This window comes from Osmerus mordax, chromosome 25, assembly GCF_038355195.1.
Source record: "Osmerus mordax isolate fOsmMor3 chromosome 25, fOsmMor3.pri, whole genome shotgun sequence".
NCBI lineage: Eukaryota > Metazoa > Chordata > Actinopteri > Osmeriformes > Osmeridae > Osmerus > Osmerus mordax.
Window position 1 is genome coordinate 8105644 of NC_090074.1, and position 141905 is coordinate 8247548.

General features: G+C 45.2%; 10 protein-coding genes across 18 annotated transcripts in view; 7 read left to right on the plus strand and 3 right to left on the minus strand.

Moving 5' to 3' along the window:
- Window positions 1–4709: 4709 nt before the first annotated feature.
- Window positions 4710–22848, plus strand: LOC136933812 (clathrin interactor 1-like). Of its 2 annotated transcripts, XM_067229344.1 has the most exons (11): window positions 4710–4845; window positions 9478–9582; window positions 10221–10426; window positions 14355–14522; window positions 15457–15637; window positions 15727–15952; window positions 17873–17954; window positions 18116–18190; window positions 19455–19729; window positions 19842–20031; window positions 20223–22848. In XM_067229344.1, exons 1-11 carry the CDS (start codon window positions 4805–4807, stop codon window positions 20531–20533), a joined length of 1860 nt encoding a protein of 619 aa, XP_067085445.1. In that variant the 5' UTR covers window positions 4710–4804; the 3' UTR covers window positions 20534–22848. The 2 variants fall into 2 exon arrangements, with proteins under 2 accessions (XP_067085445.1, XP_067085448.1); XM_067229347.1 differs by lacking the exon at window positions 18116–18190.
- Window positions 22849–28158: 5310 nt separating this feature from the next.
- Window positions 28159–30638, plus strand: LOC136933822 (transcription factor SOX-30-like). The gene is made up of 5 exons (XM_067229365.1): window positions 28159–28783; window positions 28912–29151; window positions 29284–29484; window positions 29577–29976; window positions 30287–30638. The coding sequence occupies exons 1-5, from the start codon at window positions 28159–28161 to the stop codon at window positions 30636–30638; spliced, it is 1818 nt and encodes a 605-aa protein (XP_067085466.1).
- A 1220-nt stretch (window positions 30639–31858) lies between these two features.
- Window positions 31859–48481, plus strand: tcerg1b (transcription elongation regulator 1b (CA150)). Of its 5 annotated transcripts, none has more exons than XM_067228852.1 (21): window positions 31859–31905; window positions 32591–32813; window positions 33001–33153; window positions 33527–33779; window positions 34689–34913; window positions 36149–36211; window positions 37944–38156; window positions 38287–38390; window positions 40217–40305; window positions 40967–41127; window positions 41283–41358; window positions 43182–43323; window positions 43506–43595; window positions 43679–43797; window positions 44143–44293; window positions 45611–45775; window positions 46038–46220; window positions 46388–46567; window positions 47304–47387; window positions 47691–47791; window positions 47884–48481. In XM_067228852.1, the coding sequence occupies exons 1-21, from the start codon at window positions 31859–31861 to the stop codon at window positions 48083–48085; spliced, it is 3024 nt and encodes a 1007-aa protein (XP_067084953.1). In that variant the 3' UTR covers window positions 48086–48481. The 5 variants fall into 5 exon arrangements, with proteins under 5 accessions (XP_067084953.1, XP_067084951.1, XP_067084952.1 ...); XM_067228850.1 differs by having other exon boundaries at window positions 33527–33773; window positions 34674–34913; XM_067228851.1 differs by having other exon boundaries at window positions 33527–33773; window positions 34674–34913; window positions 40223–40305.
- A 178-nt stretch (window positions 48482–48659) lies between these two features.
- LOC136933448 (serine/threonine-protein phosphatase 2A 55 kDa regulatory subunit B beta isoform-like) lies at window positions 48660–61982 on the minus strand. Its single transcript, XM_067228846.1, has 9 exons — window positions 61727–61982; window positions 54739–54836; window positions 54266–54431; window positions 52569–52681; window positions 52280–52457; window positions 51248–51412; window positions 50679–50848; window positions 49897–49988; window positions 48660–49663 (listed from the first exon to the last, which is right to left on the minus strand). Exons 1-9 carry the CDS (start codon window positions 61815–61817, stop codon window positions 49384–49386), a joined length of 1353 nt encoding a protein of 450 aa, XP_067084947.1. The 5' UTR covers window positions 61818–61982; the 3' UTR covers window positions 48660–49383.
- Window positions 61983–68420: 6438 nt separating this feature from the next.
- LOC136933788 (prenylcysteine oxidase-like) lies at window positions 68421–72453 on the plus strand. The gene is given in 9 exon segments (XM_067229308.1): window positions 68421–68607; window positions 68609–68771; window positions 69262–69468; window positions 69588–69666; window positions 69786–69881; window positions 70020–70231; window positions 70468–70608; window positions 70762–71192; window positions 71598–72453. Coding segments are annotated over 9 exon segments (1626 nt in total). The 5' UTR covers window positions 68421–68547; the 3' UTR covers window positions 71835–72453.
- Window positions 72454–74825: 2372 nt separating this feature from the next.
- Window positions 74826–86408, plus strand: crebrf (creb3 regulatory factor). Its single transcript, XM_067229306.1, has 10 exons — window positions 74826–74935; window positions 77267–77585; window positions 77719–77844; window positions 79488–79648; window positions 79745–80814; window positions 81085–81279; window positions 81687–81876; window positions 81999–82072; window positions 82224–82343; window positions 84748–86408. The coding sequence occupies exons 2-10, from the start codon at window positions 77577–77579 to the stop codon at window positions 84864–84866; spliced, it is 2064 nt and encodes a 687-aa protein (XP_067085407.1). The 5' UTR covers window positions 74826–74935; window positions 77267–77576; the 3' UTR covers window positions 84867–86408.
- A 12104-nt stretch (window positions 86409–98512) lies between these two features.
- On the plus strand, window positions 98513–103672 carry bnip1b (BCL2 interacting protein 1b). The gene is made up of 6 exons (XM_067229036.1): window positions 98513–98597; window positions 98913–99005; window positions 102664–102755; window positions 102838–102942; window positions 103146–103264; window positions 103406–103672. The coding sequence occupies exons 1-6, from the start codon at window positions 98517–98519 to the stop codon at window positions 103600–103602; spliced, it is 687 nt and encodes a 228-aa protein (XP_067085137.1). The 5' UTR covers window positions 98513–98516; the 3' UTR covers window positions 103603–103672.
- A 5997-nt stretch (window positions 103673–109669) lies between these two features.
- On the minus strand, window positions 109670–117670 carry bod1 (biorientation of chromosomes in cell division 1). The gene is made up of 5 exons (XM_067228658.1): window positions 117476–117670; window positions 117070–117194; window positions 116588–116792; window positions 110304–110515; window positions 109670–110042 (listed from the first exon to the last, which is right to left on the minus strand). Exons 1-5 carry the CDS (start codon window positions 117620–117622, stop codon window positions 109670–109672), a joined length of 1062 nt encoding a protein of 353 aa, XP_067084759.1. The 5' UTR covers window positions 117623–117670.
- A 71-nt stretch (window positions 117671–117741) lies between these two features.
- htatsf1 (HIV-1 Tat specific factor 1) lies at window positions 117742–127846 on the plus strand. 2 transcript variants are annotated; one of them, XM_067229207.1, is made up of 10 exons: window positions 117742–117875; window positions 118366–118530; window positions 118739–118955; window positions 119801–119848; window positions 120048–120202; window positions 120430–120593; window positions 120757–120853; window positions 123073–123162; window positions 127177–127314; window positions 127428–127846. In XM_067229207.1, exons 2-10 carry the CDS (start codon window positions 118366–118368, stop codon window positions 127719–127721), a joined length of 1368 nt encoding a protein of 455 aa, XP_067085308.1. In that variant the 5' UTR covers window positions 117742–117875; the 3' UTR covers window positions 127722–127846. The 2 variants fall into 2 exon arrangements, with proteins under 2 accessions (XP_067085308.1, XP_067085309.1); XM_067229208.1 differs by lacking the exon at window positions 117742–117875 and adding an exon at window positions 117881–117902.
- LOC136933703 (organic cation/carnitine transporter 2-like) overlaps window positions 127192–141905 on the minus strand; it is a 24525-nt gene continuing 9811 nt past the window's right edge. The window contains exons 4-11 of one of the 3 annotated variants that reach the window (XM_067229203.1): window positions 141088–141259; window positions 133235–133361; window positions 132056–132153; window positions 131395–131609; window positions 131120–131302; window positions 129989–130124; window positions 129471–129580; window positions 127230–127322 (exon numbers count right to left, since the gene is read on the minus strand). In XM_067229203.1, the coding sequence (XP_067085304.1) occupies window positions 127279–127322; window positions 129471–129580; window positions 129989–130124; window positions 131120–131302; window positions 131395–131609; window positions 132056–132153; window positions 133235–133361; window positions 141088–141259 (1085 nt within the window). In that variant the 3' untranslated portion in view covers window positions 127230–127278. Of the gene's footprint in view, window positions 127323–129470; window positions 129581–129988; window positions 130125–131119; window positions 131303–131394; window positions 131610–132055; window positions 132154–133234; window positions 133362–141087; window positions 141260–141905 lie in introns of all 3 variants that reach the window. The other 2 variants (XR_010874829.1, XM_067229204.1) reach the window with 2 other exon arrangements.

A 141905-nucleotide genomic window follows, 5' to 3' on the forward strand; every position in this document is an offset into this window, starting at 1 on the left:
GGGGAAACATAATATTAGTTTCATGTGTAGCCAATCACAGGTCACGTCAGAGCGATGAGAGCTCCCAGCTCTGATTGGCTGGTGTGTCAACACCTAGAGAACCTGACTGACAGAGAGCTGTTGTTGTAAGAACACAAGATACTCATGTGGATGTGTGTGGGAGTGTGTGAGTGTGTGTGTTGTGTGTGCTTGTGGGTGCGTGGGTGTGTGTGTGTGTGTGTATGCGTATGTGTGTGTGAGTGAGTGTGTGCTTGTGAGTGTGTATGTGTGAGCGTGTGTGTGTGTGTGTGTGGAGGGAGGGAGGGAGGGGGTCATAAGGGGACCAACCTCTGTGATTTCCCCTCCCTCTCTCTTTTCATTCATCCTTCACTCTCTCACCACCCTCCTCCTCGCCTCGCCTCCTCTCCTTCCTTTCTCCTCTTTCATATGAAGGCCTCTCCCTCTCCATCATGTCTAACATGAAACTGTAACACTAGCGTCTCCTTCTCAACACTTTCAAAGGGATCTCTTTCAGGTTTTTGCCCCTCTGTTTAACACCCCTTCAGTGTTTTAGATATGATCTTGATTAATCAGTTGAGCACGCTATTGATACGACTCAAATCTCATGGGGATCAAGTCATGTGACCTGTCGGCTCTGCTCCACATGTTGTCATGGATACCTCCTGATCAGCTGTGTGATCTGCTGCTGTTGTTCTCCAGTGAGCGCAGGAAGATGCAGACACTATGTGGGATTCTTTCCCTGCGTCTGACGAGTTGTTGCCATGTGTGTCACGCTCCCCACCCTCGTCCTTGAAACGCTGCCTTTTTCGTCCTCTCCCCACTTCTCCTCCCTTCTCCCCCCCTCTCCTCTCCTCTCCTCCGTCCCCCATACCCCCCCTCTCTACATTAATGTTAATGGCTCCAGATGTTAGCCCTTTTTTCTTTTTATTCAACTAAATTGTTAATTGAATCTGGCCGTAAAACAACAGATGCTTTTGGGTACCAGAACAGCGTGTCACAGAGATGACAGTGGTGTGTGTGTGTTTGTGTGTGAAGATGTCAGTAGCTACTTAGGGGAGAGTTCTGGTGCAGTTAAACAAGATTCACAATTTTCTCTTTTCTGTTTCTTTCTCTCCTTTTTTTTTGTCCTCTTATTTTTCTCTCTCTCTGTCTGCTTTGACTTCTGCTCACATGTTGTCAATCAATGTACAGTATATGTGTGTGTTTCTGTGTGTGTGCATGCGTGCACTTGCTAGTGTATGTGAGTGTTTTATCCCTGATAACGGCTCGCTAATACAGGTGTTTGTGTATGTGATGTGTGTGTGTGATTGTGAGTGTGTGTGATTGTGAGTGTGTGTGTGTGTGTGTGTGAGTGAGTGTGTGTGTGAGTGAGTGGCATCCCCAGGGGCATCGTCCCGGGACTCCCATGGCTCCACCTCCAGAAGGAAACAGGAAGAAAGGAGCAGTTTATGTGCTCTTCTGGTGAAGGCTGCTTCTGACTGTCTGGGCTCTAAATAAAACTGCTTAAACACCAGTAAACGCTGCCTGTGTGTGTGTGTGTGTGTGTGTGTGTGTGTGTGTGTGTGTGTGTGTGTGTGTGTGTGAGACAGTGAGAAATGATGATGAACACTCACAGTCATCACCACAGGCCTGATAGATACAGGAGAGGAGAGGATAGGAGAGGATGTGTGGCTTGTGACAATCCCGTGCATTGAGACGATTCTATAGAACCCTTCAGGTTCCACAGCAGCAGACATTCCCAGAAACATCTCTGCTGGTTCCCTTCTGTAGATGTTCTGTAGAAGTTCTATAGATGGTCTGTTAAGGTTCTGTGGTTCTGCTGTGCTAATGGACCGAAGCTGTCTGTTCATCGGTCGCCACAGCAGCAGTTCCCATGGCTGATCAGGTTCTAGATTGTCATGGAACCTTTCATCCCTCTGTACCCTCCCTCCTCCCCTTTCCATCCTTTTTTCCCACTTCTTTCTCTTCTGGCTTTCTCCATCCATGTCTATTGCTTTCTTTCTAGCTCTGCCCTTCTCTCCTACTCACTCCATTCCTTCTCTCTTTCTGTGTCTCTCATCCTTTTTCACTCCTCCACCCACTAAGCCCTCTCTCCCACTTAACAAAACACAAATAAACCAATTCACATTTCCCATTCTTCTGAATCTCATCTGGATGTAATTATTATAAACTCTGTAAAACCCACCCTGAGAGAGATGGAGAAATGAGAATTTCCTGTGGTAATACAATGTTCTTTGTTCCCCAGTGTCTAACTTTACATCTCTTTCACTCCCCCCCCCTCCCCTCCTCTCTACTCCCCTCTCCTCCCTCTTTCCTCCCTCCTTCCCTGTGCCCACAGTTTGGTTCTCAGGTTAGTCATCTCTCTCCGGCTGCTGGAAATCTCTCCTTCTCTTCTTCCCCTCTCCCACCTCCCTTGCTGACCCCGCCCCACATCTATTCTTGGTTGTTGTTCTTGGCTGTGTTGTCAGACCACAGTCAGACCCCGGGTCCTTTTCCCAAGCGACGCTCATGTCACACACATATCCTCCCTCCACCAACCCCTCTCCCTCCCATCAACAATGGGAGGGAGAGAACAACACCAAAACAATGAACTGCTCAGATTCCAGATTATATACAGTATACAAGTAAAAACGCAAGTTGGAAATCACCCATGTGTTACTACTTGTGATGAAGATAGAGATGTGCCTGGGAACATTGCAAGATTAGGTCCTGCCGTTGTTGGTTTTCCTCTCATCAAGCAACATTTTAAGCCAACACATTTGATGGCACCACAGTGCCACCTGCTGGCAAAGTTATGTTAGCGCAACATAATAATGAATATTTACCATATTGCATTTACATTTATTCATTTTTTATTCATTTAGCAGACGAGAGAGAGAGAGAGAGAGAGAGAGAGAGAGAGAGAGAGAGAGAGAGAGAGAGAGAGAGAGAGAGAGAGAGAAAGAGAGAGAGCGAGCGCAGGTGAAGACATTGGTCATGAGGTGAGGATGGAATGATGAAAGAGTGAGGGAAAAGATGAAAAGAGAGAATGAGTGATGTTATTTTACAGAGGGCAAGAAAATAAAATGAAGATAAAGAAAAGAGCAAGAGAATGAGAAAGAGTGAGAGAGAATGAGAAAGAGTGAGAGAGAAAGAGAGAGAGAGTGTGTTTACTCCACTCCCCTGTCCTCCATCCTCTCTACCCATCACTCCTAAATACTGCATCAGCACCACAGCCAACAGAAGGATCTGCCAATCACAGCCTCTGCTCCCTGTCGCCTTGACGAGATCTCTTCTGAATGTTCTGACTTCCTCCTCAGCAGGGATGGTAGATGGAGACAGAGAGAGGGATGGAGGGGGGTCTATGGGGATGCTCCACAGGGTTGGCAGGTCTGATGGGTTGATGGCTAGGGACCTCCCCCAGGGGTGGAGCTCTGGATAGGGACAGTAAGTGCTGTCTCATGTCAAGGGTTTGTTTTCTTTTCAAACATTTCCCTCTTTTCCATCTGTTTTTGGAACTGTCAATTTTACTCTTTTATTTATTCATTCATCCCTCTGTCTGTCTTCAGAGTCCACTTCACACACACACACACACACCCCCTCTTTGAGAAATGAGCAAAGGGTGGAGGATGAGAGATGACACCAGGAACACCAGCAGAATCTGCTCTCTCCTTGTACCCTGTCCATCAGCCAGGGAGAGAGGGAGCAAGAAAGAGAGGTGGGAGGAGAGAGGGGGGGAGAGAAAAATTGAGGGAGAGAGAGAGGAAAAGTGAGAGCGGAACTGGGGCGGAAGAGAGACAGAGAAAGAGAGAAAAAGAGAGAGGAATAGAGGGAGGGCAGAGAGACAGAAAAGAGAGAGAGAGAGAGAGAGAAAGAGAGGGGGGAGGGCACCAAGAAGGAGAAAGAAGGAGAGAAAGGCCTGTGTACTGTAATGCCCTGCTCCTGTCACACCTGATCTTATATATGGCCTGTGACAATTTGGTTGCTTGTCAGTTGTTGACAGGATAGCACTTTTTCTTTTCTCTTCCCCCCCCCTCCCTCCTTCCCTCCATCTCTCTTTTTCTCTCTTCTGGCAGTGTCCAATGAAGATGGAGCCATCATAAAAGTGCATTAGCTTCTCACTTGTCTGTTCTGAAAGCCTCCATCACTGACAGACAAGTGCATCAGCAAAGCTCTCTTGTTCTAGAGGCCTGGCAGGGTCGCAGACACGATAAATGTGTGCTATAGAAAGTGAAATATGCTGTAGTATGTCAATATGTAGGATTTGGACTGTGGAAGCCGACATTCTATGTTAATTTGTCATATTTGTGGAGGTTCGCTATATTTCATGCTATTTTTTATTCAAATGGTATTCTTGGTGTTTGCATGCTGCATAAACTAGGTTACATCAATTATTCAAATAAAGATTTCTTAGCAGCTGTTTTCTAATAGTAATAGTGGGTCTGATCTAATCAGATCTATCAGAATATAATTTTAACAATGGGTGACTGTTTTGGTTACATTCTATTTGAAAATATAACAGTCTGCCTGCTATTTATAATCTCGTGTTCAGTAAAAGAGGAACACTTAGCATGCAGAGCTGTTAGAGGTATCCGGTATAATGGATTGTTGCTGGCTCAACCGCTGCAACGCGCCTCTTTGCGACTCTGACGTACGACCAACGTCTCCGTGGTAACTCGACCGGCCCGTGAACCGTTAACCGAGCTGGCTCAACGAAGGGGACCGGGGATTGTGTTGTAAGTGTTTAGGATCCAAGTCCATCTGCGAGTGGCGAAGGATTGGGCGGCGCATTACTGCGGCGGAGAGCTCGTGTCAGAGCGTCAAAATGCTGAATATGTGGAAAGTCAGGGAGCTGGTGGACAAAGCGTGAGTATCCTTGTAGTTTTAGTTACCTAACGAGCTGCTAGCCATTTCCTGCAAGGCCTATAGCGGTACTGTAGCTCTCTCGCTAGCGGTCTTCATTACCGACCAGGGAAACGCGCTATGGTGGCGTGACGTCACACCGCTTTCACAGCTGACAGTCCATCCATGGCTAACCAGCTACGGCTAGTAGTGGCAAGCTAACCGGCAACCTGGTGTTCAACATTAAATGCTGTGTGGTATTTACTGGGCGCTGTACACACTGATACAGTTAGCCGTGGCCTGTAAATGCAATCCCGTGTAACGATGTACCCCATCTTATCCCTACTCTCAGTCTGCTTAGGGAAAAATAAGCATTCAAGATAGACTAGCTAGCTGGCTAATAAAGCTAGTTGGCAAAGTCGGATAGCACAGTGGCTAATGTGGAGCCTGGTCCTCGCCCGTCCCGCAACTAAACATCCTTGTTGTGCATGTGTGTGTTTGTTCCCTCGCCAGCGTTTTGATATAATACATGATTAGAAACTACGTATTAGCTTAAGTTAAATAGATCAAAACAATGTTAGGGGGGGTAGCTAATATTACCGACGGCAGAAGACTAGGCTAGCTAGAGCTAATTCGCCTAATAACAAAGCTAACGTAACCCGTTATTACATTACCCCCCCCCCCCCCCCCCCCCCCCCCCACACACACACACACACTGCACAATAGCTGCTTCTAGAAACTTGTCTACAGTCAGTAGCTAGAGTAAACGTCAAAGTATCATCGAAAACAATTTGAATTACTGAAAATATTGGCTAGTTAAGCTAACTAGTAATGTTTGATAATAATAGCTAACTAAATATGTTTTGTCTGCGTTTACAATGTTGTTGTTTTTCATAACTACTGTACAGTTGAAACGTATCGCATGTGTCAGTGACTTTCTGCAAAAAACGAATTCCTGTAAATACATCTACAGCTCATTTTATCTGGATCGAACAAGCCCTCATAACATGCGAACATAACAAACACAACACTTGCTGGCTTTTGTATTTCTTGGAGAGGGATGTGATATGCTTTGGAGGATAGGTGCAATTTTGCAATAACAGGTATTTAAAGTTAGTCGAACAATAACAGCTCGTGTAGGCTGCTAGAGCACATGGCAATGCAATAAGATATTATATGGAATATCTCACAGATTGCAAGAATTTTGTCCTGGCTTTACATTTACATTTAGTCATTTAGCAGATGCTCTTATCCAGAGCGACTTACAGTAAGTACAGGGACATTCCCCCGAGGCAAGTAGGGTGAAGTGCCTTGCCCAAAGACACAACGTCATGTGGCATGGCCGGGAGTCGAACCAGCGACCTTCTGGTTACTAGCCCGATTCTCTAACCGCTCAGCCACCTGACTCCCTCATTGTGTTTCTTGACACTGCAACATGTCAAAAGTTGCAAGAAAGATTGCGAGTGTACATCATAACGACCCACAGTGTATAAAAGAAACAAGAACATAGGTTTAAAAAGTTTGACTGCCTTAGGTTTACACGATGACCAGCAAAAGCTATGGTAATTAGCAGATTATGCTGATGCACAACAGAAATTAATTTGTGCGTGACAGACATTGTGTGTCTGTCTTGGGCAGTGGATTGTCTACAGGCGGTCCAAGTACTGTATTACTTGAGCAGTAATGCCAGGTTACTGAGTTAAGAAGGAACTAGGGTAGTAACAGGTTATTTAGGTAAGGAGGGTTAAAGCATTTTCACTGTTTTTATGAGTAAAACATTGTCTCAAGAAGAATGGTGTCAACAAGTGAAGGGACTTTGATGGATTATTGACGTCAGTGAGTGATCTATGTGCAGGTTAACATGGATCATGGACACTTCAGGCCTGTAAATGAGATCACAGTTAGAAATGTATCCCTTTCAACAATGTTCTCAATTCAGATCACAGGTAAGCCTACTGCAAAGAAAGGAGGCAAGGGGAGCATCCTTATTGGGACAATCTGTAGGGTAGCCAGGCTACAGTAATGGATGCAAGAGTTTAAAAACCCACCGACACTGTATGACTATGTTTAGCCTGTGTTCTGCTCCTCTCTCTCACCAACCGTCTCTGGAGGAGGGGATCCCTCTCTGAATTGCTCCTCCCAAGGTTTCTTCCATTTTTTCTCCTGTTGAGAGTTTTTTGGGAGTTTTTCCTTGTCTTCCTTGAGGGTTTAGGTTGGTTGAGGGGCAGTTCTATGGGCATATGTGAAGCCCTCTGTGACATGCTTGCGTGTAAAAAGGGCTATACAAATACATTTGATTTGAAGAGTCTGCCTGCCATCTGTTATACATGCATGGCTACAGATTAATAGGTCCTGTTATTGATATGTCTGGCCTGACCCAGCCAGGAGACCAGAGGGAAAGAGGCCTGACACAGATATTGACGACTCAGGGTCTTAGTGAAGAGAGGGACTGAGACTCAGGAATCTACATAGCTGCCTGCCAGACTGCATCATCAGCAGATATCAGCAACAACAACGCAAACACATGTTGTTACATCCAATCAACCACACACCGACAACTACCAGCAACAATGTTGACTGTGTGTGTGTGTGTGTGTGTGGCTTAGATTCACAGTCAGCAACAACTTCACCCCATCTAGCACACTGGCAGATCAATAGGAAGACTATTACTCAGTCCCTAGACACATACACACGTCGTCTGCACTTGCTGGAGGAGATGTATTCTGAGATACTCAGATGACCCGTGTCTCCTTCATCGTCCTCATCCTCAGTCTGACTCTTCTGAAGCAGCAGGTAGCTGGGCTCTTTCTTCTGCCCCAGGGAGAGAAGCACTTGGAAGGGTTCTGTGTGTGTCCTTGCATTTCCGTAGCGCAGCAGAACAAACACCACGCCAGCACTGTGGAACAAAGAGGAGCAAGAAGCACTAGACTTTGTTTGCGTCTTACACACACACACACACAGGCAGGCCCCACTTACCTGCTTAAGTATCCTCTGAAGTGAAGGATTTCACACTCAGTGCTCTGGGGGTGTGTGTTGCGTGTATGCACGCTCATATCAGTCTCAGCTTGCTTGATATACTCACATCTGCAGGCTCAGTGTTGAGGCCCTGTGTCTCTGTATAAACCTCTTTCATTAATTATTCAGTTCACTGAGATTCTACCGGTTGTCTTGAAGTAGCTTCAAGAGGAGAAGAACCCTTTTCCCTCTCTCTTTCCCTTTTTTTCGCTCACTTCATCTACAGTTCCGTCTCTCTCACTGTAATGGTAATCCACTCTCTGTGAGACCTGTGAGCTTCACACCAACACAGCCGTGTTTCCCCTTTCTTCCCCTGCGGACTGTTAGCCAGAAGCTTGTTAGAGCTAGCCCTGGAGTTACCCGTTTAGAGCTATCTGTAGAGCTAGCCCTGGAGTTACCCGTATAGAGCTAGCCCTGGAGTTACCCTTATAGAGCTATCTGTAGAGCTAGCCCTGGAGTTACCCGTATATAGCTATCCGTAGAGCTAGCCCTGGAGTTACCCGTATATAGCTATCCGTAGAGCTAGCCCTGGAGTTACCCGTATAGAGCTATCTGTAGAGCTAGCCCTGGAGTTACCCTTATAGAGCTATCTGTAGAGCTAGCCCTGGAGTTACCCGTATATAGCTATCCGTAGAGCTAGCCCTGGAGTTACCCGTATAGAGCTATCCATAGAGCTAGCCCTGGAGTTACCCGTATAGAGCTATCTGTAGAGCTAGCCCTGGAGTTACCCTTATAGAGCTATCTGTAGAGCTAGCCCTGGAGTTACCCGTATATAGCTATCCGTAGAGCTAGCCCTGGAGTTACCCGTATAGAGCTATCCGTAGAGCTAGCCCTGGAGTTACCCGTATAGAGCTATCTGTAGAGCTAGCCCTGGAGCTTCGTTCTCTATCTCCTCTTTCGCCTCTTTCTCATAATGTCTTTAATTGATCCCTCCGTCTGCTCCTGCGTGGCTGGCAACTTTACAACAATTTTACCTTCAGTCTGTTGAGGGTTAAATCTAGCCACACCATCTGGTCTGACCAGGTCAGGGGTCAGCTAGGACTAACCTGAATGATCCCTTGTAAATAAGCTAATCATTAAAATAAGCTACTTGAGGTGTACTTGATTTAGCCCTTTTCAGACACAAACATTGGGTGTCATTGCCCTGTCTCAAGTCTTGCTCCAGTAGCAAAACCACACTGGCCTCATACTTGAATGGAGATTGATGATGATGATGATGTAACATCCAGGTGAAGTATTCTGGCCTAAAGGAACTTCCTGTTTTGGTTTCCATCCAACTGTTCATAGACCGCAGGTTTTCTCAAAATGTCTGTTTCTTGCAAGTGTGTGTGTTTTCCTGCTGCATGTGTGCGCCTGTGTGTGTACACTTGTCAGGTCAGGTGGTTAATATTTGAGCAGGCTGAGTGCTTGTGTCTGTCTGCTGGTGTTATTGTCATGGTCCTGTCAAGATGCCTCTCTGATAACACCAGATGTTGGAGGGTCAGCCTGCCAGCCAGCCTGTCTGTCTGACCATTGGCTGCCTGTATGTCTGTCTCTGTCTAGCTCAGCGAAGAACGGATTTCTGTTTGTTGAATAGTGCTTCACTTTACTGCAGAGTCTTAGCAGGGGAGTCTGTAAGTAGCGTGTGTTTGTGTCCCGTAGCACCAACGTGGTAATGAACTACTCAGAGATCGAGTCCAAGGTGAGGGAGGCCACCAACGATGACCCCTGGGGACCTTCAGGACAGCTGATGGGGGAGATCGCCAAGTGAGCACACACACACACCTAAAGACACATTATAGCCGCTTTTCCACATCTCTGTAACCGGCTAGACTCGACTCAACCCAATGCATGCTTTGTTTGCCACTGCTCTACTGTACCCCCTCAATGTAGCTGGTTGTCATAGCAACGCTGCATTACCGCTATGGCTTGGTCTTTGACATACCACTCTGGATCCTTTCATCAGCAACACAAGAATGTCTTCACCTCAACTGATAACAGCTTGGTTTGGTTGCTATTTCATTGAGTAGTCCAGTGAATAAAACAATTTCGGGCTCTATTATAAACAGCAGCTCTATTTTAGTCCACTATAAAGTAGCCTGGCTATTTTAAAATGGGGGCTTTGTGCAGGATGTTCTGTGTCAAGATTCCCTCTGACCAATCAGTGGTCTGCAGTGTTTTCACATCACCTTTTGGTCTCGGCTCGCATGGAGCCACGGCGAAGGTGCTACCAAAAAAAGGAGGATAGAGTCAAGCCGGTACTGTGTAGTGGAAAAGGGGCAAAACACACTCACACACACACAATGATACACACACACAAATCATCACAGATCAAATTACATGTCCATCAAGTTATGACAACATAGAGATGTCTCATATCACACAAATCTCATGTTGCCCTCCAGGTCCACCTTTATGTATGAGCAGTTCCCTGAGGTGATGAACATGTTGTGGACCCGGATGTTGAAGGACAACAAGAAGAACTGGAGGAGGGTTTACAAGGCTCTGCTGCTGCTGGCCTACCTGATCAGAAACGGCTCCGAGAGGGTAGTGACCAGCGCCCGGGAACACATCTATGACCTGCGCTCCCTGGAGAACTACCACTTCATAGGTGAGGACCAGGAAGTAGAACAGGAAGTACTACTCCTTCATAGATAACAACCAGGAAGTAGAACAGGAAGTACTACCACTTCATAGTTAAGGACCAGGGACCAAATGTACGAAGCCGTGGACATGTGTGCGGGCGTTTCTACACAGAGTTTCAGATTTATGAAAAAAGCACGTGGCGTGAGAATGTGCACACCTTCCGAGCACTAGAACCCAAGTGTACGCCATGTTTTGAGATGTGATACGACGACACAGGGACCGAAAGGCAGAGAGAAAGTGCATGCATTTCAAAAGTCTGTTTTACTTGATCTACAATTCTTCTTTTCGTTCCACTGAAGTATGATATTATGGTCTTCAAGGTCTTTTGAGCTGCAAGGGTTGGGTAGTAGAGGGCAGACCAGGCAGTGCTTCATAGTCTGGTCTGCTTCTCCACATTCACAGGTGGTTGGGCCAGTATTGAAGCCCCTTCTGACCAGATCGTCCTGTTCTCGTTCTGAGGCGATTGGAAAACATTCAATCGCCTCAGAACGAGAACAGGACGATCCAAAGATAAACCCTGATTGATGATTGCGTTGACTGTCAAGCCAACATATTAGTCAGTTGTTTCTAAACAGTGTGTTTAAGAGCGAGATAGACAGCTGGCATAGCCTACACTCAAGCAGAGGAGACACTGAAACCTATAGGCTACATCACAAACCAACAGAGAATTTGGGGAAGATTGACGACACAAAGTTAATCATCGAAGTTAAGAAGTAGCCTAGGCCTACATGGAGTTGTATGACCCACAGCGCGTATTTTACTAGGACTATGGCAAAAAAGACAAATGTTGCCACGTTATGTTGGGATGCTGTTGGGACGGCTGTTGGAATAACAAGTTGCTTAAATATAGCCTATGCCATGTTTATGTACCATGTCAGCTTTACATGTGAAAAAGGAAAGATTTGGTGACCAGCGCGGAGAAATGCGCTACTATGCTAGCTAGCTTCTGGTATGAACATTTCTTCGTGCCGGTCACCAAGCCTTTCAGCTACTCTGAGCTTTCCTTTTTCACATGTCTGACATGGTAGCCTAGCCTGGTCCTAACCAGACCCTCGTACATTTCATTTGTACAGAGGGTCTGGGATCGCTCCATTGACAAGCGTTAACTTCCTTGAAGGCGGGTACTCCGTTGAAGTTTAAAACAATTGGATCTGCCCAGAGCCACTCTGATCTGCCATAACCAATCGCTAGCGTTCGCCTTAGCCAACTCCTTCACTACTACTGTAACGGAGCTAGCTGCCATAGCTCAAAAAATCTAACTTTTCCCGAACCCCGTGGGGGTGGAGGTCCACAACATCATGGTCACCAACAAAACTCAGCAAGGATTGTTCTTGCTCCTGCTTTAACTTCTGGATATTCTGCAGCGTTGCTACAATGGGCCGAATAGCTTCGCTCGCATCTTTCTCCGCCGCCATCACTGAACTCAAACTAGCGCACAACATCAATGTCATCGTTCTCAGCCACTCCCTCTGTTCGCTGATTGGACCTACAAAAAGTTGATTTGAGAAAACCGACTTAGTCAGGTCCATAAATGTTTGGACATTGACACAATTTTCATCATTTTGGCTCTGTATACCACCACAATGGATTTGAAATGAAACAATCAAAATGTGCTTTAAGTGCAGACTTTCAGCTTTAATTTCAGGGTATTTACATCCAAATCAGGTGAACGGTGTAGGAATTACAACACATTTGATATGTGGCCCCATCCTTTTTAAGGGACCAAAAGTAATCGGACAAGTGGCTGCTCAGCTGTTCCATGGCCAGGTGTATGTTATTCCCTCATAAAGGGAGTTCGTTATTTCATTGACAAAGAGCAGATAAAAGGTCTAGAGTTCATTTCAAGTATGGTATTTGTTTTTGGAATCTGTTGCTGTCAACTCTCAATATGAAGTCCAAAGAGCTGTCACCATCAGTGAAGCAAGCCATCGTTAGGCTGAAAAATCAAAACAAACCTATCAGAGAGATAGCAAAAACATTAGGTGTGGCCAAATCAACTGTTTGGTACATTCTTAAAAAGAAAGAACGCACTGGTGAGCTCAGCAACACCAAAAGACCCGGAAGACCACGGAAAACAACTGTGGTGGATGACAGAAGAATTCTTTCCCTGGTGAAGAAAAACCCCTTCACAACAGTTGGCCAGATCAAGAACACTCTCCAGGAGGTAGGCGTATCTGTGTCAAAGTCAACAATTAAGAGAACTTCACCAGAGTAAATACAGAGGGTTCACCACAAGATGTAAACCATTGGTGAGTCTCAAAAACAGGAAGACCAGATTAGAGTTTGCCAAAAAACATCGAAAAGAGCCTGTACAGTTCTGGAACAACATCCTATGGACAGATGAGACCAAGATCAACTTTTACCAGAATGATGGGAAGAGAAGAGTATGGAGAAGGGAAGGAACTGCTCATGATCCAAAGCATACCACCTCATCAGTGAAGCATGGTGGAGGTAGTGTTATGGCGTGGGGCTGTATGGCGGCCAATGGAACTGGTTCCCTTGTATTTATCGATGATGTGACTGCTGACAAAAGCAGTAGGATGAATTCTGAAGTGTTTCGGGCAATATTATCTGCTCAGATTCAGCCAAATGCTTCAGAACTCATAGGACGGTGCTTCACAGTGCAGATGGACAATGACCCGAAGCATACTGCGAAAGCAACCAAAGAGTTTTTTAAGGCAAAGAAGTGGAATGTTCTGCAATGGCCAAGTCAATCACCTGACCTAAATCCAATTGAGCATGCATTTCACTTGCTAAAGACAAAACTGAAGGGAAAATGCCCCAAGAACAAGCAGGAACTGAAGACAGTTGCAGTAGAGGCCTGGCAGAGCATCACCAGGGATGAAACCCAGCGTCTAGTGATGTCTATGGGTTCCAGACTTCAGGCTGTCATTGACTGCAAAGGATTTGCAACCAAGAATTAAAAGTGACAATTAGATTTATGATTATGTTAGTTTGTCCAATTATTTTTGGTCCCTTAAAAAGGGAGGGGCCACATATAAAATGTGTTGTAATTCCTACACCGTTCACCTGATTTGGATGTAAATACCCTGAAATTAAAGCTGAAAGTCTGCACTTAAAGCACATCTTGATTGTTTCATTTCAAATCCATTGTGGTGGTATACAGAGCCAAAATTATAAATTGTGTCAATGTCCAAATATTTATGGACCTGACTGTATATGCCGAATTCCCAGACCTAGTACAGAAGCAAAATGAAGATTGAGTGGAAGTAGGAGGGCAGAGCCAGCCTACATAAGCATGCTCTCAGAAATATTTAAGCCTAATCTTTTAGATTTATGTAATTTAATTGTATATAACATTTCCATTCATTTCCTATGGAAATGTCTACAACATTATTTTAGATATAGTATAAGTTTAGCTAGCTTGCAAATCCTGGGGATAGCCTAGTTGAATTAGCCAATGTCGTTAGCGATGCTAGCTAACGTTAGTTTGCTAGCTGTATATAACATTTCACTGGGTCTTGCAGCTGTTTGATTTACTGAAATTATTATGAAATGTTCTGTTCTACTAGCCATTTTCCCACTTTAGCAAGTCACTGTATTTCTAAGCCCTGATAGTGTAACATACGACACAGTAAATAATTCCTCTTTCAAGTAATAATCCCCTGTTCAAGTGTTTCAGCATTAAATTAGCTGCACGGTCTGTAGAGATCTTTTTTGTTCTAAAACCGGGCTATAAGCCGCTTCGAAATATAAGGCATACAACCACAAAAAAACTGTAAAATCGGGGTACAAGCCGCGGCTTTATTTCCGAAAAATACAGTAAGTCGATTTTCATGCAACTGGCCCCTGTTCACTGGTAGTAGCCATGAGAGGAAATACATCCACATAAGAATCATTCTTAATATGTATGTTTGCTTGTGTTTGTCCAGACGAGAGTGGGAAAGACCAGGGCATCAACGTGCGTCAGAAGGTGAAGGAGATGGTGGAATTTGTGCAGGATGATGATCGTCTGAGAGAGGAGAGGAAGAAGGCCAAGAAGAACAAGGACAAGTACATAGGAGTGTCCTCAAACAGTACGGGAGGGGGCTTCAAGACCTGTAAGAACAACCGCACACTCACATCCTCATACACAGACACATACATACTCACACATACTCTCTCACACACAACCCCACACTCGCATAACTACTCAAACAACAACACACACTCACACACAACCACACTCACACATAACCATAACCGCACACTCAACCACACACACTCACACCCAATCATACACACACACACACTCACACCAAACCACACGCACACACTACCTGGAGTAGGGCAGGTGTCACTCTGGTCTTACTGGCTCATTGCTTCATCATATTTCCTAGACAGCTCTTATCCTACTTGTCCTTCTCTCTGCGCCCCTCCCTTCCACCCCTCTCCTCCCGTGATCCCAAGGGCCCTCCCCCTTCCTCGTCTGATGATCTTTTGATTGGTGCTCCACTGATCTCCGAGCCAATCAGCTTTCATCTTCTCCCTCATCATTATCAGAAGCATCATCTGTCGTACTTCTGATCATCATGTTGGTTATGGAAAACTTCTAGAAAACTTAACCCTCCTCATTCTCTCTGTCTCTCCCTGATCTAGTCTTTAATTAAGGGGGCTTTTGTTTCCTTGCCACTCCATTACAGCATACAACCCCCCCCCCCCCCCCAAACACACACACACGTTGATTTATCCATCCCACTATCAGACGAAGAGGATAGTTATTTTTACTGATGCTTGATTGATTCTAGTCTTTGATTCCTGAATACTTTGATTCCTGTCATCATTAGCAGAGTCTGTGTTCCTATTTGTCAGTTAATGAGGCAGGGGAGGGCTCCAGGACGGGAGGTGAGAGGGGGTGAGGGGGAAATGGGGGCAAAGGGAATGGAGGGGGGGGGGGGGGGTGCTACTGTCTCTATTGTTAAGATGGAGGCCTTTTGTTACCTGTTATAAATGCTGATGCCTATGTCTGCTTTTCGTGTGCGTGCATGTCCCTAGCATCCGAGTGTCTGGAGGGCGAGTCCAAGGGAAAGTGGGAGGAGGACTGGGATAAGAGCAAGGGGGCATTCCCCTTCAGCGAGAAGCTTGGAGAGATCAGTGATAAGATCGGCAGCACCATCGATGACACCATCAACAAGTTCAGGAAGAAGGACCGAGACGATTCCCCAGACAGACTCAGGTATGAACGACTCCCTGGCAGGCTCAACTATGAACTGTACTGTAACTCACTGTGATTGACTCCAGCCTGGCTCCTCCCCCTCTCCTCAGTGATGGTGAGGATGACCGCGCCTCCAGGAACGGCCGGACGGGGAAGCTGGAGTTCAAAGACGAGGAGGAAACCGTGACGACCAAGAGCATCCAGATCACCCAGGCAACGGAGACAACCACCACCACCACGCGCAAGCGAGGCGGAGTTCCCTCCAAGACGGTGGACCTGGGCGCCGCCGCACACTACACTGGGGACGGGGGCAGCCCTGTGGCTGAGAACGGCAAGGTACACACACACACCGGGTACACACACACCGGGTACATATACACAAACCTGGAACACACACACGCCTGGTACACAAACACCTGGTACATATACAAACACACATCTGGTACATTTTTTTTTTTACATTTTTAGTCATTTAGCAGACGCTCTTATCCAGAGCGACTTACAGTAAGTACAGGGACATTCCCCCCGAGGCAAGTATGGTGAAGTGCCTTTCCCAAGGACACAACGTCATTTTTGCACGGCCGGGAATCTAACTGGCAACCTTCAGATTACTAGCCCGATTCCCTAACCGCTCAGCCACCTGACTCCCCGTACATACATACACTTGCTACACACACACCTGGTTCACATACAAACGCACACACACATGCGCACACACACATGCGTACACACACACACAATTACACACACATACCTGGTACACACGCACACACCTGGTACACACACACAAACACACCTGGAATATACATCCTGGATGCAGACACGGTGGTGTGTATAACTGCCCTCCAGTGGTTGAACCAGGAACTATAACTTTGTCTCTGATCAAGGGTGTCTTTACTCGTTGACTGTACTTTTTACTAAATGTTGATTGGTTGGTTGGGTGGTATAAAAGTCGAGGACAGCAGTGAGAGAGGTGCACTGCGAAGCTTCTGTACAGTTGACAGCCTCTTGTCACATCTGGCGGTTAGCTAGCAAAATTTAGTTTTGAGTCTTTGAGCGAAACAAGGAGAAAAGAGTTATTGAATTAGGCTTTTTTTAATGATTTTTTTTTTGCTCTTTGGGAGAGAGGGCGGTTAGGGTTGTTGGATTGGAGGCTGTTGCACGTGAGAGCAATTTGCTTCCGTATTACATCTGGCTAACGAACACAGATGCAGCAGTACTCGTGTCCGGTTCGCTAGCTTGCTCTGTTCACCTTGCTGGTTTTACCTATGCATAGGTTTTTGATTCGTCTTCCGAAGCCAAAAGGTAGTAACACCGGTGAGACTGATGATACTGGTTGTGGTATTTCGAGTCCGGCAGCTATTTTCAATGCCACACCTTTAATATTTTTATTGTCAGATATTAAGGAGGATAAGCAACAATACAGACCATTCAAAGATCAATGAACTAAAAGTTTCTCTCAGATTGCACCAAATTGAAGTTTTAAACTGCTAAAATGGTAAAATTGCTCAAATTTAAATGCCCCCCCCAAATGTCACATTGCCCCCCTACTCAAATGGACTAGAACCGGGCCTGTTGGGAAGTCTTTCATAGGCCATGCCTATTGAGAACAAAGTCTACATTAGAAGAATATACATAACATAAGTGCGATTAAATGGGCTGGGCTGAGAAATAAATACAGTAGCAAGCAAGATATGTGCTGAAGAAGTGAAAATAGGCATGTTATTCAAAGTGGGGGTTCATATAAAAATGTTACAGAGAAATTGATTGAAAAAAGCCCACAGGGGCCTATAGACCTACAAGATAAAAGTGAGCACGTCTCCAGACATTGTCCTGTACAAACTGCTTAAGGACGGCCTTCAAATCCAGACTGCGTGCGGTTCTATAAGTTCTTGGCTTTTGAAAAAGTGTTGTAATTTTAGTCAATTTTGCTACAAATTGTTTATTTTTGCTTTTGTTTCGCCTTTTCTGTGCCCACGCCATTTTGGAAAAAAATTGCAAGCGATCCGATCATTCAACAGTAGACAACTTTTCAGTGATTTTTTCACACTGAACTGCACTAACATAGCAATCATACCAGTTTGTTTTAATCAAACCAAACCTGCCAAATGTGAACACACTAATACTGCTGTAAATGAACTTATCCTCTCTCTCCCTCTGTCTGTCTCTCTTTCTCTTTGTTTGTCTCTCTGCCCCCTCTTGCACTCTCTCTCTCACTCCCCCCCCCCCCCCCCCCACCCCCTCCCTCCTTTTCAGTCGTCGGTCAGCCAGTCATCCAGTAGTGGCCTTGCAGACCTGCTGATGGTGGACCCTGGCTCCACTACCACTGCTCCTACAGGTGAGAACATAGAACCTGGATGATGATGGTAATGATCACGGTGATAGAGGAGAGAGGGACAGCTGACATGTCTGATCCTCCATTTCCTCCTCCAATCACTGTCTCACTCTGACAAGGCAGCAATATCTTACTTGTGTGCGTGTGTGTGTGCGCGCCTCCAGGTGGAACCTCAGACCTCATCGGGGGCTTTGCAGACTTCTCCTCACCAGCTGCCTCTGCCAGCCTGCCCTCTTCTGGTACTCTCTCTCTCTCTCTCTCTCTCTCTCTCTCTCTCTCTCACACACACCTATCTTTCTCTCTTCCTCACCTGTATCTCTTTCTCTTTACCTCATCTGTCTGTCTGTGTGCTCTGTCTGTCTCTCTCTTTACCTCACCTGTCTGTCTCTACCGCACCTGTCTCTCGCTACCGCACCTGTCTGTCTGTCGGCCTCGCCTCACCTATCTTTTCCTCTATCTCACCTGTCTGTCTGCCTCACCTGTCTCTTTTTACCTAGCGGTGTCTGCTCAAACTCACCTGTCTGTGTGTCCTGTCTCTTTGTACCTCATCTGTCTACCTCACCTTTCTTTCTCAACCTCACCTGTCTCTCTCTCTACTTCACCTGTCTCTCTACCTCACCTGTATGTCTCTGTACCTCACTTGTCTGTCTCTCCACCTCGTCTGTCTGTCTGCCTTGTCTGTCTGTCTGTCCAACTGTATGTCCTCCTTTTAATAAAGAGGGATTGAAGGAAAGAGAGGGACTGGAGGGGAGAGAGAGACAGGAGACAGGAGAGAGAGAGCTGTAAATAATAGATGGCTGGTGTGTGAGAGACCAGATGGAGCAGCTAACTGAGCTACTAGCTGAGCTGCTGAGAGTGATGGGGACAGACACCTGTCATCCTCTTACATACTCACCATCATCCCTGCTGGTCTTGCCCCCTACACACATACACACACACACACACACACCATAGACCCTTCTGGCAGTGCCCCCCTGCACACACACTAAACACACCTTCTAGCCCCATACTTCTACCCCCAACTCCCAACATACACTACCAGTCTCCAAAGTGTGCAGGAGCCAGTACCAGTATGGGAGATGTGTGTGTGTGGTCCAGATGTTGTCATGTTCCCTCTGTTCAGTGTCAGGTTTCATCAGTGTCTGACTGTGAGGTTGTTACCCCCCTGGGGCACTAAACTGTTCCCCTCCGTGCATGTGTGTGGGTTTGTGTGTGTGCTACTGTTACATCGTTATGGGACCACCTTGACAAAGTGTCACCCTTTGAGAACAACCAGTAACATGGGGGTCAGATGGCTGAGCGGTTAGGGAGTCGGGCTAATAATCAGAAGGTTGATGGTTCGGTTCCCGGCCGTGCCAAATGAAGTTGTGTCCTTGGGCAAGGCACTTCACCCTACTTGCCTCGGGGGAATGTCCCTGTATTTACTGTAAGTCGCTCTGGATAAGAGCATCTGCTAAATGTCTAAATGTAACATCCTCCCTTCTCCTGTGTTCCTGCCTCCAGTTGCTGCGCCGACCAATATGAACGGAGAGTTTGGCGACTGGAACGCCTTCTCCACCAGTCCTTCCGCCCCTGTAAAAAACGCTATCACAGACCTGTTCGGCAGTGTCCAATCAGCTCCAGCTCCCGCCTCCAACCCTGCCCCTCCTTCAGCAGACCTGTTTGACCTGATGTGCGGGGCTAATCACCACGCCATGCTCAGTGCCTCTCAGAGCATGACGTTCACTGTGGGTGGAGCCAGCAGTGGGCCCTGCCTCCCTCTGTCACACTCCCATCAGGTACAAGCTACATATGACTTGCTGTTTCAGGTACACGCTACACTGTGTGCTATACTTTAGACACCACTATATACATTCATGAATGCAATACCCCATGCTTGTGTGTGTGCAGAGTTTCGGGGCGTTGCAAGGCGTAGGTCTTCACACCCAGCAGCACATGGGGCTGCAGAAGCCTGGAGGTCAGGGGTCACTGCCCTCCACCTGGTCTGACCCCAGCGTCAACATCAACCTGGACTTCCTATCAGCTGGTCTAGGAGAAAAGAACTCCCAGCCCAGCCTTAATAACATTATCCAACAACAAGGTAGGAACACCTGACTGACTCACAAACCCCTTCCTGTTTCTGGTCACAACCCCCCCCCCTTTCCTGTTTTTGGTCATTGACTCCTCCCCTTCTTGACCCTGGTAATTGACCCCTCCCCTTCCGGTCCATGGTCATTGACTCCTCCCCTTCTTGACCCTGGTCAATGACTCCTCCCCTTCCTGTCTCCGCAGGCGTTCAGCCGCCCGTCAACCTGACCCATGGCTTTGGGGGCCTAACCCTGAACGCACCACCTTCCATAACACCCATCAGGCCATCCACAAATCCCATAATGGCTATGGGCATGCCTGCCTCCATGGCAACCGGGACCATGGGGGTGGTCGGGATGCCCGTGAACCCGGGGATGATGGGATTGAACATGAGCATGGGGGTGGCGCCCACTGGCATGGGTATGCCAGGCATGGGCATGGCGCCAACCCTCAACACCGCCATGATGACACCCAAACCAGACGCCTTCGCCAACTTTGGCAACTTTGGCAAATGAGAAGACTGAGGGGGGAGAAGCCAAGATGGAAGGATGGAGGAGTCAGTGGTGGGTGGTCAGAGGGGAGGCACAGACTACTGGAACTAAACTAAGTAACAGTGTTACTATACTCTGCCCCCTTCACACACCCTCCACCTTCTCTGGTAGGATATGAAGTGCATAAATAGTCAGTTTGTTTTGTGCAGGGGGGGGGGCGGGTTGGTCTAATGTCGGATAATGTCTAACCCTAACCCCCCGATGGTCTAATGTCGGATTTTGTGAATGGCTGAGAACACATACATTCTATACTTTTAAAGCAGGAGAATGACTGCTGGAGAGAAGCTGAGCTGAGTCTTTTCTACATCCATGTCTGAGCTGTGAAGAATTACCTCACAAAACCCATACCTACCCCACTGTTACACTCCTAGCTGAGGACTACAATTGATGGAGAAAAGCTAAAGTCTGACTGTGTGTGTGTCTGCCTGCCTGCAGGTATTGTTGTGTGTGTTCGTGTGTGTGTGTGAGAGAGAGAGAGAGAGAGAGAGAGAGAGAGAGAGAGAGAGAGAGAGAGAGAGAGAGAGAGAGACTGTACATACTGACCTCTGGTGTCCTAAACAAATAAATTATTGTTTTGTGTTGTCAAAGACTTTTTCAGATGTGAAAGAGGGAGGAAGAGAGCGATGGTTAGAAGGATAAAAAGGTAGACGAGAGAGGCAAAGGGTGGAGCTTTATCATGGTCCATGAGCACTTCTGATTGGTGTAATATGTTTCTCTGTCATGATCTGTTTGACTCAACTACAGTCACCTGACCTGAGGGCCCTGTTCCATAAAGCCAGTTTACCCAATAAGCCAGGCTTATGTCAGTTAGTTGGACTCATTTCCATTTAACTCTGTTCCATAAGCCAGCTCAAAGTAGTTAGAACTCAGTTACTATGGCAACTTATGCTGTGAAACTAACAGTAGCCTACAATTGCAAAACAAACCTAAATCCATACATCTATCCTCCATTTTCCCGACACACAAGCCATGTTAAGTTACCGTATTTTTTAGAAATAAAGCTGCGGTTTATACCTCGATTTTACATTTTTCTTGTGGTGGTGAGGCTTATATTTCGAAGCGGCTTATAGAACATTTTTATAACAAAACAGGCTTCAAAATGTACTAATGAGAAGGCTAACAAGTAACACTAGCCCTTGTGTAGCCTTCGGGTCATTGTGACCCTTCAGTCATTGTGACCCACCGTCGTGTTGCTACAACTTTACCGAATACAAAAATAAAAAGAAGCATTTTATTTTAACCATTGCGCCGTCTCAGACCCCCTACAGCGCGAAGGTTAAAAGAAAATGATTTACAAACACAAAGCTCCCATTCTGGTGGGGTGCGGTTCATAGAAAATGCAACTTATTTTCCGAAAAATACAGTATGGGCTATTGAATAATGTATTGGTTGATAGTATTTATTTAAAACAAAAAAGTAAGTGTAGACGTGTTTAGAGGTTGCATTTATTTTAATCAATTGAGTAAAGGCTTATAAAAAAGGACCTCGACCGACGTCTGTCGTACATGTCAATCATGGTGTGTCATTTTATTTTTGATGAAGTGGTGGATGAGCTGTCATAGTAGGCCTACGTGCCTTTAAAGAGATTGTTCTTTCGGTCGTGAACATTGCTTTTTGCCGTGGTGGATCGATATGATCCATGTAACTGTCGGGCTGCTTAAGAATAGGATGCACCCGCAATTATCATGACTTCTTGAATCTGAACTCCATTAGTCGGATTGCGTGAACTAGAATTTGCCTTTATGGAACCGCTTTTGTCCCGACTGACTGTTAGGTTAATTCAAGTCAGGTTTGGGACTTTTATCCCTGTTTTTTTGAGCGGCCTTTGTGGAACAGGCCCCAGGTCATTGGCTCAGGTTCACCTGGTTCTGTTGTGGTTCTAACCAATCTGGCTTCCATATAGATTCTATCTGGAAGTGTTATCTGGAAGCTCTGTGGTTTCTGTGAGTGTGTGTGTGTTTTCGTTTCTCTCTCCGTTAGCTGTTGTTGACAGTAACAACAGAACAATCTGTCATGCTCGGAGGCACTACACTCCACAACGACCAAATCTTTATTTTGTTACTCTCAAGTTTATAGCCGTTAGTTTCATATTTTAATGAGCCTACTTAACTGTCAGATTCTGTTCATGTAATATCTTATGAATGGGAAAGGTATTCAAATGTATTTGTTTATGCAAATGGGGAGAAGGATAAAACGCCTCATTCATAACGTTTATTTTCTTTACGGTACCGTTTACGTTTGAATGCATTTTCTGTACATCATTAAATATATCTACATCATGACTGGAACTGAATACCTTCTCTGCATGCTTAATTTAGGCTTTGCCTGTGCTCTGTCTGTGTGTGTCTACCTGTCTGTCTCTGTGAATGCCTGTCTGCCTTTTATGTGTGTCTAGTTTTACCTGTCTTGTCTGCCTGTCTCTTAAAGAGACGTGTTCGATCAGTGGAGTTGATACTGAAATAGAGAGAGAGGGAGAGTTCCTGAACAGAGAAGGGCGAAGAACAGACGAGAGAGGGAGACAGAGAGGAATACTCAGCCTTGTGTGGTAAGAATGTGACCATATGCTAATAACACCAGCGCTCAGAGGAGCACTTGATGTGATCTGGGACTCTTCTTCTCCCTCACCCCTCATCTACAAAAGGAAACCGTGCTTTTTTCTCCTCTAAGGGTTTACAGCTACTGTATGGGGATTATAGCACTGCAACATGCATAGATTCGCAAATTAGCCTACTGCATAGTATCAGAGGTGTCAACCTTACTTAGACATTTTGGGTATCTATACTTTACTGAAGTAATTATTTTTCAGCCGACTTTCTACTTCTACTCCTTAAATGTTCACGCAGTTATCTGTACTTTCTACTCCTTACATTTTTAAATAGCCTCGTTACTCCAATTTCAGTTCGGCTTGTTTTCATTCCCGGATTGTCATCGTTCCCAAAAAAACTACCCAGATAAAACGCGCCATCCGGATAGACTGAATTTGATTGTGGTTGGATGAGAAGTATAAACATACCATTCCGACACCCTATTGGTTTATACGTGATCCATCACCTGCACATGACACAAAATCACGTCAAACTCCAGCAAGGAAATTGCAGACTGATGTAGCCTACGAAGAGGTCCGTGCCACTCAAGAGAATTCGAGCAAAACGTCCGAACCAAGCACCAGCGAGAAGGTTGATAGTTAGGAAGATTAGCCAACCCTTCTACATTCCTGGCCGTACCTGGAAGAATTTTTCGACATGTTTGGATGCAAAAACAACTCCTTTCGAATGCGCTGCAAGCTCTGCGCACCCAAGTAGGCTACCACGGGCTAATGGCTTTCACAAACTCGCCGTCTAATTTGAATAAAGGCTATTGATAACATGCCTCTGAAGTTTGACTTTTTGCAGCATTATACTTATAAGCAACTAGTCATCATATCTTCCGCTCCATGAAACACATGTTAATGCTTAGTAGTAGGCTACACATATATGGTTCTTTAATGTATTTGCATTGTACTAAAATGCGTTCATTTTCAATGGGCAAGGTGCAGCCCACATTTTTCAACATTAACATTTCAATATAACAAGTCATTATGGCCTTTGGAAAAATGTTTTTTGGGGGGAGGTGGGGTCGTGCATTATAGACCCCTGTGCTTAAAGATCCTGTAAAGTAAATTCGATGTTTTGCTTCTAAGTACATTATATACGTGTGAAATGAGTTCCTGAAAGCATGTGCAAAGCGCTAAAACTTTGTCGCACTGAAATGTGGAGTTAGACCGAAGAACAGTTTCTCTTCCGTTTTCAGGTCAGGTTTTAATGGGCGGAGCCAAAAAAAATCCCTATCTACGTCATTTCGCCCTATACGTCAGATCACTGAATGGCTCCTCCTGCTGTACTGTTATTGTAGCCTACATCAACTAGCTAGCTAGCTTCAGGATGTCTCCCACCAACCGCAACTGCATCTTCCCTGGATGCAAGAACTCCGCTGCAACGCAATCCCTATTGATAATGAAAGGAAAAATAGGTGGATAGATTTTGTGAAGAGCCACGCTGATGGAAAGCTTCGGATAAACTCCAACAGCCGCCTCTGCAGTGGATGAGAGTCTAAATGACTAAATGCAGTGACCATTTCACAGCGGATAGTTTTAACATGGACCAGAGACAGACGGGGTTCGCGGACACACGGCTTCTCTTGCAGCGCGGAGCCATACCGAGCATCGCCTTCCCGGCCGTTCCTCCTCCGGTCGCACCTGGACAATCCACCGCTGCCAGCAGTTCATCACTCAGTTTTGTGTGCTTGTTATATTTATACTAGATAACTTTTCCAGAGGTATCTCTGCTATGAGTTACTGCAAACCGCCAAATAGATATTAGGCTACTCGGTGTAGAATGATGGTATTTTGGTGAAATGGTAGCTAATGTGTTAGAAGTAGCCTAGTTGGAGAGCTCATGCCTGCTGTCTCTGGTGTCCATTTTTACTGTTACAGCTCAGGGGAACATTTCATTTATATGCATCTGTATGTTTCACTCATTGAACAAATAAATTCTAATTCTATATGGTTTTGTTCGGCTTGACATGGCGTCTATTATCTGGGTTGGAGGTAGGCACTAGGCAGCGAGGGGCGGAGCTTCAGCTCCTTCAGGCGACACGCCCCCCAGTCTCAAGCAGAGAAGACTGCTGATTTTTTCACGATGTCAGAATCAGAATTCGGTTTATTCGCCATGTATGTTATACAAACACGGACTTTCCTGTGGCAGAGAGGTGCAAAACACTAAACATATACAGATCTTAAATTAAGTAAAAGTACAAAAGTTTAACTATTTCTAAGAACTAAACAATCTAAGAATACAACAATTTAAATAAAATATATATAAAATAAGAATAATGAGCAGCGTGAATGGTCAACATAGTGCAGTCGGATACTGAGATAAAGTGGCTTATGCATACTGAATTGCCATTAGATGGACTTATAGTTAAATAAGTGAATGAATGTCAATGGGAGTCCTTGGCCTTGTGAAGAGGCCAGTAGCAGATGGAAAGAAACTGTTCTTATGGCGTGAGGTTTTGGTCCTGATGGACCGCAGCCTTCTGCCAGAGGGGAGTAGCTGGAACAGGGAGTGACCAGGGTGGGAGGGGTTGGCCACAATCTTCCTCGCATGCCTCAGGGTCCTCGAGGTGTGCAGGTCCTCGAGGGTAGGCAGATTGCAGCCGATCACCTTCTCAGCAGTGCGGATGATACGCTGCAGTCTGCTCTTGTCCTTGGCAGTGGCAGCAGCGTACCAAATGGTGATGGAAGAGGTAAGGATGGACTCAATGATGGCTGTGTAGAAGTGCACCATCATTGTCTTTGGCAGGTTGAATTTCTTCAGCTGCCGTAGGAAGTACATCCTCTGTTGTGCTTTTTTGGTGAGGGAGCTAATGTTCAGTTCCCACTTGAGGTCCTGGGAGAGGATGGTGCCCAGGAAGCAGAAGGACTCCACAGTGTTGACTGGGGAGTCGCACAGGGTGATGGGGGTGAGTGGGGCTGTATTCTTCCTGAAGTCCACAACCATCTCCACTGTCTTAAGAGCATTGAGCTCCAAGTTGTTCTGGCTACACCAAGTCACCAGGTTGTCAGCTTCCAACCTATAGTCAAACTCATCCCCGTCAGAGATGAGCCCAATGAGGGTGGTGTCGTCCGCAAACTTCAGAAGTTTGACAGACGGATGACTGGAGGTGCAGCTGTTGGTGTACAGGGAGAAGAGCAGAGGGGAAAGGACGCAGCCCTGAGGAGATCCGGTGCTGATGGACCGGGAGTCAGAGACTTGTGTTCCCAGCTTAACGCACTGCTTCCTGTCAGACAGAAAGTCTGTGATCCACCTGCAGGTGGAGTCGGGCACGTTCAGCTGGGAGAGCTTGTCCTGAAGCAGGGCAGGGATGATGGAGTTGAAGGCAGAGCTGAAGTCCACAAACAGGATCCTGGCATAGGATGCTGGGGAGTCCAGGTGCTGTAGGGTGAAGTGGAGGGCCATGTTAACGGCGTCATCCACAGATCTGTTGGCTCTGTAGGCAAACTGCAGTGGGTCCAGGAAAGGGTCTGTGATGGCTTTGAGGTGTGCCAGCACAAGGCGCTCAAAAGACTTCATTACCACAGAGGTCAGGGCGACGGGTCTGTAGTCATTGAGTCCTGTTGGCCTTGGCTTTTTGGGCACAGGGATGATGGTGGAGGACTTGAGACAGGCTGGCACATGGCATGTCTCCAGGGAGGTGTTAAAAATGTAGGTGAACACCGGAGACAGCTGGTCAGCGCAGTGCTTGAGGGTGGCTGGAGAGACAGAGTCCGGCCCAGCTGCTTTGCGGGGGTTCTGCCTCTTTCAAAGCCTAATTTAACATACTTGTCGGTGTTATTTTTTCATTCGAATTTGGATGGGTGGTTAATAACACATTATTCTGTGGTGTGGCGAACTTAAAACTTGTTTTCAGGTCCACTTTACAGGATCTTTAACTGTCAATCACTCCTTATCACTGCGCTCCGTTGTCACGTGACAGGGAGCAAACGAGAGCAACATTTGGGTGGTTGCTCCACATTTTTGGCTAGTGCTCCTTACTTTTTGAAGTTGGAAGCACCAGGGCTACCAAGTAAAATGTTAATTTCAAGCCCTGATAGGGAGCTGGTGGCATACTGTATATCCTGTCAGCCACCATGCACCGACAAAGTGTTCCCCCTCGGCCCGAAACAAGTGGACATGAACACAGAATGCGAAGTGGAGGAAGGTTCAGTGTGTGGGGCACAGAGGCTTTCACTTATACTCACAACTTACACTAATCAGAGACTTCATAGACAAGTGTGTGTTTTTCCTCTCCAAAGTGAGATTGTACAGTGCCATGGTCTTGTCATGAAATGTCCCTCACTCCTGAGAGCCAGTCTGTCATCTGCCATAACTCGACCAGTTTGATCCCAACATGTCAGCTCTGCAGTAAAGTATCCATGGGCAAGAACCTGATTCTAATCAAACAACGCCGCTAAGTGCACTCTGATGTAGCAGGTTGGGCTGTCAGCAAGGGGTGTGGTATTGTATGGAATGATGTGCTCATAAAAATATAATGTAAATCTGGAAAGGGATGACGAAAAGAACAGTAAAAAAATTCAACTGCTCAATAATTCATGTAAACCTTTGTCACAATCTTGGAATCGTCTTGAAAGATAACATTGACTTCCACAATGAATTAGGTCTAGAAGTGTCATGTCGCCATCTAGTGGCATTTCTGAGACGACATCCGTCCTGGCACAGAGAACATGCTTAGTGTGGGGATATTCATCTGAGTTAATCACTTAAAAAATCTATATGTTTATAGAGTTCGTCTGATTTTACAATGGAAAAAAAAGCACCTTTCTTCCGATTGAATCATTTATGACGCTCTGAGTTGTTTGTATGTTGTTATATCAAATATTCTTTGTTTATGACAGATTCCATACTATTGTCATGCAAAGTGACAAAGCCGCTTGCGCAGCTATTTAAATTATACGAACGTTCGATAACCGTTTGTTGGCAACAGGCTTAGAGATCATCACAAAGAAGGTGCTTATCACATTTCATAGCTGGCTAACCCTGACGATCGCAACAATGGATAGGCACCCAAAACGAAGGGCACAGATGACGTTTAAGAAAGGTGAACAAAAAAAAAATGAGCTTGATGTGCAACTTCCCGCTAAGACAGAGGTTAGGGAAAAGGATGAAGCAGGCCCATCATCTTCAACGGAGAAGCACGGAGGCGGCGAAGAGCAACCGTTGAAAACGGTGGAAGGCTGTGTCCGTTCAGAATGCAGCGAAGATGTTCGCAGTAGGCCTAACACTTTACCGACTTATAATAGATGTGATGGTGCTCTGGTCCCAACTATTTCAACACAGAGACAAAGACGAACAACTCAAGTTCAACCTGTTGAGGAAACCAGTGCGTTCGTCATTCAAAAAGTTGATGGGCCTTTCATATCCGAAGTGGTAGCTTCCACACCCACACGTGATGTTTCCAACGGAACACAGGATCAATTTTATACTCCTCTTATCCACACTGTGGATTTACCTCAACCAGTTGCCGTAACAAAAACAGAGACATTTTCATTTCGCCAAGATGAACAACAGATAACCCTCAGCAGAGTGCCATTCCCTGTTAACGTCCCGTTAGTGTCTGAACCTTCGGTGAGGGTTAACACTGAAGGGATGGATCTCACCATACCCCCGGAAGGATCAGGTAACAATGCCTCAATATTGTGAGCTTCTTTCCTCGTTTAATAGGAGAGGGTGCTCCACTTGTGCAGCAAGTTTCCAAGTTACATTTACATATTTTTCGCTCTTTCAATGACATGCATGCCTCTGCAGCCATGGTGAACGTGCCTGAGAGTGCGTCTCGGAACGGTTACATCAAGAGGCCTATGAACGCCTTCATGGTGTGGGCCAGGATCCACCGGCCTGCCCTGTCCAGGGTCAACCCCACCGCCAACAATGCCGACATCAGTGTCCAGCTGGGGTATGAGTGGAGCCGTCTGACTGAGGTGCAGAAGATGCCTTACTATGAAGAATCCCGCAGGCTCAAAGACGTCCACAGGCAAAAGTATCCAGGTAGGACAGCATGTCAACTTGCTATAGCCCAGTTTAGCATTGTATTCTACAGAAGACAAGTTTTTTTTACTCTGAGGAGTGAAAGAGCTTAACTACCTTCTCTCTCTGGGTTTGGATCTTCTCCTTTGGCAGGTTGGATCTACCAGCCTAGAGCAGGGAGGAAAAGAGGGTATGTTGTGACCGCTGAGACACCTGGGCCCTCCTCTTCCTCCTCCACCGTTTCCAGTGGTTCTGATCCACAGGCCTACACACACATAAGCATGGGCCAGACCAGAACCCCAGGCCCAGCCACCCTGAATTCCTTTAGTCCATACATGCTAGACTCAGCCTCAGGTAGGGGAGTTGTCACACACACACACACACACACACACAAAAGCCCAGCAGCATCAGGTCCAACGCAGGGGTTGTGTGTCTGTGTCCAGCAGGTTCAGGTGACCACCTAGTCCAAGTGTCTGAGTCTGCAGTCACTCAGCCCCACAGCTCCACACCCCAATATTACCAGTCATCCAGCCCCCAGCTCGCCACCGTGACCCCTTCCCCCCAAAGCAGGCGTCCTAGGGCCAGCCTGGCCCCCAACCCCAACTCCTCCAGCCCTGAAGCCACCCGCAGGCCCTATACCAGAAGGGCTAGCAGGCGCCCTTACTACAGGATGGCTTCAGAGGTGCCGTCATGCAACATGGCCGCCTGCTCCAGGCCCCCACAGCTGCCTGGTCTGACACACCCACACCTGTACCCATCCACCTCCGTGCCTCACTTCTTCTCTGGTCCTCGCTATCCCTTCAACCCCTCCTTCTTCTTCCCGGGAAGTCCGTTCTATCCCACAGGGTGAGAACGCACGTGCAAACATGCCACATACACGCTCCCACTCACATGCACATGCTCCTACACATACATGCTGTACACACGCTCACACACATGCTCACACACACATACTATACACACACACATGCTCCCACACACATACTATACACACACACACACATGCTCCCACACACATGCACATGCTCCTACACATACGTACACATGCTCACACACACATGCTCCCACACACCACAGACTCCCAAAGCCACAGTCTAACTATACTGTGGAGACATCCATCCTTACTCTGCTCTTCTCTTTCTCTCCCCGCCCCCAGCTTCCCCATGGGGTCCTACTCATATCCAGAGCGGCCCAACCCCATGGCCGACGTCATTGGCTTCTACGAGCAGCGCTTCCAGAGGCACGAGGCCCTCCTCTCTGCTTTGAACAGGGACTACCTGTACCAGGACCCAGCGGCCAGCGCAGAGGCTGAGGGCAGTGGCCACGCCCACCCCCCTCCTCCACCCCCATCCTGCAGCGAGTACCTGAGCACGGCGCAGGGGCTGGACGTGGGCGCCCTGGAGACCGTGTTCACTACGCCGTCCCCGGAGAACCTCACTCGTGTTCAGAGGGTCTACACAGCCGTGGAGAACCAAGAGGAGGAAGTGCGCGTTCTGAGAATCCTTTAGGATCTTTAGGAGTCTTTTTAAAGCCATGCGCTTGTGTTATTAAGTGCATGAATGTATGTCTTTGGGAAATATGTTGTTGTGTATTTGTGGTGGTTATAAACAAAAACAAGAAATGCAACGTTCAGATAAAAAATAAATAATAGTTTGTTTGAAATATTTCTAACTGTTCTATGAACTCAAAAATAAAATACATCTTTATTTATTCTGTTGACATCACTTTGTATATTTTGGGGGATTGGAGTGACTGCACACTGAAATAAAAATGAGGGCTGGGAAAGTTAACGTGTTAATCTTTATATAATAAACGGATAAACCTCATAGGCTGCGTCCTGCGATAGCCTATCATCTGTCCTGCTGTAACAGCATGACTAGCGATCTAGCTAGCTAACCTTCACACTCAATGTGAACAATAGAACTAAGCAAACTAACGTCCAACACGACACATACCTAAATACATTTAGTTAGTTTATTTTAAAGTTTAACAATAGAAACTCAAACAACGCTTCCGTCAAAAAAATTTACCCCCCAACTGAGTCCCCTTCTACGGAGCCCCAGACATTACATCCGATAAAAAAAGAAGAAATTGTGTTACGAAATGCTCATTTGTGGCCACGAAATACGAATTCGTTGTCACAACATAGTAATTCGTGGCCACGACATAGTATTTCGTGCGCACATTTAGAAAAAATAAGTTAGTGTAGAGCCCTTTCCAGTACTTTTGATAACCTTCAGGGTTTAAACTTTAAATATTCAACGTGCAGTTAAACACTTTGTTGTTTATAAAGTTGCTGCATATATTTGATGGGAATGACTTTAGTTCCCAGGAGAGACTGTTTACATTTCACGAGATGTAAATAGAGATTTAAAATATCCTTGTGTTAATTGATTTAATTCAGTGTTTTACATGATGATAACGAGCTCGGGAAAAATTAGATTAATTGCGATTAATCACAGCATATTGTGCGATTAAGTAGCCTAGTACTTAAAAAAAAAATCAAAACTGATGATAGAGATAATGTGGTGATTCACAGGCCACTTTGTAAGATAAAAGCAGGATTTAAATCGTATCTATCATCATGTTTATCAGAATATATACAAAAATACATCTTTAGCCTAAGAAACCCGTAACTCTCTTTCTTATGTGACCTTCGACATGTTAATAAGGGGAGAAAGTCTGGCAAACCTGGCAACCCGCGAGAGTCATCACATTTTTTCCTATAATGGCGGACCAGGCAGACAGCGACAGTATTGGGTTCAACGACAACAGGTTAGAGTGTGACGAAGAAAGCAATACTATGAATTCCTTTATCTAATTAAAGTTATTGGATATCTCTTATGACGGTAGACATGGCTCAGTTAGTTATGTTGCGCAGACTGTCTTTCTATGCGCTCTCCAGAGCGTAATATGTTTGTGATCACTGACCACGTTAGCAAGCCTGCAGCCTTGCTCCACCTCCAGCTTCTAGCCTGGCTAGCTCGCTAGCCGACGTAAGCCCGGTTGACTCCATCCACTGGAGGAAGCGTTCTCCTGGTGTATTAAGTTGTTGTCTTGAAACTCGGCAACGTCTGTCTGCCAGTAAGCAGGTTGTATTATTATAACTATTATTTAAATTGGCTCATTATGGGAATTACAGACTAACTTAGTGCTGCTAGCAAGCTAACTGGCTAGCTAGCTAGGGGCTAGTCTACAGACTGTGTATGGGTTAGCGTATTTGGTTAATAGCTAGACTAGCTAGCCAGCTGAAGAGGTGGCCAACGCTACAAGCCTGCACTGTTTTGAATGAGACATCTAGCTGGCGTTAGCTTCCGAGGCCACGGCGCATTTTGGTTTTCATCAAGTTTAGCAGGCTGTGTCTCTAAAATAGCGTTCTCGGTAATTTTTCAGCATGTAAAGCGTTAGTTGGCTAGTAGTATATTGTTGTCTGTATCAACATCATTGTTTTGTGTCTCAGGATGGCGCAGCAGCAGACGCTGCGCTTTCGTGGCCCTGCTCCTCCGCCGAGCTCCGTGCTCCGGGGGCCTCCCCCGCTCCTCAGACCCCCGCCCCCGCCCTTTGGTATGATGCGGGGGCCCCCGCCGCGACCCCCTTTTGGACGTCCACCGTTCGACCCGAACATGCCGCCTATCCCCCCGCCTGGAGGCATGCCCCCGCCGCTAGCACCCCCGCACCTACAGGTAGCCCCTGTTAAGATCTAGGAACTCTTATCCTTCAAAGATCAAAGTGCTAGGGTGTTTTTGGAATAGATATTTAAAAGCTTGTAAGAAAAAATTGTTTAATAATTAAAAATAAAACAGTAAAAGAGCAAAAAGAGGAATGTCTTTGCCTTACGGTTACAGTATCTCTCTGCTGTGTTTGTTTCAGAGACCCCCCTTCATGCCCCCTCCCATGGGAAGCATGCCTCCCCCCCCAGGACTGATGTTCCCCCCCGGCATGCCCCCAGTTCCAGCCTCTGGAGCCCCCCCCCTCAACCCAGGAGAGGAGATCTGGGTGGAGAACAAGACACCTGAGGGCAAGGTAGGACCGAGGCATCACCTATTGCACCACTACTTCATAACTTGACTATGGTCTCCTATTAGGACATTAGTCTAGAAACTAACCCAGGAGGCTAGCTCACAGAAGCTACTTCTATATGCGCTAGCGTTGTTAGGTATTAAGGCTTCTGGTGTTGAGACACCCATAGTTTGTGTTGATTTAAGTGCTGTGTTGTCAGATCTGTTGTGAACACTCAGCTAGCTTTGTTTTTGCAACATGCCATAGCCATTTATATGATCCTTATCCTCATCTCTTCCTCACCCATTTCTCCTCCACCTTGTCCTCCCCCTCTCTTCTTCCCCCCCCCCCCCTCCTCCTTTTCCCTCTTCCCTCCCCCCCACCTTCATTCTCCCAGGTATACTACTACAATGCCAGGACCAGGGAGTCGGTCTGGACCAAGCCAGAGGGGGTGAAGGTGATCCAGCAGGCTGAACTCAACCCTCTGATGGTGGGGCAGCCTGGGGGGGGCGGGGGGCCCACCGGTGGGGGTCCAACGGCCAGTACTGCAGCTGCCAGTCCCGCCTCCAGCCAGGCCCCCTCGCCCTCCCGCACACACACCTCCAGCCCCGACACCAGCTCCACCACCTCTGTGTCCATCGCCAGTGAGTGTGAGGCTAACACGCTGTTCTGTTCTGTGTCTATTAGCACAGCTGTCATGCTCCCATGTCACAGCACTATATGAGCCAGTTCGCTTGATATAGGTCCTGGATGAGTATCTGTTTGACTGGCTTTGTGACTGACTAAGCCAAAACATACCGCATTTTTGGGAAAATAAGCTGAATTATCTATAAGCCGCACCCCACCAGAATGGGAGCTTTAAATCTGAGTATAAACCGCACTGGAATATATGCCACACTTGATACGGGAACAATGATACCAAGCAATACACGAGTACAGGCGATCTTACAGCATGCCGTTGTATAACACACTTCAAAAACGAAAGTAAGTGTGTAGTGTATGTTTTCTATTGCCCGGGTATTAACCCTTAGATGCGTGAGTTCTAAATATTTCCGACGGTCCCCACAGCGCAAGTTATTTTACCGAAACGGTAGCTAGCTAGCTTTAGTTAGCTTCTGGGCTAAGTTTGCCAGCATAATACTCGTAGCAATGCTACTACCAATGCTCGTTTGACTTTTTAGCCTTCTCATTAGTACATTTTGAAGCCATACTAAAGCGTTTGTGGCATAGTTTTTGTCCATCGGAAAATATTCAATTGGAATGTTCGAAATCGTATATATGCGACGTTACGCTGTGAGACCCGCATTCGAACGATCACATGTGCGACGCTACTCCTTAACGGGTTAAATAACATTCACGGAAAAAGTGTTTCTACTGTTGATAAAAACGTGCTATAAGCCGCATCAAAATATAAGCCGCACCACCACAAGAAACATTTAAAATTGGCTTATAACCGCAGCTTTATTTCCGAAAAATACGGTAAGCCCTGTACAGTAAAACATGGTTCCTGTCAGTGTTGTGACTCTGTGCTGGCGTCTGCCCAGCTTCTGCTGTTGCAGACCTGCCCCAAGTTGCTACGGCGACCTCCAGCGTGGGTGTGACCCCTGTGGTGGTGAGCGTGGCCACAGTTCCAGCGTCGGTGACGTCGGTGCAGACTATGTCTCTGTTGCCCCAGAGCCTGCCCCACGCCCTGCCCCAGCCTGCCACCACCATTCCAGCCTTCCCCCCCGTCATGGTGCCCCCCTTCAGGGTGCCACTGCCAGGCATGCACATCCCTCTGCCTGGTAAGACCTCTAGCACCTCCAAGACCTCCACCTGTATCTAGTCTAGTCCTTCCTTCCATACCCATCCCTCCTTATCTTATCCCTTTTCCCCTTACCTTCTCATCTTCTGTCTATCTTTGTATCAAATCAGTTTCTCTTCTCCCCCTCTATCCCCCCACCCCTCCCCCATCATCATTATCTTCCATCTCTTCTCCCCTGCCACTACATCCCTTCCTTTTCCTACCCCACCCCCTTCTTCCCCACAGTCACAGTGTTGGTTGGTGTCCATCGGCATCCTCCCCCAGCACAGAGAGTTCAGACAGACAGGTTGAGGGTAGAGAGGGTGAGCTTGTGTCCTCCTGTCGGAGCCAGGGCCTGGCAGTCCGACCAGACATACATGCGTGTAGTAGTAGTAGTAGGCACTTAATTGATCCCCATGGGGAAGTTATGGTGTTGCAGCAGGCAAGAAGATAAAAAAAAAAAAAAGGCAAAAGTATGCAGAATACCAAAAATGAGCAGGACTGTACACAAGGTAAAACACAGGATTCAATCCCAATGTAGCCTGCTGTCTAAGTGGACTCCCAGGTCCCCACCGTCTCCACCTCCATCCCCTGGATGAGAACTGGGGTCGAGGGGTTCTTAGTCCTCTGGAAATTCCCGCCATCTCGTTCCTCTTGGGAGATGTTGAGATCCAGACAAAAATTCATTCACCAGGCCCCTGGTGGCAAGTCCAGGACAGGCAATTTCCCTCCAGACCAGCAGGGGGCAGCGTGGTGTATTCCATTTATCTCACACCTAGGCTGCAATAGAAAATAGTTAATGCAGTCCAGTGACAAGGTAGATGATAAAATTGACAACATTTCCACCATGGTTTATAACTGATGTGTAACCGGGACACAGTGGAGAGACATCTGTCTTGTCAGCTGGCCAGACAGACCTTGGTGTAGACAGACACACACACACAGACAGACAGAAATACCCACCAAGAGCAGCAGACAGGCAGATAGACAGATAGGCGGGCAGGCAGGCAGATGGAATTGACAGACAGGTAGGCTGACAGACAAGCAGGCAGACAGGCTAGGTGCTGGTTGTCAACTGTGTGTGCCTCGACCGCCAGGTGAGAGGAGGGGTTGACCACAGCGGGTGTGCATACGTACGTGTGTGTGGTCTCCCACCCACCCTGATGGTTGACGTGCACGTGTGTGCGTGGTGTGTGTTCCGTGTCCAACACCATGCTTGCTTGTCCGTTCTTGCAGGTGTAGCTATGGTCCAGCTAGTGGAAGGGTCGTATATAAAGACAGTCTCGCCAGGCCACAACGGTAATGACATCACCAATGACATCACTTCCTGACATCTCAAGTCTCTAGATGGCATGTTAGTCCTTGTTGTTGCTGCTGCTTCTTATCATTCTGATCTTCTAATCCCCCCACACACACACACACACACAATTTTGGTCGAACCATACAGGTTGGGTCAGCAAGGTTCTCTAGTTTCTTCTCTGTTCTCAAGCCGGAAGAGGGTTGGCAGGAAGGCTGGAGAGGGGTTCTAGATTGGTGTATTTCTGTTTTTTGTGTCTGTGTTTGGTTCTTCTGGTGTGTGAGTGTTGTGGCTGGGAGGGTCAACTGAGGCAGGTCAGAGGCCTGTACTACGAAGCAGGATTTGGGGTTAGCGAGGTAACTTCGGGTTTAACCCTGGGGTATCAGTGTCACAATGGTGGTTCACTTCTTACCAGGGTAGGTGACCATGGTAACTTATGCTGCACTGTTATAGATAACAGGTCAACATGTATGAATGCACCGCCTACTGGCAATCAATTTTATTGTAAAATTGATTAATAGTTTCTAGAACATCCCATGATTCATGTGAGCGAATAGTGAGAGGGCAGTCGTGTTGAGTCCGACAATTTTTTGGGGGCTTTCTCTGACAATTATCTTTGTATATATACCTATATTATTCTAAAACAGAGACTGATGAAAGCACCAAATCCTTCTTACTTGTTGACCTTATTAGTAAACCTGTTTACCAGTTTGAAAAGTATTTATTCAAAAGACTAACACTGTCATGCAGCTGAAAGAATAAGGCTAAAATGGTCTTGCATGCAATAAGAAATACCAAAGTAACACATGAATTTAACGGAATACAGATCGAGGCCTACTCGTGCCTTAATGATGGGGTAATTGGTAAGCCTAATTTGTGCATTCCCACTTTTTTCAATGCAATTCTTTACCAACTTCCTACCAACTCCTTCCTACCGTTAGCAGTAACAACGGTGTTTCCTTTGGCCTGGATTATATTTAAAACTATTATAGTGTGCTCATATTGTGTAAAATATGTGGCTCTGGTAGACTTGTCCATGTTTGCAGTTGGTCATGGGGAGCAAAAACGGCCCCTTTTTATGCGAGCGTGCTCAATCCTAGATTGGGAAATCCTGGGCTGAGTCAACGAGTTGATAACCACCGTTGTGACATCTCGGTAGTTAGTCTTCGTGAAGCCAGCTAACTAAAAGACATCCTGGGCATGTTGGACTTGCTTGGTAGTACAGGCCCCAGGAGGCTGCAGCCTGAGGCTGCACAGCCTCACTCCTCACCATTAAGCCTTTTGGTTTTATGGACACCTGGGACAGGCAGGAGCAGGTCTCCTAGCAACAGGCATTGGGTCAGAGGTCACAGAAGACGTTGGTTCTGAGTCAGAAGTACAGCAGTCGGTTAGGTTATCATCATAGAGAGATAATGTTGTGTGTTTGTGTGTGTTGAAAGTGGTGTTTCTTTTATGTCTTTTATGTAGATGTTAATCATACTGGCTGGGTTGTCTAGACTTTGCCCTAGAGACAGTGAGCATACACACCTGTACAACGTCAGAGTAGGTGAATATAGACCAACCATGTAAGAGGACACGCACCCGTCAACCAATCACAGACCCTGCTTTATTTGGAATCCCTTTTGCTAGACTACCCATGTAAACAGCTGAAGCTGTGCTTTCACTGTCTAGAATGGAGGTGTTTATCAAGCAAGGTGATATTTCAACCTGTGTGTGTGTGTGCGTGTGTGCCAGGGATGCTTCCGGGCATGGCTCCGCCCCTAGTACCCATGATGCACCCCCAGCTGGCCTTAGCTGCCCCAGGCTCGCTGGCCGGCGCTTCCTTGGCCGGTTCCCTGCAACTTCATGAGTGGTCGGAGTACAAGACTGCGGACGGGAAGACGTACTACTACAACAACCGCACACTGGAGTCCACCTGGGAGAAACCTCAGGACCTGAGGGACAAAGGTAGCCTTGAGCTTTCACCTCTGACCTCCAACACGGCAGTCTACCTGAAGAGAAAGGGAACTCTGACCCTTAACGCTGTCTGTGTGTATGTGTGCATTCGCATTTATCTGCATGTGTGTGACCCCGGCAGAAAAAGAGGCGAAAGAGGCAAAGGAGAGGCAGGCTCTGGAGGAAGAGGCCATGGAGATGGAGGAGGAGGAGGCCAAGGCTGAGCAGGCCAGCCTGGCCAGGGAGGTGAGCACACACACATACCGGCTACTTCATTTGGTTGAATCAGTTTTTTTCTTGCTAGTAACAGGTTGGACCCCCTTTTGGTCCATATTGACACTACATTACACCACCACCACCAGTCTGAACCATTGATACAAGGCAGGATGGATCCATACTTTCATGTCTTTTAGGCCAAATTCTGACACTGCCATCACAATGTCGCAGCAGAAATCAAGACTTATCAGTCAAGGCAAAAAAAAATTCTAGGGATGCACCTACATTTTTATATTGCTCTGGATAAGAGCGTCTGCTAAATTTCGGCTGCCGAAAATGGCGAAAGAGAACAAAGGCCAAAAATCTAAACCGCCCCTAAGTGCTCAGATTTCACTTGTTTGATCTTGCCATTGTCACTGGACCGAAGTAAAGTTAGTTTCAAGTTGAATATTCAACAGATATTCCCCATTACTTTTCCTTACTTCTGGCGTCCGCTAACAGCAGTTAGGGAGCGTCAACAAAATGACAAATTGTTTTATGTCAATAACTCTATCCTTTACTCCTAAAACTTTCCAAACTGGTTGTAGCTAACCAAATAACAATGACAAGTAGCACACCTTTTGGTTTGTCCATTTTCATCTCACACAATTGTATGTAAATTGTTTTAACTGTTTAATTTCAATAGCTCCTACTAACGTCAAACTATTTTCTGACTATCCGTGAATTATCCTTATATAATGCACACCCATGTTTATCTCAGGTGATTTTACATAAATATTTCCAATAAGGGAGATCGTGTCAGCGATTTGGAAATACTTAAAAGTTAAAGTTTGTCCGATAAGGACATCAGATTTGCAGTGTTGGTTCAGCAGAAATTTCAAGCGGGGGTACGGTGCCAATTTAAAAAGTTTAACACTCATGGAATTATACAAAATAAATGATAGATATTAAGTCGGGGAGTATCGGGGGTCAGATGGCTGAGCGGTTAGGTAGTCGGGCAATTAATCAGAAGGTTGTTGCCGGTTCGATTGCCGGCCATGCAAAATGACGTTGTGTCCTTGGGCAAGGCACTTCACCCTACTTGCCTCAGGGAGAATGTCCCTGTACTTACTGTAAGTCGCTCTGGATAAGAGCGTCTTCTAAATGAGTAAATGTAAGTCATTTACCAACCATTCTGCATGCAGAATTTTGCTGAAGTTTCAGTTTTGGATATAATTATCATTTCGGTGCATCCCCAGTTTATTTTCTAATCTTCTATTATCTATATACATTTCGGTGAGTCCGTGTAAATTGTAGCCACAGTTTCCTGTTCTTGGCTGACAGGAGTGGTCGAGTGCTTATTTGAGTTACTGTTGTCATTCTATCAGCTCCAACCAGTTTGGCCATTCTCCTCTGACCTCTGGCATCAACAAGGCATTTTACATCCACAGAACTGCTACTCACTGGATATTTTCTCTTTTCTGGGCCGTTCTCTGTAAATCCTAGAGATGGTTGTGCGTGATAATCCAATTTTCCCAGAAAATCCCAGTTTCTGAAATACTCAGACCACCAACAACCATGCCACGTTAAGTCATGCAAATCCCCTTACTTCCCCTTTCTGATGCTCAGTTTGAACTTCAGCAGATCTTGACCATGTTTACATGTCTAAATGCATTGAATTGCTGCCATGTGATTGGCCGATTAGATATTTGCGTTAACGAGCAGTTGAATAGGTGGACCTCTTAAAGTTGCCATTCAGTGTATATGTATATACATAAATTCTCACACACACACAGATTATGGAGAATACAGTTTCAGCTATAGAATGCTGTTGCCTCTCTCCCCCCCCCCCCCCCCCCCCCCCCCCCCCCCTCCAGGAGCAGAAGGAGGAGGAGATGACGGAGGAAGAAAAGGCAGCTCAGAAGGCCAAGCCTGTGGCCACCAACCCCATCCCTGGCACACCCTGGTATGTTCACACACACTGCTACATCTACATTGTCCTCCTTCTGTCGTCAGTCGAAACCGATGATGATGCACACACTCCTTTAACGGTGAGACCTTTAATGGCTGAACAGTCCTATCCTGGACCCACTACTAGTATTGCAAGTGGAGCATATATATGTGGTAGTAGTGATGGCGACAGTGACTGTGTGTCTCTTGGCCCTCTCCTGTTGTCGAGACGGACCACAGGGCAGTGGGGAACTGCCTGCTGGGCAGCTACCCCATAGCGGGGGCGGTGCTTAATGGGAGCCAGGGCTTATCCATACTTTAGAAGGCCTGCACGCCTCTTCTCTGGGGCCCACCACTGCTTGGAAATCCCCTGTGGTTCAGCCTGGGACCATGAGGTACCCAGTGTCTGTGTGTGGCCTCGGGGATGCCCTGCAGGAGGTGGTGGAGAGGCTCTGTACTGGCAGGAGACCTACACACTCGGCTCCTCTCTTTACCTCTATCAAGGAGGCTATCCAGAGGCAGGAGCTGTAAGGAGAGAGTAGCGAGCATCGAGCACAATGGGGCAAGCAGTACTACTGCACTCGACGCTTCACACACACCTGTCCACCATGGACACACAGTTTGACTTCACACCTGACACAGTCTTACTGTGTGCGTCCGTGTGTGTGTGTGTGCAGGTGCGTGGTGTGGACAGGAGATGACCGCGTGTTCTTCTACAACCCGACCACCCGCCTCTCCATGTGGGACCGCCCCGAGGAGCTGGTGGGCCGGGCCGACGTGGACAAGAACATCCAAGAACCTCCTCACAAGAGAGGGCTGGAGGACAGCCGCAAGCTGGGTGGGTACACACACACACACTGTACACGACCATACCACACACACGCATACACACTTCACTGCACACAATCATACCACACACACTCACACTGTCTGTCACACACACCACATTAGATACCGATCTCTGACACTAAAGGTTCTCATGTTGTCTTGCAGGTATCAGTAAGGAGGAGCTTGAGGTGGCAGCAGAGGAGGTCCTGGAGGAGGAGCCTGTCAAGGCCAAGAAGAGGAAGTAAGTTCTCTACTGTCTGTTGGCACAGGAAACACCGAAGACCAGTTCAGGTTGGGAGATACATGGTCACCACAGCGTGTCGTCATACTTGTTTAACACTAGAACCAACATTCCACGACCCCCTAGAACTGCTGGCCGGGTCATTTATCCCCCTTGCCACAACAGCATCAGCAATCGTTCACCTCCGGTACAGGACACTCACTGTCCATATGTGTCTTTCTATCTATTTCTATCTCTATATCTGTATCCAATGTAGCTCGTTGGCCTGCTTATCAAAAGACAACAATGGGCGTTGCTAAGCAACCAGACATTGCACGAATGTTGAGCAAGGCAAAATACAGCGTTTTCTACACTGCCTGGCCAAATGATTGTTGCACATCAATATCTTCGTCTTTAGCTTTGATAGCACGTGGAATTGTTTGGCCGTGGAATTTTCAAAAACCTTATGCCAGAGTAGCACTCATTTTTGGCTGAAATGTATTAATGATGGGAGTTGAACCACTCCATACAATGTTCTCCAGCACAACAACTTTCAGTGTGGCTAAGTTTAGTTTCTGTTGTGCCCAATTCACGAGTGAATGCATGCTCCTTGAACCACTTTCACAATTTGTGTCCAATTAATCCTGGCATTGTCGTCCTGGAATTTGACTGAGCCATCGGAAGAAATAATCCAGTGATGGGATAACCCTAGCCTAGACCTGAACAATAGAAGCAACCCCAGATTATACCACTGCCTCCTGAGGTTTGTATACTGGGCAATAGGCATGATGTGTGCATGCCCATCTCTGGAATAGGATCATTTTAGACTCATCAGACCCCACAACTATTTTCCATCGCTCCAGAGTCTAATCTTCATGTTATCTAGCAATTGAAGCCTTTTTTTCCCGGTTAGCCTCACTAACAAGGCCACCCTGCTCCAGTCCCAGTACTGCGACTTCTTGTGCGTGTGGAAATGCTAGTACTTTTACTATTAAACATAGACGTGAGAGCTATGTCAATTTTGTAGGATTTGACTTCACCAAGCTTTTAAGTGATCTCCTATTCAGCGGCAACACATTTTTTTTGGCCAGGCAGTATTTTCAGGGTATAGATGACCCGATTAGTGGTTCGAATATATATAAATAAAAAGCCCACTCCCCCAATTATTCTTTAATGTTAAATGCATTTAAAAACGCCAGGGGGATAAATAAATAAAAAAGACCCTCTACTGTGGAGGTTCTAGTGTTAAGGGAGAGGAGGTGTGGGGAAGGAGGGATGGAGAAAGGGATGAGGTGTGACCGAGAGAGCTAGTTGAGGTGTGACCAAGGGATGGAGAGAGGGATGAGGTTTGACCGAGGGATGGAGAGAGGGATGAGGTGTGAGGGAGGGATTGTGAGGGAGGAACGGAGGGATGGGGGTCTTGGTCGTGGTTGGGTTAGTTGGGTCTCAGTGTGACATCTCTCAGTAACTTCAATGCTGATTTCTGATTGGCTCTGTTCAAGTGGTGGTGAAAGCTGACTGGTCAGCGGTCTGCGTCAGTAGGACTGGTGATGTCACCAACATGCTCTCCAAGGTAACCAACCACCTAGCTCCACCCTCCTCCTAGATTGCTCTTTAACCCTCTCCCCTTCTAGCTCTCTGATCGGTCCAGGGTTCAAGCTACGTCCAATGAGAATCTGACCTGGTAATCAGGTGATTCTTCGCCTTAACCAATAACACACACAATAACCCAGAAGACTGGTCTACTCAGCCTAGACACAACCCAGTCACCTCCACAGTGCCCTACCTCTCCCCCTCCCTCCTGACTCTCTCTGTCTCTCCCCGCCCCCTCCCTCCACCCACAGGAAGGAGGCAGAGTCTGTGAAGGAGGCGGAGTCGGAGAAGGAGGCAGCGATGGAGGCGGAGCTTCGTGCGGCCCGCGAGCGTGCAGTGGTGCCTCTGGAAGCTCGGATGGGCCAGTTCAGAGACATGCTGCTGGAGAGAGGGGTACACGCACCCCAACACACTACACCTTTCTCTCCTCTGTTTCTCTCTCTCTGTCTGGCATCCCAGTTCATGTTATCATTTATTTACTGCCCTCTATACTCGCAGCGTTATCATGTAGTTGCGTAGCATAATGTTGAAATGCCTGAGCCTTTCTGACTGTCCTTTCCCTTCCCGGCCACCAGGTGTCAGCCTTCTCCACCTGGGAGAAGGAGCTGCACAAGATCGTGTTCGACCCTCGCTACCTGCTGCTCAACCCCAAGGAGAGGAAGCAGGTACACACACACACACACACACGCGTATATGAATGTGTACCAGAAGTGTAGTTTTGTTCAGTGTGTGTGTGTGTGTGGCTCAGGTGTTTGACCAGTATGTGAAGACGCGTGCAGAGGAGGAGAGGAAGGAGAAGAAGAACAAACTGATGCAGGCCAAGGACGAGTTCAGGAAGATGATGGAGGACGCCAAGCTGACCGCCAGGTGAGACCACGTCACCGTGGAGATCTCAGCCCTCACAGTTGCCATGGTGACCGAGAATCTGTATCTCTGTGTGTGCGTGTCAGGGGAGTCAGGTGGCTGAGCGGTTAGGGAATCGGGCTAGTAATGAGAAGGTTGCCGGTTCGATTCCCGGCCGTGAAAAATGATGTTGTGTCCTTGGGCAAGCCACTTCACCCTACTTGCCTCGGGGGGAATGTCCCTGTACTTACTGTAAGTAGCTCTGGATAAGAGCATCTGCTAAATGACTAAATAATGACTAAATGTGTGCGTGTCTATGCATGTGTGTGTCTGTGTGTGTGTCTGCGTCTCTGTGCACGTGTATGGCAGGACCACGTTCAGTGAGTTTGCATCCCGGCATGCAAGGGACTCCAGGTTTAAGGCCATAGAGAAGATGAAGGAGAGGGAGGCCATCTTTACTGAGTACATGACCGCTCTGAGGAAGAGGGAGAAGGAGGACTCCAAGACCCGGGGCGAGAAGGTGAGGAGCACGCGCATGCACACACACGCATGCACACACATACACCCGTATGAGGTGTATGCGTCATACACCTCATCTGACACCTTGCAGCGCAGCACAGAAACGCCTGCAAACATCTGCCCGCCTAGACGCGGGAGCTATTAAGGCATGGCTTAGATCGTTGTTTTGAAATGAATGAGTCGGGGAAAAATGGCTCTGCGCTTTTTGTGATGAGGATGTTCATCACTGAACAAAGTACGCGAAGCACCTGTCACCTGCCTGTGCGCACGCCTTATCAAATGTAATATACACCAATTACGCCTGTTTATACGCACACCAACTGTGTGGTGTAGTATTGATTCCGCGCTTTCTAAAACTCGCCAGAGTAGCCTACGTGTATCAGGTAGGCGGTGAACGCACTGTGTGCTGCTACGCTGACACTGATTACACCCCATATCTCTCACACGCGCAACACACGCATGCACACACGTGTGCACACTAGGGATGGGGATCGTTAATTTGTATCGATATCGATACAAATTTTCGAGACTGCTTAACGATGCAAGTCTTTATCGATACCACTATCGATACTTTTCTGGGGTGAGCTTGAGCTAACCACCATCTAAACAACATTTATAACTAACTTAATATTGGGGGCATAGGCGAGTGAAATAGTTGCACTGTAGAGCCCTGGCTCTTATTATTGAGGCTTATTATTGTCAACGATGGATACTTGCTACGAAGTTGGGGTGCGCTGACTGTGCTAAACATGCAAACCTTGGGTTGAGGAGGAGGATTGTCGGGCAGCTGGAGTTGGCATTGCAGTAGTGTGTGTCTGTGTCCCCTTACAAGAAATTATCTTCGATCATATATTACACGTTGCTTTGGCTTTATTAAAATGTAGCCAAGCCTTTGACCGCTTGGTACGTTCAGCCATCGTAGCTAGCAACAAAATGAGAAATGTAGCGAAGTAGGGCGTGAGCCAATTAAATTCTTCTTCTTTTAGTTTAAAGGCAGTTGGCAGGCCCTTCTATTGAATTTAGTAATTTTATTAGACAATCGATGTACGTTTGTGCACCAGTGATTTGATTTAAATGACATAACGTTACATTATATTAGCCTACCTAGTCTTGATAGCGGCATCGATATGCTCGGACCTTATTGATCTTTGGGTTTTCGAGAAATTTGGAACCGGGTCCTTACAGAACTGGGCATCGATCCCCATGCATGTACAAGCAGCGTTGGCTATGTACATCAAGCAGTCGTGTAAAAGGTGTGTGTGTGTGTGTATATATAAATATATACATGTGTATTTATAGCTGTGTGTGTGCGCGTCAGGTGAAGCTGGACTTCCTGGTGCTGCTGGAGGAGCAGCATGTGGAGGGGGGTCAGCGCTGGAGACAGGTGAAGGAGCGTCTGGAGGGAGACCCTCGCTACAAGGCTGTAGACAGCTCCAACCTGAGAGAGGAGCTCTACAAACACTACCTGGACAAACAGGCCAAGGTGGGGCTGCGTGTATGTGTGTGTGTGTGGGACTCTTGGATTTCTGCGGATGCATGTTATAAGATCATTGACTGTTTATGTGCTTAATGCACGTGTGTTCTGGGGCCCAGAATTTTAAAGGGGGTTAGAATTAGTGTTGGGGTTATAATTGGTCCATGTTACGGTTAGTGGATTAGGGTTAGAGAGCACAATTTTGAATGGAAGTGAATGGTCGGCCCATCCTCGGAATAAAGTGACAAACGGTGTATGTGTGTGTGAGCAGAGCGTGGACGGGGAGAAGGAGCGTGAGCTGGAGCGGCAGGCGCGTGTGGAGGCCAGCCTGAGGGAAAGGGAGAGGGAGGTGCAGAAGGCCCGCTCAGAGCAGACCAAGGAGATCGACCGGGAGAGGGAGCAGCACAAGCGAGAGGAGGCCATCCAGGCCTTCAGAGCCCTCATGTCAGACATGGTGAGTACACAGACACACACACACTCTCAACACTTTTTTCCAACACTGATTTTAGTCTGCTAGTCTTGCTGTTACCGCGCAGACTCTCAACTTGGATTAACGTAGCGGTGACACATTGACAGTGGTGTGACGTGTGTGCCCGTCCGTCTGTGCCCGTCGGCGTCCAGGTGCGTTCGTCGGACGCGTCGTGGTCGGATACTCGTCGTAACCTGCGTAAGGACCACCGCTGGGAGTGTGCCTCCCTGCTGGAGAGGGACGAGAAGGAGAAGCTGTTCAACGAGCACGTGGAAGCGCTCACCAAGAAGAAGAAGGAGCACTTCAGACAGCTGCTGGACGAGACCAGCATGGTGACAGAACACACACACACACACACGTACTAGAACCCACACAGGCATGACACATGCATACATACTAGGGGTGGAACGGTACACTGAAGTCACTGTTCGGTTCGGTATGAGTTCGGCACAACGGAGGTAAAAGCAAAACAAGCCAGGTTCCTCTACGAGTGAATTCGGGCGCATTGAAGATGACATGTAAATTCCGATTGCGTCAGTGATTTTTGTTGGCCCCATTTGTATGTGTATCTAAAGGCTGGCTAAGCACTGTAGGGAGGAGAAGTTGGACCGTTCTTTTTTGTCTCGTTCCAGTGATTGGCACACCTGGGGGATGGCGTCGGATATTGTTAGTCATTTAGCACACGCTCTTATCCAGATGCGTTTTTATGCGTTAGCATGTTAGATGTATTTCCACTCACATACCCCGCAACTGCTGAACAACGCCGACACAGTGCTTGTCCTATCCACCACTCTCTCGCCTGTACTACTGTAACTGAATGGGAAACTGAAGTTTCCGATCTTAAAGAGGCCGGCCGGCGGGTCCTCTATCTCTCGTGGGTCACCAGCACTCGCCATACTCGTCCTTAGTGCTGCTAGCTATCTCTGACTCACGGCGGGGCCAATCAGAGCTTCAGAGCTAAAGCGGGGCAACAGATTAGGTGTCCCTAAAGAACACGTGTATCTAACAGTAGTTCCATAATACATTCATTAATTTGCACTCAAGTTTTAATTATTTTTGTGTGTGTAGATCACCCTGACCACGTCCTGGAAGGAGGTGAAGAAGATCATCAAGGAGGATCCTCGCTGCATCAAGTTTTCCAGCAGTGACCGGGTAACCACGGCGATTAGACTGGCGACTGTTTGGAGCCTCTCAAGTTGTTGAGGAGTCGGGTGTTGATGCTGTCGTGTGTTTTGACTTCGACCATGAAAGATACAAAAACAAATTCTAGTAACTCTAAAAGAACATAGACAAGAATTTAACTTGAGAATTTGATGAGGATCTTCAAGTGATGTGTACACCATGCTGTCATGCTAACGGAGAGCTTTGCGTGTCTGTGAATGCGTGTCTGCACGTACACTGTGTGTGTGTGTGTGTGTGTGTGTGTGTGTGTGTGTGTGTGTGTGTATCCTGCAGAAGAAGCAGAGGGAGTTTGAGGACTACATCAAAGACAAGTATATAACAGCCAAGGCTGATTTCAGAACCCTGCTGAAGGAGACAAAGTTCATCACCTACAGGTGGGACACACACACACATTCATGTAGATACACACACACACGCATATATACACACACTCTTCACACACATGTGACGATCCCGTCCCGACCAGGTCCAGGAAGTTGATCCAGGAGTCTGACCAGCACCTGAGTGACGTGGAGAAGGTTCTCCAGAACGACAAGCGGTACCTGGTTCTGGACTGTGTTCCTGACGAGCGCAGGAAGCTCATCATGTTCTACATCGAGGACCTGGACCGCCGCGGCCCGCCCCCACCTCCAACCGCCTCCGAGCCAACCAGGCGCTCCACCAAGTGACCAATCACAGAGCGGTACACACACATGTTGGCGTGAGCACCTGGATGCCAGCTGACAGACTGGCCCCTTGGTTGAGACCCGTCTGTGTGTTTATTCAGACAGCGGGGGGCTCCATGACCAGGCTCTGAACCTCCCGCCCCCCCACCTAGGGAGAGGGAGGGGCCTAGCGTTACTATGGCAACAAGCCTGACGATGTAAGATGATGTAAATTGATTATTCTTCTCTGTGTGTGTGTGTGTGTGTGTGTGCGCGCGCGTGTAGGTGTTGTAGGCCTTACTGTGCCGACTCCAGAGGGAGTCAGAAACACCAACCCAGACTAGCGAAGGTAGAATGTTTCTTTTGATGCTGTTGCTGTACATGTTACTGGAATAAAGGCAACTTCCACTGTTTTTTTTACCACTTGGTCTTGTCGTGTGTGTGCTCTACTGCAATGTTATACTTACACTCAACTGATCTTGTGGACTCAATCTTGAATGAAGTTCAGTTCAGATGTACTGAAGTAAAATGTTTGAGCTCCTGTGAATGCGTTGTAACCTAAAACAACCAAGATGCATGAGAAGTCTGCTTAGTCAGGTTGTTTTTATTATACATTTCTTTAGAAAACAAAATAATGAACAAAAAGTCGAGCATTGCTACAATCAGGTCACATGGTTTCTCTTACGGAACAAAGTCATCAGATATGTCGTTGAGCGAATGAAAGGATGAAATGAAGAGGTAAAGGAAAGGATGGAAGAGGAGGTGTGAAACCCACTTCAGCCCAACAGCATCCAGAACACATCAGGGTTAGACTGAGTCGGTGTCCCGGCTCGGCCCAAACACACTCGTCAATTGGCTTGTGAGGCATTTTCAGCCAGTCAAGCCTAGCAGGGTTTGATACTGGGTAGCTTACACCAGCAGCAGTCTCAGGACTCCATGAGTGTAGGAGGGGCTGGGGGGCTTCAGATCAGGCCATTATTGTCTCAATCCTCTTAAGGAGACAGAACCTACTGGAAGCTGCCCGTTCTCTCTGCCTGTTTGTCCTCTAGTCAGTCCAGCTACGAACACCAGGGAATTGAGAGGGAAAAATAAACAAACAATAGGGGTCAGGTCATCATGCCAGACTCCTGGCTGCAGTGCATCTTGAGTAAATGTCATCAGCCCGGCCCCACCTCTGGAGGGGGAAGGAGGGGCTGTGAATCTGTCAATCAATCTGTGTCTCTTGGCAACAACCCATCCAGGGGGCTTGCAAAGAAGTCTTGCCCCCACCTTCCAGTCAAGCGGCGACCTCATCGCCGAGCCGGGGGGAGGGGGGGCGTGGCCTAGTTGACCTTGTCCTGGAATATGTAGAGGTTGTTGGTGGCAGCCACGGCGATGATGTTCTCCGTGGGGTGCCAGGCGGTGTGCAGGATCTTCTTGTTGAAGTCCAGGCTGTCCACGCTGATCTCGTCCTTGCGACGCTTCCCGCCCACGCCCACACGGCGCGGCTTGAGCACGGCCCGGGGCTTGCTGCTCTCCCGGGACGCCTCCAGGGTCACGTCCCGCCTGGTGCCCCGGTCGAACATCCGGAAGAAGTTGTTGTAGGAGCCCGTCATGATCACACTGGGATAGAGGGGTGGTGGGGAGCAGGAAGAGGGGGAGGGATGGGACAAGGGGGGGATGAGGGAGGAGAGAAAAAAGAATTAGGAAAAACACTTAAAAAGAAAAGACAGTCAGACAGAAGGTCCGTTTACAGGGTCTATAATAAACTGTTGTGTTGGTTTCCTGTACCCTTCTTGATCAGCAGGTTTTTATAAACAACCCACAATCCCCTGCAGCCTACTTGATTGACTTACCTGTCAGAGCCGTTCCACACACATTCAAATTTGTCGAAGATGCAGTCGTTCTCGTACAGCGAGCACAGCTTACTTCTCAGGTAGTCATGCACCTGACGACACATACAACCACACACACACACACAAAAATACATCCATACACAATGTCAGACTGATAAACAGGTTAGTACCATCAGACATGGCTTACCTACCCTCAATAAACAGTGTTGTGGATTCAGATGAGACTCAATGTACAGTGTTGTGGTATGGTGTATTACCTGGTAATGTACAGTGTTATGGTATGGTGTATTACCTGTTACTGTACAGTGTTATGGTACCGTGTATTACCTGGTACTGTACAGTGTTGTGGTACTGTACAGTGTTGTGGTATGGTGTATTACCTGGTACTGTACAGTGTTGTAGTACTGTACAGTGTTGTGGTATGGTGTAATACCTGGTAATTTACAGTGTTATGGTACCGTGTATTACCTGGTAATGTACAGTGTTGTGGTATGGTGTATTACCTGGTAATTTACAGTGTTATGGTACCGTGTATTACCTGGTAATGTACAGTGTTGTGGTACTGTGCAGTGTTGTGGTATGGTGTATTACCTGGTAATTTACAGTGTTATGGTACCATGTATTACCTGGTAATGTACAGTGTTATGGTACCATGTATTACCTGGTACTGTACAGTGTTGAGGTATGGTGTAATACCTGGTAATGTACAGTGTTGTGGTACTGTAGTGTTGCGGTATTGTGTATTGCCTGGTAATGTACAGTGTTGTGGTGCAGTGTATTACCTGGTAGGTTTCCAGAGGTTTGTTCTCCATGTTGAGGTCCCACACCTTGATGGTGAGGTAGTCTCTTGTCATCAGGTAGCGTCCGCTGTGGCTGAACTTGACATCGGAGACCGAGGAGATGATCTCAGAGAAGAAGGAGCGATTACTGGGCTCCTCTGGCTCCTCAAAGACTGGAGAGAGGGTGGGGAGGGAGGGAAGGAGGGAGGGAGGAAGTGAGGGGGAGAAAGGAGAAGAGGACAGAGAGGGGATGGAGGCGAGAGAGATGATAGAAGGAGAGAGAAAAGGGGATGGAAAGGGGTAACAGAGAGAGGGGGGGATTAAAAAAAAGAGGAGAGGAGGAGAACGAGATATGCAGAAATATAGACAGGGACAAAATAAGAGGGGGATGAAGAGGCAGAGAACAAGAGGAACAAAATAAGCAGAGAGATGGTATCTTTAAAACAAAACCCACAACACACACACACACACAAATGCCCCCACCCACCCAGCCCAAAGACACGCACACAATCCCTCCACACACACACACACACAGACAGAGTTTTAGACACACACTCCACCCCGAGTCTCACGTTTGCAGTGCTGGTCGCAGAGTGCGGCTGCCCTCATGTCACAGAGACGGATGGAGCCCTTGCTGCTGCTGTAGGCCAGGGTGTGGCAGTGCTGGGGGTGGAACTCTGCAGCCGTGATCACCTCCGTCAGCTCCTCCATGTTGGACGGCTTGATGTCCACGATGTCTGGGCGGGAGGTCAAGGAGCAGTAACAACAACAATAACAAACACACAAACAACAGCCATGGCATCAAAAACAACAACCATAATAACATCCCCATTAAAAACTGTCACACGAGCAAACACAACACCACCAACAGGCACAATAACAACCATGACACTACAACACATTACAACCACAAGAAGAAAAGCCATTACCTAAAATCCAAGTAATATCAGCCTAATATAAAAAACTGCACAAAACTACAACCACAATAAGAACTGCATCCTGAGTGCAGTTAACCCACATCTGTAAACCAAATCTGTGGTGAAACTCAGAGATAACTACTTCACCTGGTTTTATTGATCTGAATAGGGATCAATAGGGATTTCTGGGTCCACGAGACCTCACTGACCTCTATGACCCCAGGAGCACCACAGTCACCAAAGTCAGAGGGCTGTGAAACGTACAATTTGGAGTTGTGCGTAGCCTGTGTGTGTAGCGTGTTTAGCAGGTAACCTGTGTCTATAGCATGTAGCATGTGTGTCGTGTACGTTTATAGCGTGCAGCGTGTGTAGAGTGTGTTTATAGTATGCAGTGTGTGCATATGTTTTTATCGGGCTGCCAAGTTTCAACAAAAGTTCAGAGTGAGATTATGTGGTTTGGGGCAAGGGGCAAGGGAAGGGGCGAAAATCTGATATCAACTTCGGGGGGAACATTTATCTCAAGAGCAGTTTCTGGGGACACACACCAAAAGCTGTGCTAGACTTCCATAAACTTAAAACGCTTGGTATGTGTAAACAAACAGAGATTTCTGGCATTATTAGAGAGATGTAGCATGTGCTTAGCATGTGTTTATAGCGTGTAGCGTAGGCGAGAGGTGGAAAGGATACTGAAGCAACGGTTTGTGATCTCCAGGTCCCACAGGTTGACTCTGAGGTCGTCAGCAGACATGTAGGTCTGGAGGTCGGAGTTGACGGAGATGGAGTTGATGTGGTAGGTGTGTCCGTTACTGAACACCCGTCTGGGTGTGGCCTCAACCATCAGGTCCATGGATAGCAGCACAGGCACCTGGGGGGTAGGTGGGGGGAGGAGAGACAGAGAAAACAAATATTTGGAGAAAAAAATTGATGTCGGCTCTAACATTGAGATACACACAGATACACACAAATACCCACTCACCCTGAGGGAAGTGATGGTGCTGGGGTCTCGTATACGTCCGTCCTCATCTTTCAGGTTGTATCCCTCTGATCTCTTGTCTCTCTCACTGATCTTCCACAGCTTGACTGTCTTATCTAGGAGAGGAGAGGAAGGGAGAGAGGTGGAGAAGAGAGCAGCAGAGAGGACAGGAGAGCAGAGGAGGGGATGAATGACGGCTGAGTTCGCTGGAGCCAGGCCAGTAAGGGTTGGCAGATATAAACTACTATCAGATGAATTATCTCAGATCAATACACTCCAATTAACCTGATTACACCTCCTGACAAATACCAGGTGCTTGCATGTGTTCACTCAGAACCGTGAAGAGACATGAACATTTAGGGCCATATTTTAACGATCTGAAACGCAAGAATCAAACGCAAGTAACTTTGTGGGCGGGACTACGGCACTGTTGCTATTATACCGGCGGGATAAATGATTTGCGTCCGACGCAAATCTAAAATGGGTTGGTCTGAAGTAGCTACATTACTCATAGGTGTAGTTTGGGCGTAACAATAAACCAATCAGAGCGTCATCTCACATTCCCTTTAAGAGCACGCGCGCCTGTTCCATGGCGGATTGCTATTATAATGGCGGATTTGCCAGGCGCACGCCAGGAGCCGTTGACAGCCGAGGAGACCGACGTTCTCATCATGGCCGTAAAAGATAGAGAAGTGACATTGTATGGGGATGGGAGAAGAAACCCACCCAAATTAACTTCGGTTAAACAGGCGTGGGTGTAAATTACATTTACATTTATTCATTTAGCAGACGCTTCTATCCAAAGCGACTTCCAAGAGAGAGTTGTACAAAACGCGCATAGGTCAATGTTCATAAACAACGAGATAGCCACAAAAAACATTGCGGGAAGCCAAAACATGAGCAAACATTGTGATAAGCAACCAATTGCCAATGGGAAGAAATTGCCACAATTGTTACAAATCTCATGAAAATATTTTTAATCATTGACATGAAAGAAATGTAACACAGCCATACAATAAATAAAAACTATGTAACGCAGCTTCGCAGGAAGAAGACCCTGGCCTCGCCAGCAGTGCGCACGGGTCAAGCATGCGCCCTTAAAATAGCATCTGAATAACGCGCCACTGACTTTAGACAACCTTTTTCCTGGTCTGTGGCGGAATTGTTTTTTGAAACTCCAAATTAACACCAGGGAACTTTTGCGCTGGAACACGCCTCCTTTTTTCGCTGAACCGCCCCGACCAGCGCAAATTCATTCCCTAATTTACCGACGTGCGTCTGTGGAGGGAAAAGTCCGCTGTGCGCCGGGTGCAAAATAGGAATGATACAAAGTCGGTGTACAAAGTCAATTGCGCTGGGTGCAAGATAGGGCCCTTAATCTCTCCTGCACAGATCACAGTACAGCTGGGATCCCCAGCAATCATTATTATTTTCGCGGTGCCATGTCCTGGCCCATATGTGTGTATCAAGGCCGTAATCATAATACTATTGCGGGGGACACATCCCCCCCAATATTCAAATCTGGTCAAAATGTCCCCCCCAATATATTGATAAAAAACATTAAATGTGCTACGCTACAACAGGCAACCACGCACGCTGTCTGAAATAATCATAAAAAATGTAATTAGCCCCCCCCCCAATGTTGACTCCATGGCCTTGGTGTGTATGTATATGTGTGTGCGGTAGTAGCGATGCCTTGCCATTGGTGGAGAGGAGGTAGTAGGCGTGGTTCTGTTGAGAAAGCCATCGAATCTTGTTGATCTTCTCCTCAATCTCCAGACTCTTCAGGTAGTCAAACTCTGGCTCGTGGCTCTGGAAGGTGCAGTATACATTATACTCTCCTCTCCTGTGAGGCTGGCTCTTACTCTGCAGAGAGAGACACACACACACACACGGTGCGAAGAGATCTACAGTCAAATATCCAGTTCACAAAACCAACCAGCCACTCAGCCAGCTAGACAACCTGGTTCTTTCAACCTTCTCTGTGGTCCCTAGTGTGCGATTCTGTATTTGTGTGTGTCTAGGGCTCCCTTGGAGTGTGGTAATCTCTCTATAATACCTCCCACTCTGAACAAAGCAGACAGAGAGAGAGAGGAAGTGAGAGGCAGAGAGAAAGACTGAGAGGCAGGTTGAGAGAGAAGAGGGGTAGAGAGAGAGACCCATCATGACCCACCTCTTGCTCTCTCTGGAACACCACCACCCTGCCTCCCTTGTCCCCTGTGGCCAGCAGCTCTCCTGTAGGGTTGAACTCCACTGTGGAGATGATGTCCGCTGGAGAAAGAGAGAGGGGGGGGGGCATGTTAGTCGTGTCAGACTTTAATATCAACAGCTTTATATCTATATTACAGTGCAGTAAAGACAGACAGACAGGGTGACGGACAAACAGACTGATACTAAGACAGGCAGGCACACAGATAGACAGAAAGATCAGAGACAGACACAGAGAGACAGACAGATAGAGAGACATACAAATAGCAGTGTGTAGACTGCAGTACCATAATCAAAGCCAAAAGCTCCTCTCTTCACAAAAATAATGAAAGGCCAGAGGGGGTAGAGTGGGGGGATCATCTACATCTTCCACAATACCCCCTCCCAAACACACACACAGGCTCCATCATCACCCCACCAGTACATGCCCCTCCCCAACCCCAACCCCACCCCGACCCCCTGCTACCCTGTCTGTCACTAGCTCAATTCATATGCTAATATCCATCACATGCAACGCAACACACAAACTCTCTCTAATTCTCACACGCACACACCAACATACACACAAACTCACTCCCACACACATGCACCGACATATACTCACTCTCTCACACACAGGCACCAATGTATACAAAAACTCACTCTTTCCCTCGTAGAAACTCACTGTCTCACACACTCTCACCCTCTCTCACACGCACACACACCATTTCTCTCACAACCGCTCAGCCCTTGGCTATTAAAGATGGCAGACAGGTCATGTATGTGTGTGATGGTTCCTCCAACGTCAGTGTGACTGTCAGTCTTCTGTACCAGAAGTGGCAGCATGCCACTCTGAAACATACACACACACACCTTTTGGCACAGACATACACACATCACAATGACTCAAATACTAAACATGTAAGAAATGAAACAAAAAACTAAATATGTCTGTCTGCCCCCAGAGAAGAGAGAGGGAGAAAAAAAAACGTAGTTTTAAAGGAGGACAATAGAAGGTGGGGGGGAGAGAACCACTCCAACATAGAGTAAGGGAGAGGGAAAGAGAGAGAGCATGGATATCTATTCCTTTTTTTTTTACCTATGTGGGTTTTCTGTTTGTGTCTGAAGGAGAGTTAAGACGATGGTTTCCATGACAACCCAATTGCTAAACGAGGGGGTGTAGTGGAGAGGAGGGGTAAGCGGAGGAGATATTCGAACACTATTCTATTCTGGCACATTCTATACAAATATTCCCTACTAAAAACCTTCCAAAAACCTTCTCGCAACTTTCCCAAAGCCAAATCCATGTGTGTTTGTATGTAATACCAGGACTTCGGGTTCATCGGGTCGATGAACCCGATTCGGGCGACAGTGTCTTTTTAAGTTGACTTGCTGCTCTAAGTAGCTTAACTGTTTTAGGTAATCCCCTGCCTTCTTTTCTCCCTCCCTCCCACACAATCAATCAATGGATTGCATGTTTTGTACAGGTATTGCAATGAAAAAACACAATCACAAAAAAACTTTCAAACATACATGTTAACTTAAAAATATATACACACACACATATATATATATACACATACAATATATAAACAGACAAAGGACAAGTAATATGGATTGTTGTGTGTGTGTGTGTTCACTCAGGACCATGAAGACACCAGAACATGTCATCTCTCTCCTGCACAGATCACAGGACAGCTGTGATCTCCAGCTATCAGAACCACTTTCATGGTGCCATGTCCTGGCGTCGGAGTGTGTGAGACAGAGAAAGAGAGAGGCAGGTGGTCATAATTATACTGGCCCCCCCTAACAGCTCTTTGGGGGGTGTGGGGGGGGGGACAGTAGCAGGTTCTCAAACAAATCGGACAAACACCCAAGTGAATATCTAAATGTTGTTGTAACTTATCTAAGCCATCAACCTGCTAGGGACTGCAGATGAAAACGAGCATGTATGGCTAAATTTGGCACATTTACATGTTGATTAATGTGCGTTGTCCCTTTAAATACAAATAAATATATAAAAACACAATACACACACACCACCCACCTCTCTTCTCCCTCCCCCCCCCCCCCCCCCGCCCCCCCGTTTCTCGTAGAGTGAGGGGGGACACCCCACTGTACTGAAACTACAGAGGGAGTTCATTTCTGAGGAATAATAAGGGAGCCCCTGGGGGGAAACAGAGAGATAACTCTGTTCATAACTAACACTGGAGGAGTGAGGGGGGGCCAGTAGGGCGGGGCGGGGGGGCCTCGGGATGTGAGGCTTGGCACAAGAAGATACTGCAGAAGCAGCATCAATGAGGGGGGGGGGGGCAGCCCACACACAAACACACTCCAGCAGGATAGTTATTTCAGGAAGCTTTGCTGCAGCACTGCAGCTTGGAGAAGGGGACATACATCAATTGTGAGAATGACAGAGAGAGAGAGAGTAAGAGAGAGAGAGAGAGAGAGAGAGAGAGAGAGAGAGAGAGAGAGAGAGAGAGAGAGAGAGAGAGAGAGAGAGAGAGAGAGAGAGAGAGAGAGAGAGAGAGAGAAAGGACAGACAGACATTGAGAGACAGAGGAAGAGAAGAGAAAGAGGAAAAAAAGACACAAGGTGAAAGAAAGAGATGGAAAGAAATAGAGAGACAGCAGGCTAAATAAAGAGATAAAAAGAGAGAGAGGGAGAAGTGTATTGTAGTGTAGAAATGGACCAGGGCAGTGCTGACTGTCGTTCACTAGCTCTGCACTCTCGATGCTGACTCAGGGCAACACTGAGAATACAGGGGAGAGTTATTCTGCTGACACACACATACATATATTCACACACACACATTAGTCTCCATTACTTTGCACTCTGGATTCCTGCGACTCTTCAACCTTTATTACTGACATACGCCAGTGCTAGAAGAGGGTGAATGTGTGTGTGTGTGAGTGAGAGAGAGATGCACATGACTGTATCTAAAGGTTTGTTCCTGGTTGTTCCTAATTCTTCCTGGTTCTTGGTTGTTCATAGTTCAGGGTTTCACGCAGCACTTTGCAGTGAAGGCGGCCGCCTAAGCAACACATCCCTGCCGCCTTATCTACGTTGTCAAACTACGTTGTTTTTTTGTTTTTTCAAAATGAGCGATATCCGCTCATTACTCTGTGTTACACTGTCCCGCCCCGCCCCCCATCCCACCCAAACCAAAGCAACAACACAGAACAAGCAGTGTGTGTGTGTGTGTGTGTGTGTGTGTAAGTTTGTGTATCTGTGTGTGTGTGTTACAAAGAGAGAGCTCAGAGTGGGTGTGCAAAGTGCTCTAGGCCAGTAGAGAGTGGAGGGGGGGGGGAGAGGGGAAGGATGGAGAGAAAGGGGGAGGATAGGGAACTGTTATAATATAAGAAGGAGTCAGCAATCTACATTTAATGAGCCAACAACAGAGGGTCACACACCCACCCCCACACCCACCTCACACACACAACTCCACTGCCCCCATATGCTTTCTTCCGAGATCCCCTGCTCCTCCAGCACCCCCCCCCCTCCATGCCCTCTTTCTTCCCCCTCCTCAGTGTCTCTCTCTCTCTTGTTATTCTCACTCAGGGATGAGTAGTCCGATGTTAACTATCCTGCCTCACAGTCTAACAGGCACTGGAGCTGCACCATGGGGCTCTGCTACTCATCCTGCCTAACTGGCAAGAAGGTGGAGGAGGGGGAGACGGGAGGGAGGGAGGGAGGGAGGGAGGGAGAAGAGGAGTGGGAGAGGTGGAGGAGAGGGTGGAGGGGGCAGTTGGAGAAAGGAGGAGTGAAAAGGGGGATGAGGATTCTGAGGAGTAGGGGGGATGGGGAGAAGAAGGAGGACAAGGAGGACGAGGATGATGAGGAGGGTGGAGGAGGGGGAGACGGGAGGGAGGGAGGGAGGGAGGGAGGGAGGGAGGGAGGGAGGGAGGGAGGGAGGGAGGGAGGGAGGGAGGGAGGGAGGGAGGGAGGGAGGGAGGGAGGGGAAGGGGTGAGGAAGAAGAGGAGTGGGAGAGGTGGAGGAGAGGGTGGAGGGGGCAGTTGGAGAAAGGAGGAGTGAAAAGGGGGATGAGGATTCTGAGGAGTAGGGGAGAGGGGGAGAAGAAGGAGGACAAGGATGATGAGGAGGAGGGAGAGTTTCCTGTTGTCCAGGGCCAGACCATTGTTCAAGGGCTTATCACCGTGGAGACGAGGAGAGCAGACAGATTAGCAGGCTAGCAAGACAGGCCAGCATTACACAATGAACTCTACTGTTGCTTTTACTGCTGTTTCTACTGTTACCTCTACTGTTATCTCTCCTGCCTCACCAGCTACCTTGTTACCTAAGGCATCCAGCCTCTGGAATGAGATCTATCCAAGTCTGATCCTCACTCACACACACACACACACACACATCCATAGACCCTGACCTCTAAATTAGTGTCTTGATTATGCAAACACACACTCCTTTCATTCACACAAAAGGAATTCTACAGGGATTCCCAGTTCCATAAAAATATCCACTCCAATCAGCATGTTCCTGCGGTAGACACACATGCACACACACACACACTTGACACACGTCCAAACATATGAATATTCAAAGGATAATTCCACATTGCCCACCAAAATCAGCCGTTAAAGATGAGTGTTTAAAACACAGCATCTGTGGATCTAATCCTGACATACAGCAATGCAAACATGAACATAGACAGTACACATTTAGTCATTTAGCAGACGCTCTTATCCAGAGCGACTTACAGTAAGTACAGGGACATTCCCCCCGAGGCAAGTAGGGTGAAGTGCCTTGCCCAAGGACACAACGTCATTTGGCACGGCCGGGAATCGAACTGGCAACCTTCAGATTACTAGCCCGACTCCCTCACCGCTCAGCCATCTGACTCCCTCACACACACACACACACATATACCATAACAGAAGAGCACTCAGATTGGAGCAGATTTCGTTTTGAAAGAAAAACAGCAACTGAATCTAGGTCACGTCCCTGGCTAATACAGTGTGTTTGTGCTGTGTTTACTTTGAACACCTTCTCCCAGTATCTCACGCTAAACTTCTCTACATCTTTCCCTTTCACGCTATCTTCTTCTCTTCTCATCTTTTTTGCCTCTTTCCTCCATTTATATCACTATCTCTCCATCTCTCTTCTATTTGATCTAGCAGGAACCAGTTGCTGGAAGAAAAAAATCATTGCAAACAGGCACACTACTGCTCAGATGTGTTTCATGGGAGGCATGGCAGGGAAGGGCAGGGGAGGGAGGGTGCGGGGGAGGGCAGACGGAGGGAGAGAGGGCGCAGGGGAGGGCAGGGGGATGGAGGGGAATAGTTGTGGATAGGAGAGGCTCAGCTTGCTAAAAACTAAGAAGCTGAGATCTCATTAGAGAAAATCACCATATGACACAGTCTGTCTTTCCCCTCTAAAAACACAAAGTCTGTCTGTCTGCCTTCCTGTCTGCCCGTCTGCTTTCCTAGGGCCTGAAGCAGACAGGGGAAAAACATTTTTATTGAAGATCCACTTGTCATTATTTATGTATTCCTCTTTTCTCAGACTGGCTTTGAGAAAGCATCCACTGCCTGTCTGGGTAGATGAAGAAGTGTGTTACCATGGGGCAGTGGCATAGGAGAGGGGGCAGAGGGGGTGTTAGCAGGCACTAGCAGGTGTCTAGTCTCTGAGGATGGTCGTGGGAGGAGGGGGGCGCTGCTTGTGTACGTGTGTTTGTAGGTCAGTGGGTAAGGGGATGGGTCTGCCGAGGTCACAGTCAGAAATACGCTTAACCTGAGCTGTTAGCAGAGGGGGGTGAGAAAGAGGAGGGGTGGAGGGGCGGTGAGAAAGAGGAGGGGTGAGGAGGGGGTTCCTGTCCTTGAGAAGGTGCATCGAGAGAAGGAGAAGAAAGGTTCTTGACGGAGGAGAGGAGGCGGGTGGGGGAGGGGTTCTCTAGACAGCTACAACCTACAACAGGTCAGCTCAGGCTGTGTGTGTGTGTGTGTGGCTCATCCTTCATGGTCCAGCTGGGGGATGGATAAGCACCAGGACATGATGAACGTATACCCCTCACTAACACACAGCAGATCCCCTGATATGAGGGCAATGTGAGTGACTAACACACACACACAGTGAATCCCCTTGAGTGCATCGGAGTGAATGACACACACACGACAAATGTGTCACGGAACCACGAGACATGCTTATCAAACGCTGACATGAGCTTCCACAACATGACCTCCCACACTGGAAGTCTGGCATTATACTAGTGTGTGTGTACTGGTGTATCTTTATGAGAGAGAGAGAGAGAGAGAGAGAGAGAGAGAGAGAGAGAGAGAGAGAGAGAAGAGAGAGAAGAGAGAGAGAGAGAGAGAGAGAGAGAGAGAGAGAGAGAGAGAGAGAGAGAGAGAGAGAGAGAGAGAGAGAGAGAGAGAGAGAGAGAGAGAGAGAGAGAGAGAGAGAGAGAGAGAGAGAGAGAGAGAGAGTGTGTGTGCGTGGGTGGGTGGGTGGGTGTAGCGGTTGTGTACTCCTCGTGCGTTGTATGTTGATGGCACCAGTTGTATGTAGCGTCAATAAACGGCTAGCTTTTCGTTGGCGTAGCTGGTAGTGGTCGCGCTTAGGATGCCAGAGGTGGCAGGTTCGATACCAGCGAGGGACAAACATTGGCCAAGTGTACCTCTGATGGAGCAAGACCATGTCTGTTACGTACAACTGGTGCCAACAATACACAACGCGGAGGAGTACACAACCGCTGTGTGTGTGTGTGTGTGCGTGCTGTGACAATGAACTTAACGTGTACTTCTGCTTATATAACAGGCCTTTATACTTAGGCCACTTATTGCTGAACCTTTATAGCAGACCGGAAAGACTGCATTAACACAACGAGCTGCGAAACACCGACGAATCAGCTCAACACTGCATTCCCACACACTGCCAACTGAGACCCTTTTTTTTTTAACACACGCCACCGTGGGTTTTAATGCCGGCTACGGATTCACCCGAAACATTCAGCCTTTACCTTCTGTTGCATAGTTGTGGTCCCGGAGAAAGCCGTTGTTGATTTTGCGGTTGTCGGTCTCTTCGTCCATTTGTGACGCTTTTATTTTCATGTTCAGAAAAGAAGGAAGAAGTATCCATAGTACTAAAACATCCCTCAGCGACTGGAAGGCGCGAGCTGCGCGTTGGTCGTCATGGTTCCAGCGGTTCAACTGCAACGGAGGATGCTGAGGTGAAAGCGCGCGGTCCTCGACTCGATGTAGCCTACCGGCTATGAATACAAGCGGAGAGAAAAACCAGCGGGGATGTCCACAATTCTACATGTAAAGCTCTAACAGCAATGACAGCGGCGTGGGTTCTTATCCGTGATGCGTCCGTCCATAAGTCTGTTGGCACCGGAGCTCGGTGACTCAGTTTCGCTGTTCTGTCCGTTCTAATGCTCGACGTGTCACTCGGTCGCCAGACAGTACGGGCACCGGGTAATACTCTACGGATGCTGTTGCCACCCGCTTCTCTCTCACGCAGTGCGTTGTTGGCTCCGCCCCGACAGCTTGGCTATGTCGACCTGCGTCAGCATCACTCTGTGTGATGTGCGTGCGCGCAGGTGTGCGCGCACGTGTGCGTATATCACTCATTGTGTGTGTGTATGTGTGTTAATGGGTGTAGTGTGTGGATGAATGGGACTAGGTTATTTAACATCTTTGTATAACTTGTTGTCCTGAGAGGACAGGCAGTGCCTGTGGAGACACACAGGTCAATAATAACTGCCTTAATCACACACACAGTCTACCTTGACACAGTTGTCCTAATTTTCTCTAAATAGAATTGTGAGCTGGAAGAGGAGGGGAGGAGAAGAAAGAGTGTGTGTGTGTGGGGGGGGGGTGGGGGTGGAAAAGGAGGGCTTACACAGTCTCTCACACACACACACAAACATGATCACTCTGCCTGCTCCCCACACCACCACAGCTGACAGCCCTGGGTCACTGAGGGAAGAATGCAGTGGAGAAGGAAAGGAAGGAAAGAAAGAAAGGGAGTAAGGAAAGGCAGGTCTGTGGAAAATCAAAGGAATATTAATACAGAGATGAAATAAAATAATTTAGGGATGTGAAGGAATAACAAACAGGAAAGAGAAAGAAGCAAGGAGATAGAGGGAGGAAAAGAGAGAGAGATGGAGAGACAAAGACTGGTAGAGAGGTGGAGAGAGACAGAGAAACAGAGAGAGAGGGAAAGAGAGAACAGTAATTGGATTAAGCAGGGGGATTAAAGGCAGCCTGTGGAGGATTATCTATAATCTTATAGATCTTCATGATGATTACAGCACTTCCCTGATCGTCTTCCCTGATCGTCTCTCTCTCTGTCTCCATTCTGTTTCTCTCCCCCTTTTCTCTTTTAACATTCCATCTGTTTCTGCTTTTCTCTCTCAACTCTGTCACTCAGACCTGGACTGTTATCCTGAGGTTTAAATTGGACCTCTTTCAAAGCCGAGACACTTGGGCGGGATGGAGGGGAGAAGGAGAGAGAAAGAGACTTACAGTGGCAGAAACCCTCCCAAACCAGCAATATGTGTGAGCGGGTTCGTTTGGGTTCCCAGCATGCCTTTAGCCGTCACAAGGAAACATCATTCCCTCTCCCCTCAGAGGGCGTTATTGCCGTGGCAACGACAGGTGACCGTTTAGAGAGTCTGAATGCCGTGAGCAAACCATATTGCCCTGATATTAACCTCCCTCTGACACACACACACATACTCACTCACACACAAACACCATGCTTGGTCAACCACCACTGATCTAACCATCGCTATGGCAACTGACAATACACATTTGCACACAAAAAGACACAAACTCACTCACACTTCTTTAAGGCAAGATTCTACTGTCACTGTAAAATCGTGTGAACACTTCATGGTATAATAATTTTTTATTTAAAGAAATATTTATAAATAGCCGCAGTCTGGCACATAAACGTAAACACACACACACACTTTGTGGGATCATCTGTAAACATATACCGCCACTTACTGGCCATACTGAGCAATTACACCAGTTACACACAGGTCCTCACTGTATCGGTGATTCTCTCTTCTGCGTTAAACAGTAGGTCACTAGAAAACACTAGAAAACCACACCCCTGTCACTGTAGAAACAAGCCTTGTTTCTGCTCAATAACAACTGGGCATCAGCTTGCTGATAAGTGCCCGTATCACTCTCAGTCTCGAGAAGTAATTTATCTCTCTTTCTCTCACAGACACACACATGCTTGTACACACACACAAACATGCACACACACAATCAATGAGGGGAAAGTGCTTGCAGACATAGAGGAAACTGGAGCTTCTCTTCCTAGAATCTGTGAAGAGTGCTTCCTGTTTAACACCATAATGCCCTGCTGTCCTGTCCTCTTCTGTGTGTGTGTGTCCTCGTGTGTGTGTTTGTCCTCTTGCATGTGTGTCTTTGTGTCCTCTTGGCTGAGTCACTGCCAGCAGGACTGCCCTGTAATGCCCTGCCTGATGTTAATGCGTGTTCGACAAGCTGAGAACACAGTCACCCACCTGGAGGAGGAGGGGGTAGAATGGGAGGAAAGGAGGGGAGGAGAGGGGAAAGAGAGGATATGAGAAGGGGAGGACAGGAGGATGGAAGGAAGAGAAGAGAACGAGAGGAAGAAGAGGAGAGAAGATGGAGTGATCAGATTTCGGAATCATCTTCTCCTCCAGATGATCCCATTGGACGGATGGATGAATGGATAAATAAATCAATGGATGAATAAATGGATGAAGGAGAATGTAGCATTTATTTAGCATTTATTTATTAATTGAGAGAATCATAAATTAATGGAGGGGAAGATCAAAAAATGTGTGATTGGGTGAGAGGTGGGGAATAGGAAAAGGGATAAATGGAGGGGAGTGAGACAGAGGGATAAAGAAAGAAAGGGATGGAGGGACAGAGGGGGAGGGAGGGGAGAAGGAATGACCTCCAGTATATACCAGACAGCAGGATGAAGGACCCCTGCTGAATCAATCACTACTCACAAAGGATGCAGACATCAGCCACAGATTACTGCTTTTAGCACGCACACAAACACACACACACGCACACAGCAAACACACCCTTATGTACTCCCCAAATAGCTTTTTCCATTGATTTGAGAGAGCGAAGGAGAAAGAGAGACACAGAGAGAGAGAGAGAGAGAGAGAGAGAAGAGAGCAAGAGCGAGAGGAGAGAGAGAGTGAGTGAGGGGGGGGAGAAGGACAGAGAGAGGGAGGGAGAGAAAGAGAGAAGCTCTGTTATAAAGTCTGAAATCTGGCTAACAAGACAGTAGGCTGTAGTATCATGTCATATGATGATGTAAACACGCCATGTGACCTTGACAACCTGGCTGACCCCAGTAAATACACACTCTTCTCCTCCACTCTCCTGTCTTCTCCTCCACTTTCCTCCTCTTTTCTCCTTCACTCTTCTCATCCACTCTCTGTCCCTCTCCTCTCTTCTCCACTGTCTGCTCTTTTTCTCTCCACTCCTCTGCTGTCTCGTCTCCCCTCACCACATATTTCCTTTCCTCCCCACCACACTTTTCTCTTTCCTCATTCCTTCCATTACTGTCAAGACTGTTGGACTACCACATGGCGTGTGTCTGCCTGTTAGTAGCAAATCTACTGACTTATCCTTGTCCACTCTCCTGCACTTTCTGCTTCCCTTTTATAAATAATCACCAACCAACCTAACCTAATGCCCAATCACAAACACACATAGCCTACCTTCGGTGTGACAGCTGGAGGACTGGATAATACCGGGCGATCTGAAGAGATACGGCAGGTATCTGGAGAAGCATTTCATCTTTCAGGTCGTTGTTGTTCTTGTTTTGTTGTTGTCGGCAGCGCATCCCGATCTCGTCCTCACCTCACAGCGCGCTACGACATCAGTGACAGAACGGACATATCAGACGGCGCAGAGACAGACGAGACCACGGTGGGAGGCATAACTGAAGCCTTCTACCGTAAGACGCCGATGTCCCTGTAGACGTAGGGAATGGAAGGGCGCTGTGCCCCACTCCATGCTTCTTCTCCGGTCGGCTGCAGGACTCGGGATGATAAACCGGGGCCAGCGAGGGGGGAGAGCGGAAGCAGTGTTAAGATCTCAGAGAACGACACCTGTTCCCGGACTCGCGGATGCTAATTGGTCGTTATGAATGGGAGCCAGCGGGAGTTTTATTTCCCAAATAGCCTACCTCCTCATCACACCCACACACACAAACAAGCCCCCCTTTGCATCTTTTTATAACTATATAATCGGAATAAATAATTTAACGTAGAAACTATATTACCCTGATGGCAGGGGCGTTGTTAGACCCTTTTACTGGGGCACGTGCCCCAGTATAAATCTGATGTGCCCCATTAAAATCGAAAGTTTGAGTTTGAACAATTTACATTATTAGTCAGTGCATTCATTTAGATTGATAATCCCGGAAAAAACTTAACGCCGTATCCCAATCGTTGCTTGTAAAATCAAAGCAGTTTAACCGAAAACACAAACCGATGCCCGCAGTGGCCAAATAGTCACTGCAGCAGGCACACAAAAGTCCAGCACACAAGTCAGAATTGAGGTAGGCTAAGAAAACATTACAAAACTAAAGAAATGTTTTAAATGATAGGCCTACCGATCATCTTATTTTGACTAAAACATAAAAATAATATTACATGAGGCAAAAAAAAAAACAGTATTTGCGCTCAAATGAATGCGAAATAAATGTCCGTGCTTGCATTAACTATTGATGTCCCTGCCAAAGTTGATATCAAATTTGCCTCCCTGAACTGTTGTATAGTGGGTTAAGCAAGGGGAGTTTCTATAGCCGAGTAGTGCATTGTGCACAGTTTGTTGTGCACAATGCACAAGAAAAAAGGGATATGAATAGGGGCCTGTGCCCCAGTAGAGCTTTATGTCTAACAATGCCCCTGCCTGATGGAAGTATCAATAGTTGATTCATATCTGCGTCTACACAGAAATACACGGAAAGACAAATAGCCTAGGTTGTTGCTCTTTTGTTGCTTTTTTTGTGTTGTCATGGTGAAGAAGATTATAGGAGACATTTTCGTTTACTGATTTCCTGTGTGTGTGGGGGGGAGAGAGAGAGAGAGAGAGAGAGAGAGAGAGAGAGAGAGAGAGAGAGAGAGAGAGAGAGAGAGAGAGAGAGAGAGAGAGAGAGAGAGAGAGAGAGAGAGAGAGAGAGAAAGAGAGATAGAGAGAGAGAGAAAGAGAGAGAGAGATAGAGAGAGAGAGAGAGAGAGTGGGTCAAGAGACATGCAGATACGCGCACGTGTGTTTCTGTGTTAATCCTTCTTGCAAACAGTCTGCAAACTGAGAAGGCTGATGCTGGCCAATGCAGACATCCCAAGTCTCCCGGAAGGTCCGGGAGTCTCCCGCGTTTCAATAGCGGCTCCCTGACGTCCGCAAATGCTGTACAATCTCCCGGAAATCGGGGATTTTGTATTTCGAGCGAGTGAGAGACTGTCTAACTCTAACACTCTAACACTTTCCCACTCTAACTTACTACTTGACATAAAATTGCCAAAATAAACGCACAATATATTTGGAATTAAAGTAAAAAAAAGTTGGCCTACACTAGGCCTACTTCCTATACAATTCCTACATCAGAATACTCTAAGGATATTCAAAAAGTGAATCATTCGAATCTATCAAATCTACCTGCTGAATATAGCAAGGGCAAAATAAGAGTTTTGTTAAAGTAGCTTGTTTCTGTTTCTGTAACAACCAGGCCAAAGTGACTAGTGCAAATTGGCATAGACAACGGTCTTCGAGAACACCGGAAACCGATTGACTTTTATATATTTTTTATTTTATATTTAAATTGTTTTATTCTTAGATTGTTTAGTTCTTAGGAATACTTAAATTAAGTAAAGGCTTTACTTAATTTAAGATTCGTATATGTTTAGTGTTTGCACCTCCCTGCCACAGTAAATTCCGCGTTTGTATAACATACATGGCGAATAAACCGAATTCTGATTCTGATTCTGACTTGTTCGGTGGGTTGCCAGGTTGGTGGGAACCGCATTAGGCTACTTTTTTGTTCAGTATGTTCAGTTTGACTCATGCACTGATTAGGATCCAACGAAAGCTATGCTGGAAGAATTGTTCAACAAGTAGGCTAGGTCGCCTATGGGTGGGCAAACTGAGGCTTTCCGAAACACAGAGACAATTGAAACATTTGATTCGAGGGAAACTTTTACTCAACAGTGACATCTGCTGGCCGCTTTGAATATGTCATACACAACGGTCATATCTAATTCCACGGTCCTTGTGGTTGAAGGGAATTATTACCGTTTTGCAAAGCAGATTGTGTGGTACCGAATACGGGAGCGATAGTTTCATTAAACAACAATCGGGTCAAATCATGATTTTCGAACTGTTTGAGACGACAAACTCAGTGTAAACTTGTTACATATTCATATAGCTACATCTTGAAGTTGCAGACAAATGATCAAACAGGATTTCGCTAATGGCACACAAGCAACTGACTGTCTCTAATTTTCTCAATCTCTCTCAACCAAGGTCTCACGCATTCAAAACTTGTTTTTGCCGCCTCGTTTTATACCCCGACACGTCAGAGTCTTTTGGCAAGTGCGACACAGGTTCCGTTCAAGATCACGTCACAAAACGTCTCGAAACACTTTGTCTCGTGACCAGAAGTGTTTTTAAAACCCGTCTCGAAAACGTTGTTCCGATGCAGTGAGTGTTGAATGTGTCGGGACAGTATCGACACCGTAGTACCGAGCGGTCCATCACTAAGGTCGCCTGTCGTGAAATAATATATTATGCTAACGATGGGCAAGTGATGCGCATCACAGATCACGAAAGACAACGCGATACGCTGGGTCTAGACAAAAGCTTATTTGTCGCACATACAGTACTGTACTTTGTGGCTGGTGGCAAACAGCTGTGTCAACAACATGGATTGGTATCAAACGCTGCGATATCTTATAGTACTTTTGTCACCCTTCTCAGTGTTTTGCGACCCAGGGTTTGCTTCGCTGGACGGCAGCCCACCCTCTAAAATTGGTAAGTAAACCATGCTAGTAATGTTGCTAGCTAGGCTAGCTATGCTCCACTACACTACGGTTCAAATCCTAGCTATCGCGCTGGATAACAAGTAGAGCTAGCCGTTAGTTGCAGTATTGAACGCTTCTGCGACATTTAGACAACTAATGTACCGTTGGGCAGTTTTACCTTGTCGATTCATGACAAAAGGGTGGACTTATGTTTAACTCTATTGATTAATCGACTGACAATGACAGGCCGTTATGACCACTGACCAGTCCAGTACCGATTTACACCAAGTGTCCATGTGCCGACGCGAAGCACATTTCCACAGCCGCATAGTGCAAAATCGGATTTCTGAATTGACAAAAACTGCTGTCAAATGGCACATCCATACTTTCATTTAAAGCAATGTCTACCAACAAAGATATATGAATAGTGTCATTTTCAAACAACAAAAACTTCATAAGAGGATTTTAGTGGTGATGGTTGCTCTCGTTTTCGGTGACAGCAATCGTAGGGGCGGGGATAGGAGGAACGGCTACCGCCCACTTCCTGCGCCAGCACTTTGGCCCCGAGGTCAGCATCGACGTGTTCGAGAAGGGTGAGGTTGGGGGGCGTCTAGCGACGGTAACGGTCAACCATCAGGACTACGAGTCGGGGGGGTCTATCATTCACTCCCTCAACTTACATATGCAGGACTTCGTCAAACAGCTGGGTACGTAACTACCCGTGGCAGCAGCAGGATCAACGTTTATGGGATGTGTGTGTTCAGGTCTTAACTTTAGCTTGTGTGTGTGTGTTTGTGTGTGTGTGTGTGTGCACGCGCATGTTCAGGACTGAAGTATCGTCGCAGCGTGGCGGGGAAAACGGCTGTCTTTAACGGAGAAGAGCTCATACTAGAGGAGACAGACTGGTAACTGCTAGATCTGTTCTGTGTGTTTGTCTGTCCGTCCATCGGTCAGGCACATTACTTCATAGTTTTCCTTCCTAAGTACCTGGTGTGTGTATGCGCATGCATACATGTATGTGTAGGTATCTGCTGGACCTGCTGCGTGTGTGGTGGCGCTATGGCATCAGCTTCATCAGACTGCAGATGTGGGTGGAGGAGATCATGGAGAAGTTCATGAGGTTAGTGTATAAATGTTTATGAAATGTATGGAATTTGTGTTATAGTGGGTGGTGTATCTTTCATTCTTGTATGTGTGCATGTCTGCCCCATGGATGTGTGTGTGTGTGTGTGTCTGCCCGTTTGTGTGTCATGTCCAGAATCTATAAGTACCAGGCCCACGGCTATGCCTTCAGCTCAGTGGAAGAGCTGCTTCACTCCCTGGGGGGGTCTGGCTTCCTCAACATGACACACCGCTCGCTGTCTGAGTCCCTGCTGGAGCTGGGCGTGTCCCAGCGCTTCATAGACGAGGTCATCGCCCCCATCACTAGGGTCAACTACGGACAGAACAACAGCATCCCTGCCTTCGTAGGTCAGGGCTCACACAACATGTTAAACCATGTCAGAGAGACGTATTTAATAATCATGTGCATAGGTGTACAGACTTTGTATTTTGTCTTCTGTGAGCATCACATGTTCATACAGACATTATAGGAAGAAGACATTGCTTTGCAATAGTGTATCAATACATACATGTTTTAGGTGATCTTGGTTTTAAGAGTAATGTGTGTGTGTGTGTGCTTCCTTGCCTGTGTGTGTGTGTATTAGGTGCAGTGTCGCTAGCTGGCGCTCAGTCCAACCTGTGGGCGGTGGAAGGAGGCAACAAGCTGGTGTGCTCAGGCCTGCTGAAGCTGGCTAAAGCCAACCTGGTCCAGGCCCAGGTCAACACCATCTCTCCACAGACCAACGGTACGGCAGGCCAGTGTTCCTACCAGTCCTGGAAAGTCTGCGTAGGAGAAAAAAAGGTCAGAAAGTCTAATAATGAAAGTGGCGACAGGACTTTGAATCCCTTAGTGTTTATCGTGTGTGTGTCCGCGCATATGTACTGCTTGTATTCCACAGGAGAGAGCGTCCAATACCAGCTGACATACTCCTCAGGTTCTGGAAAGGAGGCGGAGCTCTATGACATAGTGGTGGTGGCCACGCCCCTTCAGGACAGCGTGGACTCTGGGGTCTCCTTCCAGGGGTTTGACCCTCCGTTACCTATAATCCCCGGCTCCTACCACCACACTGTGGCAACCGTCGTCCACGGTTACCTAAACTGCTCCTACTTTGGGTTCCCAGACCCACGTCTGTTCCCGTTCACCAGCGTGCTCACCACCGACACCCCCGGTCTGTTCTTCAACAGCGCCGGCAGCATCTGCCCCGTCAACATCTCTGCCGGGTTTCGCAGGAAACAACCACAGGAAGCCGGGGTCTACAAGGTGTTCTCCCCGAAACCTCTGGAACGGGCCGAGCTCAAGACTCTGTTCCGCTCCTACTACTCCGTTCAGGTGAGAAACAAGGAATGTGTTTCTGGATTCCTCGTTTGAGGGATTCCGCGTTTGTAGTTTGATGGTTTTTGGGGGTTTGTAGTTTGTGTTCCTGGGTTCATAGTTAAACCTTTTTTTTTTTTTTACTACTGGGTTTGTAGTTTGAGTGTACAGATTTGTAGTTTTAAGGTTTCATTGTTCGTAGTTTGAGGGTTTCTGGGTACTTAGTTTTTGTTTTTTCACCTAATGGAATGTGATGTCCCTGTATTGCTACTCCTGCTTTCAGTATTTCATTTCCCATTCAGAAGTTGTTTTAATTCAACATCAGGGTAAACAGTTTCCAAAACTTAAAGTACTATATTTCCAGGAGCAGAATATGATTTATGGAAACCCCACTGTCCCACTAATACATTCTCCCGTTGCCAGGAGACGGACTGGCAGGCATACCCGCGGTATGGCAGTGCGGAGGGCCAGAGCCTGCCCGCCGTGGAGCTGGGCGCCAACCTCTACTACCTGAACGGCATCGAGTGGGCAGGCAGCGCCATGGAGATGAGCTCAGTGGCGGCTAAAAATATAGCCCTGCTGGCTTTCCACCGGTGGAACCGATCGCCCGAAATGGTCGACCAGAAGGAGCTCATGCACAAGATAAAGACCGAGCTCTGACTGGGAGAGATAGACTCACTCACTCTCACACACACAGACAACAGGGGTAGATGGCTTGAGGGGAGGGGGGGGGGTGAACTGCATGCACAACTGAAGAGATGTGACTCCTGCATGCATGACTGCAGCATGAGACTGCAATTCCAGTCATTTCTTCTATACCTTTTCCTGAAATGCAACCTTGCCTGATAACATCTAAGAGCAAAACCAAGATAAAGATATTAGACTATGCCTAACCTTATGAGGCCTTCTGAGTTGTGCTGAGGGTTTGATGTTGTTTACAGGGTTAGACTGAAAATGAATCCCCAGAATGAAACACACACACCGAGTGTACCTACGAGGGTGGGGTGTGGGGGTATCCCACCTGACTTACTGCTGTCTGGATCCAATCCCCAAGGCTACCCTCAGCTTGATGGCACTGTGTTCACACTCCGTAGTCAACAATGAAGAGAGGAAAATGCAATGAGATTTCAATGGTCTATGACAGATTGTCAGATAGTATATTATCAACAAGACATCCTATGTTTGTGTGTGTGTAACTAACTGCTTGTACACATTGTAGCAGGTTAAGGCGTGTGGGGTTTACACAACCATCAAGCTCAATAAAACCCTGGCACACACAGTCCAATTTCCATGCAAATGTGTCTTTAATCCGTCACATACATACACCACAGTTTCTGGTCACGCTCCCTTCTTATATGCAAACACTCAATCAATTAAGCACTCAATGAGACACAGCCTGTCTCGTTGCTGCAGGAAGTCCCTACATGGCTCGGGGGTGGATCCAACAGGCTGCCAGATATCTTCCCTCAATCACCACTCCCCTCACCTCTCCCTGCCGTCTGCCACAATATGTAAGGCTATCAAACATAATTGTTTGATAATTGAGCATTTGATAATTGAGCATTTCTGAGAGTTGCGTTGCCATTTTGGAATCCCTTGTCCTCCATAGTTACTTCTGTACAAATGTCACTGATGTGTGCTGTGTAAAGTAAAAGCTTAGTAAAAGGAATATTTTAGGACATCATACAATTTTAACTGTCAAATTATGAGTAAAAAACTGAGGTATTGCATGATTTTAAATTACTTTTGTTTCTCACTGTCAGCACTGTAGGCCACTAATGGATATGTCTGCAATTCAATTCAAGTTTGGCCACTGGGGGGCTAGTATCATTAGCGTCCACAAAACCAACAAGTCGCTGTCAGGCGCTCGTCTGAACAAAAGGCTTCTTATTCGTCTTTTTTTGAACCTCCTCTGCGTTGCCAAGACAGAAAAACAAACAAGGGCCCTGTTTGTTTCGTCTTAAAATGTGTCGTCCATTTCCTTCCTTTGAAATCACTGATCCGACATGGCTGTGTTGCAATTGAACTTCTGTGAGATGAACATCCCTTCACCTACACACTCATGTTAGGTCTTACAATATCCAAAATACATCTGTAATGTTTTAGACTGTCTTTGCCCTGTCTATTGTTTATAAGAATAGCTGACAGTGTTTTTGGTCAAAATTCAAATAAAAAAAATTCTGACAGCTAGGATTCTAGGAAGCAGTTGATAGGAGCAGGACTAAGAATTCCAATGTGCCTGTACTTGTTACTATGGCATATCCAAAAGGGCTGTAGGCAACACAGCAGACCAGTGAGAACCAGCAAGATGGCCTCAGGAGCTGCTGCTGTACAGGACTGAAGAACTACATGAAAATGTCTATTTAACTCGTGTTGGGGGGGTTAAGAGGTGAGTTCTGTATGTCCATGTCTGAAGTGGGTAATACCGATACTTGATCGCATGTATTAGAACCCAGTCAATAGAACCACCAAGAAGGTGGAGATGCCCCAGGGAGAACCAGCAGCAGACAGAACGAGGGGTGGGGGCATTGTTCAATTATTTTCTGCTGAGTAACGTCCACCCTGGTTGCATGAATGGGTTAATGTGGGAGAGGAATTGAGAAATGAAGGAAAAAGGGAGAGGTATGGGTGAGAAAAGTAAGGAGAGAAACGATAGCAAGACCATAAGAGAGGGAAGAAAATTAAAGCAAGAGGGAGATGGGGAGGGGAAGAGGGAGGACTGGTGGAGTAGGGCTCAGGCAGGCACATCACAGCAAGAGCTGCACTGCAGAGTCATTTGTGAGGGAAGCTTGGCTCAAGTGCTGCCAATTCCACTCCTACTCTCTCAGGCAGACACTGCTGTCATTTGTTAACTGAACATATTTTGTCTTGCTGGACTGTTCTTGCCATTTGTATTGGATAAATAATTTAGCTAAAAGTGATTTTAATTGTTAGTTTCGCAATATGACTTACCTAAGTTACCCACATAGATTGAAATGTCAATGGCCTTGTGACAATGGGTTAAAGAACTGCTTTTATGTTTTTAAATAATTGCACATTCTCTTTTGATGAATCTGGTCTTGGATGACTGGATGAGAATCATTGGTATTCCTTTGCCTTGGCAAAGTTGCCTGGTATTCCCTAGATCTTGTCGCAACTTTGGGTGGCACAGTGGCAGGTCTTTTAGTGTAACTGCTCCCAAAATCTGGAACTCACTCCCTATGTCTTTTCGCAGCATCACATCCATCTCCGAATTCAAATTACAATTAAAAACACATGTTTTCTCAATGTTATTTGTCCTAATCTGTTGCTATGTATTTTCTCTGTGTCATGTTTAATATTTCTGTGTTTGACTGCTTGATGCTTTTTACATTGTGTTTGTCCATGTTTTTGTACTGTATTACCATTGTAAAGCGTCCTTGAGCTCGGGAAAGGCGCTATAAAAATGTTACATAGTATTATTATTATTATTGCGTGCCATAGAAGAGCCTACAATACACAGTGTGGGATGCAATTGTCATTTTTATCAGTTTGTGTGCAGCAACCCCATCACTGCAGCTGCAATGTTTTGGTCAATCCCGAAACCTCGCTGAGATTGGTCGGTGGGCCCCCCACGTGACAAGGTAGTCACGCGCTTTCCAGGAACCCGTCAGGAAGAAGATAAACAAAACAAACCAAGAGACAGACGCGTGGACTCCATTGAGATGGCTTTCTTGTTACCAAGATAGAAGCACATACACGAGTCAAACACGATTTCCTACTTTTCCATAGGGATTTCAATGGTGAGTTAAACATTTCTAAGACCATTTTGCTAACTTTGCTGGCAGTTCGGTCAATGTTTCGTCGATGAGAGCGCGTCGACCTGTGGTTAGCTTGCAAGCTAAGTTGTTGTATCTCGCTGCCGAGAGAGGGGAGGGACGGTGGCCATACTGCTAGTAGTAGGAAGCTAGAACAAACCAGCATAATTCGGAAAGGTTAGACATTTTACATAAGAAACTGAATTAATTTTGATCACAAATTATTTTGTTCTATTAATTGTCACTGCATATATGTTTTATTTCACGTTCGTTTAGTTTAACGTCGAATACGAATATTGGCTAACGAGCTAACGTTACGTACTGTAGTAGCTTTGCATTGCTGACATCTGTCAAAAATAACCAGGAATCTCCTCGCTGGTATGACTGATAGTTTAATTAATATGTAACTCGTATATAACAAACACAGTAGGAAGTGCCGTTGTTAAAGAGCTAGGTGTATTAACTGACAAGAAGGCCATTGTGAATATTACACTAAACATGACATATTAAACCAAAAAATTATAATCTGCTTGTTGTTTTCGAGTCAATAACACGGTTGATAATATCATATCAATCTTCATAATAATGAAGTTTTACTCTGTTGAAGTCCATTCATTTTAAGCTTATAATTTATATTTATGGGTCAACTACAAAACAACACGCGTCAGCCAGCTCTCGGGTACACGCCCCCTCCCAGTGCAGAGAACGCGAGCGAGCGAGAAAATTCCATGCAACCCGATGAAAGAACAAAGCCCAACGGTTCTCAGGAGTACAGTGACATTCAATAATTTTTTTCTACAATGTTTTATTTGCGTAGTTTTATTTTGTAAAAGAGATGTGGTAATTATATTTTTGCATTTTTACGTGTTTTAAACATAAATTATATGCGTGTTCTTCAGTATATCTAATTTATATCAGATGTAGTCTAAGTAAGACTATTTGTTATGATGAGTCGGCGTTTTAGAAAATGTAGGCTACTCACGTATTAAGATTGCAGTATAAGGTCATGAAAAAGGGGCTCGGCTGTGTCCTCAACCTACCTTGATACATGTTATGTTTTTCTTGACGCGTAGCCTAACTCCTAAATTGACAGCACGACTATCCATTCGCCACAGTATAGGGGCGGGACAACGCAGAAGTTTCACCTATAGAGTTGGAGAATCACGTGGGCGTTGGCTCAATGTGATGGGTTGAGGTTTCATTTTGTTTTTGTAGCATGTCTAGCATGTTTAGCATGTCATATCTGTCAATCCCAGTCGCTGTTTATACATAATTTATAATATAAGATCATTATGTGCAATGTTATTTTGTATGTTTATGCTCTTGTACTGGTAGTTAAACCGCAATGCAAGTACGAGCAGTGCGACATAGGCTGTGTTTGGTTGTTGTTTTTCCCCAAATTTCCATTGATTTAAATTAAATGTATGCATTTTATGAACGATGCTCGATGTCCTTGTCTGTAATATTTACAACAGTAATACGTTTGTTCCAGATGGAATTAAAGGCGTCAATTCGCAGGCTTACAGAGTGTAGCTAGCGAGCCCCCTCACAACACATACACGCACACTTGGCCCAGGGCCGCATATGTTTCTCTAGCTAGCGTTCACCAGCAGCTGCTGTGATGGCAGAGCGGTAGTGTGTAGTCTTAGTTATAGTCAAGGAAAGACGCGCTCTGCTCCGTGCTCTGTTTTTGTTCCATGCGTTTACAACATAAACAGCTAGACGATTTAAACTGTTTTCAAGTTGGTCAATGTTGCAAAACATATTTCTGTGTTATTTGCTAATGGAAGAATTAGACTTGCACGGTAATTAGGCTAGTTGTCTGTGGTGCAACACTGTGAAAATGCTGTGGCCTGCAAGCAGAGGCAAGCGGTAGATCCTAGGAAACAAAAAACGTAAATGTAGTCATTATGGTTGTTGTTCCACCTATTGATGTGTGTTAAGTGACTGGTTATTTAAATGAGGTAATTGCAAATGAAACTTGCAAATGTTGTAGGCAGAGGGGAAATTGCCTTCCAGACAGGCAAGGGGATTTATTAGTATTCATTAAGGTGTATTTTGTGTTTACCTTCGGTGAAAGTATCCTAGTTTCAAAAGATCTGACTCAATTCCCATCCATCTGTTACAGCGAACAGATTTGCGTGTGTGTTATTTGTCCATATGTTCTTTGTGTGTGTCTGTGCAGTCTGTGTTGGGATTCCAACAAGCAGCTGTTGGTGACAGGCCCTTCTGTCTGATAAATCTGATCAGACACTATGGCATCCTGAAGATCTGTTTAACCCTTCTGTTTCCGCTTCCCTCTCCCCTGTCATACAGAGACCCCGGAAATGAATAGAAACCCAAGCCAGGCCTGAACACCAGACCCTGGTTGCCAGACCTAAGCGAGACTCAGGTTTAGACCCAGAACCAGACTCCTTCAAGGCCATAAGAGGCCACACCCAGGACCGGACAAAATTCAAGAGAGGTCTAGACACGAACCAGACCCAGGCAACTTCAGACACCTGTATCCATCCTCTGAGCTCAGTTGTCCTCTGAGTTGTCCTCTGGTGGTCCACGTTCAACACACAGCTGGACTCTAGAGGTGGCTGAGAGGTTCCAACACAGGAACACAGAGTGCTGCTCTGTAATGCCTCAGGTACAGAGAATCACCTTGGATTTAATCTATTTGATGTTTCAATTCAGACTTAGCGATTCAGTTCCTTTCACATGTGAGTGATTCCGTCCACGTTGAGTTATTCAGCATGATTCATTAGTCTATGTGCTTACAGCCCAGCATCATTGGGATGGAGCCTACCTTTGGGGACGCGTTTCAGAACTACACGTTTGCTGACCAGGTACTGACCAGCACTGAGCTGCTGGCCAACAGCTCCGATCCTGATTTCATGTATGAACTGGTGAGTCCCGGTTCTTTTCAGCTGGAGCACATAACATGCACGGAACCCAACCAGAATCCACACACAACCTAGAACAAGTGTTGCACGGTATACCTAAATTGAGGTACGCTTCGATATTGTTTTTGTTAAAAACGGTTCGGTATTAGCATTTCCCAATGTTCGGTACTTGTAGATAAAACGAGACTAAGCGATTCTGTCCACTGTGGGACTACTTTGCCTACAGAGCCGAAGCTGATGGCAAACCCACGACATTACGAAGCCTATTTGTAAAAGGTGCTATAAAAGTGCCGTGCAAGGGAGGAAATACTTCTAACCTCGCCAAGCACCTCAGTGACAGACCCAAGACCTACACGCCGAGTACAAAAACGTCAGGTTAGCGAATAAGCTAGCTGGCTAGCTAGGTGGTAGGATGGTGAAATATGTATGTCAGGCCTACCCTACTGTATCGTAAGCAAGCATATTAGAAAATTAGTTCCAAAACAACCAATATATTATGCTACAGTTATTTGGGGGTCTAATTTTGGTGCTTTTTAAAATGGTCACTAGCTAAATGGTATAGTAGGGCTACGAGCTAGCTACATGTCAAAGTGGCTCTATTGTCAGACAGAACGGCCGAAGGCAAACTCCCATCGTAAATTTTGCGAAAACATAGCATTGCAATTGAAAAACAAATTTGAGACTTGCAACTTGACTTACAAGGCTCTTAAAAAACTTTGAATTTGAAAATGTGATCAATCCTTGTGGACTGTCTGTTTGTGATCTATTAGGTATCGAATCAGTATCTGTTGGAAAAGTTGAAGATGTAACTGTTAGCACAACATGCTAGCAGACAAACTTTGTAGCACAATGGCGTGTGATGTTTTTGTCTCCTTGTGGGCCTGGCCGCAAGCAATAAAGCTTTCTTATCTTGTTTACCGACTGACTGTGCAATGCTTGATAGATAAATATTCCTGACAGTATTGTTTCAAGTATCGTTTTGGTATTGAGTATTGCGATACTAAACTTGGTATTGGTATCGAAGTAAAAAAAATTGGTGTTGTGACAAGACTACCTAGAACCCCAAAAATAACCTGTTTTGGAATGCTTCCAGGGACAGGGAACACAGTATGCTACTCAGCTTTGTATATGGAAGAGAACATGTTTCGATGACATCAGACACTGCATTTTTACACATTTTTACATTTTATTAGTTTAGCAGATGCTTTTATCCAAAGTGACATACAAATAAAGTAACTACCTGCAAATGTAGGACCAAAGGCTAATCTAGGCTCAGCTCTAAAAGTATTCCAGAGGTTAGTGTCTAGGCATTTTTACCCAGACACAGTGCAACAGTAACATCACCTCAAGCACAGCATTACATCATTCTGATGATTGGACCATGCAACAGTAACTATCAAAGATATATATATATATATCTCATATCAAGTGCAACAAAAAAAGAGAACTTTGTAGTCTCTTTTAACACATCTGGTTATTTGTCAGGGACTGGGGGGGGATAGCTCAGTACAACATTGGACAGCAGATCTACAGGTCCCAGGTTACTCCTGTACGTGGCTGTGGATAAACTTGCTTCATGCTAAATGAGTGAATTACTATATATGACATCATGACTAGTGAGTGTAACTGGTGCTATCCCACTCCAGGACAAGGACATGCCTGCATGCCAGAGCCCCAGGGAGGAGGCCTTCTCTATGGGGGAGGGTAAGGAGGTGGAGGTTGGGGGTCTGACCGACCTGGGGGAGGCAGAGCCTGCCTACAGCGCCACCTTCGAACAGTGGGACACTTACTGGGAGGACCTTACAAGGTCAGTTGCATGATTGATTTATCAATTGATTGATCTTGATTGTTTGTATTGATGTTCCAAAGAATTTTGCATCGTTTTTATAATGCGGTCCTACAGGTACACCCGACTCACCAGCTGTGATATCTGGGGCACCAAGGAGGTGGACTTCCTCGGCCTGGACGACTTCTCCAGCCCCTACCAGGATGAGGAGGTGATCGGGCGCACCCCCACCTTGGCCCAGCTCAACGGAGAGGACTCACAGCCCGTGTGTGACACCCTTTACCACCCTGAGCTGCCCCTGCCCCCCTCCCTTAGCAAGAAGACCCCTGGCCCCACACGCCATGCCCCCATCCCTGGCCCCACTCTGGCCCCCTCCTTTGCCCCCCCTGCCCGCAGCCCTCTCCCAGACTTCCCTGACGGCTTCCAGAAGGCCACCTGTCCAGTTCCTTCCAGCACGGAGACCCGCTCCAAGGCCCAGATCCAGGGCTCCAGCACAAAGATGTTCCCCCTGGCCCTGAACAGCTCTGACTTCGTCCGCAAGGCCAAGGTGCGCATCAGTACGCTCCGTGGTCCCCATGCTGAGGCACCCCCCATGAAGACGGAGGCCGACGAGGACCCTCCCTTGGGCCCCCCTCCGATTCTCCAAGACCAGGCCTCCACCTCGGGCAGCCCCGTCCTGGTGGCTGCACCCGGGACTGTGGCCTCCGGCCCAGCTAGCCTGCTGGCTCCACGAAGGGAGATGCCTGCTGCCTCCCTGGGCAGGTCTGGGGCCGTGCCCCCCCAGCTCAGTTACCCCGGAGCTGGGGAAAGCCAGAGCCTGCAGGGGGGGCAAGGGCATGAGAGTCTGGAGGGAGAGGCAGCACTAGAGAAAACCAAGGAGGAAGAGCACAACTATTCTGTCTTCCTCACTCGTGCCAGACTGGCTGGCAAGGCCCTGTCTGAGCTGGAGGAGGAGGAGGAGGAGGAAGAGGAGGAAGAGGAAGAGGAGGAAGAGGAGGAGGAGGAAGAGGAGGAGGAGGGAGAGGAAGAGGAGGCTGAGGCAGAGGAGATGGAAATGGAAGATGAAGACCACGATGAAGGCTTCGGCAGTGAGCATGAGCTGTCGGAGAATGACGAGGAAGAGGAGGAGGATGAAGACTATGAGGCTGATAAAGATGACGATATGAGCGATGCTTTCTCTGAACCAGGTAGTTTGTGTGTGTGTGTCACATACTGTAAGTCAGTGACATATTCATACACGTTGGGGCTGATAGCTTCATCTTTCACTCTTCCTTTTTGGGCGCTCTCTCCCCCTCCTCCCTCTCGTCGTCTCCTCCTCACCTTGTCTCCCCCTTCTCTGCCTCTCTCCCTTACTTCCTCATCTCTTTCTTCCCTCCCTCTTATCTCCTCCTCACCTTCTTTCTCGCTACTCTGCCTCTCCCTACCTCCACCCCCCCCCCCCCCCCCCCCCCCCCCAGGCTGTGACACAGACATCGTGGAGGACGTGAAGGGACTGACGGCGGGTGTGTCCAGGAAGCGGGGGAAGCGTCGCTACTTCTGGGAGTACAGCGAGCAGCTGACACCCTGCAAGCAGGAGCGGCTGCTCAAGCCCTCCGAGTGGGACAGAGACACCCTGCCCAGCAACATGTACCAGAGGAACGGTCCTCACCACGGTTAGCACACACACACACTTACTTTTCACAAGTAAGATTTAACATTACCATACTATTGGTTGTATTTTGTGAAAAGAATAAACATGTCCTGTATCATAGCTACATGTATGACCTTTGCAGAAAAGCAAACCGCGTGAAAATCAGTTCGGTATTCAGTTCAGTATGATTAATTAAATGCGCTGAAAGCTCATTGCCCCAGCTAAACAGATTACACTGAGTGGAGCGGTTGCCTGTTCCAAGATGGCGGCCCCACGGTTCTTCAGCGCCAGTAGGCAGCAGCGGTCGATGCGGCGTCTACTCTTTATTATGTCTGTGATCACAAGTGTTTGGCTGTGGGGAGAAAACCCCCTGATAGGCCAGGAGTCAGGAGGTGACTGGGCTGTTTGTGTGATTGGCTGCTCGAACAGGGAAGTACACTCTGAAGAAGTCTCGTCGTACAGACGTGGAGGACCTGACGCCCAACCCCAGGAAGCTGCTGCAGATCGGCACGGAGCTCAGGAAGCTAAACAAGGTGATCAGCGACCTGACGCCCGTCAGCGAGCTGCCCCTCACCGCCCGGCCGCGCTCCCGCAAAGAGAAGAACAAGCTGGCGTCCAGGTGACCGGCATGCCCTCTTCTTTACTCTCCCTGCTCTACACACGTGGCTTCTTCTGACGTGCAACACTGTCTGTTTTAACGTAATATGTTGTATTCCATTGTGTGTGTGTGTGTGTGTCCAGGGCGTGCCGTCTGAAGAAGAAGGCCCAGTACGAGGCCAACAAGGTCAAGCTGTGGGGTCTCAGCACCGAGTATGGTATGTTACTATGGTTACCGGGGTGGTAATCTGTTATGGTTACCGGGGTGGTAGGTTACTATGGTTACCAGAGCGGGACGGGCAAACATAAGTTACTGTGGCAACGTGAGGTGACTGTTTTTCTTCCCATGTGTGGTGACTGGTGTTTCAGATCGCCTGCTGTTCGTTATCAACGCCATAAAGGAAGAGATTGTGACACGGGTCCATGACTCATCCCACCACAGCTCCAACATGGCCGACACCCTGGACAGACTGATCAAAGAAACTCTAGGTAAATACAGATACTGGTATATTCATACTGTGTATTATATAGTCTGTATACTTTGATGAATATACTGATGTTACCAACTTAATTTGAGTGTTCCCTCTTTGAGAGAGGATGCGTTGCTTAATGGGTGTAGCTACAAATGTAAGCAATAGGGGGCGCTAATATGCTTACAATGTGAATGTTCTTTTATTTATTTATTTTTTACGGTGACTTGGGCAAAAATGACCAATGGCGTTGTTTGGAATCGGGGTTCATTGCCCACTCGGGATTTTGCTTACAGTTACATACAGAGGCTTCACACTAATTTGTGGATAGACTTGAGAAAAAAGTACTCTTTAAGCCTCTGTTACTGCAACATGCCTGAAAGCCTGGAGAGGAGAGGAGGGGAAGGGGGATGAGGGGAGGGGAGGATGTGATGAGAGGAGAGGAGGGGATGAGGAGGAAGGGGAGGGGAGATTTTCCTATCAGCAGTAAGGGGATGTTATGGTTGGCTCGCTCTCTCAGGAGTAATCACTGGCTTGCCTGGAGATAGTGTAGCCTCAACCAAGTCATAATATACGGATACGAATTATTCCATTCTAACAATATGGTTTCCTAGTTGTTCCTTTGTAACCTTCATATCCTCCATTGTCAAGGTTGAATGTTTTAACCATGCAAGCAGAAAGAGGTGAGGTACCTCAGTAAAGAGCATTCCACTCTTAAAGAGCAAAGTGCTGTCTCATTCCAATTTATAGCATTTTGAGCCCTTGCAGCCACTTGCACTCATCCACTTAGCAGGTGACGTCTAAGGGTTTAGGGGGTATTGGGCCTTAGTTTTATTATTCTCTGCACAAATTTGTCCAAAACTGATACATTCAAGGTAAATATACTAATATTCATAGGTCAATACATTCATCAAAAATAACAATATCAGTCTAACTTAATGTTTATATTACATAAAGCTCAAAAAACTATTTTGTGCTCAAATTAGTGGGGGGGGGGGGGGGGGGGGGAGATCCCATAATGCAACTCGTCTTGCCAAGGCAATGATCACATTAAGAGGGTAACATCTGTATATATACACCAATCAGCCAAAACATGATGACCACTCACAGGTGAAGCCAATAACATTGATCATCACCAAACAAGGGCAGATGTCAAGGACAGGCTAGATTGTTCGAAACAGGTCTTGAAGCTGAGATGTCGGGTAACTTACAGGACTAGAAGGATTGGCTGCTATTGTTTTGGTGATACTAAAGGGCAGGGTTCTCCAATCCTGTTCCTGGTGAGCTACCTGTAGGTTTTCGCTCCAACTCTAATCTAGCACACCTGATTCGAATAATCAGCTGGTTGATCAGGTAACTAGTGTTGAATCAGATCAAATAAGTGTGGTTGGAGCAAAAACCTACATGCAGGTAGCTCTCCAGGAACAGGATTGGAGACCCCTACTACAGTACACCTCCAGGGGTCTTGTAGAGTCCAGGTCGAGGACCAAGAGCTTATTAGGCAGGTGGTCAAAATATTTTGGCTCATCTTTCAGGGTTCCCACGGGGTCTTCAAAAGTCAAAAATTCGGAACTTAAAATTCAAGGCCTTAAAATGTCTTAAAAACGGCCAGTTTTCATCCGAGGTCTTAAATTTCATTTAGTCAGGTCTAAAAAAGGTTTTACCCTCGTTCATTTCCAGAACCGCTGGCCGCAGAAAGTTATGACAAAGTAGCAAAAAATATATATTGAGTCGCAGCCTACGAAGCGGAGCTCTACAAAGGAAACCAGCAGAACGCTGCCCTCAGAACGTTGGTTCGGTGTGTTGTAGTTCTTTCTGGGGGATATTGGTGTTGGTATATGTACACGGTGATAAAACTACAAATCCTGTTTTAAATGCAATACCTGCCCGCAAAGTACGTCTGCGCTTCCTCAGAGTTTGTTAAAGTTCGACTACGTGTGGAAAATGTGAAAGTGTACTTTCAACGAGACATGTCTAGATCACAGCGATTTCCGCTGTTGGTTACAAGCGGTACCCAGCTCCAGGTACAAGGCTCGCTGCAAACTTTGCCCAAAAAATATTCACAAATTACTAATGTGATCGTTTTATCTGTAAATAAATGTATGCTTTTTCAATGACTGAATTCATTGAAATAAAATGTCTTTTCCAGAATTTCTTTTATTTGAATATTTTTGGGGGTAATGTGTCGTGTAGGTCTTAAATTTCAATCTTTATGGTCTTAAAATGTAAAAAAGGTCTTAAATATGACTTACTGAAACCTGCAAGAACCCTGATCTGTGCATTTTCTTTATTTGTGTGGAGACCGTGCATATGACTACCATCTAAACACACCAAAACTACACACCTATGTGGACTTCTACCTAATTGTGTTTACTTTGCTGCTAAAGTGTGACAGTAACAGTTTCTTCCTTCTGCGTGTACAGTGTCAGCACCAGTTGCTGGGCAGACTTCAGATTTTGTCAACCAGATCCTGGAGAATACGGGGAAGGGCGATCCCACTGGCGGATTGGTCGGCCTGCGAGTCCCCACCTCCAAGGTTTAGAAGCCCCGCCCACCGAGGGGAGGGGCCTCAGTCACTCAACGCACTGTCCCACACTGTAACAATGACCCTCTGCATGCCCCCCCAACCCCCCTCTCAGACCCCCCACCTCCTGCCGAGTGTGGGACACATGCCGAGGCCCTGTGTGCGTGTATGTGTGTGTGTGTGTGCTCACACTACCCACTTGTAGGGAAACCCAGTAGCTCTCTTAGTAGTGTGTGAGTCAGTCGCCATGTTGTGCATGTGGTAAGACGTTCCAATAGCAACCACAGATCTTCTCATAGCTCCTCATATCACCATGACGTAACACCTTTCTGCAACCAATCACAAGTGGCGGAGGGGGAATACTTCCTGGTTTCGCCTTCTCCTTTAGCGGTCCAAGCGTCCAGCTGGAAGGCATGGCAAGTAGGAGGGCGCAGTCATGACTCACGAGTGGAAGAAATCTTTGATTGCAGCAGGAAGCAATGTCTGCTATCTGAAAAGCCTAAATATGGTAGGGTCATAGCCCTCCAATCAGAAACCTTGTTGTAGAAGCCACCTGAGCAGGTGAGCAGTATTGAGGGGAGGGGTTATGGTAACTGTTGAGACCACTCGTGCCCTGCCCCCTCCCACATGTCTTGCCCCTCTCCCCCAGCCTAGCGCCCCACCACTAAACTGAGGGGATGTACAGCCACATATGCCAACCTGCTCCACAGTGTTTCCTGTTAGACATGTGTCTGAACCAGAGGCTCCAGACTAGCCATCCCGGCGGCTATGACGGGCTGCCTCCAGTCTAGTGCTCTCTCCTGGGGTAACCGTGTCCCAGAACCAGGCCTGGGTCTCACACACCCACCATCACATACTTGGAGAGTACATAATTTAAGTTATTCCACTGCAAAGATACCAATGGAACTGGCCCTAATGTAAAAAGTTTGAGGTCAAACTAATGGGCTTTCAAACAAGTATTTGATCGGATTTTGTGTGTTTGAACCCAGGTCTGACGTAGAACCGGTTCTACTTGCTCGTCACCATTATGGTTGCATATGGTTCTGCAAATGGCTCTCCTGCAGGGTTCTGACTGGAACTGAGCATTAGGAACCGGTTCCAAACACCCTCCCGTCTCTGTGTGTGGGAGGAGCTTCTGTGTGAAGATGTAATATATCTCTGTATAACAACCTGTTTCTTGGGGGTGTGTCCTAAATGTTCCAAAGCCCATCTGCTCCAATCGCATCGTAGGGATTAGAGGGCTGCTATTTCGATAGGTTCCCTAGTTTGCTGTTTTTACTTGGGTATCTGCTAAAAGTACTATTCTATTCATTGTGCCTTGTATTTGAGACGAGGTCATTTAAGAACTGCCCAAGGGGCAGGAAGACAGAGGACCATGAGGAGAGCAAGGATGTGAGGCAGGGAGGGACAAACTTACATCAGTTTGTCACATATTTCAGCTCTCTTTTAAAAAGAAAAAGCTATTCTGAATGTATATAAGAACATGGAACCTGTAGATATATGCCACAGAGTCTGTGTTTTCGAAGATGGCTGACAAAAATAACTTTTGGTTTTTGGTACTTTGGGAATGAGGGAGGGAAGGGGTGGGGGGGGATGTTGGGTGGGTTCAAACTAGAACTATTTGAGTAAGAGTTACAAAAAAGAAAAATGTTTGCACAGTATATTTTGATTGTTTTTTGTACCAAAGACAAATGCAAGGAAAATGGCGACTAGCCAGTCAAAGTAAGGTTTTGCACAGCTTACCTGATACCGTATTGAATGTAGGAAATATGGTAGGGCCAGGGATTTTCATTGAACTGTGAAGTTAGCGTGGGTCCAACTCTGAATAGAGAGAAGCGTTCATCAACTTTTTAACTAGGAGGCCATTTGCCCTGCAAGTCAGTCGGCTGGACTGAAGCCGGGTTCTGAGCAACTGTGGTCTGAGAACCACCGAGGAGAACCCTCACACCACTTTACACGTTCTAGCACACACGTTGTAGTTGTTCTACAAAGGTAGACAACCTTTGTAGTTCTACAACTGCATTGTTGAAAGCTTAGATGAATTGGCTTCTGATTTGCTTGTTTGACGACAAATAACCAAAAGCTATGTCACTATGACTCATCAATGTAGGTAGGACAGATGCAAACACATAACAGCTAGATGTTTGATTTATTCTGCGTGTCCATAGTATGTACGTCGCTACATCTCAACCATGCATACATCCGTCTGTATACGATCAATTGCCACTTTTTCAGATTGATACATTAGTACCGCATGACACATTTCTAAGCTCTGTCTTCACACTAGGAAAAAAAGTTGAGGAAAAATTTGAGAAGCATAAAAAATCGATATTTTTGTACTGTTTGCCTTTACCTACTCTGTTTATTAAATTGAGGAGGAGGAGTCCTACTCTAGGTTAATATATTTTAGTTTCATGACATGATAGCTAGGTAGTGAATATCATGGATGACATTATTCTGGTTTCTCTGACAGAAAGACAGAGGCTGACAGACCCTCAGTCATAATTGAATAGTGATGGGGAACCGGGGGAGGGTGAGGAGAGCACAGACACGATCAGGAAAGGGGAGCAGTAAGGCAGAGACAAAGAAGAGAGGAATAAATGTCCCCCCACTCCCCCCCTCCAAAAAACAGCTGTGAACACAACGGAAGTGTTCTGTTTATACTACTTCCTGGAGGACGCGTTCCACACATGCGCAGTACATTGCATATGCAGGATGTCATAGATTATTGGAGGTTCACGGATGTCCATACAGAGCCTACGTGTGGACTGATGACAAAATTGCCGTTGTGCAGACCCTCATGGACATGGAAAGTTTAACACCAGTTTCCCACAGACTGTCCCCACGTAAACGTAGAAAATGCGGCGAGGCTTCAGTCAGCCCAGAAGTGTAGCAGTCTGCCAACGCAGACAGAAAAACCTACACTTAAATGCTGTTGTCTTATGTTGAGGAATGTGCGTCAGTTGAGACCAGGTTTGAGGAAGCTGAGTGTGAAGGTTGCTGCGCTGTCCAGTTGACTATATAGCTGACCAAGATATCTTTGAATTCTGATTAAAACATAGGTGGGATCTGGCGCATGAGTGAAACTAGAATGGTTGATATCCATGATGTCCATCATGACATCATCAGACTTTTATGTTAGCCTTAGGTAGTGGTTGAAACATTCTTTAACTGTTTCCTGTTTTTATAGTGTTTCGTTTTGTATATAGACTTATTATGTTGAAATGTATCTTCTAAATGTTAAATGTAAAGTATATATTCTATATTACATGTATGAAAAACAGAAAGCACTTTGTTCAACAAAAAAAAGAGGAAAAAAAACAAAAAGAAAAGCATTTTTCCTTCCATTTGCTGCTAATCGGCCTGGTGTGAATGCTGCAGGAAGTACTTGACTATTTTAACCTGGCCAACAGTCTCAGCCCAGTCTATAACCTGGTCTAGACTGTGTTGGAGCAGTCTATTACCTGGCTGGCACAGTATGTGTGTAGTAGGTCGTTAACAGGACAGTGTCGCAGGTCTCAACAAGATGGTTTTATTCCAAGGCCCCTTCGTTCATATGACTGACGATGTCATTGTTCATTTGCCTTCAGTAGAGATTTCCTATGGAAAGACTTAATTCTGCTCTGGCTCCTTTATTCAGGTTGTTGTACAGTGTAGACACCTCTCTCGTGGCCTTTGCCTGAGGGGGGTTGTTATTGTTATAATTTTTAAAAACTGATTTGTACTTGTGACTTGTACTGAAAAAATTGAAAAATATAAAAAACATTGTGGGGGGGGGGGGGGGACTGAGGAGCCATACCAGGCCTCAGCAGCTAAACTTTTATCACTGTACTGTAAGACAAGTCAATTGCAATGGAGATTCAATCCGGACACACTTGCCTTTTCTCTTTCGATAAAAACGTTCATTCTTAAATAAGATGGCCATTGGCCGATTGCTACTGGTGGAATTCCTATAGCAACCGGACCAGCCAACCTTTTTTCCTACATCGTACTGTCAACAAAAAACTTAAGCCTGATTGGCTCAAATTAACAGTGAGCTCTCCACTGGGGGGTCACAAAAGGCAAATGGGGGTGAAGCGAGGGGACCTGCTGATATGGTAGGGAGAGAGTAAGAGAGGGGGGGAGGGGAAGGGGTGGGGGATTGTTGGTATGAGGCAGAGGCAGGAAAGCGTGTTCTTTCAGATTTTCACAGTTAACATGATGGATGCGAGCTGTGCAACTTTACAAACCAGAAGACTCTGTGGCATTTTAGCGGTCCAGGACAGGGTTGATTATTCAACGCCAGTAACTATTCCTTCTTCTCTATCAACCTAACAACTAGAGTCAGATAGATACAAATCTAGTAGGTTGTGTAAGTTAAGTGTGTGCTACTTTCGTCTGATAATCAAATAAACCTGAATCCATAAAGGTGTGCAGTGAATCAGGGTTATGACCATCCTTCTATGAGAAACGTGTAATGAAATATATCCTAAAGAAAATATATTTATGTATTCCAATTAATGATCGCCATTTATTTCATCATTAAATAACAATATTATATATGTTTATGGAGTTGTCTGTGAGAAAAAAAATTGTGCAATGCTCTCTACACAAACAGCCAATAGATTTATAAACAGAGCTATATTCCTACCGTAGTTTTCTTTATATTCTATAGACATGGGTGACATTGTTTTTTAAATCTTTTTTTAATTTGTATTATTCTTTGAAAGGGACATTATGCTTCCTGGCTCTGAAGTTGCCTGTTTTGTAAAATGCTGCTGCTGCTACTGGGGCTGGCTCATAGCGACACACATAGAGACAGACAAAACATCTGCATTCTATATCGTCTCCGTGGTGAAACACACTTGACGTTGTCCCAGTGTCCTAGTTCTGTGTTTCAACCAAGCCATGGTGAATCTGGAGACAAATTCAATTGGGCTTGCTGTGAGGCTACCATTACAGTATGTATAGTTGTACTGTGGTGATCCTTGCTTGTATACAAACAATGAATTTTCTGTCCTGGCTATCAGCCAATCACAGCTCTGCATGTGGCAGCAGCATGTGCAAGGCAGGGAGGGGGAAACTGCAAGCGTCAACTTTTTAATGGCTACACCCTCGTATAGTCTAGGCTCTCTGGTGTCCAGCTCTGGACTTCCTGCGGGTCTTCCTGGCCAACATTCCATGTTCTACAGGTTCTGCTCCCATCGTCTTCTATTCCAAACGGAACAAGGGAATGTTGGTCAGGGGGGTGTCCCATTCTAAAAAGCATTCTGAAGACTTTGGCCCTGCATTCTCTCCCACACCATAGCTCCCCCCCACACACACACACACACACACACACACACACACAAGTATCAAATGTTATCACCCTATGAAAGCTTATCACTAACACGGGCTGGATTATGTAACCCACTCTGGAGGGCTCCTGATGAATTGTGTTTCATGTCATAGCCCGCCTCACTCTTTCAGACTCGTATCTGCAGCGGGCTATGACAATGCTGCGTCTGCTATTTTTGATGTATATCTGTGTAGACTGAGATTCCCACCTGTGCAAGGGGTATTCCAGTATTCATTTCAACCTGAAGGGTGAGGGGCCCAGGCTACCTGTTGTGTCTGTCTGCTAGACAGAGGACAACAGGGTCTGAACGAGCACAAGTTTGAAAGACAAATAAAGGTTTTGGTGTTCGGTAGGTGCAGGGACTCAACCCTGGTTGGGGGGTCAGAGGCCTCGGTACGACCGATAATCAGAGCTCACGCCACGGCTTTCCTTCTTATATCGATCATAACAAAACAGCCACCTTGCACTTGGTTTTACACAAGTAAAAAAGAGAATAAACAAGTCAAACGTTATTTTTAATACAATGCCTGCTAAACCAGGTGCCTTACTGAAACCGATGAGAATCCAAACTTGATCTGCACCCTCTCCTTTTCCAAGTCTGGGTGTTTTGTATTGAGGACCAGACCTCTCTCCTTCCTTCCCCTCTCTCTGCCCACTATGCTAAGAGGTTTCAGGACTATTTGCAGTCCAGGAGTCTAGTGCTGCAAACTGATGCTGCTTTGTCGTTTTCATAAGAGATGAATGTAGTCTTCCTTCTGAGAGTACAGGCCAGTTCAAGCAGAGCCTTGGGTGTAGAAATATATATATATATATATATATATATATATATATATATATATATATATATATATATATATATATATATATATATATATATATTTATGAAGCTCTAGAATGAGGGGGAACTCAGTAGTCACAGAGGAAGAGAGCCTTTACAAAAAGTGCTTTAGTGATTCTAAAGATGTAGTGTTTGAAGTGTTAAGCCTGCTCGGTTGGTGTCCTTATTCCTCTGAAACTATTCTTATTTCATAATTTTTTTATACATGTTTATGCTCCAATGAGTTTGTACGTTGTTGCACAATTTTGAATTCTTCAGAGAGGGAAAAATATATATTTTGCCTTGTGTTTCTAGTCGGTGCCCTTTGGCAATGCCACTCCTGATTTACTCTGTCCTTATCTGTCCATTTGTAAGAAATAAATATTTATCAGGTTTGTGTCTATTAGGCATGGCCAATGGAGTAGAAATACGTTCTGCTCCAACAGAGGCAGAGCTCTCTAGCTAGCTCAGATTGGTCAAACAATGGAATCGCTTAAACTCTCAGAAAAAGTGGAAGGGGGTACAAGCTGGTGCTTTTTCTCAAGTCGTTCCTAATCAGTCATTCTGAGAACCCGTCTACAGCTGTCTGACAGGGCTCCTCTCCAGAGCTGCTGTTGTCTGACATGTTGTCCACAGCCCTGGACCTGCTCAGTTAAGAACGTCCTGCCTGGCCCAACCTACTGTGTCCCTCAGAACCCCGCAAGATACATGTGCCTCTCTGTCCCCCATTGGGGGGGCTAGCATTACCTGGAGCAGTATCATGCACACACACACACACACATGTACTCACATAATCATGCAGACATGTTCAGATGGCCTTATGCTACTGCTCTTCTATAACTAAACAAAAACATCAGTTGACCAATGAAACAAGACCAGTAGAGGCTGCTTTGTCGAAACCTGGACATAGAAACATGAGAGTAATTGGTTTTAACTGTATCCATAGTGCAGGAGGTATCTCTCCAAACAAAACAGGGCGTGGCAAGGATAAAAATCAAGTGAGCCCTCACCCCAAGACTCCTGAAGGTTTCTGTGGCGGGGGGAGGAGCTAAATGGTGCTCTGGGAGTTGCTAATGATGCTCTTGGTGCTAATGGTTTTTGGTGCTGAAGTCCAAAGCGAGTCAGCCTACTTCCTCCCTGTCGTGAGGGATGCCCTGTAGAGTGCTCTGTGTTGTCATCAGGAGCAGAGAGGAAAGAGCATGCTGGTCCGGCAGGTAGAGATTGTTCTGATTTGGAAGGCGTATCTCCAGCCTCAGGTCTACTTCCTGCTTCTCTGCAAGCTCCATCCAAGGCTAGACCTTGTTGGCTGCAGGCAGCAATGTTGAAGTGAGGTCGGTCCAGGGGCTTGTGGTGTAGCTTAAGTGTTGTGACTGGCTACTTCAGAAGATCTCAGAGGCTGGCAGTGTTGTAGCTTTATGATTGACTGCTGAAGCCATAATAGGCTAGGAGGGCTGGTGGGCAGAGACCTCATCCCTGCACTGAATTGTCTGGGATTTTCTCTCTTGTACAGGAGACACTTGCAGACGAATAAACGCAGATCAACAACAGCAACAATAATAATAATAACACCACCACAACACATCCTCGTCACGCTGCAATGATTTACATTTCCTTCCAAACTTGCCAAAATGCATGGGTTTAAATAATAAAGTAACACACTTCATTATTTGTGGTGAAGAATATTGACAACTTGACATAATTGTTTCTCCAGAAAACCTTTTTTTTTTCATACAACGAGGATGTAAGAAGCCTCACCCATCCAGAAAGATCATGTCCTTGTTGTAATGCTTCTGGTGTTGTATGGTATATTACTAGATACTTTTAGCATGGGATTTTCTCGTAGCTAGTCCTGTGTGTGTGTGTGTTCCCCCTGTAGGACCACTAGTTATGGTAGGAAGGCTGTACATCATTGCTAAGTGCTCAGTTCTAGACCTCTTGGTGATCTCTTTAAGCAAACTGCGAACGTATATCCTGCTGAATCTAACAGTAACTTGACCCTATTGTTATTCCTATTCTTATTATTGTCATTAGCGATGTCTATATTTGTAGTTCACATATATGCCTGTTCGAAAATACAGTATCTTTGACCGTTCTATTTATGTTGTGTAAATGTTGTGCTGGGTTTATACTTTTTCTGGTTCACTTAATTTGTTTTTAGTTTGTTAATATTTTTTCTTTCGTATTTTTCTTTCGTATTTCTTTTTTCTTTTTATTTCTTAGAGGCACAGTAAGAGGAAGCTGTTCTGTGGGAAGAGTTGTACTGTCCTGTATGTTAAACCAGCCTGGATCAACTATAACATGTTAGCTTGTGGAGTCGTGCCTCTTTAATTTAATTTTCCTTTTATCATTTTTTCTTTATCTCAGTTCAAGGGCATCGGCCAGGAGTCGACACTCTCCTGCTCTGCTTGTAACCATGTTAGTCTGATTCTGTTCTTGATTTTAATATAAAAATAATAAAAACAGTAGAAACCAATGTCTGACTGGTTTTCTGTTTCTGTGCTTTCCATTTCTCTGTGTTCTTTAGTGGAAATGAATGTTTGTGTACATTCATGGGTTTGATATAGACATGCTGGTGCTTTCAGGTAATATAGATACTGCAAGTTAAGAATTAAATTTTTCATTACCATTTAGTACTTTCCCAGACATGCAGTTCATCAGCCAGAAACAAAATAAAGTTCTATAGAATAGATGTAAAGTATGCTCCCTGTCATTTCAGATGTGTGTTGGTTTGTAGTCTCCCTGCAACTGGCACAGAACATCTTTGTTTATCTCACTTCCTGTCGAATCCCAGTCAAGGTTGATCGGTGGTCAGGCCATACATCATGGACATCAGTCTGTGTCACACATACAGACGTGGACAAAATTGTTGGTACCCTCTCGTTAAAGACAGAAAAACCCACAATGGTCACTGAAATAACTTGAAACTGACAGTAATAATAAATCAAAATGTATTGAAAATTAACAAAAAAGGGAGTCAGTTGGCTGAGCGGTGAGGGAGTCGGGCTAGTAATCCGAAGGTTGCCAGTTCGATTCACCCTACTTGCCTCGGGGGAATGTCCCTGTACTTACTGTAAGTCGCTCTGGATAAGAGCGTCTGCTAAATGACTAAATGTAAATGAAAATGAGACATTGCTTTTGAATTGTGGTTCAACAGAATAACAACAACAAAATCTAATGAAACTGGCCTGGTCAAAAATGATGGCCCTAAACTTAATATTTTGTTGCACAACCTTTTGAAGCAATAACTGCAATCAAGCCATTTCTGTAACTTCTGTACCTTTTGACAGGTATTTTGTCCCACTCCTCGTTAGCAAACTGCTACAGCTGTCTCAGGCTTGACGGGTGCCTTCTCCAGACTGCATGTTTCAACTCCTTCCACAGATGTTCAATAGGATCCAGGCTCATAGAAGGCCACTTCAGAATAGTCCAATGTTTTGCTCTTAACCATTCTTGGGTGTTTTTCGCTGTGTGTTTTGGGTCATTATCCTGTTAGAGGACCCATGACCTGCGACTGAGACCAAGCTTTCTGACACTGGCCATCACATTACATTTAGTCTTGAGCAGACGCTCTTATCCAGAGCGATTTACAGTCAGTACAGGGACATAAATGTTCCTCTTGCGGCCACGTCCAGGGAGGTTTGCTACAGTCCCGTGGACCTTAAACTTCTGAATAATATGTGCAACTGTAGTCACAGGAACATCAAGCTGCTTGGAGATGGTCTTATAGCCTTTACCTTTAACAAGCTTGTCTATAATTTTCTTTCTAATCTCCTGCGACAATTAACTCACCGTAGCTTTCTGTGGTCCATGTTCAGTGTGGTACACACCATGATACCAAACAGCACAGTGACTACTTTTCACCCTTTAAATAGGCAGACTGACTAATTACAAGTTTGAAGACACCTGTGATGCAAATTAAAGGACACACCTTAGTTTAACATGTCCCTATGGTCAAATTATTTTCAATCTTTTCTAGGGGTACCATCATTTTTGACCAGGGCTGTGTTTCCCGATAACGATGGATCGTAGCTGTTACGAGGGTTCTCTACGATCAAAATAACGATCCATCGTTATTTCTAACGTGCGTTTCCCGAACATGCTCGTAAGGAGAACCATCGTACGTGTCTCTTAAGTTGCACTTAACAAGACGCTGTCCATTGTACTGAAATGTGATTCTTCTGAAGCAACTTCAAGACTTTTAAATTAAAACGTTAACCAAAATAATTGACGAATTACGGTACACAAAAAATATTTTCTCTCGCTGCAGAAAACTTTACATTTATTATAAGCTACTTATTTTTGTACTTTTCAATGTAGGCTACATTGTATGATACAAAGACAAGGTGAACGTGCAAACTATGCTGCATCTGAGTTTTACATCGGTGTCAGGACCCTGCAATCAGCGACACAGGATGCTAAATACCAAGAGGAGGTCTTGGAAATTAAGTGGGCTCGTCTCCAAATTGAGGAGAGGAAGCTCTTGTTTGAAGAGATGAAGTTCACAAGGCCCTCCATTTATGTGCCTATTCTTCTGCCCAATCAACAAGGTAGTGTCAAATTTAGGTTACCTTATAGCCTAAGCATACAATGTTTATTTAAATTAAGTAAAGGCTGAATTGTGTATTGTATCATATATTCAGTGTTGCCTGTCCAATCCTTACATTTTTACATCCTTACAGTTTACCTTATAGATCCATGTGAGGAGCAGGAGCAGGTAGAACAAACTCCCATAAAACAACTATTTCTCAAATTACTTGTGCCTTGGTTTCAACTCTTCTTGGTACTCCACTTCCCATAGGCAAATATATATATGAGTCCTATATTTACTACTTGATTGAACTACAAGGTTAAAAACCATGCATATAAATGGTATCACACATGGCATGTCCCAGCTAGCAGCCTAAATAATTCAATGTACAAATACAAGCATCTCAATTCAACATATTTACTGTCTTATTTTCTAGTGTTGACTATATCTACAATCTTGCATAAGCCAACAGCTTTCCAAGACCATGTTTGCAATCTCATGATTCTCACATATTGGGCACAAATGACATTGTGACAAATGACAAACACATAAGTAATGAATACCCCATGTCTTCAACATGGAATCATTATTTCTGACATGAATAATCAACTATGGGAGTCAGGTGGCTGAGCGGTTAGGGAAGCGGGCTTGTAATCAGAAGGTTGCCAGTTCGATTCCCGGCCGTGCCAGATGACGTTGTGTCCTTGGGCAAGGCACTTCACCCTACTTGCCTCGGGGGAATGTCCCTGTACTTACTGTAAGTCGCTCTGGATAAGAGCGTCTGCTAAATGTAAATGTAACTATACTTTAATTGATGGTTTATCAATTATACTCATTATGAGTGTAATATATGTCAGATGATATCATGATGCTCCTGAACCTCATACAAGCAGACCTGCAGAGGCTAACACCCCCGCAACCCTACTGGCAGTGTTAAAGTTCTAGGCCACTGGAAGTTTTCTGGAGGTTCTTGGAGATGGACATGGGCTCTCCAAGGCCTCAGTGTCAAGATCTGTGCAGGCTGTCACAACTGCATTACTTTGCCACATCCCAGACCACATCCAATTCCCCACAACCAGAGGGGACAAGTCAGCGGTGCAGGACTTAGGCTATCTTCAATGGCCTTTATGATTTTGTATGAGTTTTCACTCCTTCCCAGCCCCTTCACCCTGTGTGACTTCCCAGTCAACCCTGTGGAATCCTTCCATTTCCTGGGCGCTACCATCTCCCAGCACTTTTGTAAATCTCTCTTAGAGGCGCTTTGGATAAAAGTGTCTGCTAAATGAATACATGTAAATGTAACATTAGCTCCCTCACCAAGAAGGCACAACAGGATGTACTTCCTGTGTCAACTGAAGAAGTTGATCTGTCAAAGACAATGATGGTGCAGTATTGGGTACTGACAATGATGGGTACCATATTTGAGTGCATTCTCACCTCCTTCATCACCATCTGGTACCCTGCCTTGGACACACTGTTCCAGCCACTCCCCTCCGGCAGGAGGCTGTGGTCTACCTGGACAAGAACCTCTCGCCCAAGGAACAGTTTCTTCCAACTCTCACTGACTCATGTCTAAATTGAATTCGGCACTTAAAATTAACTTAAATTCCAGGAGAAGAATACCACATCAGGCCAAATGAAGTACGGGAGAATTGGACTGCACCTTCCTCTTCCCAGGTAGGCTATTGTTTCCGCATATACACTCTTCCTCCTGTCTGCATGCTCACATGTTTTTTTGCCTTCCCACCATCTGCTTCTCTCAGGCATGCCAGGGGGATCTGCTCATGCTTCTTCTCAGTCGTGACCCTCAAGGACTCTTCCACCACACCCGAGATCCAGCCCGGTAACTACTATCCCATCCTTACCCACTTCATTCAGTCTTGATCATATTCTAGAAAATTAAACTCTTGTCTTCACAGGACGCTAGCCTCGGCTTTGCCACCAGCCTCTTCATCCACCGGGCTTGGCGTGCTACCAGCCCTATAATTCTAATAAACATCTTCAATGTTCAATTATTGTTGTGTTATTGCACTTGTAAAAGCGTTACGTTTATGCATTTCTAGTTACTATTGCACATTACAACAGCCATATTTCAATTTTATAGTATTTTGAATAAGACTTGACATGTTTGTTAAATCTACCTTCGTCTACTGCATGCGCCAAACCCACCAAATCAAATTGTTTTGTGTAACCTAAATTTACTTAAGAATAAACCGGATTCAGATTCGGCACTTAAACTTGTATGGTTCACTAACAAATATCCCAGTTCCAGCGTAACTGGTGTAAAAAGAGAACCAAAATACGTAATCTTATCTTCCATCGGAAGTAACTTTCAGCATTAGTCTATGTGGTTTTTATGGTCGGCCTACGTGTGTCTCCACTGAGTCTCTTTGCTACGACGCATTTAGCGATCTACGACTGGTCTGGAGCTCTCGTTAATCTACGAGGATTTTCAAGTGCCTCTTTATCTACGATGGTTTCGGGAAACGGCCCGTACAACTAAAATCCATCGTACGATGGACTCTACGATCAATTTAGGCATACGATGCTTTTGGGAAACGCACCCCAGGCCAGTTACATTAGTTAGTTTTTTTAAATTATTGTGTTGAACCACAATTCAAAAGCAATGTCTGCTTTTCATATGTTAATTTTCAGTAATTTTTTAATTATTATAACTTTTGTCAGTTTCAAGTTATTTCAGTGACCATTGTGGGTTTTTCTTTCTTTAACGGGAGGGTACCAACAATTGTGTCCACGTCTGTAGAAATATGCAAAATCATTTTTAAAACTATGTACATTTAAAGGCATTAAAGACATTATTGACCCATTGGGGATCCAAGACACACACAATTAAGCAGACTGAAAATAAGATGAACAGACAGGTCACAGGTACCAATTCGTGAACTTTCTTTTCTCATCCTTTTTGTCTTGTGAAGTGTGCATATACGAATCGCTTTCTGTGGCTCATTTCATTTGGACAACGATTCTTACCGTACAAGTACAAAAATGGCTTCTTTGGATGTCCACGTCAAAATATGTGGACAAGAAATTATCAAATATGATCTAGAAATCAAAGCTCTTATTCAGGTAAATGTTTAAAAGATTTGTTCTGATCGTGTTCTGCAACTCCTGACAGCTTCAAAGCGGGGTTTACAGTTACGAAACGTCATCTGGCTTATTTGTGAGATGTCTTATGGACAAAATATTTGTCCATATTAGCCTATTTAACAAAACTGTTTAATTTCACAATGCAGTGATTCTCAAACTTTTACAATGACGCCGTCCTGTCATTATGTACATGTAGCCTGACTAGACTAACTGACCGGACCTGATTCAGGTCTTCATTATGTTTTACTTACAATACACACGCCGCTGTAACGTCATGTATTTTACTTTAACCAGGACATAAGAGAATGTCCGGGTCCGCAGGCGGTATTGATGGACCTCAACGCACAGGTGAAGGATAAATTCAACCAGCTACGTCTGAGGATCCAGGTAATACGGTTGTCAATCGAGGTACTTTCAGGTTGGATATTCAACGGGCGATTAGCGCGTTCAAACCTCAGTAGCTTTCAAACCACCCAGTGCCTAAATTCCAAATAAAAGTCATAATGTTGGAAAAATAGCACACAACATGCACACCATTTATTTCCACGATTCGGACCATAGTTCGCTTTACAAACTTGTCAACCATGTAGAAATATTCGTAATCCTAGATCATAGCCCCCCAAACTACGGCCCGCCCACGCATTTGGACCGGCCCTCTGAACAATGCCAGACTTAATTTTTTTAATAAAAAATAAACAGTTGACACTGATTAACAGGGGCGCTGCCAGGAATTGTGGGCCAGCTCTGCACAGCTGTTTTCACCACATCTCTAGGACCTAACTGTCCCATCAAAAGCTTTACATAACTCTAACTAGAGAGTATACAATTTCTGGGGAAATTGTAGGGTGTGCTTGCTTGCGTCGGTTGCACAGGGGTCTGTATATTTTATATAAAAATGCATTGGGCTATACTATTTATAAAGATTACATAGATTTAAAAGCATCTTTTTTTTGCTGCTTATTTACAACTCAAAATACGAGTGAAGTGTAGAATGAAATATGATTTCCCCTGCAAGAGGCAGCTGACAGGCTGAATCAAAACGAATACATTTGGCAGACCGGTGTAAAAATGGACCTAATCTCTATGACTTAAACGTCCTTTTAAGTTGTCCCTTCTCGTGATATTTTCAGGCATTTAGCCTACTCATATTGCATTCATTCATTAATAAAGAACCCCCTTTGAAGATTATTCTACGACTTTACCGGCAGAAGATAGAATCGCGATTCAAACAGTACCATCTGCTAACTGAAAATATGCCCCCAAAAACGTAAATAAGCTTGACATTTATTTAGTGGAAAATCGCTCCTTCGTTAAAAGCTCACTGGTAGCGATCATTGTCAGTAACAACGCAAAATGCGATATAGCCCTGTGTGGAGAAGCTGCCCCGGTAAATTCTACTACTACAGTACAGTACTAGACTACTGCTGTGTTCGTCTTGGTAGCGATTGCGTTGGTTGAATTCGATTTAACGTTCCGTTGTACGGTTTAGGCTGAAATTAATTATTTTCATGAACAGATTGACAAAGTTTAGGCTGTGGCAATGAAGTTCAGGTTAGTAGTCAGATTGTTTCAACTATTGAAAGACTTTTGAGTAAGGGGAGTGCCGAACATGTTCTGTCGCCGTTTGACTTGAACAGCTGAGGAGTTTTTGTTGGCTACTCACACTATTGTCTCGGGTAGGCTACAGCGTTGGAGTGAGCTACACTGGTTTGAAACCACAGGTAATGGTAATTTCACCAACAAATCGTTTACTAATGTCAGAATAAATCATACAACGAAAATGTATATGTGAGGAATGTTTATTTTAACGATTGAAAACAGATACATCATAGACCACTGTAGTATGTGTTGCCCGGGCAACACAGGCTAATGTCATGATGCTAATACTTCAGTGAAATAGTAGACTACTGTTTCCGAAAGTAGATGTACTTCCTTAATAATATCAGCTTATATTGTACATTACACATGACAATTGTGTGTCATATCACAAAGTAAAATGAGTAAATAGTTATCACCCTGGCCTCTTTGCTTGTGGCGTTTCTGCAGCTGCCTTGCAGTAAAGCTATAGTTAGCCTAGCTATCCCCCAAGTTAACAGATGCGAAACGAATGTTCTGCCAAAGGTAGTCACGCGTGTTTTCGTGACGTTAGTGACGTAGTGACGTTAGTAACGTCAGTGACTGTGGCTAGCAAATTAGCCACCGTTAGCTTCACTTTTCGCCACAAAAACTTAACTTCAGCCTAAACCATGCAACGGAACGTAAATTCCAATAGAAGCAACTCAATCGCTACCAAGACGAAACTTTTGACACCTACTTTGTCTATGTAGGCCAAATATTGACTGAGTTTTAGGGGGGCAAAAAGAATAATAATAATAATATATATGTGAGAGAACAAAGGTTGTGCTCTCGCCGAAGGCTTGAGCACACCCAATTAAAGGCTTGCAATTGTCTTGCTTCTTGTAGTTCAATACTAGTACTAGCACACTATTTACTGCTGGTGATTTGTTCATGCAAGTCTGCATGTGTACATAATCTCTGCTGGCCAGTGCCCTCACAAAAGCCTCCCTGTCCCTGTCAGTCAAATCTGCTGGCCACAAACCTGGGTCAACATCCTTTTTATGACTTCTGTCTTCTTCCACCATGCATCTCTCATCCTCATCATCACTGTAACTTTCCTTCCCTTCTTCCTGTGCTTCCACACGTCTTCCTCCCTCTAGCTCTACCTGAGAGGGCCCTGGCTCTGTAGGATGTACACAATGCATGTGATATATACATATATATATATATATACTGTGATATATACAGTATATATAAAAATATGCCATATACCAATAAATGACACTAACACTACAGAACATTGACCCAAATTACCTACAGTTCTGTATCACCACTACTTGATTACATACATTAGATCCGCTAGATTTTTTGGTGTGTGTGTGCAAGCTTTTTAAAGAAATTGCCCTTCATGATGGGAATAATTACATTTACGTTTAGTCATTTAGCAGACGCTCTTATCCAGAGCGATTTACAGTAAGTACAGGGACATTCCCCCGAGGCAAGTAGGGTGAAGTGCCTTGCCCAAGGACACAACGTCATGTGGCACGGACGGGAATCGAACTGGCAACCTTCAGATTACTAGCCCGCTTCCCTAACCGCTCAGCCACCTGACTCCTAATAAAGTCTGTATCTATAGATGTAATTTAACGGCCATAATTCAATCTAAATGAACGTATCAAACTAGATGAGGCAAAGCATACGTCCGCGACCTTCTCCACACCAGGTCGTGGCCCACCAATTGAGAAACATAGGTGTAGGCTATATAAGCCTAGCCTGGCTCTGCCCTCCTACGTACTTCCGCTCAATTTTCATTTTGCTTCTGTACTAGGTCTGGGATTTCGGTGTATTAGTCGTTTTTCAGAAACACATTTTTTGTAGGTCCAATCAGTGAACAGAGGGAGTGGCTGAGAACGATGACGTTGATGTTGTGCACTAGTTTGAGTTGTATTTCAGTAATGGCGGCGGAGAAAGATGCATGCGAAGCTATTGGGTCGGTTTTGGCAACGCTGCCGAATATCCAAAAGTTAAAGCCAGAGCAAGAACAATCCTTGATTAGTTTTGTTGGTGGCCATGATGTTGTGGCCCTCCTCCCCACGGGATTCGGGAAAAGTTTGATTTTCCAGCTACGGCAGCTAGCTCCGTTACAGTAGTGTTGAAGGAGTTGGCTAAGGCAAACGCTAGCGATTGGTTATTGCAGATCTGAGTGGCTCTGGGCAGATCCAATAGTTTTAAACTCAAACAGAGTACCCGCCTTCAAGGAAGTTAACGCTTGTCAATGGAGCGATCCCAGACCCTCTGTACAAACAAATGCTGTTGGCAGACTTAAGGAAAACTACCGGCAAATATCTGTCGAATATCAAACCTGAAAGGATCTTGCTTGGTTGTTAGTTAGACAGAAATAGTTCTCGCTTTGTTAAAGGCTAAGCATAGATGGTCATTGTTTGGCAGGGTGTGTGTGATGCTTCATCGATGTGTTCCATCCTTATAGAATCTGGAGCAGATGGCTAAAGAGCAGGATCGAGAAACAGACCAGCAGGCCATCCTAAAGGAGACAGAGAGCCAGCACAGACAGATGCTCAGGTGAGGAGTGTGTGTGTGGAGAAATGGAAAGTGACTGGTGGATTCCGAGTTTGTGTGCTACTGTCACCTACTCCCTCCTTAGTAACCAGACAGCGTGGAGGAAGGCTAACCTAGCTTGTAAGCTGTCCATAGACATGCTGGAGAAGGATGAGCTTCTGCACGGAGGTGACGGCAACATCAGGCAGAGGTCAGAACCGTTCTAAATCTAACCCTGGCCCTAGCCTCGACTTTTAGCTTAGCTTAAACCCCCAGTTCTACACCTGGGCCTAGCCTTATCCCCCCCAGTTTTAGTGCCAACCCTGGGTCTAGTGCTAAATTCCTAGTTTTAGCCCCAACTCTGGACATAACCCTAGCCCCTTGTTATAGCTATTCGAATCTTACTGTGTCCAGGAAGGCAACCAAGAAGAACCTGGTGCAGACCAGCAGTGACATCACAGAAAGCCTGATGAGCATCAGCAGGATGATGTCACAGCAGGTTATGCAGAGCGAGGACACCATCGGCACTCTGTGTAATACATTTAAAACTGTGTGTGTGTGAAAGAAAGGAAATGAGAAAGGCTCTTTATGACTGTGTTTTTATGTATTAAAAACTTTGAACCCCCACCCCATCTCTTCTACCCCTCTCCCCCCCACACACACACCCCTTCTAGCCACCTCATCCCGGACGGTTCTGGAGACCAACGAGGAGTTCAAGAACATGACAGGAACCATCCACCTGGGCCGCAAGCTCATCCTCAAGTACAACCGGCGTGAGCTCACTGACAAGCTGCTTATCTTCCTGGCCATGGCGCTGTTCCTCGCTACCGTCCTCTACATCCTCAAGAAGCGGCTCTTCCCTTTCATATAGACATACACACCAAATATTAACACGTAATATACCACACATGCAATAAATATGGTCCCTCGTTAATTTTCAACGTGCATATATGTAAAACCGAACACGTCTGTCTTTCTGTCACCTGAGATATTTGCTGCCCAAACCACAGTTACTGATCTGTACTGAACATATAATACTGTTGGCAGAGGGAGGAAAACCTTACTTAGCTTTACTAAAGTGAATTCTGTAAATCCTATTGTTATTTCCAAGGAATGTTGTATATGTTGGATACATTTGAGTGTTTAATAATGTAGTTTTTGATGAACAGTATCTTGTACCGTCATGTCTTTTTTATGTATTACCAGAGAAGAAGATCCCTCATGTACCTGCATCCATGCAGCACCATATGTAGTGCTGCATGCACCATGGGTAGGAGAACCATCAGCACAGCAAGGAAGTGGTTTGTCCACAAAAAAGAACTTTGAACCATTGGCGTCATTGTTTTTTATTCCACAATGTTTATAACATTATAGTAATGCTTTAACATTTATTTGAAGTAGAACCATACTCAGAAATGTTGTGTCTACAAATATAAAAATAATTTTGGTGATAAATGTGTAAAATTACAGATAGTTTGAAGTAAATGCCTGAAAGACATGAAACTGAGACTGTCACGCCAAAAACTGTCCTAGTGCCAAAAACTTTCCTATCTGACGCCACAATGCCGTTCCGATGCAAGGACGCGTCTGTCCCTATGCCGACCTTAAAAATCCTGTAAAGTGGAATTGAAAATGAGTTTTCACATCACAGAAGAATGTGTTGTTAACTACTCATCCAAATTCGAACGGAAACGAAAATTATGACTACATACAGACAAGTTTATGAGCCGTTTCCGCTCTACTTCCTAAACTCCTCCCTTCGATGCAATTCACTTCCGTTGTGGCGGGTTTGTTTTGCTAGCTAGCTCCGTTGTGCCAAAGCACTGATATCGCAGTGACAAAGAGGATATACAATTTACAACATGTTGGTTGCAAACACTCGAGAAAGCACCTGAACGAGTGGTTAGAGTGCTACGACCACCAGTTTTAAAACCTAGAATCGCCTCTAGCCTGTTACAGTTATACTACAGTAGTATGCTTATTGTTTGTAGGCTATTTACATTTTGTTGGTGTTCCTTTGTCCTATTGTTTCAGTGGATTTAATAATTATACATTGATATGTGGATATAATAATTCAAACCTTTCAAAGTGCCAATACACACATCTGTAAAAGCCCGGCATGAGGTGTGTAGCCAACCGGTGCTTGTTTAAAGCAGTCATAACCGGGTTCATAGGAAGAATAGATAAGTAGGCACTTCAGGCAGTGACAAGCCACTCAAATAAGGATAACAGTGTACTGCCTGTCTTGTCCTTCAGAAGTTGTTAAATTGAATAGGCTGAACATCAACATGTAACATCAATAGCCTAGAAATTCCAAACGAGTTACATTTAGTCATTTAGCAGACGCTCTTATCCAGAGCGACTTACAGTAAGTACAGGGACATTCCCCCGAGGCAAGTAGGGTGAAGTGCCTTGCCCAAGGACACAACGTCAGTTGGCATGACCGGGAATCGAACTGGCAACCTTCGGATTACTAGCCCGATTCCCTCACTGCTCAGCCACCTGACACCTGGGGGGTGTTCCATCAACGTCGATTAAGGAAAAGCCAGACTTATCTCGCCAAGTCTCACTTACTTTAGCGAGAGTTCCGTTCCATTAAGGTGGCTTATTTTAGATACGTAACCAAGGTAACTTATACTTCGGAACTAGCCTGATCCGTGTCAGGCTAAGAGTCAAGCTAAACTAAAATGTGTTGCAAATAATTTCAAACAGGCGGAAACAGAATCTCAAAAGACAGTTCCGTCGAGTAAATTCCTGCGCGCAAACCACTTTAGTCCCGTGTTCGGAAACGTAAATTCAGACTTTTTGAAGTGCAGACATTAATGATTTAGCTACATGTTTACTTCATCTCCAAAAAGTATATTAATTTAAATAAATAAGTTAAGAAATAATGTCACTTTTGTTTTCAAAAGCCATTGGTTAATTGACATAAAATAAGGACTTAGAAACTAAGCAGAGCGTCTAGACAAGTTACAATCAATGATGGCGTGTCCGTTCTTTGACAACCCTGTGGTGGATGAAGGTGCTCAGATTATACAAAGAGCGTTTATCCCACCAGCCCCAAGGGTCTTCAGAGACAGAAGTAATGGTTCCCTGACCAGTATCTGTGGAAGAAGTATAGGTTCAGCAGGCCCAGCATAGTTTATCTAGATAAATGTAATTGTCATTCTTAAAAAAAACATAAATATATATATATATGAAATAACACTTAAGCAACTCTTAAGGATGGAAATGAACACATAAGAGCAGCCTACCATCCTTTGTAAAAAGTAATAGAAAGGAGAGTAGACTATAATAGTAGAAAGGAGGGTAGTAGACTGCAGTCTATGTAGGTAGGCCTAGACTATGTATTCTGCTGGAATCACACACAAGGAAGCAAACCCACTATAGCCAAGCCTTGACACTGTTCAGTCTGTCTGCATCTGTCTGTGTCTTTGCATGTGGGACATTCTTGAACGGGCAACTATGCCAGGAAATATGAAGGGTATACCTTGCTCCAAAGCAGTACCTGAATATTATCATCAGTTTTTCAGGTAATCTTGAAACACAAAGAATCAAGGAGGCCTTTTATTCAATTGTATAAAGTATTTTCATTGTTTAAAGTAGACTATATGTTGACAAGCCTGTATATTACCTCTCCTCTGGCTTCCCCAATATTATAGGTGCAATATACTGTCCTCATGGGTGTATTCAGGCCCATTGGAAGACTCAGGGGGTGACTGCCTGGTGCCCCCATGGTTGAAAGCGTTTCTAAAATTCCCACAGTGGCAAAAATTAGACCAAGTGCCCTACTGTCTGCCATTCACATTGTGAAATATGCTTGAGTGCACAGGATGCCCCATGCAATAAATGACAGTGTGCCCTCTATAAATGTAAAAAGAGTTCCTTTATAGTATAGAAAATGTGATGCAGTACCCTATAAGGTGCCCTTACAATGGCCTAAATTGGACTGTTCCCATGCCCTTACTTCCAATGGAAAAAGGTGCTGTTATGAAGTGCCCTTTATGCTGCCCCTACATGACAGTGTCCCAAATGTTGCCCTTTCCAAAGAAGACAATTAGATTCTGTGCCCAACAGTCTCCCCTAATGTTCCCAGTAGGGCATGCTTTCCCAAAGTGAGGCTGTGACAACACTTGGCACAGCCACAGTCTGTCACTGTCCAAGCCCCCTCTGGATCTGTGGAGGCAGACTATGTTAATTAGAAATACTCGTAATATAATAATGATAGTCATGCTGAGCAATTTTAAATGACTGTTCTGCCAAACAAAGTGTGCAGTTTGGGTCACCTTCTGATCTAAAAAGTCAGTGCTGGATCTGTGCAATACTAGTCATTTCAGTGAATCCCCATTTAAGTCATGGTTATCTTTCCCTTTTATCTTAAAGCTCAGCATTTAGCCTATCAGTTAATAAATGTGTGTGGAAAAGTAATTTTGAAGTAATTTTTGATTTTGTTCAAGATGTGAAGACAAAAACATTATTAGCCCACATCAAGTGCAATTAACCATGGCCTTCTTCAGTGTTTTGAATTTTATCCTACAATTTTCAATTGCTGCCACGTTCTTTTTTGGGCTATTATTCTCAATCTCCTGTTGAGAATATCGACCATAGGCTAGCCTGTCAGAACGGTTTCAGACAGCTCATCAAATTACGCTAATTATCAGTAGGCCTAAATGCATATATATATGTTAAGTAGATTTGGTAGGTCTAAAAAACTCAAAAAATCAATTTACGCTGCTGAAACAACACACCTCTGCTGCTTTACGGCATACTTTTTGCGACATAACTCCTCTTTTCGACGATCGCGTGATCTGGGCTGCACAGTCTAAGCTTATTGAGGTCTAGCTTGAATTAGCGTTGCCTGTTAGTGGAACGGCTTGAGGCTTCAGTCTAAGTTGACGTTTACCCAAGTGAGACTTATTCGTGTTAGCGCGACTTGCGTTAGCGACGTTGATGGAACACCCCCCAGAATTAGCTCTCAATGTTATGTATACCTAGGCTACTTGGACCGTGTCCTGGCAATAAATAAAGAACATTATGCTACATGTTTTGCCAGGATAACTGGCAAGACCATTGAATGTTCATGATGTTCCTGTGTGTTTATTCCTTTGACTGGGTACAACAACGCGATCAGTCAACCGACTATAAATGTTTTTAATGTCGGGCTACGAATTTATAGAACAACTTCTGTCTGATACGTGTGGCATCCTTTAGCCAAATAATTAGCCTACATTTTGCTGAGAGATTGAAGAGCTAGACAACAAATGTTCTAATGAATCACCGACTAAATTCATCTTCTGACATTGCCATGGCTCCATGTTAAAAGCTACAAAATGATGGACTGGCAAAAGCTTTATAACTATAAATCTACTCTAAAATGTACTTAAAAGTATGGCGACGACGTTGGCAACTTATCCAGTAGTAAATGTCAAACGACAAGTATGTCAAAGTAGTAGAACCGTGATCCCAAGCTAGCATCAACATCGCTGTGTTTACACCGGCAGACGCTTTGCAAACCACTTCCGGCGGAAATGAAATGCATTTGTGTAGAGTTATGGCGGCCCCCTGGGATTTGGCGCGTAAACTTGTCTATAGTCGTCAATGAACCTTTATCACGTGACGAAAACGAGATGAGACGCAACGTAAATGCTGGTCATGTGACGATGACTTTAATTAAATGTATAATGCAATATTGTTGACGAATAAAAACAAGACGAAATGTGGTTTACAAAATAAAAATGAGACGAAATGTTAAAACGTTATTTCGTCTCGTTTAGTCGCGTTATTATTAGCCAACTCATGAGGCAGTGGTTAATGTGTCTCATTTTAACGTTAGCTTTAGACGTTAGCTTTAAACGTTAGCCACTGGAGCTGAAAACGACTGAGAGTCTGAGACAAACGTGTGTGACTAGCGTATGTGTGTTTGTTTGTGAGAGAGTGTAAAGTGGGTTAAAACGTGTGACTAGTGTGTGTATTTGTTTGTATGAAAGAGTGTAAAGTGGGTTCTTAGCATAGGCGGAAATCCCGGGAGGGACACGACCCCCCCGTCCTGGGAAAAATAGGATTTGTCCCCCCCAATAAATCACTGTAAACATAAGGACATTTAAATAATATTAATAATATACATTTAACTTATTACAATGTAGGCTATGTGTTACAGCAGTAATTTTGGTGTCCCCCTCAAGAATTGCTCTTGAGAAAATTTCATATAATTGTCCCCCCCAAAATTGCTAGCAGATTTTCGCCACTGGTTCTTAGTTCCTACCTGACTGACTGCATGTGTACTAAGCATCCCTTGTTGGCCAAATACTGCAGCTAGTTTTGTCATTCACATAGCAATCACACTGAACTGAATTTGACATCAACAACATGACTTTGAATACCTTATTCTAGACAAATACATACATTTAAACAAATGGTTTTGGCATTAAATCAGCAGTCGTCTCTGCTTGAGACTGGGGGGGCGTGTCGCCTGTAGGAGCTGAATCTCCGCCCCCTCGAATTTAGCAACAACAGCAACACTAGCTAAATCAATTGCAGATATCAGAAAAGACCTACCTGCAGTCTGAGTGTTTCATGTATTAATTACTTTGTCTTTGCATCATACCAGCTGAGTAACAGAATGCAACCGTCTGTGATCTGACGTAGATCGGTCGCTGTGACGTACATAGGTCGGGTTTTGGCTCCGCCTATTCAAAACCTGAGCTGAAAACGGAAGAGAAACTGTTCAACGGTCTAACTCCACATTTCAGTGCAACAAAGTTTTCGCGCTTTGCACATGCTTTCAGGAACTAATTTCACACATATTAGCCTATAATGTACTGAGAAGCAAATCATGGAATTTGCTTTACAGGATCTTTAAATTCCTGAGATAGCAATGCGTGCTAGCAGGAAACTGTCCTGGTTGTTATACTGGTTGCTAGGATGTTTTGTATTTAGGACTAGGTGGCAGTGGTAGGTTCCACCTGGGTCACAGAGATACTAGGTTCAGTTGAGTTGTCCAGGGCTACCTGACTCAGGGAAGATTCTGTGCCCAGGCTGGAGAGTCGTGGCAGGGCCATCCTGGCTTCCTGGAGTGCAAGGTGCACAGGTAGGCCCACTGGACTAATAGAGGGCACCATGTTCCTAGCCTGTTGGCTTGGTGGTGGGGCAGTGACGGGCTGCGAGCTATCTAATTGGCAGAGGGAGCACAGACTGAGGCTGGTGCACAAGGCGCCCCAGTTCTGCTCACATTGGGCAATGACGTGGCGGGTGATGGCGGCCTGCAAGTCCTCGCCACATCCCAACAGGATGTTGACCAGCTCTACATGAGGTCTGGAGGGGTACAAAGGAGGAAATCTCTACATTGATTTAGAAGTGTAGGTCAACTCTGAATGAGTGAATTAATAAAGTGATTGTGTCTAAGTTCACATTTAGATACTGTATATATATCTATAGATTTCAGCATTTGATTGACCTTGTCTGATGTGGTAATTATTGATGAGTCTATTTCTATGAGTATATTTCGACTGGTCAGGTCTGGGCGCATATTTCAACTACTCCAGACTGGCGGTGTGTATTACCATCCTGACTCACCCTTTGGGGAAGAGCAGGTGGAAGTGGATCATGTCAGCCATGACGCTGAGGTTGTCAGTGACGACCAGACAGAGGTTGTGTTTGGCGTAGCACTCCTGCTGCAGCTGGTACACCATGTCCTCCAGCATCTGGCACCACCGGCTCACACAGCTGAAGCGCTGGCGAAGCCCTGTCGCCAGACAACGTAGGGCATCCTTGATGAATGACTTACCCTGGTCAACAGCAACAACAGGACACAAACAAACATTAATGAGGATGATAAAGCACATCCTTTTGAGAACAGTTTATCCTGCTCGACAATAACTAAAACAACATCAGGGCACAAACAAACATTAAGATCGAGGATGAAGGACGTCCGTGAACCACAGTTTACTCTGACACAGATCAATAACAAAAACAAAATTAACAACAGGACATGCACGAACAACAATGACACATACATTATTCTTACTCTTAAAGGCAGGATAGGCAACGTTTTGAAAACCCAGCAGTTTTAGCTGGAGTTTGAAAGGATTCAAAGCAAAATATCCCACCTCCTCCCGTAAAAGCAACTCCAAAACAGATTAACTGACTACTACCGGGAGGTAGGTAGACAGATGAGCAGCCGTCCAATCATTGCATTCGGATCGAATGCCGTCCAATCATTAGTGCCGGTCCGACCTTAATGATTGCGGTGTAAATCAGCGGACTATGAAACGCATGTATTTTTGCTCTAGTGCGATCGAATCCCACTTCATGCGAGCCTGCAAATGTTTTATTTTGTCTCCATTTATTTTGTCGCGAATGGTAGCCTAATGTAGTGCGCACGTAGCCTATAGGCCTACTTTCATATTTGCCGCAGCAAATATGAGATCCGACTTGAAAATCACCAGTAATATGTTTGTGAATTTGTAACGAATCTGGTGATAGAGGCAGACTGATAGGTGCACGCACAGCTGGGGAACCAGTTAAATTGGGAACCAGTTGGGACGTAACAACGGGATGGAAGCATTCGTTTCCTCGCACGCTTTGTCAGTGAAGCTGAAGACGCCGAGCAGGTGCTGTCACTGGTGGACGCCGACCAATCAGAGCGCCAGATGGAGGCCTCCCAGACCCCCACCCAGAGAATGTCCAGAGCCTCTGGAATGTCTAATGAGGCAACGGCCCCGGTGGATGTAGGTGGTATTGCATTTCCGATTTGCTACCTGACTCGTCCAGTCGTTTTTATTCTATTAAAGGTGACATGACATGCTGTTTTTGGATGCTTTTATATAGGCCTTAGTGGTCCCATAATACTGTATCAGAAGTCTCTTTCCCGAAATTCAGCCTTGATGCAGAATTACAGCCACTACTAGCAGTCCCACAAGGAGCTTTCCTCAGAACGCGCTGTTTTGGTGTCTGTAGCCTTAAATGCTAATGAGGAGCGGAGGGGCGGCACCATGCGCTAATGTTTACAATGGATGTATCGCAATGGCTGTCCCCTTTGCTGTAAGATGCCTCGAATTTGCCCATTCTCATCTGATAACCCTGGTTTGCAGAGGTACACAGTCATTTCAATGAGGGGAAAGGCGGATATCGCGCGTGCCATAACACCAACAGCAGAACGGTTATCCAAATAACAAAGAAGTGTACAACACTCACGTTACAGCATGTGTATTCACACAGCATGTGTATTCACACACATACTTGATGCTATCTACCTTTACATTAGTGACAGTAACTCAGCTGTTAGCTGCAGAGCTAATGTTACAGCCACATTCTAAGGGTAGCAAGCTAGGTAACCATATACAGTAAAGCTACAAAATGATATAGCGTTAGTTAACTTACTTGTCCAAGGTTAGTAGCTGGACGAAGGACAGTTAGTACTAATCCAGAATTTAATTTCAGCAAGGCCAGTTTTGTATTAGCTCAAGTTGAGGAAACAGTCGTGGCTGAAGTGTTTGGCGCAGACATACAAAATAGTGATGGGTCGTTCGCAACGATCCGGCTCTAAGAGCCGGCTCTTGAAGGTGAACGTCGGGAGCTGGCTCGCATATCTGAAGAGCCGACTATTTTTAATAGATTAATACAGCCTATAAAAACTAAATGATTATGAAATAATGAATTTTAATTGTATTTAAAATAATTGACTAATTCAAAGAACAACAAAAAAATACTTGTAGGCTTAAAGGCGCACACGATCATCCTCACATTCTGTTCCTGTCAATCCTGCATGAGGGAGGGCCGAGCCAACTCACACACAGTCAGAGAGTAGTTAAAAATCGGAGGAGAGCCATGACAAATCAATGCATTTTTTAAAGATATGTGGTTACGGTCGAGTATGATTTCATTTAATAATTTAATTCAAATTGTTTTCACACCTATCATAGTCAAATTCATAGTTAAAACATGTATTTTTTAAAGAGACGTTCGGGAGCCAAAAGAGCCGGCTCTTTTTAGTGAGCTGAGCCATACGAGCCGGCTCACGAAAAAGAGCCGGAATGCCCATCACTAATACAAAACAAATGCGCCTACAACAGAAGTTGTGTAGGCGCATTTCCAGAGAAAATAAAATCAAGACACTGGGTCTTCAGAGGCTCGGATGAAGGAACAGTAAAAATATTTTTGTTTTCCTTTGTACATCCAAACTGAGCAAATGTAATTCTTCGTTCGTTTGCAAGCCATGATGTCTCTCGAGGATAAAAACACTTGCACGGTCGTAGCTCAGTTTCTTATGGGCGGGCCAGATTCTCTGGGCGGGCAAAGCAGAGAGAGGGGAGGTAACCTTCCTCCTTGTGACGTCACAAGGAGGAGATTTTCAAACAGAGCAATTGCGCCTTCATTTTCTCAAAGGCGGAGAAAAACACCCAGGGCTTGGTTTACACCTATCGAAAATTCTAGCCACTGGGGGACCAAAGGCAGGCTAGTGGAACTCATATTAATGTTAAATAACCTCCTAAAGGGAAGTTTTCATGTCATGTCACCTTTAAGCAGTCAAACTAAAAACACGAAGCAAAAAGAACAACGTATAGGCCCTGCACGAATAATACTACAGTATTGAGTATTGAGTATTGATTTTCGTAAAGTTCACATGTGCTTCTTGATCGGACTTGTACCACATTCTTAGACATTTTTAAAAGACAGCTTAAAACCTAACTTTTTACCGAAGCATTTAAGTATTTATATCTCAGAAGAGTTTAGGCCTACTACTTTTATTAGTTATATTATTGTTTTTATAGATTTGCTATTTTCATTATTACTTTTATCACTTGTATTATTGTTTTTATAGATTTTATGTTCCATGCTGTCACTTTTCAGAGTCTTCCCAAGGAACCAACACTCGATGGGCTGTGATGTTTGAAGATCCCTGTGCAGGGATCTTCTCATAGACAAACATCGACCCTCAGTTACACAATTGCTCGAACAATTTCACTGAGGACAGTTTTGAGAACCTGGGACAATGTAAAGCAGGATTTGCTATGAAGCTGTTGCTGAAAAGAGGTGCTGTTCCGACCTTATGTTCATCACAACCGCAAGCTGTAGTATGGTTTTGTCGCGAACAGTTATTAGCAATGCTAACGTATCCTGCCTGTATCTAGCATAGTTAGAATGTGTGATGATTTAGTTTATTGGCAACGTTATTTCATGTCCCTGACTGTGTTTCATTTGAATAAATAACCCGTGTAGGCATGTAAATCTACAACTCACGATGCATTTTTGTCCGATCTTTTTATAGGTTATTTTTGATTTTTCAGCAAGATAGCTAGAGCTAACTCACTGAAGCTGAGTTGAATCACGATATTGCTAGAGCTAAGCTGTAACATTACCCACCAGTCGATCCCGTTTGCTTCGACAACAGAAGTGGAAAAAACTAACGTTATCATTTCAAATGATATCTAGTCACTCTGACTAGATATCTTTTATTTGTATGTTTTTATTTCAAGTCTCAGACTTCGATGTTTCAGTGAGTGCTGTTGGCTGTGTTGTCTTTGCTCTGCAGCTTCACTCGTTGTAAACCAACCAATCAGCGTGCAGCTCATCTATATATTCATGAGAATACCATAAAAGGGAGAAAATCTCGTTTTATTCCAGGGCTATTTTACAGGGTGCATTAGGGCGCATAGAACAGCACCCGGGCCATTTTCAGCCCAACTAATGTTACATACCCTATTTAGAGACCTTAAGGAACAGTGTGAAATACCCTATACAATCAGTAAATGACCTCTTTAAGGAAAAATAACTCCAGGACGTTGGGAGTGCTGCTGCGTTACGGGATATGTAGGTCCTACGTGTCTCTCCACTTTGCGTGCTACATACTGTCATTGTGAAGCTTCAATGTTTTATGTAGTGAGTAATCTGAAGCAAAACGAATACATTAGACTTTCTCAATAGGCTTACACGTTACACGTTGCGCCTTGCGCTGGCGAAAAAGTTTGGCAATACTAGGCTACTTATACGCTGGTGATGGCACCTATGACCACTGGTATTCTTCGAGCCACTGGTGCCGAAATTCATGTCCGTATCTTTTTTCCCGCGTGTTTTCCCTGACAAATCATTCTCAGGCTCATCATTCTCACTCACAGGCTCCGTTTGACACGCTTAATCGACATCAAGTGATGGTTCGGTTACACTTGAATGTCTCTTCTTTAAAAAGGAGTCAATTGTCCGCTTCATTTTAACACGTCAGATTTTAGTAGGCTTATATATACATTGTAAGTAGTGTTGTAGTTATTGTTTTCATGCATTCAGAGGAGACAGTAAGGTTGGGGGGGATGTTGGGTAATCTCGCGGGGTTGGGAAGTTATAAATCAGAGCGACTGTCTTGATATCTCTCTCTTGTGTTTGTGGCTTGAAGAGTGAGAATACGCGTTTGATTTACTGTTTGTTGCTAGCGTGCTGGTTAAGCGGCGTGGGCTGTGGCCAGAACAACAGCCCAGTTGTGCAAATAAAGAAATATAACTGTGGACATCCAAGTCGTCCTGACTCGTTCATACGACCATAGTCGTGGTCGTTACGATATTATGCGATTGCTGTGCAGAGCACGTTATAAAACGTATTCTTAAAATACACATTACTGTTTTAATAAATGCTCATAACATATTGCCTACAAAAATCAGTGAGGCTACATTTGCGACCCATTAAAAATTACGGTCGCAATGGCATTTCAAAAGATCGCAAATGCGACCATTTCGGTCGCAGTGTAGTGCCCTGCCCTGGTGTTGATGTCAGCTGAGAAGGATTGTTCTGGCAAACCAAGAAATGTTCCCCCCACTTTACAGATATTAACTGGTCCCTTATACTGCACGCCGCACACACACACATAATGGTATTGATTACTATGGCACCTGATGGTTCTCTAGAACAAAAACACTATCTAAAGTTCTTCCTACTATCTATACTGACTAGCCAGATGGTTTGTTACACATAAACATCTGGGAAATTACCCCTGGAAACTGTTTGGAAAAGGGAAGGCACTTTCAAACTATACTTGGCAGGTGATTGGATGAACCATCTATCACAGGTTAACTTCAACCACACCTGTAGCTGGCTGTATCCTCATAGGACGACGATTGGTCCGAACCACCGTTCAGGCGTGCACACACACACACACACCGTAAGGCCCATCCTTCTCCATCTAAACCACTAAAATGCACAGAAGGTCCTCAGAAACTTAATTTACGATTGAAACAATTATGTACAGAATTCCTCATATAGGATCCAAAATGACAAGGGGGGGGGGAGCTCCTAAATCAAACACAAATAGCTACAATAAATGTATCCTTTATATATACACACACACCAAGACATAAAAGGGCAGTTCCAATTGTTCATTTTATAGGAGGACACTCTTGGGTACCATGATTCAGTGCAGCACTTTCTGCTGTCCTTGATTAGGCAGGGGGTGAAAGAGTCCAGTCTGCCTCAGGTACCTGGCATGAGCCATGGAGAGGACCTCTGGGTCCAAGAAAACCAGCAGTCCACCAGTCACAGCAGGATCCAGGACAGGCTATCCTTCTCTCTCACACCTTCACAGACAGACAAGTGGAGGTAGTAGGTGGGGGAAGTAGACACCAACTGCTCCTGCTCATCTTCTCTGGGCTGTCACACATGATGGTGCTGCTTCAGCCCCGTGGACATCCATAAAGTTCTTGCAGGTTCCAGAAGAAGCAGGATTTTGCTGGCAGTGTCTGGTGGGGTTAGAGTGTGAGAGATGGTAAGGTGTCACAGTATAAGATTAACGATTTTTAGTTCAATGTCCATGATTGCTAATTACTAATATCACATTTCTACAGTTAAACATTACTGTCTGAACTCTGACCTCAAGGTGTTTTGGGGCCAGCAGCTGGGGGCGGGGCCTCTGGCTGCTCTGGCTCTGGCGGTAGGGCGGAGCTCATCGGGTTTTCTTCCTTCCTGTCTGAGTCTAGGAAGTCATGAATGGCGTTCTCTATGTGTGGCCGGAAGATATGGTTGAGCTTTGGGTCCACCACCTGAGTGATTATCCTGTCCACCCCAGACTCCAGCATGCCTGACCTGCAGGCATAACACAGAAAACGCAACCATTAGGTAGAAACAAATATCTGGAGCCAACACTGCGTCACTTGTGAACAGAAAAGGCTAGACACAAATGTATAACTTAAATGAAAAAAGTAGTATACAACTAGAATAACAGTCGTACTCGTATTAATGTATGTATATATATATATTTCTAAACTCACGTCACTGTTGCAAATTAAGATGATACCAGGCTGGTACTAGACAGCCACATCAGATTCAAATAGCCTACATTTGAATTTTGATTGATACTTACTGAACGACGCTTTGTCTCAGTCCATTCCTCACTTGATTCTTGTTAATGGAAGGGTTCCAATCTTGTGTGCTTAGGTGCGTGGAGACAAAGTTGTCAACTTTCTGTCTTAGGTTTTGGTAGGCTGGCTGTAGGACAATGAGTGGAATAGAGAATTAGCTTGCTAGTTAACCATCATCAACACCTGGTTACGCTAGCTGGCTGGGACATTATCCCCACAATTATCTAAATAGCTGGCTGAGTGACTTTATCACGTCAGAAAACTGATTGCAAAGCGGCGGAAAAGCTGTAGAACTTTCTATGGTTTAGTATATTGGCAAGTTCCAATAAACAAAAAGTTATCTTAAGACATCAGAGATTGTCCAGTTCACTTTAGCGAAATACTGTGGCTACCAAGCTAGTTAGCTACCTTTGTATCTACGTCTGCGAGACAGTCTCTACGGAACTCGTCGAAGAGGCCTCTGTTCTTCAAATGCTCCACAATCATGGCGATGAGTTGCGGGTCACCTGGTGGCAGATTAACCGCACCCGCGTTACCACTGCTGCCCTCAGCCATTAACAGAGTTAGTGTGCCAGTGGTTGTCTGTTCTAGTCCTTTGATACTTTTGAATGTGCTGGTGATTAGGTACGATTGATTTGTTTTCACCGCTTGGTGGCACCACTTGGCTTTGGAGCGTTTCATAATCTGATCGGGTAACCGGCGGACTGTGTGATAAATATATCGAGTTTACCCAAAGTCAGTCCTGGCGGAACTGAAGTTGACCAGATCGGAAGTGGGTCTGTTGTTCAAGCGTCGTCGCGGTTCAAAGGTACAGTTCAGCTAACGAATAACGAACGTAATATAGCTTTTGGGTGTTATTTTCCTGACTGATGTTTGAGCAAAAACTCAATGTTGTATAGATTTTATGACATGTTTACTGAGTTCCTAACGTTGCAATGCAAGCCGTGATATAGCTTAGCGGTAGGGTATCTATGATGCGAGCCAGTATTAACACTGGCTTCTGAACGAGTTAGGCTAACACTAGTTAGCTAGCTTGCATTACTCGCTGTCAAGTAGCCCAGCCAACCCTAGAAAGGAACTAGGTTACTGCTATTTAATTAAGCTAACTAACTAAATATAAGCACATCATTATGTATCTTCCCCGGCGTTATACTTAATCTGTAGCCCATGCTCGTATGGGTAGCTTAGCTAGCTAATGGACTGGTATTGAATCGCAAGTAGCTTGCGTGATATGAATAACGGATCGATGCCTTCAGACGAATGGTGCGTTGACGTACCCCTTTGTGCATTTATTTTAGATGAGTGGTGACAACTCCGGGAACAAGGAGTTTGAGGAACAGCTGCGCCTGCAGCAGCTGTACGGCCAGAAGCCAGGGGACGGGACCGATCCCTACACCTTCACCGACCCAGAAGATGGAACTGTCTATGACTGGGACCACAACAAAAAGGCCTGGTTCCCCAAGGTATGTCTGCTTGTCTGCTTGTCTGTCTGTCTGTCTGTCTGTCTGTCTGTCTGTCTGTCTGTCTGTCAGGTTTTGCCAACTGCATATCCATCTGCCTTTCAGTCTATTTCCCTGCTACACTGTTGCTTCCTTCTTGCTGAAAGGTTGTTTGTGGTGCACGATGCTCCATGCAAACTCAGTGTAACTTGCATCCCTTCTGCCCACGCAGATCACAGAGGACTTCCTGGCAGCATACCACGCCAACTATGGATTCACCAAGGAAGGCGAGCATGACCCGGATGCAGCGGTGGTGGCCGGTTCTGCCCCAGCAGCTCAGGGTCCAGACGGCAAATCAAAGAACACAGACCCGACCCCCACTAAGAACCAGGACCAGGGCCCAGGAAAGGAGGACAAACAGAAGGGAGAGAAGAGGAAAGCAGATCCAGGTACAGAATAGGAGGAACGATACTCCCAGTTGGAGTTTGGTGTCTTATCTAGGAGTGTGGTGGTAGATTTCACATTTAATTAATTTGAGAAGTCACTATTATCCAAAACGACATACAGATTGTGCATGTAAGTACTACAGATAAAAGTTGTAGACTTGAGGTTGGAGAAGTTGGCCTGTCACAGGATGACTGATCTGAACAAGTGTTGATTTGGTTTTACTCTTTAGCTAGCCGCTTAAAGTGGCTGTAAAGCAGAACTGAAAATGAGTTTTAAGTTCATTACACCACAGAAGAATGTGTTGTTACCTACCCATCCAAATTCGAATGAAAAAAACAGACAAGTATGTTAAAATAGGCTTTGAAATTGTGAGAAAATCAGCAGTCTTCTCTGCTTGATACTGGGGGGCGTGTCGCCTGAAGGAGCTGAATCTCCGCCCCCTCGAATTTAGCAACAACAGCAACAACTAGCCAAATCAATTGCAGATATCAGAACAGACCTACCTGCAGTCTCTGAGTGTTTTGTGTGTTAATTACTTTGTCTTTGCATCGTACCAGCTGAGTAACAGAATGCAGGTTATATAAACTGTCTGTGATCTGACGTAGATAGGTGGCTGTGACGTTAACAACATCTAAACAAACACCTAAACAAAACGTTTGAGAGCTTTGCCCCTGCTTTCAGCAACTAAATTCACATGTATATAATGTACTGAGAAGCAAATCATGGAATTAGCTTTACAGCACTTTTAACAGCTGTATTTGGGCTCTTCTGTTGTTTGGGAAGCATGAGTAATTGTTGGACTGCGGAGCCCCACTGTAAAGAATATCTAACGTTTCTCTGTCTGCAGGATGGTTTGATGTAGACAAAGACAAGAATACCAACGTATATGTGTCAGGTAGGTCACTTTCTTTATTTTTGCTTGACTATTTACTGTAATCAACCTATACACACACATTGTAGTATCAACTTGCTTCTCGAACCTTTGTGCACAATCTGCACACACACACATGGTAGGAACACACTCCACAGCACAACACTGCTTTCAGGTGGACATTGTCAGGTGTTATGGTGATTCCCTGCTGGTGTCCCTCTAGGCCTGCCTCCAGACATCTCCACGGAGGAGTTTGTGGAGCTCATGTCCAAGTGTGGCATTGTCATGAGAGACCCCATCACTGAGGAGTACAAGGTCAAGCTGTACAAGGATGCCCAGGGCAACCAGAAGGGAGATGGCCTCTGCTGCTACCTCAAGGTACACTCCTGTGTTTGTCTTCTCTCCTCACTAGAGAAGGAGGCTGTGGGTATACGTCTCTATACACCCCCCCTCTCTACTACCCCCCCCCCCCCCTTATAGAGGGAGTCAGTGATTCTGGGTCTATCCACCCATCCAATCACCCCCTCCCCTAATCTTTTAAAGGAGTGTGTGTATACGTGGCTGCCACTCTCTATTAATAACCCCCTCTGTCCACACACACACAGAAGGAGTCGGTGGCCCTGGCTCTGCGTCTGATAGACGAGTCGGAGGTGCGGGGTTACAAGCTCCACGTGGAGGCAGCCAGGTTTGAGCTTAAGGGCCAGTACGACTCCAGCAAGAAGAAGAAGAAGAGCAAGGAGTACAGGAAGAAGCTGCAGGCACAGCAGAAGTAGGTGCTCCCCGGCTGGTCGAGGTCCGGTCTGCATGTGGAATTATTGCGATCATTATTCGGTGTTTATGAAGGACTTGTGGGATTGACAGCCAGCTTGTGTCTTGATTGGCTGTCCTGGTTGGGGCCTGACACATGATTGGTAGTTGTAATTGATTGACAGGCAGCTGGACTGGCGACCGGAGAAGAAGGGGGAGGTGAGAAAGAGACACGAGCGTGTTCTGATAATCCAGAACATGTTCCACCCCAGCGACTTTGAGGTGAGGCTGTGTGATGGAAAAATTCTAGTGGCACTGTGTAGATTTGAATAGTCAAGAGATGGCGGTTTCAATAAATTTATTTTGCTTGTACAAATCAAGAATTAACAAAGTACTTTGTGATCAGTCATAACGAAGGAGGTGCTAGCCACAGGTCGTTTGCAAGAGTGATGAAGAACAACCCTAAAACCCTGCCTTATATAAACTTTAGATCAAATGGTTCTTCTGATGGTCAATCCATCAATGTAGCAAACTCTGTGATTGGTCAGCACTGCTCAGTGACAGTTTGACTCCATACCAAGTGTCCCACAGTTCTTTGATGTGGCATCTCTCTCCAAACCAGTAGATGGTAAAACCACAGGAGTTCACCAGTCAAATGGTCAACTGTCCTTTGTGTGGACATCTTCAAACAAGTATTTAATTAACCCCACCCATGCAACAGGAAGGGTCAGAGCAGCTTGATCAGTTCATCTATCTTAAACTGCTCCCTCAGATCACAATAACAATACAATTGAATCCACATTGTCTCCAGACCAGCTGTCTCATCCTCCCCAGGTGTCATAAACTGCAAATGGCATCTCTACCAAATGGAGTTGATTCAACATTCATTGTATCAAGCTTCTTAACCAACTTTAGACTTCCATTAAAACACATTCCTCATATATAAAACACACACATTATAACTGTATTACAATTTTCCACCACAGCTGTAGAACCTGCAGCTGGGTTCTCCCAGATGGGGGTTGGTCTGAGTATGTTTAGTCATTTAGCAGACGCTCTTATCCAGAGCGACTTACAGTAAGTACAGGGACATTCCCCCCGAAGCAAGTAGGGTGAAGTGCCTTGCCCAAGGACACAACGTCAATTGACACGGCCGGGAATCGAACTGGCAACCTTCAGATTACTAGCCCGACTCCCTCACCGCTCAGCCATCTGACTCCCATGAGTACTGCCTCTGAACTAGTTTAAAACTATTTTTCTTTTTTCTTTCCATCTTATCTAAGACTAGGCTTAGTATATAGGTTGATGAACATTATACTGTATACCTTTCTACTAGTGTTGTGACGGTACCAACATTTCAGTAGTCGGTACCAATACCAGTGAAATTTCACTGTACTTGATCAATTGTACTACAATCACAATGCATGTAGGCCTAAAGGCAAACTAAATGTATGTGGACACTGTGAACTGAGTATAGACATTTAGCCAACTCAGCAAATGACTGAGAGATCATTTGTAGAGCTAAAAAATATAAATCTTCTATAAAACTTGATCATTTTTAGAAGTAGAAAGAATGGATTCAACATGCCTCATGGTGCCCTTAAAATTTTGGTCGTAAATACAGCTCTGGAAACATTTGAGACCAGTGGACCTTTTTCTTTCAATTGAAAAAAAGTTGAAAAGGACCATTTTGAGTGAGGAACAGAAGGATACAATTTGCAGTGGACTTTTTTTAAATTGAAAGAAAAAGGTTCATATCAATTTTTTTCCAGAGCTGTATACATCCCAATCTCCAAAACACAAATTTTTAGCAAACTGTCATATAAAAGCCTCTGTAAAAATGTGTTAAGCCTGTGGTGCCCTCTCCTTTTGTAAGCCCCAGTATTAGGTATTGCATTTGCAGTCTGCTACAAATCATAAAGGACATGAACGTTCAAGGCTCTCAAGGCTCATGCATTCGCCGTGAGACTCACGACATACATTACATGTATGGTAATCTCACGCCAAAATTTTGATAACATTTGAGAGCCCTGAACGTTGATGTTTGTAAATTGTTTTCTGGTGAACGACGATATTCTCATTGTCATCTGCCACCGAAGCTATTTCCATATGTGGCATTTTTCACTTTTCTTGTCAACAACTTTTAGTGGAGCCCCTGCAGCATTAGCTGCTTGTCAAGTGTTGCCAATTTAACAACGTTGTCGCTAGATTTAGAGAGCCACAAGCGACTTCTGGTGAGATTATTTCTGACTGCAACACGGTACTTCAGAAGTTCTGGTACCATTTATTTAGTTTGAGTACCGACTTGGTACCGGTTTTTGTGACAGCACTACTTTCTACATACTATAACTTTATGAGGATAACAAGAATAGCTGTAGTTAAACAGTTCAATTTAACAGGTCGTTATGTTTCAACATGAGTGATTAGCGATTAGTAATGGAAGGAGCTGTCACTCCTTCCCCCTTTCACTCACCGGGTCCTCAACCCCTGTCTCCCCCCAGGAAGACCCTCTGGTTCTGAACGAGATCCGGGATGACCTGAGGACGGAGTGTGAGAAGTTTGGCCAGGTGAAGAAGGTCATCATCTTTGATGTGAGTGTCCCTCAAGAACTGTCCTCCCTGCAGCTTGTTGCTCCTTGTCTTTCTTTCCTTTATTGGGTGTTCCTGCCTTGGCAAGGCGTCACCTATATTCTCATATATACTATTTATTTATTATTGGGTGTCTGCCTTTGACAAGGCACAACCTACACTCACCAGCCACTTTATTAGGTACACCTCTTCAATTGCTTGTTAACACAAATAGCTAATCACATGGCAGCCACTTAATGCGTTTAGGCATGTAGATGTGGTCAAGACAACTTGCTGAATTTCAAACCGAGCATCAGAATGGGGGAAAAAGGATTTAAGTGACTTTGAACGTGGCATGGTTGTTGGTGCCAGACGGGCTGGTCTGAGTATTTCAGAAACTGCTGATCATCTGAGATTTTCATGCACAACCATCTCTAGGGTTTACAGACAATGGTCCGGAAAAAAATAAATAATCCAGTGAGCGGCAGTTGTTTGGACGAAAATGCCTTGTTGATGTCAGAGGTCAGAGAAGAATGGGCAGACTGGTTCGAGATGAAAGGCAACAGTAACTCAAATAACCACTTGCAGAATACCATCTCTGAAAGCACAACACGTTGAACCTTGAAGCAGATGGGCTACAGCAGCAGCAGACCACACCGGGTGCCACTCCTGTCAGCTAAGAACAGGAAACTGAGGCTACAATTCGCACAGGCTCACCAAAGTTTAACAATAGAGGATTGGAAAAACGTTGCCTGGTCTGATGAGGGGGGGCAACACTGGTCCGGTCCGGGGTCAGGTCTGCATGTAGAAGCAAGACAGAGCACAGCCAGCATATCCAGGTGAGGGAAATGGTACATTATGCCTGCTGGGCGGGGTCTTCTGTAGCAGATAATCAATTTCTCCAAAGCACAGAATGTTACTGTTGAGCGAGTAATGTGGTGGGACTGATACATTATTAAAGCAATTAACCACGAGAGGGCTATCAAATGATGGTCGTAAGTCCTGTAGAGCAATCGATGAAATTCAATATATATTAGTGCTGTCAAACGATAAAAATATTTAATCGCGAATAATTGCATTAATGTCACAGTTAATTAATCTGTTAATTAATCAAACATTTTTATCGATTCTAAATGTCACTTGATTTCTTTTTGTCCCGTTGTTTTTTTCTCATTTTAATGCTCTTATCAACATGGAAAAGTGGATTGGCTTGCTTAGTGCAAATGTTTGTTTTTTTTTGTATTGAAAACAACATTGCAATCGCCTGACTTTGACGAGGGGCCGGAGAATTCGCATCAGCTGTTTGCTTGGCCATCAAGTGGTATTTCAGACTGGACGTGCTGCGATGATGGCTCAGTTCACAACGACAAAACGCACAGATCACTTTGGTCTTGTCAATGGAACTATTTGGCAACTTTTTAAAAGTACACTTTCCATTCAGAATCTTATTGGCATCCATTTAGGCGTCTCGCGCTCACCATCCACTCAAAACGAAATGTTAGCCTACTACTTTTTAGCCAGCTCGCAAGCCCAAACCATAAAGTTAATATTACTAGATGAAGCAACTTTTGTCTTCCAAGATGGCGTCCCCATTCATTTCTATGAAAAGTGCTCAGTGGCGCAGTGAGGCAAGCGAGAGCACGAAACTGGACCGTGCCATCTTTCCACTTCCGACTCTTCCGGTCTAGCTTTAAACAGTGGCTCTTTTTTTCCCTAGCTCCGAGACCTCGTGCACGCTTGCAACTAGCTGTACATGTCATTTTTGCGACAACCAGTCGCGAGCATAGATTTATATGGTTGCGAGCGTGTGAGCTAAGGCATTGCAGTGGCAGAATGGGGTACAAGTCCGATAAGAATCAGAGACATGATGTAAACTTTACGGAAATGTATGCTGTCACTGTATAGTATTCCTTTCACTTGGTTTTTATAAATAGGCTATTGGGCTAAATGGGCTATAGGGCCTATAGTATGATTTCCAACGCATTGTATCGGATTAAATAAACTGTTAACATGAACACTTAGCTCGTCGTTAAATATATATAATTTCCTATTGTGGTTATCAGTTAAAGTATTAATCTTTGTCTTTGCTCCAGATAGACATGTCAACAAGCTATGCTCACGCTTAACATAATATAATATTTGCCATCGTGTCATGAACGTTTTTACGAAAAATCAAATCTGTTTTAAAATAACAGGAATAAACTATATTAACAAAATTTCATGTATGTGTGACAACCATTTGCTAAACTTGCTACAACAGGGCAGGCAACTCAAGCCATTTCTTTCAGCTCCAGGTAAATCGGCTATCGGCCAATGTGAACTTTTGTGCTCGTGCCCTGTTAGTATCCGCGAGCACATTTGCAGGCAACTTTTATTGACGTAAGCAAATACATGGGGTGCTAGTTTACCCATTTCGGATTGGTTTCAAACTTAGCAAAAATCAGGAAAAATTATTCTATGAAAAAGCTAGTAGTATGAGCCAGGTTCGAGAATTGAACAAAAATTATTGGGGGAGATAGTTTTGTAAATGTTGACTGGAGTTATTAAACGACCGGAAGTCTAACAAGAAATGCAATACCACCTACATCCACCGGGGCTGTTGCTTCAAGCCGAGGGGCGTGGGGTGGGGGCTTGGCCCAAACAAGTGTGTTGTTTTGTTTCCGGTCTAGCTAGATCCGGTGTGGTGTTATAGTTTTATAACGTTGCTAGTTGTTGCATGTGAAAAAAATAACGTTTTCTAGGCCAAAAAGAACGTTAATCTCGCCATTAAAAAATGTACGCCGTTAAAATGGGTTTGCGTTAACGCCGTTAATAGCGCGTTTAACTGACAACACTAATATATAATTCAATAGCGGCGATAGTCGGTCAAATCACATGACCCCCTAGTGTTCAGACAGGGACACATAATGATCACTTCTAGTAAACTTATATATATATAAGTTTAGATATAGTATATATTAGCTGGTTTTCAGAAATACAATTCAAGCTTATTTACGTCTTTGGGGGTGTATTTTCAGTTTGCAGATGGTACTGTTTGAATCGCGATTCAAGCTAAGTTACTGCCAGTGACAAAGTTGTTAGAATCATTGTTTCAAAGGGGGTTCTTCATTAATGAAATGCAATATGAGTAAATGCTTAAAAATATCACTACAAGGTAAAAACCTGAGGGGAAGTTTAAGTCATAGACCTAATATAGGTTAGGGCCATTTTTACACAGGATTACCCATTTTCTTCGTTTTGATGCAAATGTGAGGCTGCCACATAGCCTATCACATTCCCTCTTGCACTAAGGGAAATGAGAAGAGAACCCTGTTTCATTCTACACTTCACTCTTAGTATTCTGAAGTGTAAATGAGCAGCAACAAATGTATGCTTTTTAATCTATGCTATCTTCATAAATAAAAAAAACAGATCCATCTGCAAATGACGCAAGCACACCCCACAATTTCCCGAGAAATTGTCCCATCTCTAGTAAGGAGTTAGGATAGTTGTGATGACTCCTTCCCCTCCACCAGGGGTCAGTCTCTAGTTAGGATAAGTTTGTATTTGTCAGGTGCACAGAACAACACAAGGTCAGGCTGGGCACTGAATTTCAAGCAGCTGACCTTTTCCACTTCAGATCCGTTGATGTGAAGGGGTGCATGCTCCTCCTCCTGCCGCCTCCTATAGTCCACAATCATCTCCTTAATCTTGCTGACGTTGAGAGGTTATTGTCCTGACACCATGATGTCAGGGTATCAATCTCTTCTGTAGGCTGACTCATCACTTAACTTAACGCTCTGGATAAGAGCGTATGCTAAAAAATGACAATGTAACAAGGAGGTTGGAGCTGTGCGTTGCCGCACAGTCGTGTGTGAACAAGGAGAACAGGAGAGGGCTAAGCACACAGCCCTTGGGGGTGTCTGTGTTGGTGATCAGTGTAGATGAGGTGCGGCCACCGATTTGCCCAACCTGTGGCCTTCCCGTTAGGAAGTTGAGGATCCACTTGCAGAGGGAGGCGCATAGTCCCAGGTGTGATGATGTGTGTCTGCTCCCTAGCGCCATCCTGACGGCGTGGCATCTGTAGCGTTCAAGGAGCCGGAGGACGCAGACGTGTGCCAGGTGGCTCTGGAGGGGCGCTGGTTCGGGGGACGCAAGCTGTCAGCCCAGCTCTGGGACGGTACCACAGACTATCAGGTGTGTATCTGTGTGAAAGAGTGTATCTGTGTGAAAGAATGTGTGCTGAGAGAGAGATAATATGTCTGTTTTTGTGTGTCTCTGTGCGTGTGTGTGTGTCTGTGTGTATATAGGTGGATGAGACCTCGAGGGAGCGAGAGGAGAGGCTGAAGGGTTGGTCCAATTATCTAGAGGGGAAAGGGGCCAAGCCCACTGGGCCCAACCCTCTAGAGCAGCCCACAGGCCCCCCTACAGACCCAACTACAGACAGCAGCACTGACCAACCAAGCACCACATCCACAATCACACTCCCAGACAACAAGGCCTCAAGCCAATCAGTGCAAGGGACTGCAAAGAACCAGGAAGTAGAACAGGAAGCAGACTCCACAGACAGCAGCCTGGCAGGAAGTGATGAAGACGACACATAAGCATGGACTGTGGTCTCCACCCCTACCCCCTTCACCTCGTTGTCTGATTGTTGCATAGAGAATGTGGACAGTTGGAAATTATTTCTCCTTGGATACTGATAATAAAATCTTTTTTCACAGTGTTATTTTTCTCCCTTTTTATTTGTTACAGGGAAATACCAGGCAAATAATCTCAATATGACTGCAATGTCAAGCGGTCAAACCCAGATTAGCAATTTTATTTTGTTATCGAATCATTTCAATCTTGAGCCAAGGTATTCTTTAAACACAAAACGACAACTAAACTTCAAACATACATCACAGGTATAACTGATTTCTAGTTTATTAACCAGCCCTGAGTGTTTCATTCTTGTCTGGTGCTACTTAGTCTGTTTTGGTTGCATTCTTCCTCCCCTTAGTAAATCATTGGTCTGGTAACTTACACCATCTGAGGGCCAATTCATGCATAAACAATTATGCTAGATTCGTGAAATTATCTTGAAGGTTTTCTTTTCCCTCCCTTTCTAAACAGAACCCAGGTGTTGAAGATGTGAACAGACTATAATTATTTCTGGAGTTTACTCTGTAGTTCTAACTTCTCTAACTCTTCTCTTTGACTCATCCAACTGTCAGGGTGTGCAAACAGTACCCTGGCAGTGTAGACATATGTGTTCTTATATTTCACTGTGCAGAAATAATGGAAAACTTAAAACAGAACAGTTTGTGTCTACCAATGCAAAAAGAGGGTTAATTGTATGTGCTTGCTTTTGGCAAGGCACAAGCTATATTCTTCGTACATTTTTGCACTAGATAGACAATGTCGGTGTCAAAATGTTCGTCTTGGTCCGATTGCGTTGCTTGTATTTGCACGAACATTCCTTTAGACGGTTTAGGCATAATTTTAGTTTTTGTGGAGAAAAGTGAAGCTAATGGTGGATAACTAGCTAGCCACAGTCACTAACGTCACACCGTCACAAACCCATGCTTGATTACCCATAGTAGAACATTATTTTAGCAGCTCGCTAACTTCTGGGAGATAGCTACCTAAAACTGCAAAACAGCAGCAGAAGGGATACAGGCCAAGTCCTGTTTCCAGGCTGTGATATTAACCCCCCTCTATTTTTATACGCCCTTTCAAAGCTTGTTGTATTTGCCAGTTTTCCAGAAATACATTTCAAGCTTATAAACGTTTTTGGGGGCATATTTTAAGTTTGAAGGTGGTACTAGATTCCAACAAAGATACTACCAGTGACAACGTTGTTAGAATCAGCTGGTTTCAAAGGGGGTTCTTTATTAATAAATGCAATATGAGTAAATGTTTAAAAAAAATATCCCTAGAAGGAAAAGAATGAGGGTAAGTTTAAGTCATAGGCCTAATATAGGTTAGGACAATTTTTACACAGGATTATCCAATTGTTTTGATGCAACTGTTTCTACTATGTTAGGCTTCCATAAAGCCTATCACCATAAACATTCAAATATATATTATCTATGTTACATAGGATTTAATATGTAGTATTTCAATATATAGATATTAGTGTCATGTCTTTGAAATAAAGATACTGTATTCTATTTCATTTTCTGTCATTTGGGAGTGAGGTAAACAAAGAAACCACTTTACTGTCAATTATAAGTGAACATAAGTGTTCTCTACTGGATGGATAGATTACAGACAAAAATTTAGCTAGTAAGTCAACCATCTGCTAAGCGACCATAGAGATTCACACTATAGCTAACAGTATGTTCAGAGATCATGTGACAGATAAATACATGGGTCAGCTGAGGGGCTTTTGAGTGTTAGCTGTGGCGACATCTCCATGGCTTGCTCGTCCTCCTCTCCTGATGGACAGGTGCATTTACACACCTCTCGCTTTATACACCTATGAGAAGGAGAGGGATTTTGTTTTGAACACTTGGCTAAAACAGTCTTCAAAAGTTGGCTTTGAGACACTGGAGCTAAACTCATGGCATCAAGTGTTTCCTGATGTTTTCATCTTATTTACATTGTCATTTAGCAGACGCTCTTATCCAGAGTGATATTTATTCCACAGATGGACTGTAATCATGTTAGGAATTAAACCTCTGCAGTGGTTAAAGTACTTAAATAATGTCTGAAAGTACTTAAATAAGATCTGAATTATTTCTCTGCATCTTTGTAAAGGAGACACTGAAACACAGTTACAGAAGTTCAACAGCAGGGGGAGTGAGAAGATCCATTTATAAAATAAAGATTTAGTGCCCATCCTGCAGTTACTGTATTCAGCCAGTGGATGCCGTTTTCCTCCTACCCAGGGAAGCTCTGCATGTGGTCGACGGTGTCGGGAAGAGGCACGCCGTGGCTCTCTGGCAGCAGCAGACTGAGCAGTCCGGACAGAATGGTCAGACCACCTATCAGGATGTTGGGAAGGGACTTGGAGTACTCCCCTGAAACAGTGTGAGAGAGAAGAAAACACAGATATAGATCAGAACAACAATAGATGGACCAGGAGGAGGGAGAGAGAGAGAGACGAAAAGGAAAAGAGAGGCGAGAGAGAAGGAGAAAAAGACATGCAAAGTAGACATACAAAGTAAAAGTAGAAGAAACGATTCTACAAAAGAAACACTAATCACTATTCTTTTTTTGGAAACTGTCAAAAGATAGAACATTCTGCAACCCCTTTCAGGTGACAGGATATAACCCAACCTTGTACAAGAGACATGAGAAAACATTCTACAACTTGCCTATATACAACCCCAATTCCGAAAAAGTTGGGACAGTATGGAAAATGCAAAAGAACTAACAAAAATAGTCATTTGAAATTACATTCACCCTGTGCTATATTGAAAACAAATTATTAACACATCATTTGATGTTTTACTTTGTGAATTTAATACATAAAAAAAATACACTCATTTCAAATCTGATGACTGCAACATACTCCAAAAACAGTTGGGACATCACGCGCATTCAGAAGTGGTTTTCGGCCTTGCCCTTTACGCACCGAGATTTGACAGGATTTCTTGAATCTTAAAATTATATTGTGCACTGTAGAAGGTGAAATGCCCAAACTCCTACCGATTTGTCTTTGGGGAATTTTGTTCTCAGTGTTGGTTAATTTGTGACGCATATGTTGGCAGATTGGCAAGCCTCAACCCATCCTTGCTCTTAAAGGACAAGGCCTTTTTTTGGAAGCTCCTTATATACTATGATTACATAATTGCCTCACCTGTTTCATATCACCTTCGTAAATCAACTTGTCACATTGCTATTAGTCCTAAATGGCTCCTGTCCCAACTTTTTTGGAACGTGTTGCATGCATCAATATCAAAATAAACATTGACCTAAAACTATGCAGTTGATTAGGTAAAACATAAAATACATTGTCTTTATATATTTTTTTGTTTAAATACAAAAAGTATTTAAACATTCTACAACCAACCCAGGTATATGAAGTACGGCGCTGAGATGCTGCCAATGCGGGATGCCATGGAGCACACCCCCACGGCTGTGTTTCTCAGGACAGTGGGGTAGAGCTCCGCTGTGAAGGCGTACAAGATGGAAAAAGCCACCGTCACGCCAAACTTCCCCAACATTTCCAGAGTCGTGGAAATCCAGCTCAGGCCTGAAGAACAGATTACAGAGAGAAAGGCCAACGTGATCAGGTGTGGAGTCTGAGACCTGGAGCTATGAGCTGTGACTCAAGGGTAGTCTCACCTGGAGGTAGGAGGTGGGTAAAAAACATCATCACTCCTCCCAGGAACAGTGTCCAGCAGAGGGAAGGCCGTCGTCCGCAGAATCGGAACAGGAGCCAGGCCAGCAGGTAAGCCGGTACCTCGATGGTCGCCGACACAAAGCAGTTGAGGTAGGAGCTGCCATGAAGGTTGGACGTGTTGAGGGACAGGGCGAAGTAGCCGATGGACATGACAGTCCTAGACAGAGACGAAAGGGGGGTTGGTAAGGGATAGGGGGATGAAGGGTGGGAAGGTAAGGGATAGAGTGATGAAGGGGGTAGGTAAGGGATAGAGGGATGAAGGGGGGGTTGGTAAGGGTGGTCCGAGATAGAGAAAAAGGGAGAGAGGGCTGTGTGACTATGTTACAGGCTGGGTTTGGAGGTTGGGGCTGAGGCTTGGGTAGAGTTAGAGCTATGGCTGAGAGTAACACTAGGGCTAGATTGGTCTGGAGGTCAAGTATGGAACAGGCCTGAGGCTAGGGCTAGGGGTAAAGAAGTCTGGGAAAAGCTGAGGCCAGGGCTAGGGGTAGAGAAGTCTGGAAGCTGAGGCTGGGACCAGGCTAAGGCTGAGGCTCCAGGAACATCTGGGTGCTCTGTGTTTGTTGCCGGCGACTCGGGCGTCTGAGGGGCATCTGAGGGACTCACCAGACAATCCACAGGGTGACTGAGACCCAACAGATGTTTCTAGAACGCAACAGGTCACAGATGTTGTAGGTTTCTAACTTCCCAGACGCCAGCTCCATCTAAACACACACACATATACACGCACAAATGCACACACACAACCACACACACACGTACAGGACTCAGAGATAATTGTGTTTCAAATGAGAGGAGGGTGGGCGCCAATATGTCAACAGCCAGGCAGCTGTGTGGACATAGTGTAACTAACACCTCCAACTTTGGGTCAGAGATCACCTAGGGCAGGTGCACTGCGAACAAAATGGCGGCCCTGTTGTTCCTAAACTGCATCCTTCATTCATTCAGAGCTTTCCTTAATGTAAACATGTAAATATGTACTTAAAAAAATGTTTAAACCAAAGTGACATGCAAGTAGTTAATATAGAAAGTACAGCATAAAGTCATCAGGATCAGAAGTGTATAGTTCTAGCAGTATTTTGGTGGTGAGAGTCAAGGAACGGTCTGTATTTACCAGATACAGTGCATTTGTGCAACATTAACATCTCAAATACAGTGCAAAAATGATATCTCAACAACAACATAACATGTTAAATCAGTCAGAACAGACAATGATAGTTACAAACTGAATATGGAAACCTTTGTAGGCCTGTAGGCGAGTTGTGAGGTTCTCTGTGCTCAGCTCACTAAACTTCGACATTCCTGCTTCACAGGGTTCCTGTCTAATTGCAAAGTGTTGGTTGCTGTTCCTGTCAGAGGCATTGCTTATCATGGAGGACCAGGCTGCAGGGAACACACTAACTAACCGACGTGCACTTCCAGTGAAAGAAGGGGATTTGTTGTTGGTCAGTGTAAGCCTTGGCAGGAGTCCAATCTTTCTTTCTCTTTCTCTCCATCCATCTCTCCCTCATCCGTTACTAAGTATGTCTCTCTTTGTTGCCCTCTGTCTTTTTCACTCTCTCCCTTTCCCTCTTTCTCTCATACACCCTCTTAGTCCCCCTCTGACTCTTTCAATCCTAGTTTCTCTCTTCCTATGTTTCTCTTTCTGTCTGTTCAACTCTCTCCCTCTCTCCTTTTCATCCAGATGGATGTGCTATCCGATGAAAGTGGTCTCCAACTGCGACCAATCGCTGACCACTGTGCGACCCCTGGACTGATCAGGACTGAGCGAGCAGCTAGACTGACCTGTGGAGGCTGAAAGATGATGTCAGGAGCCTGAACTCGGTTCTGTCTGGCAGCTCTCCTCAGTATGGCCTCGGCTTCCTCCACTCTGCCCTGAGAGAGCAGCCACCGGGGGGACTCTGGGATGAACCTGGACAAAGGAACAGAAGATAAAGGCTCAACAACATCGATTCCAAATTAAAAGAACCACACAAGAATACACACTGTGCTCAGTATGACACAGTCTATGGTACATACATGTAGATACAGTACAATTCACATAGCAAACTGGTATAAAGTTAGCAGGCAGACTCGGAATCCAAAGACACTGAATTCAAAATGACAGGCAAAATCAGGAACAAAATACAGGCAGGTGTACATTTGTCAGAAATCGAACACGTGGGCCATGCAGCAGCACGAGAGGAGAGCTCAGGCCTAACTTGCTTATAACTTTCCTTAAAAGGGTCATTTACTGATTTTATAGGCTAATTCACACTGTTCCTTAAGGTCTCCGAATAGGGTATGTAACATTGGTTGGGCTGAAAATGTCCAGGATGCTGTTCTATGCTGTAGAATGACTTTGGTGGGTAACGTTAGCACCACAGCTTAGCAAACAAACTATTGTGATTCAACTCAGTTGTTGTGACGTCACAACGGGGGATTTTTTTAAACCTACCGTTTTACAGCAGCAGTTTCAAATTGTGAGATTTGCATAGGAAAGATGTGTCAATGGAGTTTGTGGTTCGCTGTATGTCCATTTTATCCACGAACTGTCGTTATTCAACTATGACAAGGTAATCTTGGTTTTGCAGTCAATGACCCCTTTAAAAGTGTTTTTAACGCCGTAGAACGGTAATAATCAGAATCAGAATCAGAATGGGTTTTTATTCGCCATGAAAGTTTGCACAGACAAGGAATTTACTTTGGCCGAAAGATACCGACCGAGCCATTATTGGCGCCCCCTTGAAAATCTCAGCAGAAACATGAGGAGAGGAGAGGAGAGAAAAAGTCAACCCCCAGACTATGCTCCTAGAGGAGTACAGTGTGGGAACAGGAAAAAAACACCTCAGCACATACATTGTACAACATTACAGAACTCATGACATGCAGGGGTGGGAAGCCAGTGCAAACAAGCAGCATCTGGACCTGCGGCCGTAAGAGGCGCTGGTCACAGACCCACCTGCCACACTGGGGGAACGAAGCAGGCGAAGGCGTTGGATGGGGGTGGGGGGGTGATGGCATATCTGTAGTAGGTGAAAGTTAGTGAATGAGTAGGCCTGGCCTGACGCCTTCGCCTAGGCCACAATCAGTCAGATTCACAGTTCGCAGATTGTATTGCCATGGAGACATCCTTGGTCGTGACCCAGACAGAGACCGCAATCCACAGGTGTCTGTGGGAGGGGGGAAGGGAAGAGACTACAAGAGAGTCTCACTGCAGCGCTCTCCAGGGGAGTTGTTGTTCCAGCAACGGCCTTGGCCAAGGCCTGTGCTGGTTACGGGGCCGAAAGCAGATAAGATTGGGGTTGTTGTTTGGTCGCGTAGCCACATTCAATTTCCACGTCTACACATTATGGTCTCCAAATCGGTACACTTTCCTTTGCAGAGCCTCTAACTTCTCCATGATGTTATCCATATTGCATTGTAAAGTCACAGTCTGAGCGCCAACAGCTCTGCCCATCGCATCAATCATGTCGGGCAGCCTTAGGGGGCTTTTGACAGCTGTAGCCGTTTCATCAATTTTCCGATATACCAGTGTTTGGGGTCATTCTAAACTGTGACTCATTTACTAATGGTGGCTAGCTGGTTATACCTAGCAATACATTAATGTTACCTAACTATTACTGTTTAACGTTACGTGTAACGTAGGTTAACGGTTTAGTTAAGAATTATTGCATCCTCGGAAGATTCAAGATTTAGAGTGGGACCAGCGGTCTGCCTATGTTCTGGAGGCAGACATTGGAGATCTTTGTACTATTTTTAGGTCTGGCGAAGTTAACGCGATAATAACGCGTTAATGTAATCTCACATTAACGCGATTTTAAAAAATAGAGCCGTTAACGCAGGTTTCTTTTTTACCCTTGGAATCACCTGTCGTCACATGACTTCGAATGCCGACGGTAGCTGAATGATGGAGAGAGGGCTTTTAGATGGGAATTTCCATTTCAAAAAGTTGCCAGACGGCTCGGTTGACAAAACCAAGGCTGTGTGTACTGATTGTCAGGCTGAGTTTAGTTATCACCGGAGTAGGCCTACTTCCAGCCTAAAACATCACATGCAAGCAAAGCACACAGCGGCAACGGCCGCAGCAGCAACGGCCGCAGCGGCAACAGCGGCAGCGACGGCAGCGGCTACAGCGGCAACGGCGGCAGCGGCAACGGCGGCAGCGGCAACGGCGGCAGCGGCAACGGCGGTCACTAACCCTAACCCTAATATAAAGCAGACAACACTCGACAATGTTACATTTTAGATTACATTTCCTAAATATACAGTTAGGTCCATAAGTATTTGGACATTTACACAATTTTCATCATTTTGGCTCTGTATACCACCACAATGGATTTGAAATGAAACAATCAAGATGTGCTTTAAGTGCAGACTTTCAGCTTTAATTTCAGGGTATTTACATCCAAATCAGGTTAACGGTGTAGGAATTACAATACATTTTATATGTGGCCCCCCCCTTTTTAAGGGACCAAAAGTAATTGGACAATTGGCTGCTCAGCTGTTCCATGGCCAGGTGTATGTTATTCCCTCATAAAGGGAGTTCGTTATTTCATTGACAAGGAGCAGATAAAAGGTCTAGAGTTCATTTCAAGTATGGTATTTGTGTTTGGAATCTGTTGCTGTCAACTCTCAATATGAAGTCCAAAGAGCTGTCACCATCAGTGAAGCAAGCCATCGTTAGGCTGAAAAATCAAAACAAACCTATCATAGAGATAGCAAAAACATTAGGTGTGGCCAAATCAACTGTTTGGTACATTCTTAAAAAGAAAGAACGCACTGGTGAGCTCAGCAACACCAAAAGACCCGGAAGACCACGGAAAACAACTGTGGTGGATGACAGAAGAATTCTTTCCCTGGTGAAGAAAAACCCCTTCACAACAGTTGGCCAGATCAAGAACACTCTCCAGGAGGTAGGCGTATCTGTGTCAAAGTCAACAATTAAGAGAAGACTTCACCAGAGTAAATACAGAGGGTTCACCACAAGATGTAAACCATTGGTGAGTCTCAAAAACAGGAAAACCAGATTAGAGTTTGCCAAAAAACATCTAAAAGAGCCTGTCCAGTTCTGGAACAACATCCTATGGACAGATGAGACCTAGATCAACTTGTACCAGAATGATGGGAAGAGAAGAGTATGGAGAAGGGAAGGAACTGCTCATGATCCAAAGCATACCACCTCATCAGTGAAGCATGGTGGAGGTAGTGTTATGGCGTGGGCATGTATGGCTGCCAATGGAACTGGTTCCCTTGTATTTATCGATGATGTGACTGCTGACAAAAGCAGTAGGATGAATTCTGAAGTGTTTCGGGCAATATTATCTGCTCAGATTCAGCCAAATGCTTCAGAACTCATAGGACGGCGCTTCACAGTGCAGATGGACAATGACCCGAAGCATACTGCGAAAGCAACCAAAGAGTTTTTTAAGGCAAAGAAGTGGAATTTTCTGCAATGGCCAAGTCAATCACCTGACCTAAATCCAATTGAGCATGCATTTCACTTGCTAAAGACAAAACTGAAGGGAAAATGCCCCAAGAACAAGCAGGAACTGAAGACAGTTGCCGTAGAGGCCTGGCAGAGCATCACCAGGGACGAAACCCAGCGTCTGGTGATGTCTATGGGTTCCAGACTTCAGGCTGTCATTGACTGCAAAGGATTTGCAACCAAGTATTAAGTGACAATTAGATTGATGATTATGTTAGTTTGTCCAATTATTTTTGGTCCCTTAAAAAGGGGGGGGGGGCAAATATAAAATGTGTTGTAATTCCTACACCGTTCACCTGATTTGGATGTAAATACCCTGAAATTAAAGCTGTAAGTCTGCACTTAAAGCACATCTTGATTGTTTCATTTCAAATCGATTGTGGTGGTATACAGAGCCAAAATGATAAATTGTGTCAATGTCCAAATACTTATGGACCTAACTGTACAACAAGTTATATACTGGTATCAGTCTCCAGAAAGAGAATGGTGCCATGTTGAAGCAAACTCCTGCATATCAACATCTCTCTCCGCTCTTATTACAGCAAAGTTACTTTTACCACCATCGCAGTATTCAAACCTTGTAGTTAGGGGTGGAACGGTACACTGAAGTCACGGTTCTGTTCATACCGCGGTTCAGACATCACGGTTTGGTACGAGTTCGGTACAATGGAGGGAAAAGCAAAACAAACCAGGTTCCTCTACGAGTGAATACGGCGCATTGAAGATGACATGTAAATTCCGATTGCGTCAGTAATTTTTTGGGCCCTATTTGTATGTGTATCTAATGGCTGGTTAAGCACTGTGGGAGAAGTTGAAAAAAATGTTTTGTCTCGTTCCAGTAATTGGCACACCTGGGTGATGGCGTCGGACATTTTTAGTAATTTAGCACACTCCGGATGCGTTATATGCGTTAGCATGTTAGATGTATTTCCACTCACATACCCCACAACTGCTGAACAACGCCTACACACAGTGCTCATCTTATCGACCACTCTCTCACCTGTACTACTGTAACTGAATGGGAAACCGAAGTTTTCCCAAACTTGCAATCTTAAAAAGGCCGGCGGGTCCTCTATCTCTCGTGGCTCGCCATACTCGTCCTTAGTGCTGCTAGCTAGCCTATCTCTGACTCATGGCGGCGCCAATCAGAGCTTCAGAGCTACAGATTAGATGTCCCTAAAGAACACGTGTATCTAACAGTAGTTCTGCATTACATTAATTAATTTGCATGCAAGTTTTATTTATTTTTATACCATGTATTCTCTGTGTAATTTCATGCACCGAACCGTGACGCCTGTACCGTACGGTTCGGTAGGAATACATATACCGTTCCACCCCTACTTGTAGTACATTCTACTCTCAAAATATGGGCACAATTTAGACAACAGATCAAACTTCTTGACTTTTCTATGTGTAGCCCTATTTCCAATAACCACCTCTTTCCTGCAGCCAGATTGGATCCTACCTTTACACAGTGGCACAGAGTTGGTCTTATTAGATGTAGTGACTTTTATATAGATGGTCTTTTTGGCAGCTTTAATGATCTTACCAAAAACTTTTAACTGCAACGGTCAGATTTATTTCGATATTTCCAGGTTCGTCACTTTATCCAAACATTGAGTTCAACCTTTCCAGCCTTACCAGCAAATTCAGAGTTGCATGATATCTTACAATCTCCTATGCAGCGTAAAGGCCAGATTTCAAATATATCCAGCACAATCTGTTCTTTTCAGAAGGTGTCGATAGATAAACTCAGAACTGATTGGGCTGAAGAACTTGGGATGGAGATATCTGACGCAGCCTGGGACTGTGCTCAGAGTAGAGTTAATGGCACATCCTCATGTGCCCGCCTCAACCTGATACAGTTTAAAGTCTTTCACCGAATTTATTACACCAAATCAAAGCTGTCCAAAATATATCCAGACACTGATGACAGGTGTGACCACTGCAATTCTACTTCGGCAGACATGGCTCATATGTTTTGGTCTGGTTCAAAGTTAAGTGACTTCTGGTCAACTGTTTGCAAAACTTTAAATGAAGCATTTGACACAAATGTGAGGCCGAATGCAGAAATTTACATTTTTGGTATTAGTAAGTGAGGTCTTAATGTCAATTAATAAGAACAACGCATTTGCTTTTGCTTATTTTTTGGCTCGTAGAAGGATAGTACTGGAGTGGAAATCTCCTCCACCACCGAATGCGTCAGTCTGGCTTAATGACCTGATGCTATTCCTGAAATTCAAGAAAATTAAGTATTCCTAGAGGATCAACTGACAAGTTCCAGAAAATATGGGATCTGTTGCTGTTGTACTTTGAGAGGCTTACCACTCTAAGGCCCTAAAAACTTTGCCCAGTACGCACAGCTGCGTTGTCTGATGCATGATGTGAGCTTTACACAGAGTGAGAATTGCTCCCTCTCTCAACCTCGTCCTCCCCCCCCCCCCCCCCCCCCCCCCCCTTAAAGTTTGTATTTATTATTATTATTTTATTTTGCCTTGTCGGTGTTGGCCGTATGTGGGTGGTGTGGGTGGGATGGGATTGATTCTCATGTAGGACAATAGTAATCAAGACACTGTACCTAAATAAATGGTTCTGTACTGTCGGATCTTTCTTGAATAAAAACATGGTTTAAAATAAAATAAAAAACGAACACAAATAAACGATGAAAAGTCTAAGGAAAAATACACAGACAAAAAAAGGGTAATAACTGAGCATAGCAGAGCATAGATAACGCTTGTGATGTGAACTATTCTAAATTGAGGGGGGTGGTTGATCTCAAGCTGAAGTGCTGACAAAGTACACACACAAACACACACTTAGCACCAGAATGACATGTGAAGAGGTCTGTCATTAACCACTGATCAATTCACAATAATTTAAGATTACAAATAATGATTGCTTTATTACTTTTATACTGATTTGAATGTTCTGAAAATGATAAACAATGTTTGATCTACAGTACCAGTCAAAAGTTTACCTGCTATAGACCCTAACACTAATCCGTGGTCATGTCCAGGAGAGAAATATGTCTATCTATGAATGATGTTGCTCGTATCATTAATAAACTGTCATTATGCTGTTTGCTAAAGCTTGCTTATGCCTGCATAGCCATAAGTTAGTTCTTTGTATGATGCGACTAGGGAATGTCTGAGACACTAGGGTAGGTCCGAGGTCACAATTTTACTATTTCTATGGACCATCAAAAGACTAAACATTACATTACGTCATTTAGCAGATGCTCTTATCCAGAGCGACTTACAGTAAGTACAGGGACATTCTCCCTGAGGCAAGTAGGGTGGGCCTACCCAAGAACACAACGTCCTTTGGCACGGCAACCTTCTGATTAATAGCCCGACTCCCTAACCGCTCAGCCATCTGACCCCTTACAAACAAAAGCTATCTAGCACCATAAATATGACATCCTCTGTCTGTGCTTGCGAAGGCTATGTTGATGTCACCCCCTGACGTTTCTTGTGAGAGTAAAACCTTCCATATTGTGATACTATTTAACTGCCCTTTCTTCCTGTATTCATTGTCCAGTCCTCTGAGATGCTCATTAGCATAGCCACAAGGAGGCCTGGAGGTGCCTAAAGCCCCCTCATTTACATGTCCAGCTCCCGCAGATTTCTGCCTCTCATTTGCTAACATCTGGAGTTGCTGGACGGAGTCTCTACTTGAGGGGTCTCACACCTCATTGTGTAACTTACTGTCGCATTGCTAGTCATATGTTGATAAGTAAGGGTCAATATGTGGTCTGATTGGTTGTTCTTGTGTGTAAAGGGAATTGTTAAGCATTGTTCTTTGGATTCTTCATCTCCTGAGGGCTTCTCCTCAGCTCTGGCTTGTCTCCTTGCTCACATTTTGCTTTCTTTCACGTTCATCTGAAGATCCAAGTATCTAGCATCTATGTAACGTTGTGAGATAACTCTGTTGCATTGCTGTATTCCTGCAGACATAGCTGACCTACGTCTATTCCTGCCCTCGACTGAGGTCCTTCGTTTAGTTTTTGCTAGTTTGTTATGTAATGAATAACTGTGGACTTTACCCCTGCCTTCTGTCAGCATTTTGCTTATCAAGCAAAAATCTGCAAAATAAGTAAAGTGCTGAAAAGCCCTGTCATACTCAGTGGTTGCCACGGCATACATAAACACACACACATGCACACACTTACCACCACAACGGCACATATAGGACGCCAGGCAGGGTAAGAACCAGCAGCAGCATCCTCCACTCCCTGATAAGGTAGGCCCCCAGAGGGAGGAGCATGTAGCCCAGGGCGAAGCTGACACACAACCCCAAGGTGGAGAACACCATCCGCACTTCTAGGCTCAACAGCTCCGTGCCTGGAGATAGAGGCTACCGTTACTTCAATCTGCCTATCTGCATCGTCAAATCGTTTTGTTCTGAATTAGATGGAGTGATACATGGATTGATGAATCAAAAAACATATTCATTGATTGATGTATAAATGGATAGACAAACCGACAGATGTACAGCTTGTACCTTGGTCTAATTACTTATAACTTGACCTTAGGACAGTCTCAAATGGATTTAGATTAACTAATTACTTTACTATATATACTACTATATATATTTATATATATACACTATTAACATTTAGGAAACTTTAATTACATTACTAATTGTGGTACCTGCAAAACTGGCCTTTTCTGCATGTTGTATTTGAGATCCTGTTCTAGCACTGACTCATAAACAGCTAAAAAATTGCCAAAGATGTTGTTCTTAAGATCTTGTTGTTTTTGTATTCTCAGAATTATGTAGTTCAGATAATGTTATTGTAGCACTGCCTGGTCAAACAGACAATGTATTGGCACTAACCCAAGGGCGTAGTTTGTGGGGGGGATAGGGGGGAGGTGTACGATGTTTGAATATAATTAACATTGTGTTATATTACTTCAACCCCCCTAATGAACCCCCCTTCCACCCCACATAAAACAAATCTACGTCCTTGCACTAAGCACTGAAATA

Coding starts and splice junctions, on each gene's coding strand:
- LOC136933812 (XM_067229344.1), top strand. CDS start 4,805: ATGCTGAATATGTGGAAAGTCAGGGAGCTGGTGGACAAAGC. Junction 18,191..19,454: donor TGCCAGCCTGCCCTCTTCTG/GTACTCTCTCTC, acceptor TCCTGCCTCCAG/TTGCTGCGCCGACCAATATG. Junction 20,032..20,222: donor TAACATTATCCAACAACAAG/GTAGGAACACCT, acceptor CTGTCTCCGCAG/GCGTTCAGCCGCCCGTCAAC.
- LOC136933822 (XM_067229365.1), top strand. CDS start 28,159: ATGGATAGGCACCCAAAACGAAGGGCACAGATGACGTTTAAGAAAGGT. Junction 28,784..28,911: donor CATACCCCCGGAAGGATCAG/GTAACAATGCCT, acceptor ATGCCTCTGCAG/CCATGGTGAACGTGCCTGAG. Junction 29,152..29,283: donor CCACAGGCAAAAGTATCCAG/GTAGGACAGCAT, acceptor CTCCTTTGGCAG/GTTGGATCTACCAGCCTAGA.
- tcerg1b (XM_067228850.1), top strand. CDS start 31,859: ATGGCGGACCAGGCAGACAGCGACAGTATTGGGTTCAACGACAACAG. Junction 33,154..33,526: donor ACAAGACACCTGAGGGCAAG/GTAGGACCGAGG, acceptor TCATTCTCCCAG/GTATACTACTACAATGCCAG. Junction 38,391..40,216: donor AGGCCAGCCTGGCCAGGGAG/GTGAGCACACAC, acceptor CCCCCCCTCCAG/GAGCAGAAGGAGGAGGAGAT.
- LOC136933448 (XM_067228846.1), bottom strand. CDS start 61,817: ATGAAAATAAAAGCGTCACAAATGGACGAAGAGACCGACAACCGCAAA. Junction 54,837..61,726: donor CCACAACTATGCAACAGAAG/GTAAAGGCTGAA, acceptor CTCTTTCTCCAG/CGGACATCATCTCCACAGTG. Junction 49,989..50,678: donor AACCTCTGGAAACCTACCAG/GTAATACACTGC, acceptor ATGTGTCGTCAG/GTGCATGACTACCTGAGAAG.
- crebrf (XM_067229306.1), top strand. Junction 77,845..79,487: donor CTGATTTCATGTATGAACTG/GTGAGTCCCGGT, acceptor ATCCCACTCCAG/GACAAGGACATGCCTGCATG. Junction 82,344..84,747: donor ACTGATCAAAGAAACTCTAG/GTAAATACAGAT, acceptor CTGCGTGTACAG/TGTCAGCACCAGTTGCTGGG.
- bnip1b (XM_067229036.1), top strand. CDS start 98,517: ATGGCTTCTTTGGATGTCCACGTCAAAATATGTGGACAAGAAATTATC. Junction 99,006..102,663: donor AGCTACGTCTGAGGATCCAG/GTAATACGGTTG, acceptor CCATCCTTATAG/AATCTGGAGCAGATGGCTAA. Junction 103,265..103,405: donor GGACACCATCGGCACTCTGT/GTAATACATTTA, acceptor CACCCCTTCTAG/CCACCTCATCCCGGACGGTT.
- bod1 (XM_067228658.1), bottom strand. CDS start 117,622: ATGGCTGAGGGCAGCAGTGGTAACGCGGGTGCGGTTAATCTGCCACCA. Junction 110,516..116,587: donor CAGCTGCTGGCCCCAAAACA/CCTTGAGGTCAG, acceptor GCTGTTGACCAG/GGTAAGTCATTCATCAAGGA. Junction 110,043..110,303: donor CACCTGCTCTTCCCCAAAGG/GTGAGTCAGGAT, acceptor GTACCCCTCCAG/ACCTCATGTAGAGCTGGTCA.
- htatsf1 (XM_067229207.1), top strand. CDS start 118,366: ATGAGTGGTGACAACTCCGGGAACAAGGAGTTTGAGGAACAGCTGCGC. Junction 119,849..120,047: donor TACCAACGTATATGTGTCAG/GTAGGTCACTTT, acceptor GTGTCCCTCTAG/GCCTGCCTCCAGACATCTCC. Junction 120,594..120,756: donor AAGCTGCAGGCACAGCAGAA/GTAGGTGCTCCC, acceptor ATTGATTGACAG/GCAGCTGGACTGGCGACCGG.